Source organism: Gossypium arboreum, chromosome 5, assembly GCF_025698485.1.
Source record: "Gossypium arboreum isolate Shixiya-1 chromosome 5, ASM2569848v2, whole genome shotgun sequence".
Lineage (NCBI taxonomy): Eukaryota > Viridiplantae > Streptophyta > Magnoliopsida > Malvales > Malvaceae > Gossypium > Gossypium arboreum.
Window position 1 is genome coordinate 3963311 of NC_069074.1, and position 137772 is coordinate 4101082.

The following is a 137772-nucleotide window of genomic DNA, read 5'->3' on the forward strand; positions in this document are numbered from 1 at the left end:
TACTAAGTGCAAGTATAATGGTTCGTTTTTAGTTCATTTGACATAAACCTCACTTTTGTTGGGGTTATTGGTTTTGTGATTTTTTTTTCTGTTGAGTATTTACAGTTATTCTGTTTGTTGGCTTGGTTTCCGTTAAAGTGAAACCTTTGTGACTTAATTCATTGTAAAAATCTAAACAAAGATATCATTTTTCCGGTTCTCTTCGATTTTGTAGATAGCCATTAGACTATGGTTTTTTTTTTTTTTTTAATTTTTAAATGAGGTTCTATTCTTGATTTGGTGACTTCGTGTTATTTAATCTCCCATAACTCGTACATTTGGATACAATTTTGGATTCTGTTTCCACGAATCCTAATTCAATCTTTTTATTTTGCTATTTTTCATTTATTGATTCAGTTGACTGTATGTATGGGTTTTAAATCTTTGAAAGTGTTAGTGTGAAAATTCTGTAATTTGCAGTTACCACCACAAGTCAGGCTATTACAGCATTGAAGATGTTGAGAGAAAACAAGAACAAGTTTGATTTGGTTATCAGCGATGTCCATATGCCCGACATGGATGGTTTTAAGTTGCTTGAGCTTGTGGGACTTGAGATGGACCTGCCTGTCATAAGTAAGCTAGTAATTATACTCTTTGGGCTTCTTTTACATTCTTTATGCATTTTTTATCAAGTGTTTACTATTTGAAACTAAATGCTTATTCATAATTCCAAAATTTGAAGGTTTTGCATAACATATGATCAATTACCTTTTTTTTTTTTTTAACCTTAGCTAATTAAAAGTCCATTATAGTGCTGAACAATTCATGAAGTTGCTAATTAAAATTGGATCTAATGGTATGATAAAATGCCATCAGTGTTGTCTGCAAATGGTGATACCAAGCTTGTGATGAAAGGGATTACTCATGGGGCTTGTGATTATTTGTTGAAACCTGTTCGAATTGAGGAGCTACAAAATATATGGCAACATGTAATCAGGAGAAAGAAATTTGATAGGAAAGACCGGAATGGTTCTGGCAGCCAAGACAAGCCTTATATTGACAGCAGTGAGGCTGCAGGGTTAGGAAATGTTGATCAGAATGGGAAGTTCAACAAGAAGAGGAAGGATCAGAATGAAGATGAAGATGAGGAGCGTGATGAGAATGGACATGATAATGAGGATTTGTCAACCCAAAAGAAACCTCGTGTTGTGTGGTCAGTGGAGTTGCATCGCAAATTTGTTGCAGCAGTTAATCAACTGGGCATTGAGAGTATGTTCTTAACTATTACTATTGTTGTTTGTTGACTCCCATGTTGATCCATCATTTTAAATTTCTAGCAACCATTATTATTATTATGATGATTTGAGATGATATTCTTCATCTGCTTGAATCCCTGAATTCTCACATTCTACTCCTAACATTTATTATTCATGTTTCACTAATCAATGCCAATGCTTGGGTTAAAGATTCCTTTTGGGGAAGATTCAGTTCTAGGTCCTCTGGTTTATTGTTTCATCTCACGGGAATTTACTTATGCATGGAGCTTTTAGTTAACTTCTTATGTGATTGTAATGCAGAGGCTGTACCTAAAAAGATCCTAGAATTGATGGATGTTGAAAATCTTACCAGAGAAAATGTTGCCAGTCATCTCCAGGCACTATTTCTTAACTTAACTGACTTAGTTACTGTGATCCAAAACATATACCAGGAACCTAACTAGTTCCTTTTTTGTGGTTGCAGAAATTTAGGCTTTACCTGAAAAGAATCAGCTGTGTGGCAAACCAGCAAGCCAATATGGCGGCAGCCTTAGGCAGTGTAGATTCTACCCATTTGCGGATGGGAACTATGAATGGACTTGGGAATTTCCATACATTGGCTGGACCTGATCAGATTCACAATGCAGCCTTTAGATCTTTCCAACATAGTGGTGTGCTCAGAAGATTGAACACACCTGCTGGGGTAGGTATCAGTGGACTTCCTTCTTCAGGATTGGTTCAATTAAGTCCGGTTCAAAACTTGGGAAATACCAGTACCAATCAGAGCAAGTTGCAATCTTTTGTAATTCCTGGTAACCATAATGCTAACATTCTACAAGGGATGCCAATGTCATTAGAATTTGATCAACTGCAAAATAACAGGGCAGCTAGCCATGTTGGACAGTTTCCATCTGTTGATAATACAACTGTTTTGCCCGTTTCCTCCATTTCTGGCAGTTTAATAGATGCAGGCTGCTCCAGTAGTCCTCTTCTTGGTGTTACTAGCAACTCCTTGTTGTTAGAGGGAAGCTCGCAGCTGCCTACTTTGCATGCTCGTAATTTGAGAGACAGTGTTTCTGGCTTCCCCAACAGGAGCACCTTGTCCGACTTTACTTCCATAGCTCCTGCTTCCAATCAATTACATGGTTCAAAAGCAGATATACAAGACCAAGTATCCCCAATCAGCTGTAATGCGGGGAAAATAATCAGTAGTGCTCCTCAAGACTGGAATGCCCCAAAGAAAGATGCCCCTTACCAATCAAATGTTCCAAGTTGTTCAATAAACTCTTTACGGGCTGTTAATGGTGATATGGCTTGGTTGGGCCAATGCTTGGATCAGAATAACCCAATTTTCAACAGAAACGTGGGTTTTGATTTTGTTGATCCCTTATCCATCAAGTGTAGTGAAGGTGAAAACTTAGCTATGGAACCATCAGTTATTGAAAAGGAAGGGTATCTTATGGTCCAACCTAGTCGACAGGGAAGTTACATTCCTGATAATGAAGATGAAAACTTTGCAATGGAACCATCGGTCATTGAAAAGGAAGGGTATCTTATAGTCCAACCTAGGCGACAGGGAAGTTATATTCCTGGTAATCTTGGCTCATTGGAAGATCTGGCTAGTGCAATTACGAGACAGGTAAGCATAATCACATCTATTTCCTGTGGTACTTTCTTCTTTAGCTGAAGCTTGAATTATATTTTCATAGTTTTGGCCATCAAATTAGCCTGTATAAAGATACTCAAGGCTATGAACCTCTCCAATTTTACTGAGATGGTATTAGGACTTACTAGCATTCTTGTATCAATGGACATTCATTTTACACTAACATTATACATTGGTGAATAAGTAGAAAAGATCTCTTCTAATGAAATGTTTCTTAAATCGAGAGTTGATCTTTTCCTTAAACTCATCATCAATCCTTCCTGTAATATCTGGATGTTTATTAACGTCTATACTATTAGCTTTATAGTTACTCCAAATGTCTGTCATGGTTTTAACAGTTTCATTTATTCCACCTATCATTTTATTACATGGTTTCCTGATAAATTCTCTCATTTTTTAAATTTAGAAAGAAAGTTCTTGGTCTTCATCTGTTAGCAGTTTTAAGTAAATCTCTTGTTATTTTCTGTTGAATATTGGTCATCAATAACAATATCTGCGTCAAAGATGCATATACGATTTTGACCATTTAAGTATAAAATTGGGGTATTATCTTTGTCTCTGATGCAGGACCATGATAAAGGGAAACCAACAGATGGTGATTTTGGATACAATGATTATTCTCTCAGAACGTGCATTTGAGATTAGAATGTAGACGCACTAACAGCGAAAGAAGTATCTGCATTGCATGCCTTTCTCTTTGATAGTTTTGCTTCATGTAACTGATGACTAATCTATCTGTTATCTTATTTCCTCCTTTTATCAGCCTTGTCGTTTTTCTTTTCTTCATTATTCCTTGCAACTTTTTGCAGTTTTTTTTTTGTGTAGTGTTAGCCCAGTTTTCCTAGCTCAGACAAGTTCCAACTTCTGCAGCAAAGGCCTGTCCAATGTTGTTCAATGAATAAATATTAATTGCTTATTCCCCAAATATGCATATTATGGAAGATTTATAAGGTTTGCTTGTACTTGCAATGCTCATAATTAAAGATTAAAATCGGATTCTTCAATTAGGACCAAATTTGCTAGTTGAAGAAATGAGTGAACTTTATTTCTTAGAAACAACAATAGCATTCGAAATATCATTCTCAGGACATAGTGAAGTAAGTAAGTTATCACCCGTTATGCACTTCCCCTTTTAAACAAAGAAAGATGGTATAAAATTATTGTGGGATAAAAGTAGGAAATTATTGCATATTGGTGAGGAAGTAATGAGAGAAAGCATTGAGGGATTGAGGAAGTAACCCAATCCTCATATCGACGCCTCTGGAATCGATGGGATTCTGCATAAAATAAGCAACTTGTGGAATTGGAGAAAGCAATGGAGATACATAGGCTGCTTCTCCGTGAAAAAAATCAATCTTGTGGAATGGCATCCTAGTCCAATCAGAGACAAGGGTGAGCTGATTCAGTGGAGGGAGAGTGCCCTGAGGCCCATCTAACGCCTGGTTATATGCAATCACATAGTCGTTGCTAATCGAACGCTTGGCTTCTTTTATCTTGTCTACGATATCTTCATGGCTTCCTGCCTCCAGTTCTTCAGCTGTTAAGGCAGCAGAGGCTAATACATAAGCGTTGCCACTGAAGCCTTCTGGCAGTGGGGGCACCGTCTTCTTCCTTATGTCCACAGCAAATTGCAAGCATACCATTGATCCTTTCATCACTCCTAATGCCTTGGTTCTTGCCTGGAGTCCCAAAAACCAAAAAACACTAGTTCATTATTGTATAAGTGCACATTACCTGTGTAAATAGCATATGATCATCTGCATAAAATTGAACCATCAAATTATTGTGCCTACATGATTTAGTTTTTGTTATCAAAACATAAAATTCTTCCTGTGGGTGCGCCCATTCTAGTTTTGTCTCTATAGCCTCATGGAGGATTGAAAATTTTACACTTAATATTATGATGATTTATATAGCATAAAAAACTAGGAAAGACCTATCCTCTGAAAACTGAAATAGGTAGTTAAGAAATTAATTTACCTTCCATACGTGAGCAGCAAGCAGCTCAAAGGATGAACATGAAAAGCTGCCACTCCTGTCACCAAAGACCTTGCTTTTTAAGCTTTCTATCATTGCACCACTGAGGTGGAATGTCTTGAGAACAAGATTAGAGTTCCCCACATCAGGGAGTTTTCCGGATCCAAACATCGTATCTGGACCACAAGTTTGACCACTCATAGCCTGTTTTATCAACTGGTATAGGTGATCTATGGCTACAGCCCTTGTGGCCGAGCTCCCACTTTCAGGCAACTTTGTAATCCCCGGATTTTCCAGTAACAATGCCCCCCTCTCATGCACGGGTTTGTAAAGCTTGGTGCCTTTCTTTTGTTTCAAAATAGCAGAATTAGAAGCCCATGCATGGAGAAAATCATAGGTGGCTGGTCCATCAAACAAAGAGTGGCTCGAACCAATACCGATTGAATAGCCTCCACACCCGAACCTGGTAACCTACATCATTTAACAAGTTGTCCAGTCTGCTAAGTCCTTCAATATAATGCTATAGCTTGATGAATGGAACCTAACTTATCAATGGGGGGAGGAAATAATTAAAATCCGTCGAGGCAGGACATCAGGGAATTTCATCTCAAGATTTTTGTTATCAGTTAAAAAATGGGTCGAAACATGTATATGTATATATAAACTCACCTGAGCAACAACTAATGGCATCTCCGAGAAGTTGCCATGAAAATCAGGCTTGTAAGCCAGATGCTCGAAGAATTCATTGTATTGAGAAAGATCTCCAAGTTCATTGATCTTAGCACTGGTAACTGCCTCCACTAGAACTGCACCATCATTGCTGCACCAAAGGTTAAGTTTACCATCACTCGGGTTCAAGCTCAACCTACCTGCAGCTGGATACCAAATCGAAAGAGTCTCTTCCAACCCAGATTTTAAGCAACTAAAAATTGAATCCAGAGACAGATTCTGGTATGCAGCAGAAGATTTGTAAAAGAAAACCACGTACATTAGCAGTGGACACTGCCTGTCCAAATTAGACAGATGGATCGTTTGTGTTGGATTCAAGGATTTTGGGAGTACGGAAACTGTCTTAGTAACCCGAACAGTTGGATAATTCTCATCATGTTGGGTGGCCATGGATGTTTCTTTTGTTGTTGTGAGAAACAGAAGAGAATGACAATGTACATTTATAAAGAGAAGAGCTTAGATTCCTAGGAGCCAACCTATATCTCTTTATGGATTTATTTTATGTTGTTTTTATGAGATGGGGAATGGTTTGTAGTGCTTGCCTTATATTAAACTAATGCTTTGCATGGTACTGTGTTTGTTCTTTTGTACATATAAACGCCGACTGTATTATCTGGCTCGCACTCCCAAGGGATTGATGCTGACCTATTATACCTATTATATATATATACACTCCGAACTCTTGTAAAAACATCAAATGATGGGCCCTGAATGTCTATAAGATGAACCCTTTGATACTAGCTAGAATGTAATGAGTAAATTAGGGTTTCTTGGGTTATCATTTTCATTAAACACAAGTATTTAAAAAGACGAAGAAAAGAACAGGTAAGTTAATACATATATGTATGTTGTGTTTTGGAATTGTTAACTGTTATCACCATTAATGTGTAATCATAAGTGAATGATTGAGATCAAATAACCGATTAACCATTTTACGCATGAAGAAGAGCGTGGAAAGCAAAAGGCAGCACGAAATCCCTACATTTCAATGAGCTTTTGTTCGGTAGCATAGTTAAATAATAACGAGATTCTATACACACTTGGACAATAATATATATACCAGTAAAATCAAAGTTAAAAAGAAAAGTAGAGCAGTTGATTGGAGAGAAAGAAAGGTAGTAGATGGAAAAACAGGTTGGCATGTCATGAGAGGTGTGGGGGTGTTGCTGTTGTAAGAAATAAGAATAGCAAATATATATCAAATGAAGCATGCGTATATATGAACCCCTGACTTGTGTCTGTTTGTCTCCACTTTCCCAGCACTTTGCCTCATTTCCAGCTTTCTTTATTTTCTCCCCCCATCCACCCTTTTCATGATTTCTTTCCGCTATAATCTCTGTCACTGTGGATTCAGTCTTAAAATGGAATTAAATATTTCTTGCTTCCAGCTTAAATAGATATGTTGTCTACAAATGACCAGTGCTTTACTGAAACTAGAATACGAGTGAAACATCGTGCTTTCTACTGTATTGGTTATGATGGACTTTCAATTTAAGTTAATAATTAAGACTTCTTTGAACTAAAACAGATACATGTACACTCTTCTACTCTTATATATATATTAATTAATGTATCATTTGTACTAAACTTTAGGCCGCATACTATATATTTTATGTTCATTGGTTTGCTTCAAAGTTTAATTGATGAACTAAAGATTTGTTGAAAGTTCAAACATGTAAAAGGGCAAATAGTATTAACTTATTAGCACTGCTTTAAGCAACAGAAACCTCACTTTTGTTTCCTTGGCACCTAATTTTTATTAGGTTAAACTTGTCACTAAATTTCATTTTTAGGATTTTACAAATTCCGCATTACCCTTCGGATTTCTTTGCAATATATATATATATATATATATATATATATAATATCTTTAAAAAATAAATGATGACCAAAATAAAAAATTTATTAAATTTGGGCGACTAAAATGAAAGTACAATAACATTGAACTAACAGGGTGACCAAAATGAAAACTTAATAAAGTTAAGTAGCTAAAATGAAAACAGCTGTTAACTGTAATACCTAATTTACAAAATTTTTATGTTCGTACTGAAAATGAAAACTTATCAAAGTTGAATGATCAAATATGTAGTTTACCCTTTTTAGTAAAGTTAATTTGCTTTCTTCTTCGAAGATATGCAGAAGTGGCCAACATGCGATCTTCTCAATTATAGGATTTAGATTGATTGAAGTTAGATTTTTCAATCTTTAGAGGCAAAAATTAAAAAAGTACATACCAGAAAACCTGGGATTGTGTTTGATTGTGTTTTATTATATGAATCTTGTATTGTAATCCTAACAGATTAATTAAGTGACAGATGACCAAACGAGGATGCTTCAGTTGTGTGTTGTTCGTATTTCAATTGTCTGATTCGTTTTAAATTTTTATTTTTATCCCCCCCCCCAAAAAAAAATGAACATTTAGATTTGATTTAGAACTGATTAATGCCTGCAAAAAAATCCTTTGAATATTACGCCATCAACAGTTACTTCCGATTTCACTGTGCTTTGCCGCAATCTGTGGATTACATGGCGATTTACTTCTCTGTTCTTTTTGTATCCAGGCCCGAATCTTAATCCACGATTTAGATGCCATCTTAAAGGAGGATCCGACCCTGTTAAATCCATGTCAATTTCTTATACAGTAGCAGCTTTTTGCGGCTCAGATTGGTGAGTCCTCCATCTTAATTTCGTCTGTGATTCCGTCTGTGGAGAGTAGAGGCTGCTCTGAAATACGAGGACAGGGCTCTGCGGGTGGATGAATCCAAGATGTGTCCCCACAAACTTACTTCCGTAAGTACATGGGAAAACCAAGAATTCTGTTAATTAAATACCCGACTCCTGATCTCTCTTGCTATAATTCTCCATTTCCACTTGATCTTATATGTCCAAGACCCTTCAAAGAGAATGATGTTACCTTATTGTAATGCTGAGACAATTATAATCGATCTGCATCATCGCTGCAAAATTTTCTTCTGATGCTGCATAATGATAATTTTAGTCATCCCTCATCAGCAAAAGCAAAATAGGGAAAGAGAAGTGACCACACAACCATTCACCACTACTCTTTAACCAACACAAATAAAGCACGTAAATTCGATTATGAACTATATCCAGTCTATAGATCATTATCCAGTTGTCTTTTCAAGGAAACAACCTATGGTTAAAAGGAGGAAAATTTGCTTTCTCCCTGTGATGGATTTAATTCGTCTTGTATATGAGAATGACGTGTGATAAATAATGAACAAGAAATAATCACCCTAAAAGTTTATGCTGGAAGGAACTGCAGCTTACCGATTATATCTAGTAGAAGGGATCCCTATAGACATTTCATTTGACATATCTGCAACCTTGTCTCCCTTCTCTTGTTCTCATCCTAAGACCAAAATCAAGGATGAGAGCAAATAGTTAAGTAGGGAACCATTTGCAAGCAGCATCTAATTTGAATGTTCATACAACAGCTAACAACCAGACAAAGCATTGGACAATATGCTTGTTTTTCATAGATTTAACATAGAAACAGGGAGTTAATGCCACAACAATACGATAGCATAGGAGTATGCAACTTTTACGTATTCTAGTTCTTAAAAATCAAGAGTTGAAATCCTTTTCAAGATTGCTCAAAGAACCCCGTCACTCATAGCTATAGAGAGATGACAAACAGGTTTGTTATGCCCACACTAAAACAGATAATATAGTTTTTCGAAAGGATCCCCAAAACAGAATTTCTCTTTTCCAAAGACTAAGCACAAATTAACACAAACGAGGAAATAGATGAAGAGGATATCTGAAGTGAGATGCCAATGGTTCAAATTATTATTGAAACACTAACTGCATAATTTATACATGACTTTCAACTAGAACTAGAATAGAAAACCAGTTAAGGTTTCAGTTACAATGCAAGCAAAGGAGATAAGCTCACAACTAAATTAACAATCATTTTTGCCAATGTATACAATGAAAATTATAAAGTCTCACACTCAAGTAGTCTACATTCATCAACCTTTTCCCAATTATTATTTTTTCTTTCTAATTAGTAGTCTGTCCACTTTCGACCCCTAGGCCATACAGTACACCTGCATACTTCTCAGTGGAGCCATTGAAAAAGTTATCTCTCAACTTCCTAAACGTGCACGATGTGAGCAAACTATCCGAGCCAGCTTGATGACACACACCAACTCTTTCCACTTCCAACAACTCAGCAAGCTTGTTCAAACCACCATGCAGGCTATTGCAAAACTTCATCATATGCTTGATATCGTACAACATGGGAAAATACATATTGATCAAATCAAAGAATCGCGCTTGATTATCGGGCAAACTCCTGCAAGTCAATAGCTTTAGCAAATACCCAAAGTCATATCCACTATGAAAAGTTACCCAATGCACACCATCATTCAGCACAATCCCGGAAGACATCAGAAGCTCGCCGAACCGCTTCACGTCAATACCCTTCTCATTGTTCTTCTTAAAATCAATCCCGCACTGGCGCAACAACTCAATAGAATCACTAGCAAAGATATCTTCGCTTATGTTGAACTCGCAGAAATTGAATTGCCAAATGCAAGAGCTGTCAGTTCCACAAGAGGGAAGGTTGCCATTCTCATCCGAGAAAGTGAGCCCTAATTGGATCAACTTCAACATATCCACGTTATCTTTCAAAGTTTGGTAGTTATAATCACTGATATTCTTGAAAGAACCAACAGGACGTAGAACTACACCCGGGAACTCAGTATCCATAGCTACGTAATTATAGGTATCAACAATTTCACGGATCAAAGCAAACTCTTCTTCTAGATTATCGTTCCAAACTTCTCGAATATGAACTGAATCACCTTTGGGCAAAATCGACATTTCCAGTAGACCAAATAAAAGACAAGCACATCCAAATTCGAAACCCTTAAAAATTGAATCTCCGAGTTGAGTTCCGGAAACGGTCGCGTTTAGATGCTGGAAGCAGATCTGAAAACAAGGAAAAAAGAAACAGATTTTGAACTTTAACCCATGGGTGTCGGTAACAAACCCTAGAACCCAAAAAGAAAGCGAGGAAGGAAATGAGATCTAACCTTGAAATTATGAAATCGGGCCTTGGAAGTAACAGATCTAGAGGTTGTGAACACGGTGAGTCGAGAAATTTCGGTCAACGAGTAAAGGGAAATGAGGAAAACGCGGACGAGGCTTAGAGCCCTTTTACGACTTGGGTGTCATCTTAAAGGCAAGGAAGGAAGGACAGAGATGTACAAAGGGAAAGGGATGAACAAGGTCGAAAACGACGACGTTGTAACTTGAAACTCATTAATACGACGTCGTTCTGAGGTTGGCTTTTTCAGTCTTAAAAAACCTGCTAAAATAGGAAATATTTTATTCCCGCATGATTGATGATGAGAGAGAACATTGTATTTGTAGTGATATTTATATATTGGAGTTAGGACTGTACTAGAAAATAGCATAGCATATATCCTACCACGTCAGTGTCCAAACAAACATTTTTATTTTGTAACAGATTTCTTTTATAATGAATTGACTCCCTAAATATTCCTTTTTTTTTACATTTCGTCTTTGTCAGTGCTGTTAAAAAGAATATTTTTGTAAACAAATAAGTTTGCATTTTTTTTTTAATCTTAAAGCCAATCAATATTACATGTGCAGGATTTACCGTTATTGGTATCGTGAATAACGTGTGGTTTTAGAGATTGACAAGTCAAAAATGTGTTCCAATTCCCTTTACAAGAGCCCCCATTGTTAGTAAGCTGAGTGGACTGGACCAGATGTTTAGGTGATTGGTTAATGGTGGAATTAAGGTGACGTGTATGGGGCTCAATTATTTTATCAAATACTGCTTTCATTTCTATTTCCGCCTCAATTCGGCTGAAATTCATTGCATGTTCGGACCATCCTATTCACTTGCGTCTCTTTCTATTAAACAGTTTAAAGGAGTTATGCATTATTGATGTGCATTATTAAAGCCATAAAATACATGGAATTATTTATTCCATTTCTATTTCTATTTTTATATTTCCTGGCCAATTAGCAAATCTGTTCTAATTCTTATTTATACGTAAATTAGTTGGACAAAAAAAAACTATAGAAATCAAAAATTGGTATTAGTGTGAATATTTGAGTCAAATCTGAGTAAAAAATTTTGAATTAATCAAGCTGGTAAATTCTATTTTTTTAACTATACTCAATTTAATCAATTTATATAAAATTCAAATTGAGTCAAATCCAATATATTTATTTGAGTTAAATTTTAAAAAAATACATTCATCAAGAACTTAAGACTGCATGCATTGTTGTTCAAAACAAAGGGGTCCAATAATCCGTATTTCAGACACGGTTTCAAAAGTTATACATTGCATAAGTTTATTTGTAAAGGTAAGACAGATTGCTTTGCAACAGACAAAACAGAACCGTGTGAAACTTCGACTAATTCTCTTGTATGTTTCTATATATAGATTTAGGAACTAAAGACGCCATTTTAACTCAAGTTTAATTGCTGTCTTATTTGGTTGATAACAAATGCAAGGTTACTCAATCACATGCTTGTATCCATCAAATGGCTCAAGAAATAATGTAGCTTCCTGCTAGCAGAAACTGATACATTTTGTTCTTTTTTTTTCCTTTACAAGGTGAAGGTTTGCAATAATTCAGTTAGTTTTATTTTGAAGTTACTGTCTTTTCAGTAATTACCAACCCTTTCATATGCATAAATTAGAATTGAGTCTTGCAGATATCATGCATTACTTGAGGAACACAATGAAGCAAGGCAATTACAATTACTGGGCAAGGATTGCTAGAACACCAAAATAAAGGTTGTTCACTACTCTGAGACCCTAAAATATAGTTAACAACATATCCAAGCTCTAAAAGAGAGAGTTGGTGGATGTATAGAATCCTGATAAACTTACCTTTACAACTCTGAATAACAGTCCAATGCCGAAATATAGTCAATTTGTATTTCATGTTTCATATAGACTGCTACAAATCATAGAGGAACCTAAACAGAAATCTTGTGAACCTCGTGCAGAAAAATACTAGAAAGCACGGATCAGATTTTTATAAGCAAACCTGATTCCATTTCTCCACAATGGATTTGACATTTCCCAACCACTGGATCAATTCAATCCTATCCTTATTCATCATATAGTCGTGCAGGAAAACACAGAGTTCATTATTTACTCCCCTTTCTTCCAAGTAATCACCAAGTGTCCTCTGAAGCTTCCGATTCTTTTTCCTGAAACAACAACAAAACATCAAAACAAAATATCACTGTTGACTTTGCCAATTAACATTAGGAAGTAGAAACTGTACTATACAAGCTTGCAAGCTGTGCCTCATAACATACCTCCTCAAATCACGTCCCATGTAAGGGTTAATAATAGTCTTATCGCGATTTAGCAAGTAAACTTTCTGGATTTCTAAATGATCAGGCCAAGCTGAGCACAAAAATTCCATATCAGGATAACCTTGACCTTTGGAAATATCAACAAGTAAGCTAATGTGAAGAACCACATTCTCCCCAGTGCTATCTTCTCCAGGCTTAGGAACAAAAACACAACCGTCAAACATGGTTACTTCAATTTTGATTTCTTCATATTCTCCGTATTTTCCCCTCATTGTCATCCACTTCTCTCCCGGTCGGTCTCGGACCGTAAAGGAATTGAAGCTCGTAGCAGGCTACATAAATTGTGAAGAAAATAATTGAAATGAAATTTGGGTGCAAATCGTTTTGATAGAAATAAATAGTTACCTGATGGGGAGGAGCGTAGTCGTGCTGGTACTCGATCTCATTGCTTAGGATTCTGATGATGTTGGCTGTGAAAGGCGATTTGTGGGTTTGGGAGGTTGCGTAGGGATTAAATTGGAGTAGTGAAGATGCAGATGCGACTCGTGATTGGATGCTATTAGTTAGGGTTTTCGAAGCAGCAGAGACAAATGCTCTTTGAGCTGTTGGAATGAAGCGAGCCATTTTTATTTTGACTATTGGCGACTTCAGTTTCCCGAATCAATTAAATGGGGTTTTAACTATTAAGATTAGGGTTTAAAAGATTAAACGAATCAGGAAAAGCAAAGTTCAATTTTGGGGGGAAAATAGTTGTAATAAATGGAGAACAAAATTATAATATGTTGAATTTTTTTTTCGTTTTCTTTTTAATCTTTACCAAATTCCAAACCCTTATAATTTGAAGCTCCGAGTTGACTTCAGGAAACGGTCGCGTTTAGATGCTGGAAGTAGATCTGAAAACAAAGAAAAAAAAATCAGATTTTGAACTTTCAGCTATGGGTGTCGGTAACAAACCCTAGAACCCAAAAAGAAAGCGAGGAAGGAAACGAGAACTTTGAAATTATGAAATCGGGCCTTGTAAGTAGCATATCTAGAGGTTGGGAACACGGTGAGTCGACAAATTTCGATCAACGAGTTAAGGGAAAAGAGGTAGTGAAGGAAAACGTGGACGGGGTTTAACAGACCTAGCCTTGTAAGCATAAATTTGTAAGTTTCCTTTTGACTGGCATATACGGCTGCTTGCTTGCTTGCTTGCTTATATGGGTGGGCGTCATCGTTGTGGTAAAGAAAATTTGAAGTTATATTGACGATTGTCTCAAAAGATTGGAGGGGGAAATATTGCTCCATCCAGAAGCAATGGTAGAGAGTGGCGAGCTTGAGGATAGGCATCGAACTAGTGTATTGTAGAAGTAAACCATGTGTTTTGAGGTATGCGTGAGATACATGATGTGATGGTGTTGGGTTGTTGACGAAGCGGCAGCAAAGCTAGAGATTTGAATGATTGGGGAAGGAGAAGTAAGCAACTTAAGGGATACAATTTGGGCCTGGACGAACAACCTTTTATTTTCCATTGCAGATGCCCAAGAAAGGAATTTCTTCTTATAAACCTTGGGCCTTGAATATGGCAAGAAATAATTGGACTGTCGTACACACTAGTGGGCTTTTATTTCAAAAATAACGTATTATAATTATTGGAAAGTAGTAAAAGAGAATCACGGTCGGCTGGGGGTTGCCTATGCCGATGCCACATGGACTTTTTTGGGTCGATCCAATGTCAGAGAATAAATGCGGCTACTTTTCCAAAGTCCAATCCCCCGTTATGTATATTTAACCCAAAAAAATCCCCTGTTATATATATTTGTATACGCTTAAAGCAGGGGGTGGAGTGAGAACTGAGCCCACAGTAAGCCTGTTTTGATGATATCAAATGAACGGCACCAGATGAGATGACAGCAGCTATCCTATTGCATCCTCTTACACACTATCAATACCCCTTTTGCACGTTTCCCCATTTCTCTTGTTATTATAAATCCGTAACAATTTTTCACTAAACAAAACATAAAAAAACACATTAAATATAAACGCACGATGGCTTCCCTTATAAGCCTTTCCTCACCCAGTTTACTTTTATCGTTCTCCTAATTTATTTTTAGTTAAAATAAATTAAAATGTGTGGATTGAGTCTTACGCCTGTATTTTTCAAAAATGCCCTGATTTTTACGACCTTTTTAATATGCATTGACAAAATGTAGGTAATATACTACTATTTTCAATAGATTTTTTAACTTTATAAATGATGTTTTACGAGGTTTGATAATTTAATTTAATTTTTAAAATATATTTGAAAATTTTTAGATATTAATTACTTTTTAAGGTAAAAATTATATACGTAGTTTTTTATAAAAAGAATTACATGAGGAAATGTAGGGAAGTATTTTTTTAAATGCTATTTTTATTTTGAATATAATAAAATTAATATTTCCATTTTAATTTATTTAATTTTTATTATTTTTTAAGTGTTTTTATGATTAAGTTAATATCACTTTTATTTAAAATATCAAACTCATATAAAAATTATATGAGTATAAAGTTTAACTTATTTGATATTTTTACTTTTATTATTTTTATTAATTTGAAAATCTTGATTAAGTCGTTGTCATCCTCAATCAAATCATCAACTCGGTTAAAAAGTTAATGAGTGTTTTTCCGTAATTAAAATAAGTAAAATTATTTAAGAGTATTTTCTTACTTTCACTTAAAAGTCAATAAAAATATGTATATAATAGGATTTAAATCTACACCAATTACATTAGTAAAATATTTAATTTACCATTAAACTAAAACTTTATTTTGATATTTTTATACATTGTAATTTTATGATACACACTTTACTACCTCCATTAGTTGCATATTTATACTTATCATTATTTAAACTATTGACTGAGTTGATGTCACCAACTCGATTAAGAAGTTACGAGAAATTTTTTCGTAATTTTATTATTTTAGAGTATTTTAATTTTTTCACTTTATAAAAATCAATAAAAATATACACATAATGAGATTTAAATCCACATAAATTTATTAACTTTATTAGTTGTGTACATGAATAGTTAAATTGATGACAAAAATTATCTCGATATGGACTAAGATTGATGACATCATAATATCTGATTTTTTATTTTAATATTATTTATATAATCTGTTATTATTAATTAATTTTTATAGATATTTATATTTCAAATTTATGATTTTGTTATGAAAAAATTCCAAATTTTAATAATATTATTAGTATTTTAAGTCATGGCAGCGAGAGAATAGATGTACTTAAAAAGTAAAACCGATCTAACATAAAAAGTAGGCACTCAGACAGCCGTTAACGCTATCCAAAACACCCCGTTTTTTTTTACGGTGTTTTAATTATATTTTCACCGTAATAATTTTCTTTCTGACATATGCAGATGTAGTTATAAATAAACAAACCGAAAAAAGTAAATATATAAATTCTCTATTTTTGAGCTCTGAAAAAAAGTGAATAAATTATTAATAAAAACTAAAATAAATAAAACAGAGTGGAATGATTACGAAGAATTAGCCTTCTTCTTCCTCTTGTTGAATTCCACTTCTCTCAAAGCCAAAGCTCTGTTCTCTTTTTCTTTTCCAAATGTGAAGCTTGATTTTTCTTTTGCAATAAAGAAAAAGAAAAATGGCCAAATGTCACAGAAACGACATCGGATCCATAGCCCTCGATAGCCCTTCCACCGCCACCAGTAGTACCGGAAACAACTTCAGATTATGGACGGCTTTCACCGGCGCCGCGTTCCGAAGAAAAATCTTCGACGCAGTAAGCTGTGGAGCAAGCTCCCGCCATCGCCACCAGCTCATGCAAGAAATGCTCAACGACACTGGCTCTCAGTCTCAACCTCCGCCACCCACCACCACAATGAAGTCGGTGTTGAAAGAGTTCAATGATCCGAAAAAGGCAGACAAAGTAGTAAAGAAACCCAACAGCAATGGCAAGTCGGAGAAGCTAGCCGATCTCTTGAACTTGGTTGAAACTGAAACTGCTGCTGAGACTAAGAGGAAAGTGGAAGCTTTGGAGGAATTGAAGCGCGTGGTTAAGGAGTTGCAAGTGGAAGACAAAGGGAGAAACGTACAAGCAGCGAGTAGAGTCAGGTCTCTTACTAAAGAAGACTCAGAAGCCAGAGTGACTTTGCCCATGCTCGGAAGCATTCCGCCTTTGGTTGCAATGCTTGATTTTCAAGATTCTGATTCACAGATCGCTGCTCTCTATGCTTTGCTTAATCTAGGAATCGGAAATGACGCGTAAGTTTCCTAAATTTGCCATTTCTCTTTTTAAAAAAAGTTCTTTTCTGAGTTTAATAACAAGCCCTTTTCTAATGTTTTTAATCTTAATCTAGAATTTTTGTTGGTGTTTTGATGGGTTTCTTGCCACTGTTGGGTTTTTTTTTTTAAATAAAGAGAGAAAATAAAAATGCCTGAAATGATTGAAGGGAATTTGGTCGGACAAGTCATTTTCCATGTTTTTGCTTGCATGCCCTGTTATTTTCTTGAAACAGATCCTGATTTGTAGAATAATGCATTTAAATTGTCTTTAATCTGATTAATTTCCTTTTTCTGGGTACAGCTTTGCTTGTTTGATTTTGTTACTTAAAATATAATTCTTTTATAAAAACCCTCTTGCAGGAACAAAGCAGCCATTGTCAAAGCAGGGGCTGTGCATAAGATGCTAAAGCTAATGGAATCCCCAAACGAGCCAAACCAAGCAGTTTCAGATGCGGTAGTCGCAAATTTCCTTGGCTTGAGCGCCTTGGATTCAAATAAGCCTATCATTGGATCTTCAGGGGCAATCCCTTTCCTGGTAAAATCCCTCAAGATTTTGGACACAAACAGCAGGTCTCAAGCCAGACATGATGCTCTTCGAGCTCTTTATAACCTATCCATCTCCCCATCAAACATATCCTTCATCTCGGAAGCGGATTTGATACCTTTTCTGCTGAATGCCTTGGGGGACATGGAAGTCAGTGAAAGGATTCTTTCCATTTTGAGCAATGTAGTATCCACTCCAGAAGGTAGAAAAGGCATTAGTATTGCACCAGAAGCATTCCCGATTTTGGTGGACGTGTTGAATTGGACCGATTCGCCAGGGTGTCAAGAGAAGGCATCGTATATTCTTATGGTAATGGCACATAAAGCATATGGAGATAGACAGGCCATGATCGAAGCTGGCATTGTTTCATCATTGCTTGAGCTAACACTTTTGGGTAGTACATTGGCTCAGAAGAGAGCTTCTAGGATCTTGGAGGTCCTGAGAGTCGACAAAGGGAAGCGAGTTTCAGAAAACTTCGGTGGGAACATGAATGCAGCTGTCTCGGCTCCAATTTGCGGCTCTTCATCATCGTCTTCAACAAATCTGAACGGAAAGGAGTGCTTGGTGGAAGAAGCAGGCATGATGAGCGAGGAGAAGAAAGCTGTTAAACAGTTGGTCCAACAGAGTTTGCAAAACAATATGAGGAGAATTGTGCATAGGGCCAATTTGCCACAAGATTTTGTTCCATCAGAGCATTTCAAGTCACTCACAGCAAGCACGACTTCAAAGAGCTTACCCTTTTGACCCCAAAAAAATGAATTACCTACCACCTTCAGCAATTTGCAGTGAATGGAGAGTGAAGAATTAGAAGCCTGTAGCTGTAGTCTTGTTTCTACACACCCATTGTTCCTTTTTTTTTTTTCCTTTTAATTTTAGTTTTTTTGTAGCTTTTGTCAATGTATGATATCGCCGTTGTCAATACTCCATCATAACCTTTGTAGAAACCGTTTCTTTCTTTTCGGTTGAGTTCAAAAAAATAACTCGCAAATCCATGGTGTGTGGGAAATGTGATCGATCTGATGTGATGAGCTCTGCTGGCATTAAATTTAATAAAAACAAGCCTTTGGGGATCCGAATAGTGAAAGAAGCATGAAGTCATGAATGGTCTGAATGACGAAATATGATCCAAGTGATCTTTGGTTGTCTGTGGTATGGCATGCAAAAACAAGAAAATCTAAAGGTTGATTTAGTCAAGTAGGATAAATGGTGTAGCCAGCTCAGTCCCTACCTCCCTATAATCAAGGTCAAGTCGTCACTTTCAACCCCTTCAAAGTTACAGCTTTGTCCAAAGCCTTGGCCCTACGCCTTTAATCTCCCCATTTATTTATTTTTTTCATCACACGCACCACCTGTGCTGTTAAGCAGAGAGGTGTCGGTCATTTTCTCCTGTACGTAAATCAAAGGACCATTCTTTGCAATTTCCATCTGGGAATCTCTTCCCCTTTGTCAACATTTCTTTTTTTTTTTTTAAAGAAATTCTAACTCTGACCATATTTCATCGGGAATCTCTAGATTTACAGAGTCGAATTCAAGCTATTTTTGCATCTGTGAGGGGAAACATTTCTATAATTTATCTTCTGCATTGACATTGTTTACAGAGCCATATTATATTTTTTGACTTCTAATCTATTCTCAAGTTAAGATCAGGAGAAGGGTTAATAAATAAATGGGAACACAAGGAAGAAGAATCTAATTTGTTAGGCTGAAATAATAAATAAATTATTGGCATTTTCTAATTTCTACCCTCCAGATGTATTTTATTCCTTGGAAGCTCATTATTGTTTACTAGTTACACCAGTCATCTTTATTTACCTATGGCGACTTAAGCCACTCTTGTTGTCTCATCTGTGGTGCTTGAAATTGAGTTTTGTTGTTTGGTTTGTATATTCTATATGGGAAATTATGATTTTTCACGAGGCTAATGAAAATTTCAGACTTGTCGTTTGTCCTTTCTCTTTCATTTCTTTATCAGCTCATTTTCCTTTTCTCTAAACATGGCCAAAATTCTTCAACATCATAATAACCATGTCCATTACCAATACCATAGATTATTGGCTAAGACAAGAAACTTCGTTAAAAAGGTAAGTCATGTTTGGGGACTGAAAAAATAACTTAAAAAGGTACAAACTTTCACAATGCTTTTGGGTTTAGTCTGCACTTAGCTGCATCTAAACATGTATAGTCTACAAAAGACAAACTTAGTCCAATTGATTCATACAATCACACTTAAGAAGTAACACCTCATAAATCTGACTCGGAGATGTGAATCTTAGCATCTTGGCTTTGGACCATTACCCTCTTCTTTAAAAAAATTATGACATTCTACATCATGATTCATAGCTTTATAAATCACAGGCTTTTTAGTTCAATCACAATGGTAAAGTACCAGACTTTGGTGTAACTGTATTCTTATAGTTTGTCAAAGACAACTATAGAAGACAGAGTTGCAGCTGTAAAGAAAGACAAAGTTAGAGAAATACTAAATACTTCATTAAGAATCTACCGTGTTCTGTTCACCAATTGCTTAGCAAAGACAGGAGATTGAATTGAAAACCAGCTTCAGAAGCTTAACGTTCCAATTTTAACGTTAAAGACAAAGTATACGAACGAAACGTGAAATGCCTTCCGGGTTGATAGTAGTAGTAGTACTAATTTTAGGTCCATATCAGCCAGTAAATGACCTACTGTGGGTGCAGTAAAAGCATATGTATATAGTCGATAGATCCAAACACATAAATGATTATCTATGATCTTTTGTTTCCTGCTGCAATAACTGACGCCTTTCTTTCCTTTCCCATAAACATACGACTGTAAGAAAAATAATAGTGACTGAGCTCTTTGAGAGAGTGTAAAAAGGACATGAGCCGTGGGGCTGCCTTTTGTCAACCACTGTTGAATATATACTTTGCCGTGAATAAATCTTCGATAATCAACTCTTAAGATGAACCCCACCTACACTGGCTATACCATTATTATTACAGCCTTTACCTATCCATGCCACTAGATGTTCAATTATTCATTGACCTCCTTTCCCCCCTCATTTAATAATTCTTTTAAAGGATTGTTGATTATATAAAAACAGAATCGCCTCTGGTTTCCTTCCTTGATCACTAGCGATTACAGCATTATTGATAATATTAAAATTCGCAGTTTAACTAAAAAGATATATGCTTGGATTATGGTGATTAGTTTATTCATATTTATTTCCCACCACTCGATGGGAGAAAATCTACTGTGCTAGACTTTAGACAGGCAAGTATGGGGTGTTAATAAAGTTATGGAGCTTTTCATTTAAATCATAGACACATGCATTGATCACCCCGATGAGATGTCGGTGCTAAATTTTGAGATGCAAATATGGGCATTGGTCAAAAATTTTATTTTTATGTATAAATTTGGTTGATGGAAACAGATTTGGTTCTGCTTCAGTTATGAGAATATTTAACAAAGTGGGTGGAAATGGTTTTTCATGTGTTAATGGCAGGTCTTGAATGAGGATCGAGCGAGGTACATTGTTTGGTCATACATGAATATTGAATATAAGGGGGTGGAAATTGGCATTAAATAGGGGACAGTGGACACCATTTTTTTGTGCCTCACCTAAGTTTAGTTATTGGTTCATGTAATGTTGGGGCCATCTAAGATTTTAATGATTCATATGTAAAGGACCCATCCGATGGTAACCAAGTTTTCAGCCTAGATTTATGGGACTTTTTTTAAAAAATTCACAATACAAATCAGATTATTGACTGTAAATATTGAGATAAATAATTGAGTTAAACTCAATTATTGATTGTGGACCTCTTTTTCCCCCGAATGTCTTGGATTTTAGTCATTAGAAATGAAATATGATTTTACTTATAAGACCCGAGGGATAAAAAGGGTTAGATAGGCAATGATTAGTTGGAATCCATGGTATATGTTGCTGCCATGATATTAAATGCTGAGGATAGAGAAATGGGATGGGTGTACTTTTCATTCAAAATAATAAAATTCGAGTTTTAGTTTAGTTGACATTAATATTATTATCAGCATAAGAAAATGTGAATTTAAATATACTAAAACACGTTATTATCTTATTTAAAGGTCAAATCTTGATAAAATACTCATATTAAAGGAAATAAGTCAAAAAAAATTTATAAATCAACCATATAATGAACGTAGAAATTTCAATAGAAATCCGTCCCTCCTTTGTGGGGCATATTATAAGCCCAATTATACATTTCAACCGGGTTGACTTTCCACTTTTACCCCTCAACTTCTTTTCTTTGGTTTCATTTTTCCTTTATTTTAACACTCATACTTCATGTTTTTGATAAACTGCATCGATCAATAACTTCAATTAGTTTTTGTGATTATTTAAAAGTGATAAAAATATTCAAAAAAGATAAAATTTATTATTTCAAATTAATCCACTATATTTGTTTCTTTTTATCTTTAAACTTCATGCTCTTTGTAAAAAAAAAAATGATAAAAGAAAAGTTTTTTTTGAACAATATACTATGATTCTCTTTCGCATTATGTAAAAGAGGCTGAAGATAAAGAAGTAAAGATCGACGGCACCCCCAATTACAGACTTTTCATATTACCAAGTGGACCACTCTCAACTCCATTGTCAATTGCATACATACATACATACATACATACATACATACATACATACATACAATCAAAGCAACATATAGCTTATATGTTGCCTGGAAATTGTTGTTTCTGATTTATGAAACCAAAGATAAGAAAAAAAAAAAGGAAAAAATGGGAAATAGAAAGAGAGTGAGCAATAAAGGCTAATGATTAACAAAGCAACCATCTTTATACAAGGATTCATGTTAGTCCACAAAAGCTTTAATACGAAAATGGAGACTTTTTATACACATGGGAATGGGGACTACTTTTATAATCTTAGGACCATTTTTATTTCCTCCCGATAAAGTTAAAGATTTGGTCGCAATGTTAGGATGCAAATACAAGCGCGTGGGATTGACAAGAAACAACGAAATAATGTGGTGTTCTTCTCTCGGGAAAATGAAAAGCAGGGCAGTTCGGTTTAGGAAAGCTAGAGAGAGCTTTTGAAAGGTTAATCTCATACCCCTCTTATGCCACTATTTCTGTAATGTAAATTACCCATTACATACTTTTATTGTCCTTGCTACGTTTATTTCTTCTTTTTTGGTTGATTACAGAAATCTTTCTTTCTCGAAAACATAAAATCTTTCAATTTTATTTTTATATTTTTAGCTAACAACACCCTAGATTGGTTGATAAAAGACAAAAATTTTAGATTTTGAGGACACATTTTCGATACCTATTATGCATAATTAAAATGTGTGGACCTTCGAGTCTCATCTTGAGTTGTTAATGTGTAGATTTTAATTCAACTAGTTAACCTTAAGTCTGGATCGATCTATTTCTTAATTTGATTTTTTATTTTAATTTTTAATTCGTTTGTACAATAACAGTTTGATTATGTATCAAGTGATTATTTGGACATGTATTTATACTTTATTTTAATTATCTTGTAATTGTAAACATAAAAAAGAACTTTTAAAATATTTACATTATTAATTTGTTTTATATAAATACTGATATATTTATGTACACCTATCGTGTTGATGCTATTTTTATAACATGTGTACTATTCTAAATAATTTATCATGATAATTGAATTTAAATAATAATTTATATGTTCGTGTTGTAATTCTGTTGTGCCTATATTCATCTTACATTTTATATTTTATAGTTTATATACATACATATCGGATATATTAGGCAAAGAAACTAAATTGACTTAATCTAACGAGTAGCAACAATGTCGATTGAGTGTTAATTTGATTGGTATGAGTATTATTGTCAATATAAAAGGACGTGAGTTTGAGTGCGTTGAATATGAGTAGTTTTATTTTAAAAAGAGCAGATATGATTAAAAACTATTATGATATTATTCAAAAAAAAAATCATAAAATGAGTTTGTTTCTTTGTTTTCTTCATTTTCAAGATATTAAATAAAAAAATTTAAGATTGCTTATTTCCTTCTCATTCAAAAAATATATGTTTTCATGTTAATTGTTTTACTTGAATTTTGAGGCGTTTGTATATTTGTGTCATATTTAAAAAGAAAATTGTAATATCATGTTTAATATAGTTATTTTTATGTTGTCTTTGTGTTTTACAGTTATGTTTAATATTATGTTGAAGTCGTTTAATCATGTAATGTATAAAATTGTTGTCGGACAATAATTCTCAAATTTGCGTCATGCATATCGTGCTTCAATGAAGATGCAAAATTGGATGCGTGTTGATAGAAATGGGAAAGCCATTGCTCATGAACTAGCCAATATTGAGCGGAAGGAAATGTCCATTCAAATATGGATAAAATTGAAGTATTTTTCATGTTCATTTTAGGATTTATAAATATTAATATTATTAAAATTTATAGATGGCCCTCTTAATAATGTTGTCTTTGGAAATAAAGTTGCTCTACTGAAAAATTTATATATAATTAATCATAAAAAGGGGTATATCTGATTAGTATCATCTCAAGGTACAAAACCATGCATGATAGGGTATTTGGCAGAGAGTTGTTCTGCAAAACATACTACTGATTTAGTAGAATGACTATAAGCTACTAAAGCAATCAGGCACCAGTCACCTACAAATCCAAAATCCATGCACCTGCTTTCACATTGTAGTAATCTCCTAAACATGTATACTACTTGCTTTCAGTAATGGGGAGGTACACACCCTCTGCAGCCAACCATACATTATCAGCACGCTTTTCTCTAACGCCACAAACCTACACCATAACGTGAAATGGTTTAACATACTAACAAATAACAATGACCAGCTCCTGTACCATTAGCAGAGACTCATGTCTAGCAAGCAATAAAAGTAGGCTTTTACACTCAATGATGAGTTAACTAGCAAGCATCAAATATTAGTATTGTAAAATATGATAAAAGATTAATATGTTCCTTAGAATGGAATTTAAAATCAAGAAAAACACTTATTGATATATTTCCATTCTCACCTCTTGCTGTCCACCAGCTATTCTGGCGTATTTCTTGTCGTGACTATGCAGGTAACCGCCAGTGTCAATATGTTGAAGCCGAATCCTTTGATCTTGCTTCCAACTCTTTCCACTTCCCTCAATCAAGAGCCTGATAGGATCCTCCCAACAATGTAGCATTAGCAGGAAAAAAACAAAAACAGGGAAGTTAAATTAAGAAAAGAAATATATGACTCACCTCCAATAATCGCCGGTATCCGATTCTGATTCTCCTCCAAAGCAACTGACCTACAATCAACACCAAAAAAGAGTAAAACACTATCTGTAAGTCTGAATGATGATAAGAGACCTAGAAGTTATGATTGGCTGTTGAAACATGTGAAAAATACCTCGAGGTTTCCGGATATTGGGGATGCATGCAAGTGGCTATGCAGCCATTTTCGGGTCCTCATGTGTTGCAACCTAATAATTGCCCCATCGGGGATGGTGTCTCCTTGTTTAGCAGATGTATCGGGTGGAGGCCTAACTATCTGCCAAGCATAGTCCCAAATGTAATCGGATGATGAAGCACTCATCGCATCATTAAACCAGAAATTGACAGAAAAATAAAAGCAATTAAAAATTACCAAACCTGAATTCAACTTTCAAAACGATTTCAAACTTCAACAAGAAAGAATTGTAGAAATGAAACAAAGGCACTAGCCAATTGTAATACAGTTTAGAAAACTTTTCATGTTCTTCAACCATACACGATAATATAATTGCATGGTTAACTAGGGATTGAAACAATTTACAAACAAGCATGTTTACTATAAGCTTGGAAAAGTTCATTGATCCACTATATTAACCATCAATAGAGAATCTGATAGCAGCATGTAGCTAAACAACAACACAAACATTAGCAGAACAAAAACTCAACTTTCAGAAACTACTGCGGAAGATCAATAGGCAAGATAAAGAGGGAGTACCCAGTAGCTGTTGGAGTCATCTACATTAGGAAAGCCGGTGACAGATTGCTGTCCACTTCCAGAACCATAGGGCACCTCGTGTGAATGAAGCCTAAATTTTGTTTTCTCGTGCATCAGCTTTAAAACCGTCCCATAAGTAACCTGTTTCATTCATTCAATTTAATTAATTTATGAAACAAGGAACAAGGAAAATTTTTGAAATAAGTCAAAAAGGATTTTTGAAACCTGGACGTTTTGGGAGGAGGAGGAGGAGGCGGCGGAGGCGGAGGAAGGAGAACCTTGATCGAAATCGAAAGCGAGGAAGAGGAAGAGAGCAAGACCAAAGAACCCCATCGCCATCAAGAACAGCAATCCGATGAACCAATTCTGTTGCCAAAATGGATAATCGACCTTCAGATCCTTCCTCAAATGTTCTCTTTGCTCAGCTTTGCTCGGACCACTATTTGTTGCAGACGACGAAGACTGTTTCCTACGAGAGACGGCTTGCGACCCCGACGACGCCACGGTGGAGGAAATTTGTTTCAGGTTCAACGGAAAATTAACTTCTTTGTCTTGTGAAATGGCATTTTAACGGATCTGGCTGGGAAATATGGGATCATATGCTATTGGAGGAAGGGGGAAGAATACTAAGAAGTTGGAAATTTTCTTCAACAGGTGACACGTTTGAGTGACATGATTTTCTCCAATAGGAACGTGACATTTGGAACAGTGATGACGTGGAGGGTTATGGGTGGGTGGAATTGGTTGTTAAGTGAACTCCTTTTCGGGTCGAAATCGGGTCTTCTAGGAAACTTCCAAGCGAAAACGATTTCTTTTTATATTTATTTCTCTACTTCAGTGAACCATAGCTTTGGGCTCTATTTGGGTTTGGGCTTTGCTTTTCAACAATAAAATTGTGAAACTCCAAACCGACGAATCTTTGTCCACAGTCTCTATTTTACAAATATATAACGTTAAGAGCACGCCAAGTTAGAAGAATATAACGTTAGAATCCTGTCTACTAAAGGGTACATTCTGTTAAAATGGCAAGTTATTCAATTTTTCTGACGTATATTGTGTTGAAGTGTCGAGATACAACCAAATGGGACATATTTTAAGTCACCTACCCACCCTGCCTCACTTAAACTCCCACCTGTATGGCCCCAAATTGAAAGCGATCAAAATTTACACCTCAGACAAAGTCGTCTCCCTATAAAGCTTTTCTTGTTTTTCTGCGATTTTTACTGAAGAGGTTAATTGAGAGCAAGAACAATGGCGGGAACAGGGGTGTTTGCTGAGCTAGTTGATGGAGATGGTGTGTTCAAGTATTACTCATCTGGGGAGTGGAAAAAGTCATCTTCAGGGAAGTCGGTGCCAATCATCAATCCAACCACTAGACAGCCTCACTTCAAAGTCCAAGGTGATATAACGATCGTGTTTCACTTTTTCCTCACTTCTTTCTTCAATGATGACCACTTCAAAGTCAACGCTATGGCATGAACATGATCGTTACATATCTTCAATTTTTTTTTTCTTTCTACATGATTTGGAACAGCGTGTACTCAGGAAGAAGTAAACAAGTTGATGGAGGAAGCTAAAACAGCTCAAAAGTTATGGGCTAAAACTCCACTTTGGAAAAGAGCAGAGTTGCTTCACAAAGCAGCAGCTCTCTTGAAAGAGCACAAGGTTCCCATTGCAGAGTGCCTTGTCAAAGAGATTGCAAAACCATCGAAGGATGCTGCGACTGAAGTGAGTTCAAATATCCTTTGAATTGTTGGTTTCTTTAGCATGCTGTAACTATTTTGGTGGTATACCGTTCGATTTAAACAGGCGGTAAGGTCTGGAGATTTGGTGTCATACTGTGCTGAAGAAGGGGTCAGGATACTTGGTGAAGGGAAATTTCTGGTATCTGATAGTTTTCCGGGAAATGAGAGGACCAAATATTGCCTCACTGCAAAGGTAATTTGTTTCAGATCATGTATACGCCCACTGTTTTCAGGTTCCACATTTTGACCAAGTGTTGCTTTCATGATAATGAAACTGTCATGATTTCTGTTTTCTTGCTGGCCTATTTTGGTTGAGAACTGAATGCTTCAATTCCATATTTCTTATTTGGGACATGCAGATACCTCTTGGGGTCATTTTAGCTATTCCACCCTTCAACTATCCCGTTAATCTTGCTGTTTCAAAAATTGCTCCTGCGCTCATTGCTGGAAATTCTATTGTGCTCAAGCCTCCAACCCAGGTTGGATATAACCCTTGCTGATTCATATAAATCTTCTTTTCATTGCAAAATTAATAGTCAAGTACGCATTTCGTATACCATAGACCATGCCTCTCAGTTATAACTGAATAATGGGACAAGTTTTTCTGGAAACTACTTCCAGGGTGCCGTAGCTGCACTTCACATGGTACACTGCTTTCATTTAGCTGGTTTCCCCAAAGGTCTGATTAGTTGTGTTACTGGAAGAGGTTCGGAGATTGGTGACTTCCTTACAATGCACCCCATGGTCAACTGTATTAGGTATTATCTTAATTACCTTGAGATGATGTCCTCCCTAGATATCATTCTGGAACAGCATATGCTCGTGATAGGAAACAAAGTAATGATCTTGTGGAACTGTATCTGCATTGTCCTGATGTTCTGATTTGTGGATTAAATATATTCTGTTGTTGGTAGTTAAGCACCCTTTCTAGTCGCAAACTAATATAGATACAGATCCAAGTTCCTTTTATTCGCATGTTAATTTTGTCTACCATCATGCATGCATGCCTACTCAGCTTCACTGGTGGAGACACTGGAATTGCAATTTCACAGAAAGCAGGCATGATACCTCTTCAGATGGAACTGAGTGGAAAGGATGCTTGTATCATACTCGATGATGCAGATTTAGATTTAGCAGCGGCTAACATTGTGAAAGGAGGATTTTCTTACAGGTGAGAGAAATCATTATATTAGTCCTTCCATTTTGATTTTAGGTCGAGTATGGTTGCAATTAGCATGATGTGTTGATATTGAACAATTTCCTTTGTCATTTATCAGTGGTCAAAGGTGCACAGCCGTGAAGGTCGTGTTGGTCATGGAATCTGTGGCTAATGCTCTTGTAGATAAAGTTAAAGCTAAAGTTGCAAAATTGACTGTGGGGCTACCAGAAGATGATTCTGACATCACTCCGGTTGTTACGGAATCCTCTGCTAACTTCATTGAAGGATTAGTCGTGGATGCCAAACAAAAAGGAGCTACATTTTGCCAAGAGTACAGGAGGGAGGGCAACCTTATATGGCCGCTATTATTAGATAATGTTCGTTCTGATATGAGAATAGCATGGGAGGAGCCATTTGGTCCCGTTTTGCCTGTTATAAGGATTACTTCAGTTGAAGAAGGAATTCATCATTGTAATGCTAGCAACTTTGGCCTGCAGGTATAATTATTAAACCGTATTTTAAATGCAGACACTTCCATTTAAAGTTGTTTAAGACTTACGAAGTCAAATACATACTTGGGGGTTGATTGGAATTGCAGGGTTGTGTCTTTACAAGAGATATAAGTAAAGCAATTCTGATCAGCGACGCAATGGAGACTGGTACAGTTCAGATCAATTCTGCTCCGGCACGTGGACCCGATCATTTTCCTTTCCAGGTGATTTTATTTTATGATCATTTGTTCCTTTCTGATGCAATTGCTTTCCCAACTCTAAAAGTTTATTTCTATGGCATCTTAACCACCTAGCGATTAACAACTTAATCGTTGAGTTTGTGGCAGGGTCTCAAGGATAGTGGCATTGGATCTCAAGGAATCACCAACAGTATCAATATGATGACGAAGATCAAGACCACCGTAATTAACTTACCAACACCTTCCTACACAATGGGTTGATATGAAAATTTTTCATAAATTCGACCGATGAAATAATGTACTAGCTTGTAAAGTCAACCAACATTATGAGCTCATATGCTTGTTGTCTGTAGGAAATGAAATGAGTAGTAAGACTATAACTTGCATAAGTTGAAATCTTCCAACTTCCAACTTTGTTAATCCACCTCCTTTTTCTCTATTATTTTCTTTCGATTTGCAATTCTGCATAATTTATTATTTTTCCTATTTGTTTCTGGTAATCAGAATTATACTTGCAAAATCTATAATTCAAACATAGAAAAACCAAACCTTTTTTCATTGCCTCTTCTTTGTATTGGTTTTTTTTTTACCATGGAACCTATCACAAGGAAGTTGAGCCTTTTGAGAAATATTTTGGAACGTGCTCTTCTCTTTGGTGTATTCGTCATTGTAATCCGATTCACTTACATTGTTACTATCAGGGGTGAATCCTGCAATCTCAGTGACTTCTGCTTTGTCTCGTTGCCACATAATCTCAACCCCATCATCCTTCACACCGAAGCTTCCGCTATCGTTGGAAATGACACTGCTCCCTGATTTAATCCGCATCGCCATCTATATACCACAGAAGATTGGATTAAGATTGTCCATTTCTATTCTTCAATCTTCAAAGAATTGATATTTGAAGGTTATCTCCTCGCCTCACTCTAAGTCTCTCTGCATAGAGACTACTCTTGGACAGGAAGTTTTCGCCTTGAAAAAGGTTGGAGTGGAGGACTTAATTGGAATTTTCAATAAAGCGACCAAACCTTTGGTTATTAAAGGAGAAGGTCATCAAATACCATTTGACTTCATATTCTCTGGCGGAGGCCGCCTCGACATATCAGCTCAACCATTTGATTTTGCATCAGAAATTGCTCGAACCTTGAAACCTGAAGGGTTTGCAGTGCTCCACACCAAGGTTAATGATACATATAGCTTTAATTCTTTTCTTGATTTATTCAATTCTTGTAAATTAGTTATAGTGTTTGAGATTGGTGGCTTCAATCCATCAATGCCTTATATTAGAGAAATTGTATTGAAAAAAGAGAATGAAATTCTTAACCATGGGTATAGGAAGACGCTCGACGGTGATTCTGATAAGAAGTGCTTTATTTAAGGTCATAACAGCAAAGTCGTTGATTGAGGAAGAACCCTTGAAGCCATGGATTTCCTTAAGAAGAAATATTAAGAACGTGAAGTATTTGCCATCAATAGTAGATGTAAGTTTCATATTTTGATGTTGGGACTAGGAGTTATAGTTCTAGTATTGGAAGTTGGTTTATGAAACAATATCCCAAACAAAATAAAACCTTTCAGGTCTATGCTATTGAGGCTGATAAAGTTTCTCATAAACAATATGAATGAATAAGATGGTTACATTGTTCGCCATTTCTAGTACATGTTAGGAGTAGACCTGATTATGGGACAGATAGGGTCAATGCAAAATTTTAGATTTGTTTTTAATGTTTCAGGCTCGGCTTAGCCCGAAAAATGGCCTAAAATTCTACCCCAAACCCAACCTAGATTAAAAATACTAAACTCGAGCTCAACCTGACTTGTCCATCTTAAATACTTTTAGATTATTTTTTTATATAAAAACAATTTAAAAAATATAATACATCAAATACGCCAAAAAAAATTAACATAAATGTTTCGCAACAAATTGAAAATACATTAAACAAAGTTACTTAAATAACATTAAAATGTTGCAACTTAGCGATCAAATGCCTTTAAATTAAACAAGACTTGTACAATATCCAAACAATACCATTAAAATTATAGCAATATAATAGCGAAATGACAACAAAACAGAAACATTTAAAAACTGAGTCTTATTTTTGTTCAAGCTCTTTTTCGGACTTATATTTTCGTCCAAACCCTTTCACATTTTGAGTGAGCCTTCAAGTTTGGGTGAGTAACTCAACCCATGATCAAGACTAGTTAGGAATGAGACATTGTCGATTGAGATTAATTGCAATCCTAAACAAGAAAAGGTGAATGAATTAAAACGCGACCGCTTAACTTGGAGAAATCATCGTGATGTCGTGACTTTCCATGCATGCTCATCATGTTGTCGTCGTCACATTTATTTGAGGTTTCGTTGCTTGTCTGCGCGACGTCGCCTCTATTTTACCTCTTATTCAGTAAATCGTCCAACATATTCCTAAATATCTACAAAACATCTAATAAATGCAAAACACACCCCACATATAAATTTATTTTTGAGTGTGTTTGAGTGGATTAATAAAATATCATGTATTTTTATTGATATTTAAATTTTTAAAATTATATGAATAAAAATGATCTTTTAATAATAAATAATGTTTTTAACTATTTTATTGTAAATTTTTCTACCATAAGTTTATTAAATAATGTTTTTTTAAGAAATAAGTTTTTAATTAATAATAATATATGCATACTATGTATATGTATAAAATTATAAGGCATCAAGGTTGATTGATTATCATTTGATCGCCTTTTAAAGGTGAGAGTAATATTAATTTTAAAAATGTCTTAAAAGTGTTATTTAGAGTTTTGGTTTAATATTTTAAGTGTTTCATATTTTTATAAAAAAGTAATTTTAGTTGAAAAATAAAATATCGATTTTAAATATATATACTCTTAATGAAATTAAAAAATAATTATATGATAAGATTCAAATTTACGTTAATTAAAGTAATAAAATATTAAATTTACCACTTAACTAAAATTATATCTTAATATTTTTCTATAACCAATTAGGAGTAAACAATTATTAAATACCCCGTCAATCATCTTCTTCATGTCAATTATGTGAAATGTCTAAATAAAAAAGAGAGTTAATATTCGCTCCCTAGATAGCTTCTATAACGAAAGGAGAGTTCATTCAATCACGTTAAAATTGATCGCTCTCTTCCGGAGGAACATACCCATAAGGCACAAGTCATAATTGATCTCAGTCGCTTGGACATCATTGGGACCCAACGTCGTGCCAAAAGCCGTTGGAAATCTAGCTCCGTGATAGCAGGCCAAAACAAACACAACCGAGAAAAATAAAACCTAGATGAACCAAAGAATTGACTGCGCAATAGCGAGCATGCACCATCGGTATAAAAAACTTGTACTTACAAATGGCGTAGATAGTCGGCAAAGGCAAGACCTATAGGTATATTATTATTAGTTCTTTAATTACTGCAAATTCAGTTCTTCTCAAGTTTGATTTTGGACAAATTAATCTCTTTAAAAAATACAGTAGTTTAATTCCTATCAATTTTAAAAGTAAACAATTAAGGACAATTAATCACAATATTAATATTTCCATATGTTGTACTTAATTTTATTTGATATAATAACAAATTAAGCTCTCAATGTTTAAATATTTTATCAATTTAGTCCTAATTCTAAAATGGTTATTTGAAAAAAATATATATCTTAAAAATTTAGAAAAATTCAAAAGGAATATACAAAAACTTTAGCCTAAAAAACAATTATAAAAATAAATAAAATGTGTAAATTTTGAGGACTAAATTTATTATTATACAAAAAGGACAAAAATTGAATACTGTGATTAATTATCTTTAGATACTCACCATCAAATTGTTCGGGATTATATTACTTTGAATTTTTTAAAAAGAACAATTTGTTTAATATTGAAATCAAAATTTTTAAATCTGGACTGTTGATCAAATCTATTAGACTATTGATTCGTTAGTCCAACCAGTTCAATTAAATAAATTATTAAAAATTTATTAAAAAATAAAAAAATATTAAACATCTAAGGGTGAGTTTGGATGGGCGGTGCATTTAGCTGCGGTTAGTGTAAAAACAGTGGTAACAGTGAAATTAGATACTGTAACGATATTGTAGCTTGAGATAAAAAGTAAGTTAAACGCACTGCAACGCAGTCAATCACCCATCCAAACAAAGCCTAATTCAACTAATTTTTTATCCGATTCAATCAATCCGTATCGATTTTTGAATCAACCGAATCAACACCCCTCTCTAAATGATCAATTTTTGATCACCATAGATCCAATCTATTTTAACCTAGCTTAATTGAGATAGAGGGGAATTCATTTAACATATAAATATATTCTAATATAATTTTTTTTGACGATAATTTAATATATAGATACATATATATAATAACTTAGTTGTATATTTGTATCGTCGTAAGTTGCATTTCTGGCAAAAAAAAATGTGATCAACAAAAGCCGGAAAGCAAACAAGGTAACAATAAAATCAAGCGGTCTAAAGAACTCCACGAGTTCCCCGCGTCCACAGAATCAAAAGGTGGATTTAAAGCGTGTAATTTAACTCCAATTCATAAGCGCGGCGGAATCCGAGCACAGCCTCGCTGGATTCTCCTTAAAGCGCACAAAAATACACACAACAAAATCGATCAAAGAGAGTAAGGAGGAAAATGAAAAAGCTAAAATATTTAAAATTATAAAATTTATCTTTTATTATGTTAAAAAAATTATCTTTTACAGTATTCCCTCTGCAATTTTTTAATTAACCAAAAAAAAAAAAAAAACCTCACCCCATCAACTTCAGCTTTCTCGTTCCGGGAAAAAAAACCGGAAAACCCTAACTCTCTCTCGAGTAAAATCTCCTTCTCCCTCTCTCGTTGAATCCACCTTTGGTTTTACGTTTTATGGCTTTTCGCGTGAATTTGTAGGTTTACAATGGTGTGAAATCGAGGCCTTAGATTAAGATTTGAAGGATCTGTTTCTGTATATTTAGGTGCAAAGATTTTTTTTTTTTGTAGAGAAAAAAGCTATGACGGCATCTGAGAAAGAGCTGGAGCTACAGTTAATGGAGGCTGGAAACAGGCTCCTCGAACCCCCTTCGTCAGTCGCTGAGCTCATCCCTCTCCTTGACGTAATCCCTAATCCATCCTTTTACTATTATTCTTAACTTCGTTTTGCTCTTCGTTTTTTTTTCTTATTATTTGATTTGTCTGATTTTATTATGTATGCGTTTTCGAAATTTTTCGTGTGGTTCTTTCTATGCTATTAATTTAGTTGGATTTCCCCCATACTGATCTAATTTTACCCTTTTTTTCTAAGATTTTCTTCTTTTGCATTGTTTTCACGTACTTATTTCTGCTCATTTCTCACTGATGTAGGATTGAATCAGTTTAAAAGTGTTTTCTGCTAATGGATATTGTTTAGCATTCTTCAGTCTAAACTATTGTAATTTATATTTATTGTGGATATATTGTCATGTCTATGTTTTTCGAATTTGATGAATTACTGATATGAACGACGTGTTTGCTTTATTAGACTTTAACCGCTAGAATATCTTTGTTTTTGGATGCAAATGCTATGCAGTAGCTAATATTTGGATGAAATGATACGCAGTTTCGAGATTTCTTTTGAATTCAAAATTGCGCAAGCAGCATTTAAGTGATTGTGTATGTAAAATTGTGCATTTTTTGTGTCCTTATTTCGCATGTCAGGCTTTAAGTTTATGAAACCTGAGGATTAGTATATAATAGATATATCATTATTTTTTGTTTAGATAATTAAGCACCAGCTAAGTTTAGCAATTAATTTCTGACAGGCTAGTTAAATTTTTAATAACCAACTTGTGATGACATTGAAAGCGTTGAAAATTAACATGGAAAGGATGTGTAGATATTGTGTGAAACGATTCCTTGTAAGCAAGGATTTTGTTGGACATATGAGATTACGATTTTATTGCATAAAACATTTATGTTAATTATATATATTTGTAAATATCTAATCTATTTGCTTAGAGGGGTGATGCATGGAAATCTGTTATTTTTAATGAATTTCACCTCATCTTCTCTATACCGCTGGGAAGATCCGTCCTGCCAAAATTTTGTGTCCCAACTAAAGAGCTATTAAAATCCACTATGGATGCTTGTAGGATAGAAGTTTAACTCCATACTTGATGAAGTCCTTTATTTTTATGGTCTTTGCAACCTTTTGGTTTTCTTCTGCCCCAGAACTCCATTTACAAATGATAACAATGTCAAAGAAGATTCTGGAATTGTGATATTCCACACAACTCTGTTGCTATTCCATGTTTAGACAAAATTATGTGTACTCATGATGTCAAGCAAGAAAACTTTAAAGAGGATGGGCAAAAACAGTGATACTAGTGCAACTATTCGTTTTCCTTTGGTAGATTGTTTTGTCTGGAATCAATGTCTCCTTTAAATCATCGCTTTAGGTTTAGTGTTTTACTACTTGTTCTTGAGTAGGTGGCTGCTGTAAAACCGTGCATGAACTCTGTTTTAGAATGCCCTAGGAATTTAGTAATGACTGCAGTGTGATTCCAGTGATGAGTGCGTGCTGAAGTGTTTGGTTTTTAGTCAAAATTTTAAGTATTTTGGTTTTGCTCTCCTTATTTCACTAGGGGATAATTCGTGTTGGTTTTTTTTACTGCCAGCTTTACCCTTCCAGTAGGCTTTATTTCTGTTCTTGTGGAGCATTATAGGTGTATAGGTATTTTTTGCACTTCCTAATGATATGTGGGATGATTAATTGTTTGAATTTTTAGGTGCTTTAGCATTCCAGTGCTTTTTATAAATACTTTTCACATTGATGATTATTGTTTATTCTTTTCTATCCCTCGTGAATATAGCAAGTTGAGAGTTGTCTTTCAAGGGTGGAACAATCACCAAGCCAATCAATGCAAAATGCACTGTCTCCATCACTCAAAGCATTGGTAGCAGAGCACCTTTTCGGACATCCTGATGATGATGTAAAAGTTGCAGTTGCTGCTTGCATCAGTGAGATAACAAGGATAACTGCTCCTGATGCTCCTTTTGATGATGACCAAATGAGGGTACGTTGACTTCATTGTTTCAGGATGCTTTGCAGATCATGGCCATTTTAAAATCATTCTGTATTTATTGCTATTAATATGTACGCAGGAGGTTTTTCAACTGATTGTGTCATCCTTAAAGAATTTATCTGACAAGTCCAGCCGTTCATTCATTAAGAGGACCTCAATTCTTGAAACTGTTGCCAAAGTCAGATCGTGTGTGGTGATGTTGGATCTTGAATGTGATGCGCTTATTATTGAGATGTTCCAGAATTTCCTCAAGGCAATAAGGTAAAAGTGAACTTCTTGAATGGAGAGTTCATTCTCTTGTTGTGTTTCATCATTGTTACCCTTTGGCTATTGTCTCCTAGTTACTGTCTGATTTGATAGTTTTATTTTTTTAAGTTTATTGCTTTTGAAAATTTGCTTTGTCAGTTTTTTCTCTTTGTCTCTAGTGGATGAACCTGTGCTTTTGCAGAAGCTGCTCTTCTAATGTCAAGTGATGATCATGGCCACTATGAATTTTTAACTATGGGTTTAAAATGATAGACTGCTATATAGGTTTCTGGAGAATGGAGATTATGCTCCCTCTAGAGTGTCTGGATTTAAACCTGTCATTAAGTAGTTGCCTATGTTAGGTAATCCGAACAAAGTTTAAGTGTTTTTTTAAGAATTCTAAGTTTTTTCAGGGAGCTTTGTCTTGGTCTAGTTTTTAATAGAGTTTGTTTTCATATCAAAATTTTGTCATCATCCAAATGTACCGCTACTTAACTAGAGTATATTACTAGTATGAAAAAGAATAAAAATGGTTTAGTATTCTATGTAGAACGTGTATTCTGATCCTTTATTTTCCTTATGATTCTCTTTGTTTATTTTTTCAGGGATTATCATGCAGAGGCTGTCTTTACATCGATGGTGACTATTATGACCCTTGTACTGGAAGAAAGTGAAGATATCCCTACAGAGCTGCTCTCCCCAATCTTATCTAGTGTAAAGAAGGATAATGAGGTCTGTTGTCATACGAGTAAGTTACTGCCTTTCACTTCTGCTATCTTTACTTAATTCACCTAGGGTTTCTATTTCCTCTCAGGAAGTTCTTCCTGTTGCTCGGAAGTTGGCAGAGAAAGTGCTTGAAAACTGTGCATCAAAGCTTCAACCATACCTAACCCAAGCCGTAGAGAACTTGGGAATTTCTTTTGATGATTATAGTAGTATAGTTGCTTCTATATGTGGGGCGACAGCTGTTACTGTGGAGCGGGATGATGCTGCTGTTGGAAAACTTTTGGTAATTACCTCATTTGTATCTTAATGTAACTGCTTAATTTCAAGGTATTCTGTTTGAGGCAATTATTTACTTATTTTGTGCTGTGATTTTGTATGAATTTCAACTCAGCATTATTTGCTACTTAATTATACAAAATTTAAAGCTTTTTATTTCTATATTTTGTGTGTCAACGCTTTGTTCATGGGCTTTCTGTGACCTATCTTTTAATTTTTTCTTTTGTTCAAACTATTCTTCAAATCAATAAGTTTTTCGCTTATGCTTACACCTTACTGATGTCTTCTATTTTTTTATTAACATAACTTAGTCTCCTACTCTCCTTATGTTTCTCTTTTTGGTTTGATTTGCTGTAGGATGATAAGAGCATACCAGCAGACGCACCTTTGGAGAAGGCAGCCCAGGTTTGCGTGTGGATTCCAGTCCTTTCTCTTTTCTTTTAATGTATTTTATTTTTTTTGAGAATTTAATTCCTGAATTTTTCATTTATAAATCTTCAAATTTCCTATCAGGGGGACAAAAAGATTCCTAAAGAAGCAGTTCCAATTGAACAAGTAGCCCTTGTAAATGAAAAGTCTCCTGTGCCAGTTGCTTGCAATGGCATTATGCAAACTGCTGATTCAATCTCTGTGAAGAAGCAAGAGGATGATCACATTGCTTATAAGTCCGAGAATGAAACATCAACTGCTGCTGAACCTGATTTATTGGAAGCTGAGAAAGTGGTTGATCCAGATGTTAAGTTAGTGCAAAGTACCCGGGAAAAGGAGAGGAAACCTGATTCAAAATTAATTGAACCTTCCGACAGCTCTCATGTTGATGAGAAGGAAGTTGAGACTATACCAGATCGTAAACATGACAGCAAGGATGACGCTGGTTCTCCATGTCGAGATGTGTCTGTTGATGGGGATGTATCCTCTGAAAATAGAAGAGAGACAGATTTTCAGCATTCCTCTCCAAAAGCAATTGAGGATAAATCGACTGATGTTGCTTCCCAAACACCAAGTGGTGCTGTAGTTGATGATGGTCATTCCAAAAGGGTATCTAGGCCAAAAAAGAAAGACAGCGTAAGCAAGGAGACAACGTCTTCTGTTGATGATGTCTCTAAGAAGGCTTATGAAGGGGCAAGTGATTCAGAAGCAAAATCAAATAGACGACCAGGAAAAAAGGGTGCTACTGTTTTTTCCAACAAGGATAATGCTCCAGTTAGTGTAGATAAAACTAAGAAAGAAAGTGACACTGCAAGTGATTCGGAGGCAAAATCTCTAAAGAAGTCATCAAAGAAGGTAAGTTGTAGTGGTAACAACTTAGATAAATCATCTGTAAAGCAACTGGGGGATAAGAAAAGGCGAACTCAGGGGAAAGTTGCTCCTGAGAAGGATGGAACAAAAAACTCAACCAAGAATGATGATGAGGTAATTTCTTTTTGGCTTATAACTTGTTATTTAGCTATTGTAGTAATGTTGATTATTTAAAGCTTTGTGATTTATTTGTTTAGCTGTACTAGATCCTTCAATCAAGGGAATCATTCTTGCTTACTATTGATTTAGGAAGTGATTGGATCTCCAAAGTCAGTGAAGCCAAACAAACAAGATTCTCACGTGGAGGGAACCCCTAAAACTACTTCCAAGAGAAAGCATATGCCAAGTAAAGAAAAAGTAATGTCTTTTTGCATCTTTAAGGTTGAAATTTTAGTAGTGGTGTATTGTAGTTTAGGTAGGTTGCATTTAAATAAAGGTGGCATCGATGTTGCTACTATTGTTCATGTTTATTGATGTAGTGTGTTTGTTACTTATGTCTGACGCATATCTAGACATAGATATGGGCCTAAGTACTTGCAAGGGGCCTCTAAATACATGGAAAATTTGAAAAAAGTAAGCATACCTGTGTCGAGCACTAGCATCTGATTCTGAGAAACACAGGCCAGCATTGTAGGTGGCCTTTGATGATGTTTATGGGTTTGAACTCTTAATGATTTCTCCATTCTTGCATCCTTGATGATCATTTTGCCATTCACAGGCCATTTATCTTTTCTTGCTTTCTTCTTAGTTCTCATATTGGCTTTTTTCTGATTATTCCTGTGATTGTCTAGATTTTTACCTTTAGATTTTCTTGAAGCGTTTAATTTTAGCGTTTAAAAAAGTTGTCTTTAATGTTGGTTCCTCATTTTTTTTTTCCTTTGTTTCTTAAAGATTTTTCTTCTTTCAAAATTATGCCTGTCTAGCGACATGCTGCATTTAACCATCTTTGAGGTAATTTTTCTTTCAAGAGCCATTTGACAATAGTTTGATATTTTCACAAGGTTCCAGTTTGTGTGTTTCTTTGGAAACAGTATGCCTGCAAGCTGTCCTTATTCCTTCCTAGAAAACCCACCAATCGAATGCTCTGCTGCACAACTATTGCATTTGTGTGAGTGCTAACTTTTGTATTTTCGTTTGTTGTTTCTTGACATCATAGCTAATTGTGTTTTGTCTGCAATATTGAAATTTGGAGTAATCCTTTTATTCAACTCTCTTCATGCATGCTGCAGTGTGAACATGGTTGAAGCACTGATATTACATATCATTCTTCTGGAGACAAATGATTTTTTTTTTATTAATTATTTTCCAGGCTTCTGATTCTATGGAGTATGGTGAGAATCTTGTCGGCTTGAAGGTGAAGGTCTGGTGGCCCAAAGACCGTGAGTAAGTATATATATTTTTCAATTGTTGCAGAAGTGATCCTCCGAATTTGAAACCATGAATTTTATTTGTTTATATATTCTTTTTTATGTGGATGCACATGCGGGCATTTTTCTCAAATGTGATTGTGCTTTTATATGTGGGAGCCCCTATCCCTCAAATTATAATGTAAATGAATTAAAGTTGGTCTGCCTTGAAGCTTATTATCATTATAGAAGCTCTTTTTCCTTTATTTTCTCACACTTGAATCTTTTATTTGCTGCAAGAAAAAAAATTGATAAATGTAAAGTGTTCTCTTTCAAACGTGGCATGTCTGCTATTTTCTTTCTCCCCTTATGGATATTGTTTTGCAGGTTCTATGAAGGTTTTATTCATTCATTTGATTCCGCTAAAAAGAAGCACAAGGTGACACGTCTACTGAGTAGAAATTCATTTTAATGTTTTCTTTTCCTTAGTATGTTACTGGAAGTTTTTCCTCTGACCATTCATGCTAGAATGTTTTAGATTATTTTCTTCAATTTTCATTTGTTTATAGGTGCACTATAATGACGGTGATGAAGAAATTTTAAATCTTAAGAGAGAAAAGTGGGCTGTGATTGAAGACGAATCAGGGTCAGATGAGGTGGGCAGTTCATAAGCAATTGATTATTTATTTGTTTATGTACTATGTTGCTAATGTTTCATTGAAACAGGAAGGTGCAGCAAATCCTCCAAGTCCTGATGGTTCATCTGACATGTAGGTGATTCCTATTTGTATTCTTGAATGTTAAATTTGATTGCACGACCATTTTGGTCCCAGATGGTTGTGTGTATTTTGGTCTTGCGTGATGAACCTTTGCGTAGTTGGCTTCTATGGTTTAAGTTGATTCTTTTCCATTCTTTAGCATTGTTAATTTTCTCTGAAAGGTGGAGTTTATTTCACGTGTTATATCTGGTTTAAGTTTTCTGTTTCACATTCCTTGTTTGGGCTTATCTTCTTTTCCTTGTGATCATTTTTTAGTGGCAGGCCTCAAAAGAAGAAGGCAAAAACAGCTGATCCCTCGAGCAAGAAAGCTAAGATGGATGCTTCACCAAAAAGGTTATTAGATTCTTTCAAATGAAACCCTTGATATGTTCTTTATTTGATTTCTGAAAATCCCAATATTGGATGGTCAGGGGTGGAGGAACTTCGTCGGGGAAATCCAAGGGTAGTGCCACAAAGTCTGGTTGCAAAACAAAGGAAGATGCTAAAGTGGATGGGAAATCCAAAGATGGTTCCAAGAGTGTCAGTAAATCTGGCAATGACAGTGTTGCTAAGTCCAAGGATCATATCACCCCCAAAACTGTTAGTAAACCAGTTGACAGTGCTTCAAAAGTAGACAAGAAGTCCAAGAATGAGGAGAGTGGTGAAACACCTAAGTCTACGAAATCCAAGGATGATGGAAGTGCCACACCAAAAGCTTCCTCAAAGTTAAAACAAGACATTCCAAAGACGGCCAATTCCAAGCAGGAAACCCCCAAAATTTCGTCCCAATCTAAGGGTAAGCCTCTTAAGAGTGGGGCCAAATCCAATTCTAATGGCACTGGTAAGTCAAAATCTGGTTCGTCAAAGGTGAAAGAAAGTGAAAGCGTGAAAGAGAGCTCAACTGATTCAGCAAAAGTTGTGGGAAGTGTGAAGCGGAGAGCACCAAGTTTGTTGAAGGTGCAGGGAAGTGATTCGAAGTCTGGAAAAAAGCGGCAAAGATGAGTTGAAAGTTGCACCTACTGCATTGTCATTGCCAAGGGTTGGTTCTTCTGCAATGTGGAACTTGGGTGAATTGTAGTATTTATTGTAGCATTTGGGTATTTGACGTAGTTCATAGGTTTGTGGCTAGCAAAAATTCGTAGTTAATGCAGTTTATAGTGGTTGTACTTTGTAGGGTTAAGATACCTTTTTTATATAGATATAGTTTTTTTCCTTTTCCTTTATTATTGATGTAGGCAATAGGATCACATTGGGTTTAGAGTTTTTGCCTTTGTACTAAAGAGTTGCTTCTATAGATTAACGTAATAGATTCGATTCAAGAAACTGTGGAAGCAGTGGTGGCGTATCTTTTTCTATCGAATGCCTTCCCTCCACCGCCCCCCTTTTTAACGATTTGCTTTTTTTTTTTTTCGTTTGGTCCGATTACATTTTTTTCTAAAAGTAAATATAAAACTTAACTGATAGCACACGAGATAAGGTATTATCTATTTTTATATTTATAAAGTTTTTCCTATTCTTTTAAATTACAATTACAAATTGAAGTGGTGTCAACATTGTTGTTTAGTTACTGTACTCTACGTAGAAGTAAACGAAATCGAACAGGTTTTGGATTTTCATCTTCGTTTGATATGAAGAAGTGCTCGTCTTGGTGAAGATTGTGTAGATGGATGGGTGGAGTTAATTCTTACACATCGATTGGTGATAAAGCAAATGAGAAAGGGACTCGACAAATTCTGGGGAAGGCCAACGTGGGAAGGTTGAGGTTCAATGGCTTCACAAATGGATGATCACCGGCATTTGATTGTTTCATTTGTTTGAACTTTCTGGTGGATTTATTTCTTAATTTTGATTCGGTCAATTTCAGGTTTTTATATTTTTATATTTGGTCAATTTATTTATGAAGTAGTTCTATTTTTTTGGTTTTTGTTATATGATTCGACTAATAAATGTTTTTATCAGTGGATTGTAAACCATATGTTAAGAAAATCACTGACACGAATTATACACCAAGAGATTAAGACTTACCTTAAGAATATTTCTTAAAAGTGTTAAAATTTTTTAATTTTTGAAAAAAGTGTTTTTCGGCTAATTTTTACTTAAGGGAAGTATTTTTCTTTCAAACAATGATTTATTTAGAATATTCTTGTTCTAAAAATACTTTTTGTCACAAAATATTTTTTAAAAGTAATACTAAATTGATTCTAAAAAGTGGTAGATGTATAATTCTTAGCAAAGTAAGAATCGTCAAATGTAATAAGGTTCATAGAATTAAAAGGGTCGCTGCTCTGGTCTAATGGATTGTTATGAAAAATAAATTGAGGTTACAACCAAAGTTTAATGTATTCGATTTAGACTTGTTCATAGGTCGGGTCACTTGAAAAATGAGAGGATTTGAGTAAAAATATAAGTCAGAAAATGAGTTTGGACAAAAAAAATAAGACCCATTTAAAAAACGAGTCAGGCCTTGGGTAAGGCTTTTTAGCCCAGGCCCATTCCAGCCCAAATATGAAAAAAAATTACTGCTTTTCCTTGCTGGTTTTTACTCTCTTTTTTGTTGTTGTTATTTTTTCATTATTTTGCCGTCATTTCACTATTGTGTTAGCACTATTTTGTATAACTTTTATTTTATTGTTAATTTTGTTACAATTTTAAAATAATTTGCTTATTAAATTGCACCTATATTTGTGTTATTTAAGTATACATATATATTTATTTTCAATTTGTTGGGAAACATTTATTTTATTATTTTAGTATTTTGATGTATTATATGTATTTTAAAATTTATATAATAAATAACATAAAAAATTAATATAGGCGGGCCAGACCTAAGTTTTAGCATTCTTATCCGAGCCGGGCTTAGGCAAAATATTATGCTCATTTTTGGGCCAGGTCAATTCTGGGCCCAACAAATGGGCCTACAATTTTTGTTGGGCCCAACCTAGCCCATTGACACCTCTAATTCGATTATGACAAATAAAACTATCATATATCAATTCTCAAATTAGATAACGGTTAATGAACATCTATCAATAGTTGTTTTAAATTATCTAGGGTTTAGGGTTTGGTTATGGAACTTTATGCAAAATTAGATATAATATACAACCATTGAGAAAAGACATTACATTGCGTGAAGGCAGATCAGTCTTAAGTCAATATGTTATTGGATCGATTGTTGAATAAATTATTTATTAAGTAAAATTTCGTAAAGTAAAATTATTTTTCAAATCTATGTTGACAAAGTTTATATGTCTACAATTGATAACTTTATCTTGTTGAAACGAATGTAAAAACATTTATTGAGACAATTTATTCAAACATAAACTAATTTACATAGAAAATTTTGATAGAATTTAGTACATTTGATGTTTAAAATTCAAGTAAAAAAAATGCATTACCTTATAAAGTCAACCAGAAATATCAACGCTATTCTACTATTGTTTGGATATTTGTAAGAAATAAAACAATGAAGTCTTGAAAATCATTGCGTAATTCGTAAAACAATGTTTGACCTGATTTAGTATATTTATTAGCCATTTTTATAATCACATTAAACAAAACCAATATACATGAAAAAGTAAATCAACAAAGAAATTGCAGTAAAAGAAAACTTATTAATAAAATCATTAATTTTCTTTTCTCTTTTCCATTTAAAGATAATTTTAAAATAAAATAATCTCATACGTTGAAGTGAAATCACATCCACTCAACCAAGAAATAGAAATACAAGTGTTAGAAAGGGACTACTCTCTCAAATTAATTATATCTCATCCATTTTAATTTAATATAATAACAGATAACAATAATTAATCACTATAGTTAATATTTATTTATTTATTACTTTAAATATAATAATAAATTAAGTTTTTAATGTTTATATATTTTATTAATTTAGTCTTAAAAATACATATAAAAACAAATAAAAGTATACATTTTGAGGGCTAAATTTATTATTATATAAAAATAAATAAATATTAATATTGTGATTAATTATCATTAAATGCTCACTGTTAAATTTGACAAGGATTATACTATTTTGATTTTTTTATAAAGAACAATTTATTTAATATTGAAATAAAAATTTTAAAATTGGACCACTTATCGAATCTATCATACTACTGATTCATCAATCAAGTTAATTCGATTAAATAGATTATTTAAAATTATAAAAACAAAAAATTAAACGTGTAGTTCAATTGATTTTTGTCCAATTTTATTAATCTATAACAAATTTCAAATAATTTATTCTGGTTTAAGTTGTTCCACCAATCAAATGGAGTACCATTCAAACAACCTTAATTGAGATAGAGGGGAATTCATTTTACCTATAAATATAATTTAATATAATAGTTTTGGACGATAATTTAATATAATTTAAAATAACTTAGCTGTATATTTGTATTGCCGTAAGTTGCTTTTTTGGAAGAAAATGTCATTTCAGGCATAATAAAAGCCGGAAAGCAAACAAGGCAACAATAAAATCAAGCGGTCTAAAGAACTCCACGAGGTCCCCGCGTCCACAGAGTCAAAAGGTGGATTTAAAGCGTGTAATTTAACTCCAATTCATAAGCACGGCGGAATCCGAGCACAGCCTCGCTGGATTCTCCTTAAAGCGCACAAAAATACACACAACAAAATCGATCAAAGAGAGTAAGGAAGAAAATGAAAAAGCTCAAATATTTAAAATTATAAAATTTATCTTTTACTATGTTCAAAAATAAATTATCTTTTACAGTATTCCCTCTGCAATTTTTTAATTAACCAAAAAAAAAAAAAAAACCCCTCACCCCATCAACTTCCGCTTTCTCGTTCGGGAAAAAACCCCGAAAACCCTAACTTTCTCTCGAGTAAAATCTCCTTCTCCCTCTCTCGCTGAATCCACCTTTCGTTTTACGTTTTATGGCCTTTCGCGTGAGTCTGTAGGTTTTCAATGGTGTGAAATCGAGGCCTTAGATTAAGATTTGAAGGATCGGTTTCTGTATATTTAGGTACATACTACATAGAATATATATTTTTTCATAGAGAAAAAAGCTATGACGACATCTGAGAAAGAGCTGGAGCTACAGTTAATGGAGGCTGGAAACAGGCTCGTCGAACCCCCGTCGTCAGTCGCTGAGCTCATCCCTCTCCTTGACGTAATCCCTAATCCATCCTTTTACTATTTTTCCTTAACTTCTTTTTGCTCTTCGTTAATTTTTTTCCTTATTATTTGATTTGTCTGATTTTATTATGTATGCGTTTTCGAAATTTTTCGTGTGGTTCTTTCTATGCAATTAAGTTTGTTAGATTTCCCCCATACTGATCTACTTTTACCCTTTTTTTTTCTAGGATTTTCTTCTTTTGCATTGTTTTCACGTGCTTATTTCTGCTCTTGTTCTGACTGATGTAAGATTGAATCAGTTTAAAAGTGTTTTCTGCTAATGGGTATTGTTTAGCACTCTTCAGTCTAAACTATTGTAATTTATATTTATTGTGGATATATTGCCATGTCTATGTTTTTGAATTTGATGCATTACTGATACGCACGACGTGTTTGCTTTACTAGACTTTAAATGCCGGAATTTCTTTTTTTTTTTTTGGATACTAATGCTATGCAGTAGCTAATATTTGGATGAAATGATACACAGTTTTGAGATTTCTTTTGAATTCAAAATTGCCCAAGCTGCATTTAAGTGATTGCATATGTGAAAGTGTGCGTTTTTCTTCTCCATATGTAACATGTAGGCTTTAAGTTTATGAAACCTGAGGATTAGTATATAATAGATATATCATTATTTTTTGTTTAAATAATTAAGCACCACCTATGTTTAGCAATTAATTTCTGACAGGCTAGTTAAATTTTTAATAAACAACTTGTGATGACATTGAAAGCATTGAAAATTAAGTTGGGAAGGATGTGTAGATATTGTGTGAAAGGATTCCTTGTAAGCAAGGATTTTATTGGGCATGTGAGATTACGATGTTATTGCATAAAACATTTATGTTAATTATAGATATATTTGCAAATATTTAATCTATTTCCTTAGAGGGATGATGCATCGGAATCTGTTACTTCTAATGAATTTAACCTCATCTTTTCTATACCTCTAGGAAGATCTGTCCTGCCAAAATTTTGTGTCCCAAATAAGGAGCTATTAAAATCCACTATGGATGATTGATAGGATAGAATTTTGACTCCATACTTGATGATGTCCTTATTTTTATGGTCTTTGCAACGTTTTGGTTTTCTTCTGCCCCAGAACTCCTTTTACAAATGATAGTAATGTCAAAGAAGATTCTGGAATTGTGATATACCGCACAACTCTGTTGCTATTCCCTGTTTAGAAAAAATTATGTGTACTCATGATGTCAAGCAAGAAAACTTTGAAGAGGATGTGCAAAAAAAGTGATACTAGTGCAACTATTTGTTTTCCTTTGGTAGATTGTTTTGATTGGAATCAATGTCTCCTTTAAATCATCACTCTAGGTTTAGCGTCTCTTAGGGTTTTACTACTTGTTCTTGAGTAGGTGGCTGCTATAAAACCGTGCATGAATTCTGTTTTAGAATGCCCTAGGAATTTAGTAATGACTGCAGTGTGATTCCAGTGATGAGTGTGTGCTGAAGTGTTTGGTTTGTAGTCAATTTGAAGTACAAAATTTTAAGTATTTTGGTTTTGCTCTCCTTATTTTACAAGGGGATAATTCGTGTTGCATTTTTTTTTACTGCCAGCTTTACCCTTCTATTTCTGTTCTTGTGGGGCATTATAGCTGTATAGTTAATTTTTGCACTTCCTAATGATGTGTGGGATGATTGATTGTTTGAATTTTTAGGTGCTTTAGCATTCCCGTGTTTTGCCTTATGCCAGTGCTTTTTATAAATACTTTTCACATTGATGATTATTGTTTATTCTTTTCTATCCTTCGTGAATACAGCAAGTTGAGAGTCGTCTTTCAATGGTGGAACAATCACCAAGCCAATCAATGCAAAATGCACTGTCTCCATCACTCAAAGCATTAGTAGCAGAGCAACTGTTCAGACATCCTGATGATGATGTAAAAGTTGCAGTTGCTGCTTGCATCAGCGAGATAACAAGGATAACTGCACCTGATGCTCCTTATGATGATGACCAAATGAGGGTACGTTGAATTCATTGCTTCAGGATGCTTTGCAGATCATGACCATTTTAAAATCATTTTCTGTATTTATTGCCTTTAATATGTATGCAGGAGGTTTTTCAACTGATTGTGTCATCCTTAAAGAATTTATCTGACAAGTCCAGCCGTTCATTCATTAAGAGGACCTCGATTCTTGAAACTGTTGCCAAAGTCAGATCGTGTGTGGTGATGTTGGATCTTGAATGTGATGCCCTTATTGTTGAGATGTTCCAGCATTTCCTCAAGGCAATAAGGTAAAAGCGAACTTCTTGAATGGAGAGTTCATTCTCTTGTTGTGTTTCATCATTGTTATTCTTCAGCTATTGTCTCCTAGTTACTGTCTGATTTGTAAGTTTTTATCTTTTTAAGTTTATTGCTTTTGAAAACTCTTGTGGATGAACCTGTGCTTTTGCAGAAGCTGTTCTCTTAATGTCAAGTGATGATCATGGCTGCTGTGAAATTTGAACTGTGTGTTTAAAATGATAGATTGCTATATAGGTTTCTGAATAATGGAGATTATGCTCCCTCTAGAGTGTCTGGATTTAAACCTTTCATTATGTAGTTGCCTATGCTAGGTAACAGATCCTCAGTTCCTTCTAATCTGAACAAAGTTTAAGTGCTTTTTTAAGAATTCTAAGTTCCTTTAGGGAGCTTTGTCTTGGTCAAGTTTTTAATAGAGTTTGTTTTCATATTAAAATTTTGTCGTCATCCAAATGTACCACTACTTAACTAGAGTATATTACTAGTATGAAAAATAATAAAAATGGTTTAGTATTCTGTGTCGAACATGTATTCTGAACCTTTATTTTCCTTATGATTCTTTTTGTTTATTTTTTCAGGGATTATCATGCAGAGGCAGTCTTTACATCGATGGTGACTATTATGACACTTGTGCTGGAAGAAAGTGAAGATATCCCTACAGAGCTGCTCTCCCCAATCTTATCTAGTGTAAAGAAGGATAATGAGGTCTGTTGTCATACGAGTAAGTTACTGCCTTTCACTTCTGCTATCTTTGCTTAATTCACCTAGGGTTTCTATTTCCTCTCAGGAAGTTCTTCCTGTTGCTCGGAAGTTGGCAGAGAAAGTGCTTGAAAACTGTGCATCAAAGCTTCAACCATACCTAACCCAAGCTGTAGAGAACTTGGGAATTTCTTTTGATGATTATAGTAGTATAGTTGCTTCTATATGTGGAGCGACAGCTGGTGCTGTAGAGCGGGATGATGCTGCTGTTGGAAAACTTGTGGTAATTACCTCATTTGTATCTTAATGTAACTGCTTAATTTCAAAGCCTGTGGTTTGAGGGCAATTATTTACTTATTTTGTGCTGTGATTTTGTATGAATTTCGACTCAGCATTATTTGCTGATAGATTATTTGCTACTTAATTATACAAAATTTAATGCTTTTTATTTATATATTTTGTTTGTCAACGCTTTGTTCTTGGGCTTTTTGTGGCTTATCTTTTAATTTTTTCTTTTGTTCAAACTATTCTTCAAACCAACAAGTTTTTGGCTCGTGCTTACACCTTACTGATGTCTTCTATTTTTTTATTAACGTAACTTAGTCTCCTACTCTCCTTATGTTCTTCTTTTTGGGTTGATTTGCTGTAGGATAATGAGAGAATACCAGCAGAGGCACCTTTGGATAACGCAGCCCAGGTATGTTTTATTTCGTATATTTATTGTCAATTGTGTGATTCTTCTCTTTGCGTGCAGATTCAAGTCCTTTCTCTTTCCTTTTAATGTATTGATTTTTTTTTTTTGAGAATTTAATTCCTGAATTTGTCATTTATAAATCTTAAAAATTCCTATCAGGAGGTTAAAAAGATTCCTAAAGAAGCAGTTTCAGTTGAACAAGTGGCCCTTGTAAATGAAAAGACTCCTGTGCCAGTTGCTTGCAATGGCATTATGCAAACTGTTGATTCAAAATCTGTAAAGAAGCAAGAGGATGATAACATTGCTGATAAGTCTGAGAATGAAACATCAACTGTGGCTGAACCTGATTTATTTGAAGCTGAGAAAGTGGTCGATCCGGACCCTAAGTTAGAGCAAAGTCCCCAGGAAAAGGAGAGGAAATCTGATTCAAAATTAACTGAACCTTCTGGCAGTTCTCATGTTGATGAGAAGGAAGTTGAGACTATACCGGATCGTAAACATGACTGCAAGGATGATGCTGGTTCTCCATGTCGAGATGTGTCTGTTGATGGGGATATATCCTCTGAAAATAGAATAGAGACAGATTTACAGCATTCCTCTCCAAAAGCAATTGAGGATAAATCGACTGATGTTGCTTCCTCAACACCAAGTGGGACTGTAATTGATGACGGTTATTCCAAAAGGGTATCAAGGACAAAAAAGAAAGACAGCGTAAGCAAGGACACAGCATGTTCTGTTGATGATGTCTCTAAAAAGGCGCATTCAGGGACAAGTGATTCTGAAGCAAAATTAAATAGACGATCAGGAAAAAAGGGTTCTACTGTAGTTTCCAACGAGGACAATGCTCCAGTTAGTGTAGATGAAACTAAGAAAGAAAGTGACATTGCAAGTGATTCGGAGGCAAAATCACTGAAGAAGTCATCAAAGAAGGTAGATTCTAGTGGTAACAACTTAGATAAATCCTCTTCAAAGCAACTGGAGGATAAGAATAGGCGAGCTCGGGGGAAAGTTGCTCCTGAGAAGGATGGAACAAAAAACTCAACCAAGAATGATGATGAGGTAATTTCTTTTTGGCTTATAACTTGTAATTTAGCTATTGTGGTAATGTTGATTATTCAAAACTTTGTTATTTATTTGTTTAGCTGTACTTGATCCTTCTATCAAGCGAATCATTCTTGCTTACTATTGATTTAGGAAGTGATTGGATCTCCAAAGTCAGTGAAGCCAAACAAACAAGATTCTCACAAGGAGGGGACCCCTAAGACAAATTCCAAGAGAAAGCATATGTCAATTAAAGAAAAAGTAATGTCTTTTTGCATCTTTGAGGATGAAATTTTAGTAGTGGTGTATTGTAGTTTTGGTAGGTTGCATTTAAATAAAGGTGGCATCTACGCTGCTACGATTTTTCATGTTTATTGATGTACTGTGTTTGTTTCTAATGTTCGAAGCATATCTAGACATAGATATGGGCCTATGTACTTGCAAGGGGCCTCCAAATACATGGAAAATTTGAAAAAATTAAACGTACCTGTGTCCAGCACTAACATCTCAGTCTGAGAAACATAGGCCAGAATTGTAGGTGACCTTTGATGATGTTTGTGCGTTTGAACTCTTAATGATTTCTCCATTCTTGCATCCTTGATGTTCATTTTGCTATTCACAGGCCATTTATCTTTTCTTGCTTTCTTCTCAATTCTCATATTGGCTTTTTTCTGATTATTCTTGATTGTCTAGATTTTTACCTTTAGATTTTCTTGAAGCGTTTAATTTTAGCCTTTAAAAAAGTTGTCTTTCATGTTGTTTCCTCATTTTTTTTCCTTTGTTTCTTAAAGATTTTTCTTCTTTCAAAATTATGCCTGTCTAGCGTCATGCTGCATTTAACCATCTTTGAGGTAATTTTTCTTTCAAGAGCCATTTGACATTAGTTTAATATTTTCACAAGGTTCCAGTTTGTGTGTTTCTTTGGAAACAGTAAGCCTGCAATGTTGTCCTTATTCCTTTCTATAAAACCCACCAAACCAATGCTCTGCTGTACAACTATTGCATTCGTGTGAGTGCTAACTCATGTATTTTCGTTTGTTGTTTCTTGAGATCGTAGCTAATTGTGTTTTGTCTGCAATATTGAAATTTGGAGTAAATAGGCTCAAATAATTGTAAACCTTTTATTCGACTCTGTTCATGCATGCTGCGGTTGAAGATGGTTGAAGCAATGATATTACATATCATTCTTCTGGAGACGAATGATTTTTTTTTTATTAATTCTTTTCAGTCTTCTGATTCTATGGAGTATGGTGAGAATCTTGTCGGCTTGAAGGTGAAGGTCTGGTGGCCCAAAGACCGTGAGTAAGTATATCTATTTTTCAATTGTTGCAGAAGCGATCCTCTGAATTAGAAACCATGAATTTTATTTGTTTATATATTCTTTTTTATGTGGATGCACATGCGGGCAAATGTGATTGTGCTTATATATGTGGGAGCCCCCATCCCTCAAATTATAATGTCAATGAATTAAAGTTGGTCAGCCTTGAAGCTTATTATCATTTATAAGCTCCTTTTCCCTTGTTCTCTCACACTTGAATCTTTTATTGCTGCAAGAAAAAAAATGATAAATGTAAAGTGTTCTCTTTCAAACATGGCATGTCTGCTAATTTCTTTCTTTTCTTATGGATATTGTTTTGCAGGTTCTACGAAGGTTTTATTCATTCATTTGATTCCGCTAAAAAGAAGCACAAGGTGGCCCGTCTAATAAGTGGAAATTCATTTTAATGTTTATTTTCCTTAGTATGTTACTGGAAGTTTTTCCTCTGACCATTCATGCTAGAATGTATTAAATTATTTTCTTCACTTTTCATTTGTTTATAGGTGCACTATAATGACGGTGATGAAGAAATTTTAAATCTTAAAAGAGAAAAGTGGGCTGTGATTGAAGATGAGTCAGGGTCAGATGAGGTGGGCACCTCATAAGCAATTGTATTTTTATTTGTTCATGTACCATGTTGCTAATGTTTCATTGAAACAGGAAGGTGCAGCAAATCCACCAAGTCCTGATGGTTCATCTGACATGTAGGTGATTCCTATTTGTGCTTCTTGAATGTTAAATTTGATTGCTCGACCATTTTGGTTCCAGATGGTTCTGTTCATTTTGGTCTTGTATGATGAACTTTTGCGTAGTTGGCATCTATAGTTTAAGTTGATTCTTTTCCATTCTTTAGCATTGTTAATTTTATCTGAAATGTGGAGTTTATTTCAGGTTTAGGTGTTATATCTGGTGTAACTTTGCATTTCTGTTTCACATTCTTTGTTTGGGCTTATCTTCTTTTCCCTTGTGATCACTTTTTATTGGCAGGCATCAAAAGAAGGCAAAAACCACTGATCTCTCTAGCAAGAAAGCTAAGATGGATGCTTCACCAAAAAGGTTATTAGATTCTTTCAAATGGAACCCTTGATATGTTCTTTATTTGATTTCTGAAAATCCCAATATTGGATGGTCAGGGGTGGAGGAACTTCGTCGGGGAAATCCAAGGGTAGTGCCACAAAGTCTGGTCGCAAAACAAAGGAAGATGCTAAAGTGGATGGGAAATCCAAAGATGGTTCCAAGAGTGTTAGTAAATCTGGCAATGACAGTGTTGCTAAGTCCAAGGATCATAGCACCCCCAAAACTGGCAGTAAACCAGTTGACAATGCTTCAAAAGTAGACAAGAAGTCCAAGAATGAGGAGAGTGGTGAAACACCAAAGTCTACGAAATCCAAGGATGATGGAAGTGCCACACCAAAAGCTTCCTCAAAGTTAAAGCAAGACATCTCAAAGACTGCCAATTCCAAGCAGGAAACCCCCAAAATTTCGTCCCAATCTAAGGGTAAGTCTCTTAAGAGTGGGGGCAAATCCAATTCTAATGGCACTGGTAAGTCAAAATCTGGTTCGTCAAAGGTGAAAGGAAGTGAAAGCGTGAAGGAGAGCTCAACTGATTCAGCAAAAGTTGTGGGAAGTGTGAAGCGGAAAGCACCAAGTTTGTTGAAGGCGCAGGGAAGTGATTCGAAGTCTGGAAAAAAGCGGCAAAGATGAGTTGAAAGTCGCACCTGCTGCATTGTCATTGCCAAGGGTTGGTTCTTCTCCAATGTGGAACTTGGGTGAATTGTAGTATTTATTGTAGCATTTGGGTATTTGACGTAGTTCTTAGGTTTGTGGCTAGCAAATATTCGTAGTTAATGCAGTTTATAGTGGTTGTACTTTGTAGGGGTTAAGATACCTTTTTTATATAGATATAGTTTTTTTTCCATTTCCTTTATTATTGATGCAGGCAATAGGATCACATTGGGTTTAGAGTTTCTGCCTTTGTACTAAAGAGTTGCTTCTATAGATTAACGTAATAGATTCGATTCGAGAAACTGTGGAAGCAGTGGTGGCGTATCTTTTTCTATCGAATGCCTTCCCTCCACAGCCCCCCTTTTTAACGATTCTTTTGTTTTGTTTTGTCCGATTACATTTTTCTTTTAAAAGTAAATATAGAATTTTAACTGATAGTACACGAGATGAGGTATTATCTATTTCTATAAGTTCTTCCTATTCTTTTAAATTACAATTACAAATTGAAGTGATGTCAACATTGCTGTTTGGCAACTGTACTCTACGTAGAAGTAAACGAAATCGAACAGGTTTTGGATTTTCATCTTCGTTTGATATGAAGAAGTGCTCGTCTTGGTGAAGACTCTGTAGATGAATGGGTGGAATTAATTTTTAAACATCGATTAGCGATAAAGCAAATGGGAAAGGGACTCGACAAATCCTGGGGAAGGCCAACGTGGGAAGGTTGAGGTTCAATGGCTTCACAAGTGGGTGATCACCGGCACTCAATTGTTTCATTTGTTTGAATTATTGGTGGATTTATTTCATAAATTTGATTCGGTCAACTTCAGTTTTTATATTTTTTTGAATCGGTCAATTTCTTTCTTAACTGTAGCAATTAAATATATTTATTTAAATTTCACTATTAATTTTGTACTATGTGCAAAGTTATAAATTTAATTTAGGATCTTTGGATTATTTTGTCTTTCTATTTTTTGAATTACAAGATTTTAATTTTGATAAGAATCACAATCCATTAATTCATTTACCTATTTTTTTGTGATTAATATAAGGAAACAATGCACTAAGATGGTATTGTATGTGTATACTATGTTTGTCACATTGGATTTTAGGATTAATATCTAATAGATTTAACAACTATCATTTGTTTATGATAGAAATTTTTAATTTAACAGCTACGTTTATACTTTAAGAAAGTTATTTAAAAAAAAACTAAGAATTGAAAATGACCAAATAAAAGTATAGGTATAAGGATGAATATTCATAATATACATACAATATAGAGACTAATAGCATAATTTAATTTAATATTTATTCAAGTGTATATATTAAATGCTTGTGAAGTTGCAAGTATGGCGAAATTCACGTTGATCGGAGTGATTTTTTTTTTTTAAGAACATGTAAATTGAAATGACCAAAGGCCTAGACATTCAGTGTAGATATTATATTCGAATAAAAACAAAATGTAGAACATCATATTTCATCACATCAGCCCAAGTCCTGGGCACTCGGTGTAGTGTTGCACCTGAATTGTAGTACAACTCAGCTAATTATACCATTCCCTTTCCCTCTTTTTTTTTGGCATGTATTATAGTTGTCGAAGCTATGAAATAATTAAGATGCAGTAACAGGAAAAATTTTGTTATTTCCCTTTGAGGGCCAAAGTAATTGCTTGAATTTTTCAAGATAGGGTTGCAGCTCATTGTATATATGTTATGGTGGTAGTGATTTGTGGCTACTTTTTTCCACTTGGAATTCTGGCATAGCAACTACATCATCGCCATGATTACATTCAATGAACATGTAGACTCACACCTTCATCATCATCATAATATGCTTATCCAATTTGGCAGCTTTCCAAGAACAAAAGCAGTTTCCCCAGCCTGTTGACTTACAAGGTGACCAAATATTCTTTGCAGCCCACTGTACGTAGTGGTCGTGCAGCCCCCCATCTTACTAGTTACGCATTATATGGCAGGTTAAATAGTAGTCAATTTTTATTACTATTAACTTCTTTCTCTCTTTTGTTCTAGTGAATTATATGATTAACTCTTAAAACTTTTGTGGCTATGGCTGCAATCCCCATTTGTTTGCCCCCCCACTTGGGCTCACCGTTGTCATTCAAGTTGTAGATTTTGAAGCTCAAAATTCAAAAACAACATAATATTTTATGTGGATGGGACGGTGCAATTGGGTATCGAGCTCCTTTTTCATTGGGTTTTTTGTCGTTATTGTAGTTGCTCGTCTGTTTTTGGTCGTTTGGTTTGGTTTACTTTATTTGGTCAATTCTTTCTGCTCTGCGAAGTGTCATATAAACTCATAACATATCTTTAAAGAGGATGACAGAAAGAAAGACATGAAGATACGTTTCATGAAGCGACGGTGACCACTAACTTGATCTAAAGCTATTGGTGCTGCTGATGCAAATGCAAATGCAAATGCAAATGGGTGCTGCTGACCCAACAAAGAAGAGAATATGTGTTAAACTGTAGTGGATGGGGTAATATAAAATAGAAACCCTCACATATTATGATTGATGAGGAAAAATAAAAGTTGGTTTTTAATTTCGACGGATGAGAAGCAAAAATGAGGAGAGATGATTCATTGTTCACAGACAAAGATTAACTAACACATATGTTTGACTTATATATAATCGTGGGATATTAGCAGCAGCCATTATGGCCTGTTTAGGAAAAGGTGATGATTAGATAATATATTTATGGGTGGAGTTAGATTTAAATAATTTTGTTCAACTTTGAGTCAAACTCAATTTCATACTAGTATTTTCAAACTTGGATGGACCCTAATGTTTCTGGGGGAGTGCATGATGGGGACATATGCCTTTGTAAATGATATTAAAATGCAAATCCGTTTATTTTGAGGCACTAGAGCTCCTAGGAAAATGCAATTTGTAGCGCATGATCATCAAAGTACTGATATGATGCCGAGATAGTGGTGCTTATTTTACGGCTATTATTATACACACCAGATGACAGAATTATTCCAAAGACCATAAATTAAAATTTTAAGCCTTAAGGAATTCTATGTTATAATATATTTTAAATTTTTTAAAAAAATAGATTAAATTGTTTGATTAATATACTTTTAAAAGTAAAATATTTAAAGGATATTAAAATAAATAAATAAAATTTACTCTTTTATTATGGAAGATAAAAATGTTCTACAATATTATTTTTTCAATTGATTTATGCAATTATATCATATAGGCCTGAATTTTCAACATTTGAAATCTATTCTTCTATTTTTAGATGATTATTATTATTATTATTATTATATTTTGTAAATAAAATGAGATCTCATTGGAAAAATGGCAATAGTTTGAAGAATTTTCAGCCTGCAATTTGACTTATACAAGTATTTTTTTTTAAACTACTATTTGTTATAAAAAAAAACCATTTTAAGAAAAGGAAAATGAAAACAAAAAGTAAAAAAAAAAATCACGAATTTTAAAAGATTTAATTTTGAAAGAATAAAAAAACACACACACACATATTTTTGAGACAAGCCATATAATTGGGTTGAGGTGGGGTTTGAAATCCAATTCCAAAGATTCTTACCCAAACTCTTGCATGTATAACAAGATATGGCTATTTTATTTCAATGTAACCTTGTAGAATTAGAATAACATAGTGATTAGTGACATACTTTGCTCCCATCTTCAAAACTGAGATGGGACCATTTCTTTTCTTACTAAAAACAAACTCTATTGCTTGGATCAACTTGTAATTTGGAAGGTGATCTTAAATTTAAATTATAATATTTGTTTAATATATTCAATAAATATGATTTTTGCCAATAACGTTTTGATTTCATTAGTAAATGTAGAGGTTATTAGTTAAATGTGGGTTTTCGTGCAATTCAATTTGTTGGCTTGAGTGCTTGTTGACACTAAAAAAAATTTTTTAATGTAATTTTAAAATTTTATACCTACAAATATTTAAAGATAAAGTTAAGAAGTTAATTTTTTTTTTGAAAGTTTTTTATATTAAGTGATAAGTATAACTCCTTATATGTTTATCATTTTCACATTATACTCTTTAAAATGAATTATGAAACGATTTAAAATTTTGAATTACTAAAAATATCAATTTTAAGTTAATTTTTTTTTTTAACTTAGGCCTTGTTTGATAAAGTGTTGAAAATATTCAATCAACCGAACATTAATAATTTCAATAATTTAATTTTCTAAACATATTTGATAATATAAAATGAAATTTACTACATAAAACTTTTTCAAAAAATATTACTTTATAGAGAAAACATTTAATTATTAATTTTATTTTATTCTAATAGTTTAATTATAATTCGTATTTAATTTTATCTAATACACAAACCAATTTTATAACTTAAATTTAATATTTGAAATTTTAACATCTATTTTTTCTCTTCAATATCTAGAAAATGGAAACAAGTTGGAGGGCGGAGAAGATAATTAATTAGGAGTATTGGTGGCAATCAAGGGTTGGGCAGTGGAATAATGGGTGGTCCATCATCTATTCCTAAAGTTGTAACGCTTTGAAGTAATTTAAATGAGATATATAACTGTGTGGGACTTTAAGGGCGTGGTCTTCGCTTCCCATAAAATAACATTCGTTCGAGATGAGTTTAGATGAATAATTAGGTACGATTTATTTTTTATTTTACATTATAATATTTTTATAATGTTTAATTTTATTATCATAATTATTTTTACATTAATAATAAATAATCGTATCATCCTTCTAAGTTTACCCTCACTTTCTGCTAATACAGTGGTAGCTTTGAATTGATTATTACCATCCAAAATTATGACGTGACGTCACCATTTGTACGATAAAGACAGTTATAACCTCGTCAGGCACACAATCTGATTGGTCCCTAGTGGCGGTTGTACAGTACTAATCTCAGCTCCCACAGTGGTGATGAAGATGAACCACTACATACAGTAGAGGCATACACTATTTACGTGTATGCTATGTATTGATGATAAATAATTATAGTAATATATGTTTATATACTTGTAGAGATAATGTATTAAACATCGTGTTTCCATCAAGGGACGGTAAGGAAATCAGCCCGTGTTTAAATATAAACATAAATTTACTAAACTTTATTTTCATTATATATTAATTAGGAGTTTAGATCGTTTTTAATTTTATTTAGGAAAATAAGATTTTTTTTGAAAAGGCAGTATGAAAGTGCATTTAGTTAAGTGCGTTTTATGCAAAGATGGTAGGAAAGTGCACTCAACTGGACGTGATTTTTTTTTAAGTTACGATTTTTTACATGTTTAATATAATTAATTTCTTTGGTCGAATATTTAAATGATGATAGTTTTATCCTTAAATCCCATATTTGATTCTTCTTCTTCTCTTACTCACATTTATATGTTAAAAATAATCATTAAAAAATTTAAAACAATATGAAATAAAATTATAAATATGAGTGAGAGAGAAATCAAACCTAAGACTTAATGACAAAACCACCAACATTTAACCATTCAACAAAAAAGTTAATTATATTAAATAAGTCAAAATTACAACTTAAAAAAAAAATATATCCAACTGGACGAACTTTCTTACCACCTATATTTTGTTGCTCTCAAAAAACAGTCTATTTCCTTAAATAAAATAAAATAAAATAAAATAAAAATGACTTAAAATACCTAATTATTTTTTTTAACTTATTTAGCCATTAATCTCAGCCACTACAGTTAGTTCCAACACACAACTCAACTCTATCTCTCTCTATTCACTTTCTCTATAAACTGAAAGCTTCTAGTACCTGTACTCTATGATTTGTCTTCCATCTATTCATAAATAAAATAATAATGAAGTTAATTATTTATGAAGTTTATAGAAGTTTGGTTAAAAATGATAAATGTTTTATTTAATTTTATCATATTTTATGGGATACATATTAAATTTGTCACATATATAAAAATATAATTATATGTTATTATTCACTACCATAAAAATATTAGTCTAAATTAAAAGTGATCTAATTTGGATAACGTTTATTGAATTGTAGTTGTTAAATAAAGTATAAGTCAAATATGTGTAGGTACTCTAGTAACTAATTTCTAATTGAGGATGAACTAATTAGAAATTAGGGTTAATGTGCAAATACTATAAATATTAGGATTATAGTCCATAAATTATATATATATATATAACTTATCTAATATCTCATATTTAGAAAAGAAAAGAGAGAGTCACCTTCTCTAAATATGTTAATTTAGAAGATTAAAATCACAAGATTAAAAATTTCAAAAATTAATTAATTTAAATATATTTCCACAAGATAAATCCGGATTTATTAAGAAATTTTAGGGCTGTATAAAGAGAGTTTATAAATTAGTTGATTTAATTGGAAGTGTAAAAGGACAGGTGTGACCGCCACCAGTACGTTCTGCCTTTGTTTTCTCCTATCTTTATAATGAAAAGTTTTGTTAATTATGATAAACCCAGGTAAAGAAATTTACAGAAAGAATAAGTGAGGCATTTGTTTTGAGGAATGAAAAGTTTTGTTAATTATTACAAGGTTATGATAACCCAGGTACATCAACAATAACTCAGGCTTTCGTTTTCAGGTTTAGTTGAAATTATATATTTACTATTTTATCTTTTCAAATAATATATTTTATTATTTTATAAAATAATTGAGTATTTTAAGTTGGAATTTAGCTGATGGGTAAATATCGATTCAAACAGTCATTTAATATAGAGTATAAATTAAAAAAAATATATGGCAAAACCTAAATCTGTTTGTGAGGTTAAAATTTCCCAACACACCTAATAATTACTCATAAATAATTTTATCTTAACGGTTAATATTTGGTATATTGATAATGTATTTTTTTTAATATTTTTATATACCTAGAAGACACTTATTAACTGTTGATTTTACCTGTAAAATCTAAAATCTCACTAAAATAATTTTATCTATTACATATGTTTAGATTCCTTCACAAATCTAGTATTTTTATAGTGTTTGACAACATTGTTTTTTTTTCTTTATAGTTGAAAATATTACATTTAAAGATATATTTATACATAAAAATTTAAATAACATCTTTAATACACCTTCTTTAGAAAAAAATTTAGTGATTATTTACAATCATACTCTAACTATTAACCATTAAATATTAATTTAATTGATATTGTTATTATTATATGAATTTAAAAGCATAAGTTCAAGCTTACAATTAAATCTATATTTTTCTAGAATTTAATGGTTTATGAATTTTTAAAATATTATATGCTTAAATATATTCGAATATATAAAATTAAGACAATAAAAAAGTTATGTAGTTGAGAAATTAAATTTTAAAAATTTTTAAATAAATTTACACGACTTTAAAAGAAATAAATTTAACTCGAATCTATCACATGAATCATAAAAATATTAAAGTTCAAATATCACAATTTAAGATTTTATAATCTACTAACAGTATAATTTCTTTTATAAATATAATTTTAATATTAATTTTATGAAGACATTTTAATTATATAATAATTAATAAGTTGATTATTTAATGACTATGGTATAATTTCAAGGAGAAACCACGTATATCCATTCTATATAATAGCCCTCTCACAATGAAATCATAAAAGGACAAGATAAAAGGGTTTCTTCTTTTCATTCTTCTGTCCTTCCTTCCGTTCCTTTGGGGGGGGGGGGGGGGTTTCTTTAATTTTGGTTTTTACTTTGTCATGAACAACAAGAAAAACCCTAAAATTGTGTGAAGTTCTCCTGGCCACTCATTACCGAAAACGTCATGGATCTTGGATTTTTAAGGTCTTGGTCCTGCTTTTGGCACCTTTTCCTTAAACGGGTTTAGTTTGTTTTCAGATCTGTCTCATTCCTTTTTAATATTTTTCTATGTATTGTGGAACAGTTTGTTTCTTCGTTTTGGTAAATTGTGTGTTGCCTGCTTTGTTTCCTTATATGGGAAATGCTTTACCCTTTCTTCCTTTCATCTAATACCTTCTTCTTTGGGACATAGAAATTGACAGAAGAGAGTGAGCACACAGAGGCACTTGTATAAGGCTATACTTCTGCTTTTGCGTGCTCACTTCTCTTTCTGTCAGTTTCCAGTGCCGGAATTTGATCTTAATTTCCTTTTGGTCACTTCTCGGCCTGTTTTGTTCCACGCTTTCTACTCTTATCTCTTGTCTTGTCTCGCTTATTATCAAATAACTTTCCCCCATTTCCCTCTCTCTCTCTCTATAATTATTGATTAATCACATGTGATCTTCCCTCTCCTCTGGGACTGGGACTAGTTAATTTAGACGCCAGCAAAAATACTCTACTCTGGGAATATGGTCTATGTCTGACTGTGTCTCTCTCTCTTTTCTTTTTTCTTTTTTTTTTTTCTATTTAAAATGTTTAATTTATGTTTTAAATTCAATAAATAGCATCAAAGCGTGACTTTTGATGTTATTGACTATGCCTGATCACTGTGCGGATTTAACGGCAAGACTATGAATAGTATAGGACCATTCATGTTATTAATTGCCTATTAGTAGCTATAGCTAGTATGGTCCTCCAACTAACCCTCTTTCTTTTCTTTTTCGGGTTTGTTTCTTGTTATTGTTTCTGCTATCCTCTTCGGTTTTTCTTTCCTTTTTTAATTCCTGCGCATGCGATCATAGTCAGTACCCAGAAATCGTCCTGCTTGGAGCTTGCTTTCACCTGAATCTAGCAGAATCTGGTTGCTTTCACTGATCTCAGTTGCAAATGGAGGTTTCTATTCGTAAGTTCAACTATAAACCCACACTTGAACAAGTGACGTGTTGCTTGTTTAGTGTCTGTGATTAATGGGTGTTGATCTGCAGCTAGTTCTTGCCTCAATTTAGGGAAATCAAGGTTTTACCCATTTTGCGGTGTATTTACCTGCTCTTTTTTGCTCCCATGGTGTGATTTGATGATGTACCGTGAGTGACGAAGAGAAGAAGGGCCCTTGGGGGGGCGGGGGGGGGGGGGGGCTAGGGGAACTAGGTTTTAGGTTTCGTAATGAGTTTCCATCAACAGTTTGTCTGGTTTTTCATGTTCCTCTTGCAGAACAGGTTTAATTTTTTAAATCATCTTAAAAACCCATTTAATCTTCGTTCATTTGAAGTACATGCATCCGTCTGTTTTATGAATTGTTTCTTGCGTTAATATTTTTCAAGCTTATCACACTACAACTTCAAACTGTGTCCAGGTCTTTATTATTTCCTGTATATCCTAAAACATCAGTTGGATTGTATCAAGGTAAAGAGTTGCATGCAATCAACAATTCTCAAGCACTCTTTTATTTTTATTTTTTATTTTTGTATAACTACAAGTGTTCTCATGGTTTTACAGGAATCTAATCTTGTTCTGGCCGGGTTGGTATGCAGGTAAAGCTTCCCAAAGTTTAAGATGACTTTTTTTTTTTTTTACATTTGTGATTACCTGCAAATAAAGATAAGAGTTTCTATGCATGTGTTATTTGAATGGTTTGATGACAAGTAATTGGGCGTATCAATGTTTTATTGTATGCACCTAAACCGATCTTGATAATGTCAAAGCTGGAGGATAAACGCTCTACAAATATGTGATATTGAAGGCTTTTTAATTACATACTGTTTATCTTGCAGTGCATGTATTGAATCGAAGAAAGGAAAAATGTTTTGGTCCATGTATAGTGTCATCTAGGCATCTACTGTTGTTTAACTTAATCTGTGCAAGCAAAACGAGACTAGTCTTTAATAAGAAATTTTGAAAAGAAAAATTAAATAAATAAAAGAGCAAAGAGTAAAAGATTGAATTAAACGGATTGCAGTGTCTGCTTACTTGATTCTTGAACCAATTTAACAATATGTTATTCCTTTCAGCAGGGTTTATTTTCCATTGGCAAAGCCTTGCTCCATGTAATTTGCCTCCTTTAGCTTATTGTCTTTGCTTTGTCCCTTTCTTTTTATATCTATTCACTAGTAAATTATGAAGTAATTTAATCTTCCATACATTCAAGCTCTTGTGATTGATAGAAAACGGAAGCCTTAAATCATTTCCCAGCTATATATGTCTGCATTACTAAGTGCCCAGTGGTTAAAAGTTTTTTTTATCTTATTTCGATTTACTTAATTGCTTTTGCTGAAACCATCAATTAATATGCCGTGCAATGTTCTTCTCAGCGGACGACTGTGAATGGATGGAGTTCTCTCATTTGGTTTTATGGGGATATCACCATCATACACCAAACACTGAAATGCTCAAATCTGATTTCAAGGCTTCAAAGCAAGTAAGAAAACATTGAATAGCTAATATTTGTATAACAAGTAGTATTTGTCTTGTTGCGGAGATGCGGGCCTCCTCTCCAACTATGCTAGGTTCTTGCTGGATTTAAGGGGGTTAAACTTTCTTTTCTTTCTAAAATAATAAAATAATAAATAAAGATATCATAATCGACTCGTTTTCCCATTATATTAGTAAACAAGCTTAAGTGGGCTTGCTGCTTTATGCGAGTGGTTTTTGCCTTTACTGCTTTTATGCTTTGTGCAATGAAGATTTTTATTTTATGTTTTTCCCAATTAGAAAAACCACAAATGACTGGATAGAATTTGTATGGATGATCAAATTGTGGGATCATCAATGTCGGATTGTCTGCATATCCAGCTAGCTAGACTAGCTTTTATGGTTCTTAAAAATGAAGCAACTTTTTTGTCATCAACCTTTGCTGGGAATCTATCTTGGAGCAATATGGCAGAGAGTGACTGCTTCTCTTTTTGATGTAGTGAAACGATTTCTATTGGTCTACATTATTTTATTTATCGGGGAATATCAATGATAGTCGCTACTTGCTATACTTTTTTGTTTTGTTCGTGGAAAGCATTAATATAAACTGCTTCCTCTTTAGTGTTTTAGGAGCTCTTTCAAAAAAGCATCAACTTAAATGTTGTTGCATGATTGATATACACAGGAGTAAAATAGAAGTCCAAAAGTGAATAAAACTAGCCTGTTGTAAAACTTCAGACATTTGTATTTATCATATAGTTTCAGGTATGTGAGTGTGGTAGTTTCTATTAGGCTCAAAACACTGATCTTTGTGATGGATTCTCTTCAGCGACTTGCTTGAGATCTATCAATTTTTACAATGAAGAATGGCGACGTGGTGCTTTGAAGATGAAAGAAGGAGCTGTTCCTGTTGTTCTAGTTTCAGACCATCTTTTTGACTTAATAGGTCACTTAAATTTGCCCTTAATTATAATCGGTGCCTATCTGTAAATCCCCTATGATGAAGTCAGACACCCTTCACTGAGTATTACAGTAGTGTTTCAAAGAGATTGATCATATGCATGCTTTGGAAAGCCTTAACCTTTGTACTGCGTTTATAATCTATGAGAAAGGTATCAAAGCATGATGGTGCTTCCATCCATGTTTTAAGCCTTAAAAGATGGTTTGTTTCTTTCAAATGTTTTGATTCTTTAGAACCAATTATGTAAATATGGAAAGCACAGAACTACATTAGGTAAGATCAAGCTGTGGGTTTGAGCTTAGAGCTTTTTTACTATTAGCTTGTGGGGGGTTCTGAATTTAATCAAGAAAACAAAATGGTTTTGCCTGAATTCTGGCCAGTGAAATGCTTACTTTGCATAATTTTTTTTCTTAATTTTGGTGTAGTAAATTAGAGATGGGTATAATAGATAAATATAAGGAAGATGAAGTAGTTTCTAAATCTTTAAGATGGCCAAATGTTTAGCATATATCAGTCTAAATTTTGTGTAGAATTTAGGGTATTTATCATGTTGTAGGGAGTTGACCGTCATTGTGTTTAATTATTTAATTTAGGGTAACTTTAGCCTTAAACAAATATGTCCTTATGCTTGAATTTCAGGCAAGAGCTGGTTAGAAATCTTTGTTTTCATGAAACAAAATAATAGATTGCACCTATGACCTGCCCTACTGCGTGCCGTTTGTTTCAAAGCAATTGTCATGGCTGGAATTTAAAAGCATCAAATAAATATATGTAATTCTGGTATTTTGTAGCAACAGATGTTCTAGAAATACCTGGACAAATGCTTGTGCTTCATGTTAGCTGTATGTACTTGATTGAGTGTACTATTATGAAGAAGAAGAAGAAGAAACTGCAATTTTTCTGTCTGGCTGCGTTCATGGTAAGTGTGGGTGAAATTTAAGGCTTCCTTGAGTATTATGAAATTGTGTGCAACTGTTGTGTTTTTTGTTTTACATGCAGTGGATGATATTAGAGAAAATTGACTGTGATACAAGTCGTATTAGAGAGTACGAGTTAGATGAAATTTCTGTTTTTAAACTCTCTTTGAGACTTATATAATCTGGTACTTTCAAGATTTGCACTCATGGTAAAGGCTAATAGGCGATGATTTGAAACATTGAAGTTCATGCATGTATATATATATAAATATATATATATATCTTACCGTTAAATCTGGATGTTTTTTAACTATGTTGTAATGGTGACCTTATTACAGTACTGTAGCAGGAGTGTCCAAGAATGTTATTGAATGCCATGGAAGAGGATATATGCAAAGAATATGAGGATAGTGGGAGCCATAGCATATGATTTGTACGACCCGTGGGACTCTAGCACAAGAGACGTCAAGTCCATTATTGCTTTCTCCAATTCGATCTTATCTTCTTGGCCTTCTAGTATAGTAATTTTTATATTTACAGTCAAAGCAACCGTTATTATTCTACTCTTTTATTTTACAGTTAAGTTGTCCGCTTTTTCTGCTTTAACCCCTTTTTTGTATAAAAAAAAAAAATTGGTGTAATAGAGACGGCTTTTTTACGTAATAATCCAAAATAATAATTAAATATCAAAATGAGTCATCTTACAAATTAATATTATCCAAATGAGTTGTTTGTTAGGGTATTTTTAGATGTTGCTTAACTGGTTGATGACATCACATGGGTTTTAGAAAAAACAATTTTTTATTGGTATTGTTAGACACGTTGATGGCGCCAAATTAAAATATAATTAATGATTATATTTCGAAATAGCTATTTTAATTTAAGTGGTAGAGTGTAATTTTTAATTATGTAATTGTGAGTTTAATTTTCATTGACAGTATTTTATTTTTTCTCCAAAAGGTAAGTTTTACTTAATTATTATTTTAACAAAATAATGTTGTGTTAAAAATAATGTTGTCTGTGAGAGTCCATGAACTCATAGTTAAAAATCACACAATTTATCAGCTAAACTAAAATAACTATGATAAATATAATAATTAATTATATTATAATCCAATGTCACCAATGTATCAAGCTATATCGAAAATACTGTAGTAAGCGATCTATTTCAGTAGGATGGTATATTTTGAATTTTTTTTATTTTTGGATTATTGAGATAAGAAATTGATATACAAGTGAAATAATGGGCAATGTTTTAACTGTGAGCGTGCGTTTTGAAATATGATTAGATACGTTTCCTCCATCGAGAATCGATCTAGTGAACTAACTAAAAGTACAGCTAACTGTTTTGACTGACTGACAGACACACGGATTTCTTAACTACCCTTAGGTCGATTTCGACGAAGGCACTGTCTTCTATGCTGGTACAGGTAAAAAACTACTTTTTTTGAAAAAAATATTTTAACAAGGTAATAGAGGGCGTTTTGCTTTATATAATCGTCTAATGTTTTGAAAAATTAAACACCAAAATAAATAAAACAACAAAAATAATGGGCTAAGTAATTATACTTTAAAAAATTGTTTTGACAAAATCAATCAACACTTTTAGCTTGGCCTTTTTACGGCTCCAATAATGTTTTTATTACGCTTTTACGGGAAGTGTCGCCTAACCCCTTGAGAGTTGACAACAATAATCAGCTGTCAATTCCACTCGTCCTTTCAACTTTTATTTGCGGGGGATAGCGCCACGCCCACAATCCAACTTTATATCATCCAAACATTTCGAAACCAAATTGCAATTTTGTGACCGAACACAAGATTTCTGTTTGATAAATATTTTCCAAATTTCGTGTCTTTACAATAATTATAAAAGAACGAGAAATATATTTAAGACACAGAAGAGAAGGTTTATGTCAATACATCAAAAAAGCTAGTTAGCATCTTGTTTCTTCTGTGCAAGTATACGGTACCTAACAGCACCCAAACATCACAATGGTGGTCATGGGAGAGGTTTTACTGATTACGTGTTCTTAGAGAGCACCCCAGCTGCAAATAGCAGGTTCCTTCTAGAAAACTGATCCAAACATAAAGTTGAACAAATATATGTACATAAATGATCAGACAGACAATACAGACCAACCTCAGAAGTTGCATAAAAAGTGGAAATATATACGCATCTGATTCGGAAGAAAAGAATTACCTGTAAACTATACACAGAAGTAGACTTGGTTGCAAGGGTTTTCAATGATCTCAGCCTGTTTGGATTCGTCCCACTCCTATTGATTCACCCATTTTACCATATTAAAAAAAATTACCAGATGATACCATACCATATGAGACATTATCATACAACCAAATTGCTTCACTTGTGAAACCTACTTTTCTTCATTCCTTGGGACCTTTGTGCTTGTTGTTACATCCCACAATTTTATGGTGCAATCCGCAGATCCAGATGCCAGAAGTGAGCCTTCACAACTGGATGTCCAGCAACAGGAAAAAGATGTCAAGAAACTCGGGCGTACCATCATCTCAAACTTGCTTTATATATGAATTTTCAAGACGTAATTAGGATTATCTACACTAGGAGCTAGGTTTTCCACCTGAAACCAAGTGTCCATACACAAGAGGTGTGACCCATCAAAGGTGTAATGCACCGTCCACTTGAAAGGTCCCACGTCATTATCATCCCATCTTCATCACCAGATGCCATATATCGACCATCAGGGGACATTGCTAATGACAATATCATACTTCTATGACCAATGAAAATCCGAACACATTCTCCACTTTGTACATCCCACAATCTAACTGTTTTATCACTAGAGCCAGTGGCAATATAGTTGCAGTTGGCATGCCATTGCACACACTGAGAAAAGAAGATTGAACAATTTGTGATTGGCTGAAATATAATACAAGATCAAACAAGAGCAAGAACTTTGCTTTTACAAATAACAACTAGAAAACTCTGAAATCCACTTTTATTCAACATCAATTCGTGCAACTTTTTTTATGGGCTCAGATCTAACAGAAAAGATTGGTCACACAGGTGAGAATAGCATTTAGAACAGCACATCAGAGAATAAAAAGATAAGACTACTTACATCAACATCAGACAAGTGCCCTGCCATTATTCTCAGAGGTTGTATTCTGTCCATCGACCAAATCCTTGCTGTTCGATCATGAGAAGCGCTGGCAAAATAGTGACCTACAGGACTAAACTGCAGTAGGAGATAAGGACATCAAAATGTATTAGAGGCAGAAACAAAAAAATGAAAACAAGATTCTCGTTCTAAAGAAGGAATGGAGGTGAGGAACTTTAAAAGTGGTATATATTATCAAACATCCATGGAAGAAAAGTTATACCTGAACATCCCATACAGGATAATTATGACCCTTGTAGCAAACAAGATTTGCATTTAGTTTTGTGCTCCATAAGCGAACTGCAAGAAATTTGTATATAGGATGAAGAGTAAAGTATTAAAAGAGAAGGGAGGGAGGGAGGCGCGGAGAGGTGAAGAAACTGAGATGCGAGGGAAGAAAATCCAAATGAGCATGCTATACAGTTTAACGTACTTGTTGTATCTACTGAAGAAGAAAGAATAAAATCACCAAGAGGACTAAAGGTGGCTGAATAAACTGGTGCTGAGTGACCCTCAAACAATGTATAGGACCTTTTCCCACCATTTGGCCCCAGAACCTGTTCACTTGAAGAAGAATCATTTTCAACCTGCAGATTAGCTGACACGATACTTCACTGTCAAACAGAGATATAAACAGGCATTTTATAATTTCAGGCATATCAAAAGAGGTATCCAACTATTTTTGGATAAAATTTCTACAGATACTGTGCAGTGTCATGGGGGGATAAACAAAAACAGTCTTTTTTACTTACAACTTCCACCTTGTTGGCCCAGCTTTGCCATATCCCAAACCTGGGGTGCAGAAATCAAATTAGCAACCAATATGTTTCCTAGAAAAATGAAAAAGAAAGCAATAAAGCAGAATCTTTTATCAGCCAAGCTATGATTTAAGATACAACCTTCAGTGACGAGTCTGAGAACCCCCCAGCAACCAAAGATCCATCATGGGATATTGATGAACAATTCAAACTGATGCAGGTTAAATACAACACAATAAGTACCTCAAAGCATTAGAAAATCAAGATGACCATTAGATCACCCAATTCACGGACGTTACCCATTATGCGTGTTGAGGAAAGTATAAAAGCTGACTGATGGTAGTGCAACACTACTCAATTGTACACGGTTTCTTAAATCCTCAAGAATAGACTGCTCTACCTCAGTTGACCTGAAGCAATTGTTAGAAAAATAATTTAAGGAAACAGCATAAACCACTGCATAGCTTAGCATAGCATAGCATAGCAAGCATTATAGCTTTCGCCATAGATTTTACATGCAAAGAAGTCCCTTTCTTCACGATAGTCTAAAACCAAAAAGCTATGATGGTTTACATTCAGTGGAAATTTAGCGCACTACATTAAGAATCAATTTTACATCTGATAAAAATAAAGAGGGAGTTACTGAAAGTACATTAAGGGCAAAGGGAGCTTTGGTTTCACTCGTGGTGCTGCTGAGGTTGTGCTAGCCTCTAAACGAGCATTTTTTGTTGTTGCATTAAGAGCTTTCTCCTTTTTTGACTCTTTTGTTGAAGCACCTTGCTTTCCACCTTCAATTGATCTTTTCTGAACAAGAAACAGATAAGACAAATCAAAGAACAAAGATTGGATTTGTGCATTAATCAAAAAGTAACTTCATGATCCTATAGTAAACTTGAAAATCATGTATAAACTAACAAAAGCAAAATACATACGGTGAAATGCTGAAGGGAAAATAATGAATTGTAAGAGGCACTTTTACAGCAGAACTTACCTTAGTCTCATCTACATCCCCCTCTTTGTTCTCTTCTTCTGTCTTTTCAGAATCAGAAAGCAAACCTCCGGCCTTCTCCAAGCGTTCTTCTAAGGAGTCTTCGAGCAACTATGAGAAGTATATAAAATCAAAGTCAATTACAAAAATGTGAAGAAGTATACACATGTATATTCAGTGGACTAAAACAATAAAAGTAGGAATCAACAGATGTATATTCAGTGGACTAAAATAATAAAAGTAGGAATCAACAGAGCTGATGGCAGCAGGAACCTTTCTTCTTTTACTAATGGAAGGGGAATTATGTGTGCTAAATTCCATGGAAAATTCATTTAGAAAGATAATTATAAGACCGGTTCAGCGACTCACTCCCCAGTGTATTTCTTTCTGGTTTAACTGATTAGCTGCATCCTGGCAGCTCCCAATAAGTGTTACAACCTCTGCATCATCAGAAATGGAACTGGGCTGTCCAGAAAAAACTGCAGGGAAACAAAGAAAACCATAATCTGACGCAGCATAACCTCTTCTGTCATGTGCAATGCAGAATATGAATGAAAATGGCATCACCTTGAAAGTTGATGTGCTCGTTGATGACCCCAAGCATTGCAATCGACTGTGTTTTATGCAAATATTGCAACAGAAGGTCATAGGAATACTGCCAAAATGATTGACAACCATTTCAGCAGTTAATGAGGAAACGAATAGATCCCACTCTAATCTAATTAGCAGCCACCAAAGCAAGAATTTACATGTCTTACCTGACATATCTTGATGTTGACTTTACTCTGCCTAAGAGAACGAGAAAATTCCATTTCCTGATTAAGGAAACAACAGCTGATGGTGAGAACAAAAAATTGGCAGCAACTCTCATAAGTAGTATCTAAGCAAAAGTACAAAAATAATAGGATGTTCCACCTCTAAATGAGACTGAGAAAGAACCCCTTCCAACTTTTGAAGATCACGTGAGTGCATCAGTTCATGGTCTTCACGAAAGGCCTTAAAGAAAGTTCTAGCTGCAATTAAAAAATCAAAGTTATTTGAGACCAACTTATCAAAGTTGCTACAGGAGATCGTTAACAGAATGAGATACTAGAGAAAAATAAAGTCTAGTAAGTTCTGATATATATATATATATATATACCCTCTTGTAGATGTCCTTTTGCCACCATATCCATGAACGAATGTATAAAGACAGGATAAAGCACGCGAAGCAATTCATGCTGCATGCATGCAAAGACTAGGTTATGTCACTGATTTAAAAACTCGTACACTAAATATCAAAACTGATTACCTTATATAAATCAAGCGAACCATAAGCCCATGACCTCAGCTTGCTATACCCATCCTGGTACCGTGCCACATCATCCTCCGATCTGAAAACAAGCACAGTGATGAGGAAAAAGGAAAAGAAATTACAATAAACAGTGGAATGCAACCAAAAAAAGTAAGCATTCATCTTCTACACAGAAATAATCTTTCTATTTAGCATTCTTTACTGCACCATCGAAATAGTCATTCATGTTCATAAAACATTTGACTAGTTTTTATCCAACATGCAACTTACTTAGGTTATTATAGTGAAATTCCTTAGAAGAGTCAGAGTTTGCAATTTTGAAATATTAACTAACTCAACTTCTTCAAAATTTACGCCATTCCCCATATTTTAAACAAAATTTCAATTTGAACGGTTTCTATAGCGGAAATTAAAGTAAAACCGAACATGAACATCAAAAACTGATTCTAAACGTAGAAAAAGGTTATGCTGACCAAATAAGTTAACCAAAAACAATGCAAAATGGAACTTTGCTGGAGTCTGAGAGTTAGGATTTGTGTAGAACTTACTGGGAGAAGCGGTGAATGAACTTAGCTAGTTCAGGGTCGTTGTGGAAATCGACAGGAGCGGAGTCCTTGCTTTGAATATCCTCTAACAATTGCTCCGCTTCTTTAAATCCTTTCTTCTTCAAATAAGCTGCTACGAAGCTATTCACTGCTTGCATATTTTCCATTTTTGCTTTTCTCCTCTACGACCTCAAAACTAAAGAAATAAAAATTAAACCAAACCAAAAACAGGCATACACCTCTTCGCAAATTTTCTTTTCTTTCTTTTCTTCGCTGGTTTCTATGAGCCACGACGAATTAGGTTATTTATATATGGGTTTTTAGATTTCGCTAGGCCCATTACTCATTGGAACCATATTACCCGATAAGCCTTTTAATGGGCTTACTAATAATGTTTTTATGAGCTTAATATAATCGAATCGATTTTCTCCCTCAGCCTAAAAACATCTCATTTTTCTCACAAACATTTAATTCACACAAATAAAAATATAATAATAATTTGATATATTATTAATTGAGTTAAGAAATCATCATTTTTATTTAATTTATATTAAAAATAAATAAGACACATGAAAGTTTTTAACTTTATTTATACAATTTAAAAACCTCATCCTACCAAATAATAATCTAATAAAAATATATAAAATTTTATTTTGATTTATAAAATATTGTACAAATTTTATATCAGCCATGACCCTCAATTTTTCCCTCTAGTTTTTAAATATCTTAAAGCGGCTTATATTATTATCTAAATTATTTTTAAATTTAGTCATTATAAAATATCAAATTATAAATTTGTTAACCTTTTTTTTTGTCTATATCTCATTCATTAATATTAATTTATTTCTCTCTATTTTATTTTTAACCAATCAATTAATAGCCAAGTGAAAATTAAATAACTTTATTAATAATTTAATTATTTAAGTTAAATTAATTTAATTCTTATTAAACTTTTACGAATATATTTTTAATGATTTTCTATTCAATTAGTTAACAAATTTTAACCGCATCTTAATCGATCACGAAATTAATTTAATATATAAAATTCAAGTTAATTAATGTGAAATCTAAAAGTTTAGACTTTTATTTATTTCTCAGCCATTGCTTACTGTATTAGATCATTCACTGCTCTATGTTTTGAAGTTGAGCTACAATTAATATTGAGGTATTTGGGACATTGAGTAATATTTACAAATTTAAGCACCAATTGAAAACACACAGAGTGATAAACAAATAAGAGTTTTGTTTGTCGTGGATTGAGTTTTAATTGTTATCAATGTAAGAGGACGTGGCTTTGAATGTGCTAAAGCGTATTATCCTCTTATTTATAAGTTGGGATTGAGTTATAGGTAATTTTAAACATTGTGTCAAAAAAAAATAGATATCATTAAAACCTATAATAAAATTGTCAAAAAAATATATTTTAGTTGCCAAAGCCCCTTATACCTCAATAAATAAAGGAATGACGTGATATTTAGTGTGTCAAAACATCTCTCTTAGTTTTAAAATAACTATAATTAGAATTAATTTAGGACTAATCTAAAAAAATTCTACGTGAAGCGGAAATTAAATTGTAATATCTACGATAGTAAAAATATAATTTCACTTTTTAATAGCTTAGATATTTATAATTTTTAAATGATTAAATCAAATTTTATCATTTTTACTAGGTTAAAATATAATTTTATCTTTATTAATTTAAAATTTTAAAATTTTAAAGAATTTAAATAAAAGTTTATATTTTAAAGAGGCCGGTCCTTACCAACCCTTAGCTACACCTCTGAACTAATCCTATATATATATATATATATATATATATATATATATATTAAATTAAATGATTAATTTAATTCAAATTAATTCATTAAATTTTTTAATAAAACGTCCACTTAAATGTTTAAAAACTTAATTATTTCAATCGATGTCTCGTTAATATGTTAAAACATAATCTTAAAACCACTAAACTAAATCGATAGAGGAAGGCCCCACATAATGAAACATGGTTTCTGCAGCTGGTTACAACAGTAAAAATTTAATGGTTTTGAAAGGTGGGAATGGGGATGACGCAATATCTCACTGAATTATTGAGGTTTTGTTTGATTAATGCTGGATGTATTCATTTCGCCACCAAATTATTCCTTTTATTCATATTTTATTTTTCTACGAATAAGAAATTATAATTGTTCAAAGGTTGTAATGCTTGCATCATGTCTTTACCAAATTTTATTTCATAATGAGTGGCAATGTTACAGTGAAGAATCACTTTGCGCATGCGCTACCAAGGTCTCTTCGCTGATTCTTTTTTTCTTTTATGTTTTTATGTATTATCATTTTGGTGATGTCCCTAGGTTTGTTTATTAATTATCCTTTCTATTTTATTCAAATATACATATATATATATATATATATATATCTTTTATTGATTAAATTTCAATTTAATTAATATGAATATTATTATTAATACAAAAGATATAGATTTAAATACACTAAAATACATTATACTCCTATTTATTTATTCGAATGAGATTATAAATAATTTTAAATATTATATAAAAACATATATATGAGATTTTTTTTAAATTCAACAACAAATAATAAAATGAGAATACCTCCAAAGATGAATGACATGTACAAAGGTTCATTAGTGTCTTGAAAATTGATGATTGTACTTAGTTATATTGATGATAAGTAAGAGAGAGAAATAAAACATTTTTAAGAAGAAGATTTAGGGAAGAAAGAGGATGTGAGAAGGGATTGATGGAAGAAAAGAGAATTTATGAAGGAGAAGAGAGATCGTGGGTAGGGGGAAAATAAAATAATAATAATAATTTTATTAATTAAAATTTGATTTTAATATAGATTTATTTTCACGTATTCGATGATTGGTTTAAATAATAAATGAAATTAAACTTAAAGTATTAAAGTCATGTTCGGAAAAATTTAAATAATAAAGTGGGGAATTTAATGTGTTAAATATGGGATAAAACCTTCTTAATTATTATGTCATAGTACATAAATTACTTATATCTACTTGAAATTTAATTAATGTATATGACTATTTTAAAATAATAGCAAACAAATTATAAATAATAATTTCAACGCATATGCCTGATTTGCTTTTAAATTACAATCTCCCAAATTAGTTATTTATTCAGGCCATAGCATGATAATTGAGAATAAATATTAAGTGTAAACTACCGATTAAATGTTTTTAAACGACAATAATGGAACCCTAAAACAATTAAAAATGGAACCACATAAGTCATGCGAAGCAGTCAAGGAAAGAAAACAAATATTTGGTTAGCTAGAATAAAATAGATAAATAACAGGTAAATTGAATGGAATAAACAAATAATAATATAACATTATTTGATTGGATAAAATAATTTAAATTTTACTTTTAACCTAAAAATAATTTATTTATATAAATTATTTAATAAAATATAAAATTATCATCATCAAGGTTTTTTCTTCTTCTTCTTTGCAATGGATAGCTCAGAGGTTGTTTTAAATATATAGTTTTGATTATTGATATTCCCTATTAAAAGGTGGGGTGTTTTTTTTTTTTTTTCTAAGGACGTATAGAAAGGTGGTTTGGTCCTACCTTTTTTTCAAAGTTGATTAAATTAATTCCCAACTTAAGGGATCCAAAATTGAAAAGGTCCTATCCCAGGAGGGGGTGATTTAGGTGAATCTAAAAATTGATAGGTATATATGTCTGTCACATTTTGAACCTTTAGATCAAAATTTGTTGGCAATCAACTAATGAGTTGTTTGAAGGGATTGAATGGTGAATTTACAAATATATTTTAATTTTACTTTTTGAGTCATACTTATAACCAATGGGAGGGGAAAAACTTAAAATAATTTAATTATTAAGTTTTAAGTTTTATGTAAACAATTAAATATATTGATGTATAGATAATATTTTAAATTAATATGATAAAGATATTGAAGCAAAACGAACCTCTATATTTATAAAAAAAAGTAGAATTATATTGATAAATTTAATATTTTAAAATTAAAATATTAATTATAAAAAAGTTGAAAATCTAATTTATTCACAAACCAATTTCCTAACTTTACATTAATTTTAGGAAATGGAAGATTTTGTAAGCTATGACTAATTTGGTTATTTTTCAATTATTAATCTTTATTAACATTTCATAGCTGTGTTCTTCCTCGTACATTTCAAAGGGCAACGTGGAGTAGGAAGAATCTTTGGTCGCGAAAGAAAATAAATATTGCAGTCTATGTTAGCTGATATTTGTATGGTTTATTGAACTAATAATAACTATCGTATTTGACAGATTCAAATATGAACATGTGTATGGTTTCTTTAAAATACTCTCTGTCCAATAGCTTAGAAAAATATCTACTGAAAACAGTCCAAATAAAACTGAAAATAGGATTGGGAAGGTAAAAAAATATAAAATCAGAGAAGAATTTTTGACCCAATATGCACGCTTCTAGACAAATTTGTTACCGGGTACATTTGAATTTTGGGTGCATACGGATAGACAAGTCCATTATCGAAACAGAGAAGAAAGCCTTTTAAAAACAAAGAGTTTTACTTGTGACGGAAAAGGTGAAATTGATTTGTGTTATTAAGGGTTAGTTGTAACTCCCCCACCATTAACGCGTCTTCCTATATATAGTAGTTAACATTTTGGAAGCATTTTCGTGAAATTTCATTCTGTGTGCTGTTGGGGGCGGCAGCTCCATGTCTCTCAAAACGCAATACCATGTGCTCCATTGTCTTCTTAATCGACTCCCTTTAGCTCCATACAATGATGCCGTCAACTGGGTTGTTTTCATCTGATGGAATCATTTAAAAATCAACACACTTGGATTCTCTTTCATTTCACATCTTTGCTAAACCACCAACCACCCTCCAATCCTCCGGATCTTAACACACAGTTCCATAATTGTTGTGTGTGGGAAAACAAAATAGGGGATTCATGGAAGAGAAGCATATTCTGTTTGGGAAATATGAGATGGGGAGATTGCTTGGGAAAGGCACTTTCGCCAAAGTCTACTACGCGAAGGAATTAAAATCGGGTGAAAGCGTCGCGATAAAGGTCATCAACAAAGCTGAGGTAAAGAAAGAAGGCATGATGGAGCAGATCAAGAGGGAAATCTCTGTGACGCGTCTTGTTCGGCATCCAAACGTAGTGGAACTCAAAGAAGTCATGGCGACCAAAACCAAGATCTTCTTTGTTATGGAGTACGTCCGTGGCGGTGAACTATTCGCCAAAGTTTTCAAAGGCAAACTCAGAGAAGAGGCTGCTCGTAAGTACTTCCAACAACTGATAAGCGCAGTCGATTTCTGCCATAGCAGAGGTGTTTCGCACCGGGATTTGAAGCCCGAGAACCTTCTATTGGACGAGAATGAAGATCTGAAGATCTCTGATTTCGGGTTGTCGGCCTTGCCAGAGCAGCTTCGCAATGATGGGCTCCTCCATACTCAGTGTGGGACTCCGGCATATGTTGCCCCTGAGGTTTTGAGGAAAAAAGGCTACGATGGATCCAAAGCTGATATCTGGTCTTGTGGGGTTATCTTGTATGTGCTTCTCGCAGGTTTCTTACCGTTTCAAGATGAGAATATTATGAAGATGTACAGGAAAGTTTTCAAAGCTGAATTTGAGTTCCCACTCTGGTTTTCAACGGAATCAAAGCGTTTGATCTCTAAACTACTCATGGCTGACCCTGAAAGGAGGATCGCAATTCCAGCAATAATGCGTGTTCCTTGGTTTCGAAAAGGACTTAGACGTCCCCTTGCGTTTTCAATTGAGGAACCCATATCAGATAATACAGAAGATGATGATTCTGCCTCCAAGACTACCAAACCATCGTCTCCGAAATTCTTCAACGCTTTTGAGTTCATTTCCTCTATGTCGTCAGGGTTTGATTTGTCGAGTTTGTTCGAAAACAAGAGGAAACCGATGACGATGTTCACGTCGAGATGTTCACCTACAACAATCATGGCTAAAATTGAAGCTGTAGCGAAGGGGTTGAACTTCAGAGTAGGAAAAGTCAAGGACTTCAAGATGAAACTACAAGGGTTATCAGAAGGACGGAAGGGGAAGCTCTTGGTGACGGCGGAGGTGTCTGAAGTGGCACCGGAGGTTGCAATTGTGGAATTCTCCAAGTCTTCCGGTGACACCTTGGAATATGCTCAGTTCTGCGAGGAAAGTGTGAGGCCTGCATTAAAAGACATTGTTTGGACATGGCAAGGTGACAATTTCAACTACTCTAGTAACGTTAAAATCGAGAGAGAAGAATGTGAAAAGTGTCAGCCACATACAGCCTAACCCCCTACGTACAAATTAGAGAAACTTGGTTTTGTTTTTCCTTCTATTTTGGAAAGATAGGTTTCAGAATTTGTAAATCCTACTATTACTCTGTAATTACTACAGTAATGTTTGCTTGCAAGTTTGAAGTTTGGTTACAGATAATAGATACAGCCCATGGATTGTCGGATAAGAAATTCTTTTAACTTCAAAAAGTTATTTTGGCTTTTCCCGGAAGCGCAAACAAAGATGTTTTTGTCAGTCTTTTGCAGCTATCAAGTATGACGACTTAAGATTCAACCTACTTCTAACCATCTATTGGTATGAGTTTTTGGTGCTTTCTTGATGAGAATACAGATGAGAAAGACAAAATTGTTAAGACTTTGATGATGGAGGCCGCTGCTTGGATTTGCGCATTGTTTAATTGTTTCAATACCATTTCAATTTTGAGGTTTTTTGGGGGGCCCGGAGAAGACGCTCCCGAAGGCAATCAGAATTGACCCCTCTTTCGTAGGTCAGAAAAAGCTTTCGGACTCCATACAAATTATATATTATTTTTAAGATCTATATTTGAATTAAGCAGCTATCGTGCACTCAAATTACTGGTAGAACCCAAGAGATGATTGTTTTTGGTACGACTCAAAGATTCAGGTAGATCATCCTGGCATGTATGTAGTGATAACAGCGGAGGACAAAGCACAGTTAGTGAAGTGATGTTAACCATGGATAAATCAGCTTCTAGACACATTTTAAAAATCGGTGAAAGGCCCACAGGTGTAGCTTTCAGATGAGATGAGGGACAATATGCGTGGAATGTTTGTAATTATGACTGGATTGTCATTTACCTCTTTCTCTGGTGGCGGAAATCAGGACAGGTGTTGACCTTAACTTCCGCATTTCTGTGAATATCAGAACACGGATTGTTGCAGGCTTTGAGATAAATGAGAAGGTCACCATCAAGTAGTTAAAAATGTATGGTCATGGAAAATCAAGAACGTTACATGCACGGATAAGGATCTACTGAAAGCGGCAGTTGTGTCAAGCAAATCTGCAATGGCAAAGAGACTTCTTTATCTATGATCTTGAAAATCCCGAGAACAATTGATAAATCTTAAAAGTCTAAGCTCTCATCATTAAAAGAAAAGTAACAAAAATTAGACCTAAAAGCACAGGTAATTGGATGACATGGAGTTGGAAATTGAGAAACCTTCTGGTTTCATCTGTGCTATAGTTTTTGACTTTGAGCTAACCTCGTCCGCGAGGGTTTCAGCACTACCATGTGACCCTTATTGAACAAACAAAAAATAGAAAGACCATGTACCTTTTTTCATCAGAGACTAAGGGAAGGCGCAATGAAATGGGATCTAGTTTTCGCCTTTGAAGCTTTATGTTTAAGATAAAGCCTGCCTACTGGGACTGGGAAGGTTAACAAATTAAACCCAATTAAGACCCAAAAATCATAGAGGCCCAAATGTGAAAACGGAACATACCAATGGACCCTTATCTTTTACAAGCTGGGTTGGGTAGGCTTTACAATTTTTGTCCAAAGAGCAGTCAAGAAATTGGTAAATAGCCACCCAAATCCCCCCCCATCTACTTCAGGCCTTGTGAAGCTGACAAAATGCTGCTATTCCAGCAGTGGAGCATTGAAAACTATTGGACTTCGGCCTGCACCAAAGATGCACCGAAATTCACTTGGAAAATAAGTGATTGGTTCAAACTTTAATAAATAGTAGGGATTTTGCTTATAATCATGCGTTTTAAGACTTCTATTAGTTCTTTTTTAAAAGAAACTATTTCATTTTTTGTGCTTTTATTTGGGTCCTAATACTATTTTCATCCTTTTTATTTGATGATATTGATAAGAACAAAAACTAGTATTTAATTCAAACAAACTAGTATTTAATTCAAACAACTGATTGTTCATCCCCTCAAATTCCAACCTCTATATATGACCAACTCTCTCTTGCCTTTTTGAAGGATTCCCACCAATCTCAAAGACAAAGTAGTAACTTTCAAGTTTGATGCTTTATGATCAGATTCTCCAAACAAGAACAAAACAACAATCAAAGGTAAAGATAATAACCAATTTGCTTTTGCCTTTATCACGGCCAGCACTTAAAATCATTTTCCTGTTTACAAGTTTGGTGCACCCCACCACTCAGCTTACCAACAAAAAGAAACATAAAAAAATGTGGTATTGGGAAGTTGTAAATCACATCATGATCAAATGAGACAATAATATCTCATAAAAACAAAGGGAACCCAAATTAAAAGACGATTCCCACTATCATGTTGTAAATTAATTTGATTTGGTTTTGTGTTTTTTTTTAAGTAAGATTTTAGGCGTCAGACAAATCACGTCATGTTGCTGATTTCATGAAGGGTCTTAGGGAAAGTGAAACCAATAACAAAGTAATATATGCGATGACTTAGAAGACCTAAAACCTAAAGTTTGTGGATGCATTTGAGAAAACAAATTTTATTGCTTGACTTGTTAGTAAAGTTTATATTTAAGTAGGCATCACGTGTAAACCAAGTACAGAAGGGGATTTTTTATAACAACTTAAAGCTACGAATTATTCTTTATAAATAATTCTATGGAACTTACGACGAAAAAAATGAAACAATTAAGTATATTATCGGTAAAAAAAATCTTAGAGGAAGAATGTTTCATATAATCTGATTTAAATAATCGTAATATCAATTCTGGATATTGGATTTATGCTTATTTTTCCCCTACTATAATAAAGGAAAAAAATTAACATGCAAATGAGGTTTTTGATTCAGTTGACAAAGATTTTGAGTACTCAAATTCGAGACTCATCATATATAGTTATATATGTGGGTTCAATTAATTTAGTTTATTGATTTTAGTTTGAATTGTATTAATTATACAGTTTCTTGAATATGTATTTATATCTTAATTGTATTTGTAACATTTTCAAATAAAAAAATTATCACTAAAATATTTAAAAAAAAACTATCGTTAAAATTAAATATTTTATACGGTGAGCTTTTCAACTTTAAAGTAGTTGCCTCAAATGAAAATATTATCAAAAGACATTGAAGTTTCACAATCTTTTGTCCTAGATGTAACAAACAATCTAAAACTTTGGGGTACGACTATCTTTTTCCATCCCACATCCAAGCTACTTGACGAGATTATCCTTTTCACTATGATCCAAATCCAATAAGTTTCCTTTCCTTGGTTCAATGGTGGATTTCAATGCAACAGATGTTCGCCTCCTGGGTCTCATCTCTTTGAACTTTATCTCATAGCTTATATTTGTTGGGAGATTTAGAAGGCTTGCGGCACCACCATTTTTGAAGGAAATGCGAAGGATTTGGCATAGGATTGGAAAGAAGCTTTCGAAAGATATTCGAACTTCCTCGCAACAACCGTTCCTCTTCAAGTCAAGTCATCTATAATATGGACTATTCTCTCTAACACATCTTTAAAGATTAATTGCAATGTAACATTTTTTTTTCGACCTCAAGAGATATCGATACCTTTACCTGAGACAACTAAAGATATGTAGTAATTATTGAAATCAATGCGTTAATTCACTCCTTTAAATTAACAGTTGAAGCATTTGTTTTAAAACTTGGCTCGAAACTACTACTCTCTTACGAATGGCAATATACCATATTTGAATTTGACAACAAACTTTTTATTGACCCTTTAAGTTGGGATTCTAACCATCCCTAAAATTTTTTAGCAATTTTTATCGATATATATTCTTTTTAATTTTAATTTCACTTCTAACTTATAAATAGATTGCTAAAACTTTAAATGAATTTTTTGTTGAGTTCATTAAAGTCGATGCTTTCAATAATTTACACTCTTATAATGAATACTAGCATGTTTTTAAAAAATATTCGTACGTTAAGTTAAAGAGGTAGTAGTATTGACAGCAAAGATAAATGTCCCATGTGCGATTGAATAAAAAAGAGAGCTTGTTGTTTTGTTTTGTTCCTAATTTCCATTATTGACACGTCCAATTCAAAGCATGGCTTCGTGTTTAACATTAAACTCACGGTCACAGAAACAGACATAGTCAAAGAAAAGACACGTAGATGTGGATGGGAATTGGGTGCGTGGCCACAAAAAGAAAAGAACTTTTAATCACCACTCAGCTCAGCACTGGTTAATGTCCTCTATTGATTGCTAAGCAGTACTCTACGTAATTGATTTCTAGACTCCCATGAAGCATATAAACTAAAGCAGTTGCACAACTGATGAGCAGATACAGGGAAGAAAACAAGAAAACTTGACATGCTATTTAAATCTAAATAGAACCCAGATTTAGACATTTTATTTTCCTACCAATCTTTGCGAAACCAATAGAAAATATAATCCGTGACTGACAACAACGCGGAGCAATTATATTCCTACACGCAACTTTGTTTAATTGTATCGATGAGGATATTTGGGGATTTAGACTGATTCTAGCTTTCAATTTCCAGCCGCCTAATCAACCAACTTGTTCACATTGCTGTTTTTCCTCCTTTAAAATTTGTGTGAAATTGATGTTTGCATTGCCGACATCTCCATTCACGCATCTTTCTCATGCGTGGTTTTTGCCTGTTTTTGAATTTTAGGGTTACTTCCCATTCCATGTTCAAGAATTGGTTAACACTGTGGATTGACTATAAACCTTGGAATTTACTATTTTGAAAAATGAGTTTCTACAATTATTATTACAATTGTTTCGTATAATTATAACTAAAAAAAAATCAATGTAACACACATGATGAAACTTTAAAATAATAATCAAAGGATAAAACTATGTAGGATAAAACTCCAACTCAAATTTAATATCAAATGGATCACATTAGCAGCAATAAAAGAAACACTTCATAATGCAAAAACATCCAAATTTGGGGGTTTGAAATATGAAAGCCAATCACATCAGTTGTGAACATAAATATTGTCTTGTGAAGATACTATAAATAAAGCTGTTGAAATATAAACAACTCCCTGTCTGAACAATATGCAGTAAACCTTGAAATGGAATCAATTTTTGCCTGTTCCTGTCCTATTCACAATTACCTTTAAACATCAAGGGTCTTGTTATGGTTTGTTAGTAAAATGTCGACATTTTATATTCTTGACTGCAAACAATTTCTTGATAGCTTTGATTAGTTATTGAAAATATTCAAATAACTTATTTTTTTATATGTATTTAATAATTCATGATGTACCCAAAAATACATTTCATAATAAAAATTATTTGATAGAATAATTTCATGAAAAATGTGATGAAAATTATATTTTTTTCACATTTTATTGTATTTTAAATACATTAGCTTACTCAACATTTACTCCTTAAATTTCTTCTTTGTATTTTCAAAATGATATATGATAAAAAATTATTATTAAATTTAACAGAGCAAATAGCCAACTAATTATCATAGTTTAAATTAATCATTTTTTAAAGAGAATCAACTCATATTTTGTTTTATTCTTAATATATAATATTGTTATAGTGTTCTCCATTATCTGTTCTTGGACCGACCCATTACCCGGCCAAAATCGGCCCATCTCTTCTTACCTGAATAAGTATATAGTTTGCTATCGTATAGTTCGCCATTATGATTCACCTATGCACTTCGCCACCATGCAGGCAAACTTATATTAGGAGAACACATACTAATCTTAGGAGAGGGTACGTGTCAATATGTATAGAGCTTATCTGATCCTAGTACGTCATATCAAATGACTGTATCTTATAAATACGGAAATGAACTCTCAAGAAAAAAAGAGAAAGAACAAACACTCAACAAATATATTTTTTTAAATCTATAATATGTAAATTTGATAATATAATTTATTGTAAATATTTCATGAATGTTTAAAAATATATAAATATAAAATGTAAAAATTTATAAATCAAATTTTACATTGATAAAAGGTAATTATATATTTTTATTTTAGAGATGTGTTAATCTCTAAATTCGCTACTAAAAGTAAAACGATTTAAATTTATATCAGATATGTATTTAAGAAAATTTTATCTACCATTTTATATAGATTCAAAGTAATTATATTGAGTTAGAAATAAATCCAGTCAAACCCAACCGTCTAACCATTTAACCAGGAAAGGTTTTGGTGATGGACAAAATAGCAAAAGAAATTCTAGGATGTTGGAAATATCCATTTTTTTAAAAAAAAAATTAAGCGCGACGTTTTCAAACCGTGTGGGCGATTAGTTATGGCCTCAGCATTTTCCCTTTTTCAAAAGTCAATACGACTATGACCATGAAATTGAAAGCTTAATTGAACTCTACCTTTTATTTCTTCTCACGGATTATATTTATTTATATATGATTAAAAGTAATTTTAAAATAATAAAATTCACACATAATTTATTTGAATATGAGATAAAACTTTTCATCTTACTTTTGATACCATTATATGATTACATAGTCGTAAATGCCTTTTTACATGATTAAATTAATTATAATTATAATTAAAATTAAACTCTATAAAATACAATTGAAATAATATTTAAAATATATTTGAAATTGCAGTAAAATAATTTTAGAAACAATTCACACGTTATAAAAAAATTAAAATAAGCCTGTACATTATTCACTTAAAATGAGGTTTAAATATGAAATATCAAAATATTAAAATATTCACCTTTATGCATAGAACGAATTAAAGATGCTCATAGATTAAATTGAATCGAATATAAACATAGTATTAATATATTTTATATTTGTTCAAACTTAATTCAAGTCGAAAAAATATTATGTCCGAAGAAGTTTTGCTTGCTAATATATGGATACAAATGTGGCAAATGGGTTGTAGTAAAGTGTTAGAAAAGGGATAAAAAAATTAATTACATCTACTTGTAATGATTAATAATTTGATAGAGATTATTTTACACTTGTTTTAGTTAAGATAGGAAACGTGCTTATTTTTATATTAATATTTTCTTAGAGATTATTTCACACTTAATTTTGTTAAAGATAGGAAACGTGCAGATATAATTTGAGATGGAAAAAAGAGAATAGTGACCAACTAAGGCCGTTATCTTGCTTAATAGTTATCGTCTTTCTAATAAAGCAAGCGCCTTTTCTTTATGCGTTTAAAGAAAATAAAAGGCTTAGATCCGTAGGATGACATGGCGTCAATGGTCTAAAATATACATATGAGCCTAGCCTTCAAAATAGGTTTAGTGTCATTGCAAAATAAAATACCCTTATTAAAGTTTATAAAAGTGATGATCACCGCATTTGAGGAGTCGCAAAAATGCATATCATCCCGCCTGTCCCACGCCCATTCTAATCCTTGTCGGTAATAAGGAAAACATTAAGCACAAATCAAACTACAAAATATAAGAAATCAAGTCTCCCGATTCGAGTAAAAATAATAGGATAAATTATATTAAAGTTATTAAATTATTAATAAATTTTATTTTAATTATTTAATTTTAAAATATTATAAAATAATTATCAAATTATTTAAAAAATTTATTTAAATAACTGAATTATTCATATAAAAAATATTTAAATTTTGATTCACAAATTGTTCAAAGTTATTTTATAAAATAAAAATGTAAATTTTAGAAGAGAAATAAAAGAGCTTTCGATTTTCTATTAGTGCAGTATAATGAGAATAAAGAATGTCAAATAACAATAATTTTAATAGTTCAATGACTTAAAAAAAATTTTAAATAATTCAATAATTATTTTATAATTTTTAAAGTTGATTTATGTAAAATAATATAAAATTATTTTGATTTAAAATATATCATTAATAATATTTTTATAATTTAAAATATTAAAACTAAAAGAACACGTTGGGCACGTGGCAGAACGTGTCATATCAGTGTTATTATTATTTTGTTCCAGATCAGTATTATTATTAGCGGTAGTAAAAATGAAAGAGCCTGGAAAGAACGGGAGCGTGGTAGGTGAGCTGGCTGAAAGTAGGAAAGTCGACTAGATAATCTTAAGGTCAACAAGACGAACCTTCTCTTAGTCTTTGTGGGTTCAAGAAATATGTACGTATTAAACCATAAATCTACTGTCATTGGTGGTGGTGGGGGCTTCACTTTTGACTCTTGACCTTGAAATCCCCTTTAGAATTTCAATATCTATACACTAAAAAAAAAATCCCAATATGTCCAAAACCACAAATAATTAAAATTCCAGAAGGCAAATAAATGTTTAACAAATTGATATTTGTTTGTATGAATGTAGACAGGTTACCAAGGTGAAAGAGCGAGTTTTTATTCCAAGTGGGATGTCATATGTAGGTGAGAGAAAGGCTCTTTCAGCCTCATCTTCCTCTAACTTTCCTGGATAAACCAAATCCTTTTGAAACATCATCTGAATTTAGCCTCTATATATTTCCAGATTCCTCGCTCTGGGTATTATTACTCTCTTATTCCCTTCTCAAAAACCTTTCACTCTCTCTTCCTCATCGTTTCTTCACAGCTTCAGCTCCATCGCCTGCCTCTTTGCTTCTTCTTTTCTTGTTCTATAGTGTAATTTCGGTGATGGAATCGGCTTGGGTGGATACGACTCTCGACCTCAACATCAATCCTTCCCATAATACCATCAAAGTTCTGGTGCGTTTGAGTTATCAGTTCATGTTAGTGACATGATTTTCTTGTTTTTTAGATTGTTGGGCTTATGAAAACTTTTCAACTTTTTTTTTTCTGAAACAGAAGAGAGAATCCAGTGGAAAACTGGCTGATTCTGATGTGAAAGTACCAGTTAAACAAGAGGTCAATTTCTGGATAAGTTTATTAATCGTCTTTAAAAAACTTAAAATTGTATATCCTAGAAACTTGGATTGCTACTTCATAGCTGATTTATATTTCTAATTACAGACCGGAGCTTTGTTGGAGGAATTGAACCGGATTAGCGCTGAGAACAAGAAGCTAACTGAGATGCTAACAGTTTTATGTGAGCGCTACAGCTCTTTGCAGAACCAATACATGGAATTGGTGAGCAGGAACTCGGGAAGTGATGCAACAGCTGCAACATCAAAAAAGAGAAAAGCCGAGTGTGAGGATTATGCCACCATGATTGGATTCAGTGGAAAAGCTGAGAGCAGCTGCAGTGATGAAGACTCGTGCAAAAAGCCTAAGGACTGCATCAAAGCAAAAATTTCAAGGGCTTACGTGCGCACAAATCCTTCTGATAACAGCCTGGTAAGTCCCTCCCTAGAGTTTTAGTATATGCTATGTATTTAATAAACCTCCAAGTAGTTGGGGTTCTGAATTTTTCTTGTGTTCATCTGTGTTACAGATTGTGAGAGATGGATATCAATGGAGAAAATATGGTCAAAAGGTTACAAGAGATAATCCCTCTCCGAGGGCATACTTCAAGTGCTCCTTCGCCCCAAGTTGTCCCGTCAAGAAAAAGGTGAATCCATGCTTCTCTCCCACATTATTTATGATCATATACAACTTGAATTTTTAATTAGTCTCTGATTGTTTGTTTATTGTTCTTTTTGCTTGATCCTTCTTTTAGGTGCAAAGAAGTGCTGAAGATCCATCAATCTTGGTTGCTACTTATGAAGGAGAGCACAACCATGAACAACACTCTCCACCAGCATTATCATCATTAAGCCCCAACAATGGTACCAGTAACCCTCGTTCAGCTCCTGTTTCTTCTTCTTCTTCTGCCCCCGCCAAATCTTCACCTCCCACTGTAACTCTGGAGTTGATGAAACCAACTGGGTTGGGTAATGATACCCAAAACCCAACCCAACAAGTTGATGAACCAGCTATCCAACAGATTTTAGTTCAACAAATGGCAGCTTCTTTGACTAGAGACCCGAATTTTACAGCAGCTCTAGCTTCAGCCATTTCTGGAAAAGTTCTAGATCACAAGTGGTAAAATTCAACATACTTAGGGAGAAATCCATAGTTATGTAATTCTTTTTCCTTTTTGTTTAGATTGGTAGAGAGAGTTTCAGTATCAACTGATGTAAATAGAATCTTGAATCTAATGTCCAAAAAGAAAATGAAGGTAATTCTTTTTCTAAGTAATTCAGCTGCAATGATCGTTAATGCTATATTCCAATTCAGAAGGGAATTTAAATACTGGGATATTCCCATGTTACAACAAAAAAATTCATTTACAGTTAACTGTAGCAAAATGACTGACATCCAATTTTTATTTTTTTTGCTTCAAAGTACATACAAGGGTCAGAAAATTTACACAGTGAAATCCTTGTTTGAGTGTTGTTAATTGTAAGCTTATAGCGGCAACAAATTCATCTGCAGATGAATAATAAGGCATGTGTATCTCTGTTCATTGTTTTTTATCGTAAAGAAACCAACAGGCATTTTTCAAATAAATTTCCGTAGATATTTACTATCATTTTTCTCTCAAAATTAGAATATTGATCGTCATTGATAACAATGACTAATTAAGAGATATTTGGTATTAAATTATTGCCAAAATAACAGATGTCGTGTATGAATTGGATGTTGTGGTATAACTAAATTTAAATGCTTGACTTGATGGAGCTACCATTGACTAATAATTTAGAGATTATATAATTTGAACATAGACTTTTCTGTAAATGTTCTTTTCATAATATGCAAAATAGTCAATTATGTTAAAAGAAAATCTTTATCCACAACGTCTTTCATTATTTGCACAATGTAAAGTTATACAAATCAAAGATTCCCAATATAAGTGACCTAATACTCAATCATGTTACACGCTTTCTGCCTTTATACCGTTTTGGGTCAGTTTCAACGATAAATCCCCCTTCACCTGCCCATGGTTTCATATATAGGAATGTAAAATAAGAGGGCAGGTGTACGGAGACATCGCGGTCAAGAATTTTTATCTCAATTCTATTTTGGGATTTTCAAGACTAAAATTATTCTCGTCTCATCACCCATGTAGAAATGAGGCAAGTACAAGATTATACTCATGTTTGCTCCACTATCTATGGTGGGTTTAATTTTTGTCTCTATTTTTACCTCATCACTCGCAAAACGTGTATCTATTCGTATTTAATTTGGTGCAAAGTGGAGCAAGATCCCCGTAAAATCCACTCCACTGACATCCCTATTCATACACCTAAAATTTATCTTATTAATTTAAATCATAAACCTATTTGAATCTAATTGATTATAAATTAATAATTTAAAATTTAAATTAATTGAAATCAAAATCTTCTTAATATGAATGTAGATTAGGTACATGGTCTTATAACTAATATATTATTTTTATAAATTAATTACTAAATGTTTACACAAAAGAAATATATATAAAATAAATATGATGATTACATGGAAAACTAATTTAATTATATTCTATTAGAATTGAATCTTATGTATCACGTAAGCAATAAAATTCTAGATGTAATTTATATGATTGATCATAAATTTTTATTTTTCTTTCCCTTGTAAAATTTCCGGGAAAGATGGGATAGAAAGAAATAGAGAAATCAAACAAGGGGAAAGACTAAAGAAATGAAGTCCACGCATTTTGTCTGCACCCGCAAACACGTCGGACCCATTTCTCACAAACAAAAGTAATTGGAAAAAAGAGAAGTGATTACTTCATTTTGAATGATGTCACACCTATTACGATTTCCATAGTCGTGAATCTCGATCCTAAATTCCACTCAAATATTAAATACCTAGTTGATGATTCTACGGAATTCGTGGAGTTTCCTGACTGAGAAAAACCAAACCCAAATATAAACTCTTCCGGTTTGATAATTTCTAGTTTTTTTGGAGAAAGAGATTAGCCATGTCTCCAGATTACGACAAAGAAAAGGTTAATATACATATATATATATATATATATATATATATAGCTTCTTGATTATATGATTTTAAGAAGAAAATTTTCAGGTGGAAGTTCTGGAAGCGGAGCTGGAGTGTTTGCAGAAAGAGAATGAAGCTCTCGGATTAATGTTTGAAACGATGAGCAGAAAGTACATCATGCTTCATCAAGCTTATCTCCGCCAGAAATCAAACAAGAGGCAAAGACTTGAAGTTCCGGCTGCTGCTGGATCCAAGGCGTCACAGGTTTTCGTGAAAACGGACCCCAGAGACCAAAGCCTTGTAAGTGAGATCAACATATATCAGAACTTTACCCTAGCTAGCTAGGTTTCTTAATTTGCATGTTTAATTTTTACTATTAATTCCTTTCTTTTTTTCAACATGTTCGTGATGATATATATGTTACCTAATGTTACCAAGATTTGTTTACGTAGATAGTGAAAGATGGATTTCAATGGAGAAAATATGGCCAGAAAGTTACAAAAGATAATCCCTCGCCTCGAGCTTATTTTAAGTGCTTTATGGCTCCGGGATGCCCTGTCAAAAAGAAGGTATATTATATACAAATATATTTTTTATGCTCCAACTAAGGATCTTTGATTTTTGTTTTAATGAAAGAGATTTTTTATCAACTTATGACTCTTAACTTTGAGATTCAAGATAAGCTATAAATGACTAATTTGGAGTAATAAAAAAAAGTAATTTCTTTTAGAGAAGAACACTAATAGTGTATAATTCTATTATTTTTAATGATCTGTGTATCAAAATTAATTCCTTCATTTATAATTTTGCACTGAAAGTTATGGGGTAAAAAATGTGTAGGTTCAGCGATGCGTGGAGGACAAATCTATTGTTGTGGCAACATACGAAGGACAACACAACCATGATGTTGATTCCACAGCTGCCGGAAAATCAATGTTAGCATCATGCAGCTCGGCGATATTTTCCGGGACGAGAAGCGTTCCTTTTCCACCTCTGGATAACCCTTTTCCACCACCCATCACCCTTGATCTCACTCTTTCAGGCTCCGACTTACAAAACCACAGAAACCTTCCAAGCTTTATGCATGATTATAGCACCAGTAACGACGACGGAAATAATAAGAAGAAGAAGATCGAAGACTATGTTGCATCCTTAACAAAAGATCCTAACTTCACTCTAGCTTTAGCCGCAGCGGTTGCTCGCTCCATCAAAACTGAACACCCTAAACCATCACCCCCGTGAACTTCAAAAACAAACTAAAACACTATGGTAATTTTTTTTTTTTTTGGTGAAAAAGAGAGAAGATAGATAATGGAGTGAATATCAAACACTTTTGTACTTTGTATATGCTTTGGTGCAAATATGAACGGCGGCACGCTGCTTAGCTACTATATGTTCCATAAACTATTTATCTATAGATATCTAAAATAAGTGTCGTTAAATTAGGTTAAGTTCTTGAGAACATTCAAGTTGCTTTTCCTTACATAGCAGGATTTTAAAGGGATTCTTTTTTTTTTCTTTTTATAATAAGAATCCGAGCCAACAACCAAGGAAGATCGTTGTTTGATCTTATTCAGAGACCAACATGTGTGTGTGTGTACACGTCCAATGGACCCAAAGAGATCATGAGAATAATAGAAACAAGTGCAGTACAATTCAGGATGAGAAATTTTGATCACTGGCTAATCATCTCGTGATATTAAACTCAAATCACATTGACATTTAGATTCCTATAACTAAAATTTTTACACAAAATATTGAAAAGAGCACAAGCTATCATGTATTGTATGTATTCCTATATTTTACAACAAAAAAATTTACGCATCCTACGAGAGGCTCTGGAGGACCTAATGAATTCCATCCATCAGCTCTACTTGTGGACGGAAAGTGCAGCTGAATGCATCTACAATAGCTTACTATTTGAATTTAGTATGTGGACCCGCCTGCGTTTTAATCAATACAACCCCTTATTCTTGCTGTCTTATACACATGATACATTCTTCTCCACGACGTGGTGACAGTGATGAAAGGCTCTAATTCGTGCTATGAGCTTCCAAGAGTTTACTCTCCATGGAGCAAAATTGTCTTATTTCATATGGGAGCAGTAGAATGTTATGTAAATTGACAGGAATATGGATATCCTATAAGCACCGATCATCAAATATTGGCACTTTCATTGGACATCATTTCAAGTGTTCAGACTTCTTTGTCGGAGTACTAACTTTCAGCTTCTCATTTTCTGCCTCTTTCTGTGCTTTCGTCTTTTCCAATTCAAGCTGCTTGCAGTTTTCCTCGTGTGCTCGGACAAACATCCTCACAAAATTGAGCAGAGTGGACACAACTATAGGAAAAGTTGGGGAAAAAAGAGAGTAAATTATCAACACTCAAAACGTAAAGCAGACCTGTGGCTGTGATTTACATGGGTGCATGTTGGCTAATAGTAGTGCAAAGCATTCAAAGTCGAGCTATACATGCACATAAACAGATGTGCAAATGTCATCAAATCACTTAGAACTAATATATTAGCATAAATGCTAGCTATAATATGAAATTCAGAGCAACTTTCAATGATGTGTTCACCGAAGTGAACTGAAAAACAATAGCATTCTCAATTCCACTCTGATGCAAAAGCTTCCACCATATACTAGATCAGGGTCATTTTCACCATATGGGACGGCACCCCTCATACTATTGCTATTGAGGGTCAACAGAAATATTTTTACAATAAAGAAAATGAACAAGGCACAGATGACTTCAGACTAATTAGACCATAAAATTTTCATTATCCCAGGCTTCAAGAACCCAACCCTTGGTCTTACCCCAACTTCACTAAATCAAAAAGAACTGCAACAAAATGTAAATGAATCAGTTCTTTTAAACTTTATGGTCCTAGATTGTTGCAGCGTAATCAGTAAGCATTAAACAAACATGTTAAGACCACAACTACCTTGCTCAAATGGGCACCGTGCCGGATCTTCTCCAAAATAAAGAGCCAAGGCATCTGCATTTCTACCCTGAAACATCCAATTTAGAAATGCTAATGAGATAGCTATGTAGCCTGTACGCTTAAGAAGTCAGAATAAAAAACTCAATATAATACATACCACACTAGAATAAAGCAAAGCCAAAGACCTGACTTCACTTTCAGCAAAACCAAGGAACTCCTTTAAAGTCTGAATGTATAAATAAATAAATAAAAGCATTATTGTTAGTCAAACAATATGGAATAAGAAAAACAAGTAGAAAGGATGGGGTTTAGAGTTTATAGCTTAGGGTTTATGGTGTCCCCTAGCGGAGATGCATCCATTACCAGCAGAAATCAAAGCAACACATAAATGTGCAGAAACCCCATTAATGTGCAAAATAACTAGATATATAAGAATTACCCAGCAAAATGTTTCACACACTGGCCCATCATTTTCTGAGGCAGTCAGTTCTTGTACAACTTTCTCCAATCCTTTACTAATGGCTTGCATCTCCTCTGCTAAACATTTCAATTGTATCTGCGTGGCAATCAATAATTTTACTTAGCAGCATATGACAAGCACTAAGCAAATTAAGTATGACCCCAAAAGGCCATAAAAAATTTTACCTTCGTTGAAGCTTCCAAAGTTACAAGGTCTTTCGTAAATTCTAGTAATTCTGGCGACTTTTCATTCAGGACCTAAACAGTAATGAAGTAATGGGAGGCTCATGAAATGGTAGAGGCCATTAGCAGCAAGTGTAAATAATATTTTCATACAGAATATGTTATTGGTTGAAATGGTAATAAATGCAATATAAGCAGTTAAATTAAACAGGTCCTTAACCCAAATTCTTTGTTTTTAGGAAAAATAAATGAACATAATAAAATCTCTAGTAAATTCGAAACATGCATGCAAAACTAATGACAATGAACTATGATGAACTGATGTCTGCATATTCCTTACAAAGTGTATAATGGTCTTAAAACAAACATAGAAGTGTTCCCCCTAGAAACATAAGTGTAGAAATGCAAGAATATGTTATTCAGGCAAGTTTAACAACAAACATCAGTATCAGGGAAAGTAAGAAGGGCAAATGATCTTTTACCTTGCAAAGATAATGCATGAGAGTCATCTTGTTGTTCCGAGCTCGTGTCTCAGTGAGTTTCAGGAGACTATCCAATCGAAAACCAACAGCAGAACCTGAGGGCAGAAAGAAACCATTAAGTACTGAAATCCTCAGAATAAATTGATGCTTAAGATTGTAAAGAACTGCCATCTTAGGAGAAGAAGTTACAGTACTGATAATAGCGCTCGAAGACACGGTTAACAGAACAAAGTTATCAAATTAGAGTTACCAGAAACTGATTTAGATCTAGGGCATTTGGTATGATAGAAAGCGAGAATTTTCCATGAAAGTAAAAATAAATTATTAGACAAAATTATCATTCTTTTATTTTGATTGAGGGTATTATTTTGTTCATGGTATTACCTTTTTTTCCTTTTTTTCTATTCTCAAGTAATTTTGTTTTTATCTAATTATTATATTGTGATTTTTTAATAATTATTAACTAATGCATTTTTTTCTTAAACATATTTTACATATGTTTCCTCTCGTGTATACACAATTTTATTTTCAATTAAAATTACAATTTTAAAATTACCAATTAACATTAAAAATCCATAAAATACTACTAATGCAGGAGGATGTGAGTTCAAATGCATTATCCTCTATTAATGGGTTGGGGAGGGGCAAGAATATTTTTATAAATCTAACCTTCCCCACGATTACATTCCATTGGAATCATAAGTTGAAAAATCACAGGATTATTGGATAGACATGATACATAGCAGTAATCAACTACAGGATTGTATTAAACATTTAGGGTCAATTAACAATAATGAAATGGCGACAGAGACAATTAATTCAAGTAGAACAACAGAAGGCAAGGAGATTGACCTTTGTTTCCCATTGACAAACATATCTCACCATAATGAAACAGAAAAAGAAGACTGCAATAAGATAGTAATAAAAACTACCACATCAACAAAATCACTCACCCCTTGCAGTGCCCTTGTTCAATGCATTTCCCAGATAAAGAATAGTTTGCATGATCCTTTTCAATTTGACCGAATTCCTCACCTGATGAAAGTGTTGGTGAAATGGTACCAATGACAAATTGTTCAGTAAAAAAAATCATTTGAAAAGGCTAATTTATGTAAAAAGGAGAAATTAACTTGCCTCTTCAGCTGTAGAGTTTATGATATTCAAACCATTTCTAAGGTCAGAAACCTGGAAAGATGCAAAATTTACCAATTAGGTGACAACAACAGAAAGCATCCGATATCAATTTGATTACACAGTTTCTCCTCATACCTGGGACGAAAATTGTATCTTGAATAAGAAAACTCTTAGCTTTGACTCTACTCGTGGCACTTTTATCAATTCTAGGAAAAACTGTCACCAAATACAAGGCAGGTAAACAAATATAATGCTTGTTTTCTTCTTAGAAGGATATAATGTTTGTTAAAAACACGTGTATAGCACAAAAGTTACTACACTGACTTGTTCACATTTTCCCAACTTCTCTTTATCTCCATTATAACCCTGAAAATAAGAACATGATCATCACTTAAAACATGATTTTTTGCGTAACATGCCAAATGATGTCATCAACTCAAATGGTTATGAACAGTAACAGCACAGAATAAGCATATTTTTTCAACACCTTGAGTAATTCAGTCTCTTCTTTAGTAGGACAAAACTTAATAAGGTTCTCAAGCTGATCGGAATCTAATGTTGTATCATCCAAGGTAAGTACCGAACTCTGCAAGATAGTGGCAGCAAAATAAAAATGTAAAAGATCAATTTAAGAATATTTCAGGGGCAACAATTTGTAAATTGACATATGGAATGTAACATTAGGTACAATTAGGGTAGTCATGTGGCAAGGAAATGAAGTAACTAAAAAAAAAATCTAAGCCCAACGTGTAACAGTGTATGAATACATGATATTTGTCGCTTGTAAATAGAACTATAACTGAGAATCTAAACTACTAAGAGAAATACCATATAGTTTATCTTACCGTCAAATCAGGCAAAGGAATTTTGACTTTTGTGAGCATGATTTCACAATTATATGCCCGCCTAAGCTCAATCTGCAAATCAATGAATTTCATGTGTGATAGCAAATACAGATTAGATGCTCCAAGTGTGGAACTGTAGACAGGTTTAAATACATGAAAAAACTCCAGGTTTGTACATAACCGATGAGGGGTTTCCACTTTCAACATGTTGAGAAAGAAAATTATCATGCTAATTACCAGCTGGACTTTCTCAGGTTTACGGCCTGAAGCACCTCGATTTGATTTCCCATCCCTGCTACCATTATCTGAATTAGGTGCGGCTGCAGAGAAAAGACTCTCAAGTTCTGACATGTCAATTTCCGGAGCCCTAGCACAGATTTTAAAAAAAATGAACCATAGTACATTTCCATAGAATTATATGAACTAAAATGGTTCAGTGACAAATATGTACTTGGAAGCTTCTTCAGGTTTTTGTGCCTCAGCCCATAAGCTTCCTTGCATCGCCCTCGTCAACTTCAACCAATGATATGGCTTCAAGTTGGCTTTTCTAGGTTGAGCCAGACTTTTAGGACCTATGCGTGATATGGCCCGTCCCTTCAAATTCAAAGGAGCAGCAGAAGGTGGTCCTGGAATTGAAGGTATATTGCCATTGCTTACTGAATGTAACTGTGGAGAGGTGTCACCTGCTTTAGATAATCCTTTGGCACAAGGAGCTGGAGGAGGTGGCACAGGTGGAACATGAGCAGAGTTATTTGATGAAGGACCCTTCGCAGCAAGACTAGGAGGAGGAGGTGGTGGTGGCCGTGGCACTGAGGATTTACTAGTAGTATCTGAGATAGATGCAGACTGTGGGGGAGGTGCAGGTGGTGGAGGAGGTCCAGATGTCCGAATCTGTGGTGAACATGAATTGGGGCAGGTGGTTGAGGAAGCCACGTTAGGGAGTGGTGGAGGAGGAGGGGAAGCTGAAGATGAATTATTTACGGTAGAAGATGGAGATATAGCTGAGAATGGAGGGAGTGGGGGAGGGGGAGGGGGAGCTGAAAACGAATTCTTTACAGAAGAAGATGGAGATGTAGCTGAGGATGGAGGGAGTGGTGGTGGGGGAGGGGGAGACTGGCACAAGTTCTCGACTTTGGGAGCTAAAGATGCACTCAAGGAGGGAGGAAGAGATTGAAGTGAATTCTTAACCAAGGGAGATGGAGATGCTCTAGAAAAGGAATGTAGAGGAGTGGGAGGATAGGGGGGAGACTGGAATGAACTCTTCACTGAAGGAGGAGATACCTCCAGAGAAGGAGAGGGTTGATAAGCAGGAGATGCTCCTGAAAAAGAGGGCAATGGAGGAGGAGGAGGAGGAACAAATGATGACTGACCAGGTGAAGCAATTGCACGAGTAAGTTGCAGATGCTTAGGTGTATTTGATAAAGGACTTGAAACTGATGAGAAAGATAAAGGTGATGCCACAGGATGACTATGATCTTCACTTTCAGATGCATCATGATCATGCAATAGAGCTGTAATGCCAAGTGCTGAAAGTGGACTACGGTATCTTGATATTGCAGCAGGTGAACCTGGCAAGGAATTGCAATATGAAACTGGAGAAGAGATTGAAGACTGAGGTCCTCGCTGGGATATAATCTTAGGTTGTGCAGGCCTTTGCACGGCAACCTGAAGTTCTTGGGGTTCAGTTTTCTTTCTGATTGAATTTACATCCAGGACAGGAGTGAAAGTCGATGTAGATTGTGCAGGTTGTTGTGAAGAAACTTGAATTTCTTGAATTTCAACATTCCTTCTACTTGAATTGGTAAGTTCTGCTTCTTGTGGAGCAACTTGAAGTTCTTGTGATTCGGTTTTCCCTTCAGTTGAGCTTGAATCTAAAGAAGGCACAGCAGAGGGTGTATGCTGTGTAGCCATTTGAGGAACAACCTGGATTTCTTCTGGTTCAAACTTCGTTCTAGTTGAATTTGCATCTGATAATTGAAAAGAGCATATAGATTGTTTCTCCAAAGCATCGGATGTTGGACTTGTAGTAACGTGTGCTGGTGCCTCCGAGTTAGATTTCTCCTCGACTTTATCGTCATGCAAGACACTGGCTATTTCCCTACTCTTGGGACAACCTGTCTCCAAATTTTCTTGTAGCATATTTGCTACATCTGTATAATCAACTCTGCTGAAAATTTCTTGAACTTTTGCAAAATCATCAATGGAAAGGCCATTTTTCTCCTCAAAACCCGGAAAATCAATTGAAATAGCAGAAGTTGCAACATCTATATCTGAGAAAATGACCTTCACTCGTGCATAAAAGAATAACTATTCAGAATCACAATAAAACAACACACAACAGATTTGGCCCTAAAGAAATAAAAAAACACAAGACAGAAAAGTAAGGAAAAAAGAAGATATATATATATAATTACGTACCTCTGCATTGAAGTCCTTTGGAAATTGGTCCTTAGTATTCCATAAGATGTCAATTTCATCACGGTTAAGCATCAAAATGTTTGATCTTATAAAGGCTGTATTGAACATGATCCTGAACACCATTAATTCCCGCTCCAGATTGCTATCCAAACTAATACATTCAAGCACAACATCACCCACAACATGGCAACGGATGTTGATTTTAACTAGTTCACAGTCCGCCTGCAAGAATAAGTGAAGAATATATATTAAATAATTATGACTTGGATAAGAGTGAACTCATTTTTGAAGTAAAAAGCAAAATAAGTCGCATTGTTAATGGTGATTTCAATGAAACAAAAGAAATCAAGAATAAGCTTCCTTTCAGGGAAAAAAAAAAAACTAAAACAGAGAATGAGATAAAGAAAGAAGTTACTACGAAATAAATGAACTGGACTCACTTGTTTGTAATACTGAACAAATTTACTATTCTTTGGCGTAGAGAACAGAACTTTGGGGGTCCTATCAGCAGCCATAAAAGGATCCTGTCCATATATCCTAAATATCGGACGGCAGCCCCCCTCACCATCCATATTAGGGATACATCTTAGAATAATACAGTCCAATGTAAGTGCCTTATCTGATGGAGGCCATTCTGAGTCCACATTTCTCCGAGAGACATACTGGAGGTACCTTAGTTGGGAGGGTAGTGGATTCAGGGAAGATGTCAAATGCAAAAGCTCACGAGGTGCTTGCTTATAGATCATTTCTAATGTTTTCTGCTCCCCGGAGTACTGCTTTCGATTTAGTAAAAGAGCAGTAAGCATAAACGCCAAAACTGGCAACCCACCTCGTTCACTATGCATTAAGATTATATTTTGTTGCCCTAGTGAGAACCAGTTTTCACTTGATTTCAGGAAATGATGGATCAGCTCCGTGGTGAGTAATGGGCAACCTTCATATTGACGAGGATAGTCCATTACGGTCATATCGTACTCGGACAATATGCTAGCAATTTGGCTTTGGTACTCTCCTTCTCGGAAATTGAACACCATGAATGAAGCATCAGTAAAATGATCACGGAGTTTACACACTATGTTTTCAATATAGACTCTATATTCCTTTTCTTCCCGTATGTCCGTGGAAAAGCAGCAATCAAAAACTACAAATGCATACAACAGCACATTGGTTATTAACAATACAATAATACTTTCCAGAGATAGACAGAGAGCGAGTGGTATAAACAATTCAAAACCTTTAAAGAGGGCAAAGAGTTAAAAATTATGACTAAATGCATACATCAAATCGAAACTAGGACCATAAATAACAGCAAATAAACGAGTAATAAGAAATGTCGAACCTAAGCCATTAGCTTATTTTTGCATATATGCTAGTGGCTCAAAGGATGAATTCTTACAACTAATGCTCGCAGCAGAAATTAGATCAAGGCTCCAACTGCTAAAACACTTTCCCTTTTTGTTTTGTTATTTCTTTTTAGCACACAAGGAATGGGAAGTATTGACGACCTGTTCTGTACATTAAAAATACACTAATATGGCGATTTAAGCCAGAAAATACTTGGAACTAAAAATGTCCAAATTAGTAAATAGGTATTTTTTCTATTCCCATTATTGTTTAACATTCACGGAAGCAAATAGATTTTTTTTAAAAAGCAAAAACAAAAAAAGCGTACCGTAAACCCTTTCAGAGATCTCCAAAAGTCCATCAGGCGGCTTTCTAAAAAAGAGCTTCCTAAACAACCCCATTGTGGTTTCAAGATCTGTCAACAATCAGCTTAGCCCGGAAGAACAGATACGCACATTTTGAGCTAGTATAGAGAGAAGAAGAAGGAGAAGCTGAAGGGTTCAAATGATTGTATTGGCACTGCGCATAGCAATGGGAAGATTGCCGGGTTTTGAAGCAACGAGTTTTTAGGGAAGTGTCCCAGAAACTTAGCTTTCAATCAAGATTCAAGAGATGTTATGAGATAATGACTTTAGGTTTAGGACAGAATATTCCGACAATGTTTTGTCAAGGCAGACAAAGATTTGGTCTTTGGAGAGTCTTTTTTTTTTTTTTTCTAGTACTATGAATTGAAGCAAAAAAATAAAAGAAAAAAAAAAGAACACCAAAAGAAAGAAACAAAGTAAGTGAGAATCTAAGAATACAACCAAAAGATCTCAGCTTTGTCTCTATTTTTCCATCATTTTTCTGTTTGTTTGTTTGGTAATTGTTAATGAATAGCAACCAAAAAAAAAAAAAAAACACCCATTAACGATCGGTCCCAGTTTCATTTATCTTCCCATTAGTTTCCATGATCACGGGTTCTTTTGTTTTTGTAATTTCCTTCTATGATATACCATTTAATAATACTCACCAGCACGTCCGTTTCACCCATCCTACGTTTTTCTGGTTTTTTCCAAATTATGAATTTTTTATTAAAAAACAAAATTCTAGTAATTTAAATCAATTAGTTTTAAAAACAAAAGTATTGTAATTAAAATCATAGGACTCATGGAACCTCACCTTCAGTTATCAGTTCCGTTTTTTTGTTTCTTTGTAATTTGATAATACCAAACCAAAAAAAAAAAAAAATCCTTTAAGAAAAACAACTACTATTTTAATTATTGGGGTAATCTCTAAAGGCGCACTTTATTCATGTACTTAATAACTCAAAAGATGTCTTTTAGTGGGCCTAAAATGGCTCTCAAAATCAAATCAGTATGAGTTTGGTTGTTAAATCGAAGGGCGGTTTTATGGTATCCATTACAAATTTTAATAAACGGAAAGGTCCTTTGATGGGAAATTTAAAGGAAAAAAGGATTCATGGCCCACTAAATCTTAGGTTAATATTTGGATTATGAATAAAGTTTTGTATTTATTTTATAAATATATTTTATTATATGTCCGTACGAGGCTTGTTAATTTTTAATTTTATTTAATGTATTATTTTTCCATAAATCTCACATATAACAATGGATGACAAATTAGTTTATCATAATAATACAATGGGTCAGTGTTACTTTCATGAGTTAGCTAGTAATAATAATTTGTTTTGTTAAAGATAATTGCATTATTATTAACAATCAAGTTTATATTAAATATTATAATTAATGGTTATTCTTTTGTGAATTCGATCGAAATTATTAATTTTTCCAATATAATAATTTAAGGAGTGATTTTAAGTCATTTATTAGGAAAATCCTTCTAATTTATTCTATCATTTTATCAATGATCACTAACCATTTTAGAAGAATAAGACATCATGCAAGAAATTGTATCACCTAATATTAAAGGACAAATTTTATGCTAAAAATATCCAAAAAAATTTTGAGAAAGGGGAAATGTTCATAATTCGAATTTTAGTAGATTTTATATAAAAAATATATTACAATTTAAGAATAAATTAAAAATTATAATGATTAAAATTCAAAATATAATTGATTAAAATTTAAAATATTTTTAAAAATTAAACCAACAAATGACAAAGAAAAAAGAACAAATATGGCTCCATTTGTCATTACCCATTGAGATATCCATCTGACATCACCTATAGCCATAGTAATGGAATGGGGTGAGAGCAGATAATGTTAAATTTCACCACTTACTCTGTTTCATTATTGATATATAATCCGAAAATTATTATCACATTCATAGATGTTAAAGTCATCCATCTCTAACCCACATTGCTCCAATTTAATTAATTTTAATTCTTTCAATATTTTTAAAATCAAGTATTTAAATATATTACTTTAAAAAATATATTTAAACATAAAATATATTATTTTTTTCTATATTATATTTTATACTTTTAATAGTTTATATATACAAGAATAAAATGATAATTTTATGTAGTGCAGCAGGTTGAGGCAGAGTAAGCAATTACTAAAACCGTTCCATATACACTATTCAAAAAAAAATCTACACTGCCTCGCCCTGCATCCACTTTTCAAACAAAAATATTCACTTTATCTGAAGTGAATCAGTTTAGAATCCATAAGACTATTCGAATTTATCATCCCTAATTGTACATCTTACTTATGTTTTATTTATTTTTTAACTTGTATATTGCTTGTCATAAAATAAAACTTCTTTTGTTTCTCACATTATATTTTTAGAGAAGTGCATAAAATTACAATTTAATATTTAATATTTAATGTAATGATAGTGTAGAATTTTATATTTTGTCTGTTACATAATTTAATTTAATTTTAATTTTTAAATGATGAAAAAACCTCTAAATGAATATTCAATTTAACTTCTAATTATTGTTTTCAATAGGATATTTTTTTATCCATTTATTGTATTATGATTTTTTATCATTAAGTTTTTTATAGTGTATAACATTATAGACAGTGTGATGCATAAAATATAAATTCAAATTATAAAATAGAATAATGATGAAAAATCTTACAATTTAAATTAATATTTTTCATGTCAATTTTAATGTTCATATTTAGAGTTTATAACTGTTCCTTCCAATAACATATTTTTAAGGTTGGAATCTTATTTTCATCTTTAAAGTGTAATATACTTTATCACTCCATCTAACACTTATTAGTAAATTTAAATATATTTTATATACCTTACTTCCAATTTATAATTTTATAACACAAATGGAACTATAAAGCCACTGGCAGTGGGCATTGCCCACCAAAAAGCAGCAAAATTAGGTTGGCATTGCATTGCAAGGAAACTCCACGTGGTTTCAAATTCAAGCTTGGATTCCAAGCATTCTCCTTTCACTGATGTGTGTTACAATTTTACAAACTACCTTTGAGCATTTCTCACGCGTCAGTCTCCAACCACAACCACCGCTAACTCAATTTAAACCATGCTATAGGGAAGCAGCAGGTTTAGCTGTTGTGGCCCCTGATAACGAGGGACGTCGGATGGTTGCGGGCTGCTCTAATAGTTCCTACCCCCGGTACTTTAGCGGCAGAGGCCCATGCCATCCGATTGGGAGGAGAGCTCGAATGGTTAACAATGAGTGATCCTTAATTTTGATTGCCTGAATTTGATCACAGCTTTGCAAGAATCAGTCGCAATATCTTGGGAGGATGAGGCCATTATCCACTCAAATTGGGAAGACCTCTCCTTTTGTATTATTATATCTTCTGTGCATTCCGGCGTCACTGTAAGCAGATTGGGTGGCAAAAGCCCTACTGCCCTTGTAATCGGGTGGAATGTGCTCCCCGAAGTCTTGTTAGCCGGCGAAAAAAAAAAAAAAAAAGATGAACTTTAGAACCTTTAAAAGATTCAACTTTAAAAGGCTTTCCTTCTTCGACACCTGTCTAAGGATTTTTTCATTATAAAATAAATGATTAAATTTCAATTATGGTCCCTTTATTTTATTTGATTACATAAGAATTATTAAATTTCAATTTTAATTCTTATACTACACTCAAATTTAAGATTTAATCTTCATACTTTATATATTTACATAATTGAGTACCTCAATTCTGTCATCAGACGTCCTCTTTCCTTTTCTTTTTTTCCTATAAGATACTAGTAAAATTTTAGTATTGATCACTCTACTTTTTAAAATTTTAGGATTTAGTCTATATTTTAGTTTGACATAATTTGGTCATCTACTTTATCAATGACATTAGTTGGTTTAAATAATTAGCATCCTTAACTATTACAATTAAAATGTTGTCCTGAATATTTCTTAAAAACACCTTTTCAACACATACAAAAAAAACATTTATTCCAATCAGTAAATAATATTCAATCATGTTTCAATTTACTGTTCAATATCAATAAATAATATTCAACAATTCACATTTCAATCGGTAATCCGTTTTATTCCAAGCTCAATATCAGTCAATAATTTTCAATATCAATCAATTTATCAATGTCATTCAGTAACAGTCAGTCATTCAGTACCCTTTATTTACCCCTATTAACATTACTCGGACATTAACGGATATACGGATCCAACCAACAAACCAGTACGACACTCAATGCCTCATTGGCTTTGCCGAAGTAAACAATAACAGTAAGGTACTCAGTACCTCATTGGATTAAACCGAAGTAACAGTAGCAATACGACACACATGGTGCCTCGTCGATTCGAAGTCGAAGTAATAGTACGACACTTATAGTGCCTCATCAACTCAAGGTCGAAGTATTCCTGAACACTTCCAATCCTATGACATGCCAACTATATCCAACTTAGTCCGACATTGTTAATAGGGTATTCAATTTACTTTCAATTTTTCAATCAATACAGATTTCAGTTAATCACATACATTCTCAATTCAATACAATTCACTTTACTTTTCAATAACAAATATTCAAAATTTCATAATAATCACATATTTATATTAATTTCATCACATTCTCAATCAATATACTTTTCAAATATAACATATATCCAATAATCAATTTTCACATCAATCACATATATCTATATTAATTCAATTCAATAACAATTACTAATACTTACCTTAATTACTTACAATAACACATAAACCGAATATAACAATTAATAATTAAAATTGAATTAAATATCAATTCAATTTAAATTCAATACCAATGCTCAAATATCACATAAATCATAATTTCACAAACACTCAATTCAATATAAATATACTACACTTACCTTAATTTTCTTACCATAAACATTTAAATTAAAATATAACAATTAATAATTAAATTCGAATTACAGAAATACAAACCGTAATTTCTGAGCTAACCCTCGTTGACTTTGCCTTTTCCTTTCTTAGCCGAGGTTTTCAGGGGCAACGTTAGCTACGGAAATTGAAATAATTAAAAATTATCAATACACTACCATTCAATTTCACATTGAATATTCCAAATTTTTATTCAACTTTTGTCTAAATTCTAATTTAGTCACTAAACCGAGACTAGCTTTTATTCTTCACATTTAGCTCAACATTTTCAATCAATTTCCACTTTAGACTAATTTAAACTCTCTAATTTGACCATAAAATCATAATTTTGAAATTCTTTCAATTTAGTCCCTACTATTAAAAACTTATGATTTATTTTACAACTCAATTCTTATTTCACTTCTAACTTGAAATTCTATCAATTTAACCCCTAATTCTTCAATTTATTCAACACGAACAATATTTAGAAATCTAATAACTTTCAAAATTTCCACTTAAAACAAGTAGTATTTGTAACGTCCCACTACCCGAGACCGTTGCCGGAGTCAAGCAGGAGACATTACAAAACTTATCTTAGCACTTAAACAGTTTTCGTAGTAAACTATCCATCTGCGTCACGGTCGCTAAAAAAATCATATCTCGAGTTACGAAACTCGAAATCCAATTCCGTAAATTTTTCCTGAAACTAGACTCATATATCTACTGACTAATTTTTTTCTAGAATTTTTGGTCAGGCCAATTAGTACAGTTTATTAGAAAAATTCTCCCCTATTTCGGGGTTCGGCTACTCTGACCCTTGTGCACAACGAATCAAATTTCTTCCTGTATAGAAATCCAATGACTATGCCATTTGTTTCAATTAAAAATAGACTCAATAAGGAATCCATACATATAAAGTTTGAGTCCTAATTCTTAATACACAATTTATGGTGAATTTCTAAAGTCAAAATAGGGAATCCAGAAATTGCTCTAACCTTGTTTCATCAAAACGTAAATATCTCATAAAATACAACTCTTTTACTTATTTTGTTTCTTCCATATAAAAATAGATTTATTAAGCTTCAATTACATATTTTATTCATCATTAATTCACTTTATACTATTTTTGGTATATTTTCAAAGTTAGACTACTGTTACTGTCCAAATCTGTTTTAGTATAAAATGTTGATAACTAAGTTTATAACATATTCATTTCTTCTCTCTACAATATTTACCAACACTTCCTCTTATTACTCTTCACTAACATATCAAAACATACCATACTTAAGGTTTTGGTAACATTTACAAAACATACCAAAATATCACTTAACAACTTAGATACTTTCAAAATGACCAAAAGACATCCTAGGTACAATGCCATTTTCCAAAAGATAGAAACTTCACCAAATTGAGTTCGGGATCGGCTTGTATCTTTGAGTCCTTATACTTTCATACCTAGCCTATGCACGGAAACAAACCGTGACGCTGAGAATACTCTCAGTGATATTTCTATAAACAATAGCTTAATCAACTTTAAAACATGGTAATTCAAACACATTATTGCTATTATTCAATATCAATCAAGACTTTAATAATCTTTACTTTATTTACCCTTATTAACATAACTCGGACACTAACGAATACACGGATCCAACCCACACTCCGGGATAAGCACATAGTGCTTCATCGAACAAATCCGAACTTTAACATTATAGTACACAAAGTACTTCATCGGAACAAATCCGAACTTTAACGATGAGTCGACACATAGTGTCTCATCGACTCAATGTCGGAATATCCCAATACTTTCAATTCCTATGACATGTCAACTATATCCGACTGGCCCAACACTGTTAATAGGGTATTCAAAATCACATTCATTTCAATATGGTAAAAATACTTACCTTATTCACATTTTCATACAATATAAATATCAAATATAGCAATAACGATTAAGCTCGGTTTATAGAAATACAAACCACTATTTATCGAATTTAATCGATATCTTCGTTTACTTTCTCTTTTCCCTTCTTTGATGACGTATCCGGTGCTACGTTTGCTACTAACAATCATACAATTAAAAATCATCAATATACTAATTCATAAAACACATTTTCACTTTCTATCAAACTTTTACAAAAATCCAGTTTAGTCCTTTTCCATTACTAATCTTTTTCTTTAACTTAAGCTTCATATTCTCTTTTAATCAACTCATTAAAATTTCTAACTCATAAAATTCATTATAAAACATAAATTTTGAGCTCTATTCAACTTAATCCCTATTTAAACCTAACTTAGAATTCTTTTAATAAATCACTCAATTTTCACTTCTAACTTCAATTTCTAGCAATTTAACCCATAAAACCTCAATTTATTAAACTAAATCAATATTTAAAAATTTTTATTTTTCTTCATTTTAACCTCATACACGTAGAACTTTGAATTAAGCATCCATAAACATAAAAATTATAAGAAAATAAGCTAAAACATCTTACCAATCAAGCTTTAGGGCCTTAATCCTCAAATTTCCCTTTTCTATTTCTTTCTTTCTTTCTTTCTTTCTCAAGTTTGCTCTCTGTAACTCTTTCTATCTTTCTTTCTTTTAACTTACTCATAAATCTATATTCAATATAATAATATTAATAATATAATATTATTCTAATAAAATAACTTAATCTATAAGAAAAACTACTTTAAACATTTAATATCTTTACCAACTATTACACATGTTATATCATACATTCACACACATGGCACTTAGGGTCTAATTGCTAGATTAGTCCCTTTACTAATCTTTAATCTATAATTAAACTTTTATACCGTATGCAATTTAGTCCTTTAAACTAAATTCAAGCTACTTCACTTAATTAAACACTAAATAACCATTCAACTATAATTCATAAATATTTCTAATAAATATTCATGAATTAATTTCACGGAAACAGTACTCAAGACTCAATTTTCGATACCATAACTTTCGGTTCATTATAGTATTTATCTCTAAGATTCCAAAAACATCAAAATTACAAGAAAATTGACCAAATTAACTTACCACTTAAACTTGGAACCTTGAAATCCCTAATTTCCCTTTCTTTTTCTTTCCCCAATTTTCCTTCTCTGTTTCGTTTCATATTCTGTTCTTTCTTATTATCTTGTTTCTTTTTATTTGTTTTATTATTAAAATATTATAATAATATATAATATTATTCTTAAATAATAAGTAAATATATATGTATTACAATTGTATGTATAATATTTGTACACATATAAATTATTATTACCATGCAATTGTCACAATTTAATTTATTTATTTACTCTATTTAATTAATATAAAATAATATTAATACAATAATATTTACTTAAATAATAAGTAAACAATAATAATTACTAATATATGTATATAACTATTCCACATGTATTTCACTATTATCACACATTTATCACTCATGGCTTAATTGCTCATTTAGTCCCTTAAATTTCCTTTATTCTATAATTAAATATTCACATTTTATTCAATTTAATCCTTATACCTAATTAACCTCACAATTAACTTCGTAAATATTTAAAAATATTTACTTAATTCATTTTTCGAAACGAAACCTGAAAATACATTTTTCGATAATTGTAAAATTTGAATTATTATATAGATTCTAAACTTTTAAAATTTTTAAAAAATAATTATAGGTCAACTATCAATAAATTTAAAATTACATAAATGGTACCACATTGAATAAATTTGCAAATATCTCAAACAAAAATACATGAAATTAAAATATTTTAAATCCAACTATTAAAAATATTCTTTATAAATTGATCCACATTTAATTAAATTTTTGAATAATTTATTTTAGGTATATTCTCAACATTAAAAAGAAACATAAATGTTTGTGTTTGAGTATGGCCCCAGTAGCTGCATGATTGGATGCTTGTTAGTATTTAAGATAGTAGTATAAGACAGAAATTTATGAATTAATGACAACCGAAATAAGGCCCAACTAAAGCCACAGCTTCCTCCATTTCTTAATTTTATATTCTTATCATTCATGATCGTGCAATCGCCACTACCCATTTATCCGCTCCTTTATTCTCGTCACCAATTGTTACTAATAAATTATTTCATCAATAATTTTTTGATTTTTATAAATACATATTTTTCAAAAGTCAATAATAAAAAAAGTGAAACATATTATGTTATTTTAATTTAAAGCTATTTTAAATTCATTATAATTTTTATAAGAAAAGCCCAAAATCAAAAACTTTCCATTCCCTCCAAATCAGTCACCCTTCACTCTCTTTTACTTTTGATTTTTATTTCCGCTGTCTCTTTTCATTTTCCTTCTTCAGCCCAGAAATTTGATCTCAAGCCAATGCGAATGGTGTTTAAGTTAAAGCCCCTGCTTTTGTCTCCTTTCTCTAAATCCAAACCTTCGCCTCCTTTACGCATCGCCGACGTGCTTTTACTTCAAGATCACGAAGAAGACAGCCTCCTTCTCATGGACGGTTCGCGCCGTATCGCTGCTCGCTTGCTCTCTGCTCTTAAGCGTGGGAAGGTGGCGAAGAGGGTTATTGGTGACGAAAGTAAGGAAGATGACGTTGCGCCGCCTGATCACGAAACCGACGCTCCTGATTTCTCATCCGGTAACAATATAAATTTCCCTATTTTTTATATTTTGGCTTTTGAAATTTCAAATTCTAATGTTTTTTATTTATTTAAAGAAGCAGAAATATGTGGGAAGGAATCTAACTTTAATGTGGGAGTAGGGTGTTGTTTGCTCCATCTTATTGCTGAGAGTAAAAATGAACTTCAAAAGATGAAGGAATTGAAGATCCAAATGGAGAATGTTCTTCAAAATGTTAAAGAGGGACTGCTAAATACAGACATACTAGTTTGTAAGAATCTTGAATCAAATGATGGGGATGGGGTCGATGAAAGTTTGGGTTTTAACAGCAACCTTACATCAAATAAAGTATTGTTTGATCAGTCGTTGAATTGTGATGATGCACCAAAAGACGATTGTTTAGAAGGAATGGATAGACTTGAAGCAGAACTTGAAGTTGAGTTAGAACGTTTACTTCTCCATTTGGATTCAGGAAAATCCTCCACAATCCCACCTGAGAAAAACATCAAGGTACGGAGAAAACTTGGAAATTCTTAATTTTGTTTCAGACTTGAACATTTTGTTGTTGCTATTCAAAGAATGATAAAGAAACACGTTTAGATAATAAGTCATGTTAGTAGTTTATATAGAACATTTAGGTTAGAATTTGAAATCGTTACAAATTCCCCAGATACGTTAAATGATGTTGTGTGCAACCATACACAGGAGAACACTGTTAACACCACTTCAGTGAGAAGCTATAATGCTGAAGTAATCGACCCTACAATTGAGGCAGAGGAAGAAGACCGTCCGGACTCACATGGCGGGGTTCCTCCATATGAACTGGAGAGGAAGTTGCATGAATTACTGGAAACAAGGCAGGAACAACAGATAAGAGAGCTAGAAACTGCTTTGGAAACCGCAAGGCAAGAGCTCCGTGAAAAGGAAGGAGAGATTTCTTGGTGGAAAGAAACCGCACATCTTATGTTAAAACATGTTAAACAACCTTCAGGACTTAAATTTCCAGTACGTTCGACATGCTCACCAACTGAAGTGAGAAAAAAAGGATTGTAATGCAGCTGATCCCCATCATGTATTAGGTGTAATTGGTGGGTTTTAAATATGAGTTGCTTCTCAATATTTAGATGATTGGTTTGAAAATGTAATAACAAGTGAGAAATGAATACACGGATTCAAGGGAAATATATATAGTTCGTCAATGGATCGCTTATCATATAAAACTGGTTGGTTCTATACATGTAATATTACAGAGTACTCCTTCCTTTGCTTTTAGATTACAGATTTTGTTATAGCTATCTAAGGGAGGAGATGTTTCGTTGCAACTTATCCAAGCCGAAACATCTTTATTGAGGGAATATAAAATTAGAAATCCCAATTGTTGATAAGATTTTATGTAGTGATGGCAACTACACAAGGTTACTAACCATATCGCTGTCCGTTGCCTTTTCTGGTTGGAAGAAGATATGACAGATATGAAAACAGTATCTTACAACCATGCTAAGCCCGAACCCATCAGCCTATAACTTGCACGTCTTTCTTAAAGGTGATTATATATGAATGTAGATGTGCGTCTCAAACTTTTGGGCTGTCGTTGACTTGTCGTGGCTTCAATTACTCCTGGTCATGGGAGAAATAGTTGGTTGGTATTGATGAGTGAGAGCTATTAATTTCAGAAAAATCTTCGGATAATTAAGAGGAAAAAAGGGAGAGAAAACAATTATTTGCCAACGCATTACCATCTATTAATATTTGGGTTCTTCCTCCTTTTGACCAAAGATGGATGTGTCAGTGGTAATTGTGTTAATTCTCTTGCGTTGGACATGTTCGATTAGTGAAGTCGAAATGGTAAAAGCAGAGTCCGATAGAGAGAGCCAGGTTTCCTTTAAATGCTCCAACCTACGACCCTTCCTACTTTTCAATGCCCGGCTCTTACGGTTCTTTGGTTGAGTTGGTTGTTAAACAAACAGAGGCCGTCCAAGCTAAGGTATATTCTTTTCATCTTTCAATTATCCCAATAATGTTTGCAGAGGCCAAGTGAAGGGGCAGGCCGGGCAGTCTTCTCGAAAGATTTTAAAGCTCTATATTTGTAAATAAACCATGTTTACAGTAGGCCTCCTAATTATTTTAGAATACCTTATTAAAATATCAATTTAATTATTTATTCTACTTTTTAATCAATCAAATAATCAAGTCATGGTCCAGCTCGTGTACGCACTGCTAATTTGGTAGAAACCATGGCAATGGAATTATGGATAATGGAACTTGTTTAGAGATTGAGTAGAAATCCAACCTATATATGAACGTGTTATAGGCCGGTAGATATGAAAATCCCGAGGAACATCCATTCTTCCCAGATGATTTACCACCGTCGCAGGTTCCACCTCACAAGTACTCTCGGGTAATAATTTATTCTTTCAAGCCTAGTACCGGCGCGTTCTTTTTCCGGATTTCTTTAATACCGGAAGCAAATTCAATTAAAATTAAACCTGATCCCAAGACCACAGGTTTTGAATCCTGCAGCAGTGTCCGTTAACGTAAATAAGAAGATATGGGATTTATATTTCAACAAGCTGCTTCCATTGTTTGTCTCTTCCGGTGATGACGGAAACTATGCCTCAACAGCTGCACGTGATCTTGAGTGCTTACAGGTAAGAATCTCCCGCAATGTTCTCTTTTTTATCTCTCTGATGATATGGAGGCAGTGACACTAAAATATGTTGTTATTCCCTTCAGGTCCTATCTAGAAGAATACATTACGGAAAACTTGTGGCTGAAGTCAAATTCAGAGATGAATGGAAGCATTATGAACCTGCAATTCGTGCTCGGGTACTTTCATTTCATAGCTATTATGCCACCAATGATGCATATATGAAATCAGTAGTATACTTTTTTTTGGTGAAAATGGAATTTTAGGATAAAAAAACTCTGATGGATTTATTGACGGCTCCGGCTGTGGAAAAAGCAGTAAAGAAGAGGGTGGCGAAGAAGGCAAGGATATTTGGGCAGGAAGTGAAGGTGGGTGATGATAGTGATGAGAATAAAGGGAAGTACAAGCTGGATCCAGCTGTTGTTTCCAGATTCTATGGAGACTGGGTCATTCCCCTAACAAAGGATGTTGAAGTCCAGTACCTCCTCCATCGCCTTGACTGAAACCTTGGTTATGTATCAGTTCCAGTCAAGGGTTCACAATTATAATTCAGAATTAAATGTATTCTGTCAAATTCTGCTTTGATTATTATGTCTAGTTCTACTCCAATGTAATATGTGCACGCATCTTTTCACAACACCCTCAAGCCGTTTTGAATCAGTTCTCCATAAAAACATACGGAACAAGATCTGGTCTTGAAAAATCACAAACAAAACAACTCTTTCTAATCTCTGCGTTCCTACTAAAGTTCTATGTATAACTGATAACACCATAAAAATATGGGATGTTATTTCCATAAATGAAAAGAACTGATCAACCAAAAATTGTCTGCTACCAAAATCTGATAGCTTCCCCTACAAAGAGATCTTCTTTAGATGTAAGGTTCTCTTAGTGAAGTTGGCAGCACCAGTTCAGGCTCTAATTCCCCAAGTGGCGTAAAGTAGTACTCAACCATGTCTTTACTAACCTCTTCCAGGCTTGCGGGGTACCACTGTGAATTTGTTAGATACAAAAATCATAGGAGTAAGATTATATGAATGGATGGTGGGATTAAAATCCCGTTTTACTTTAATGTAGGCCTTTCGATTATGTACTAGTATAAAAGTACATGAACACAGACAATGGGGTCAGAAAAGAGAGTACCTTGGGAGCAAAATCCTTGTCCACTAACCTAGCCCGAACACCCTGTAGAGACAGTCCGATTACATTGACAAGAAAAGTGATTCAGGAAGTGCTCTCTACGTGAACAAGAACAGCCCATACCTCAGTGAAATCATTAGAGACCGATTTGGAGATCCAGGCAAGGGAAATCCGATATTCACGTGCCAGACACTGATCAAGTGATTGAAATCTACCTTCTCGTATCTAGCAAAAAAGTAACTGACATAAGCCATTGATAGTGAATATGGTATTTAAAGCACTTGGACATTGTTAACCTACGGATCTTAGAGTAACTTTCAAGCTCAATGGTGAGGCTTCTTTCATTTTTCTCAGCACTGTCTTGCACCAATCATCATAAGCTCCAGCTGCTTCATTTTCCTGAGATATCAAAGTCTTTAACTGACTGCCCAGGAACACACCCCATTCACTTGGAAAATGTAGGCGAGGGCCTACATGCACATGCACACACATCTGCATATAATTATGCTTACCAGAGAATCAATAATTTCCTCAACAGTGTCATGGCTGAAACATTTATCAATTGTCTCAATCCTGAAACAAAAACACAAGATAAGAGAAGACAAAATCTATCAGGAAAAACAATGATTCTTACAAATAAAATTAAGCAGTCGAGATATAAAATCTGTTTCTAAGTTCTACAATAACCACAAAAAAAAGAGGTTACCTGCGAAGAATGCTGCTCCTATCAGGATAAACAAGGTCACCATATTGTGCAAGAGAAGAATCTATGACAGCTGGATCATCATTCATCAAGTTGCCAAGACGTTCTTCAATCCAAGCAAGCCTCTATAGGGGCAGTTTGTTCAAATAAGTTGAGAAAAGAGGAAAGGAGGAAAAGCACAAAATAAGAAGCACAAGAAAAAACAAACAGCATTTAAGCAATAGTGGGTAGCAAGGCCACAGGCAATCATTTCAACACCATTAAGCTTGTCTCCTGTTAGAGCTAAATATTCCCCTGCAGGAAAAAAAAAACATGTATTGTTAAAATAAACTGGAATATGTGGCCAAGATATGCAAGCAAGTAATCTGGAGAAATGAAAAAATTCTTATATTTTAATAACTAGAAAAGTATACAAATAAGTCACACATATTGATGAAGTCAGCTATGCATTGAAAAAATCGAAAAAATGGCAGGTCAATACCTAAGTAACCAGGTAGGCGAGAAAGATAAAATGAAGCCCCTGCATCAGGATGGAACCCCAGTTGAGTCTCTGGATGAGAAAAAACCTGAAAATGTTAACCAAAGGTAAGGAAAGGCAATCACGGAAAGGTTAAAAAGGAGGGCAAAGGGAGAGAACTGTTTGCCCCATTATCAATCCTCATTCTACAAGGAAAGGAAAAAAACATTCTTATTGCACGGGCATAGAAGTTCAATCCCCACATATCATGTGTATGCCACTCATAAGAAGCAAGACGGATACATTAACGATAATTTGGACAACGCACAAATTCTAACATAAAATTTCTTTATAATGTTGTGGGACCACATACAGTTTTATCAGTCACTAATCTAAACATCCCTGGCAAAGAAATTCCACCTCCACACCCCATTGTTATTCCATCCAAGATTGCCACCTGTATATATGGTCAGTGATTATAGTCAGAAACCTCATTTGCGGTTACCAAAGAAACTCAGAAGCAGTTCACAAAGACATCAATCACTTAAGGTCGAACTCTCACATGCGGCTTCAAATATGTTCCTTGTAGATATACAAACTTATATAGCGTCTCAAAAAACCTTTTACATTCATAAACTTTCCCTGCACAAAGTTTAATCAGGTGAAACATGAATCACAAACTCCAGTTATGCCAGCTATAAAGTAACTTAATAAAAAAGAAATTGCATTGCATGTGATAATAATGTGTCAAGTGTCAACAAAACATGGCTAGGAACATGCCATAATCATGTTTGTAAAATCCTTGGCCAAAGAAGTTCTGATTTCAAAATTCAAATTGGTCATGATGGATATCATAGTTAAGATGTCATTATTGAATTGCTTTCTCAAACTGGAAAGCTCTAAATTGACTAATCAAATAACTAAACGACATTGATAGCTGACTAACCTTCATTAAGTAAGCGATGGGGAGCAACAGTATCAACCCCAGAACAGAAAGCCCTGCCATTGCCCTTCAGTAAATTCAAGACAACAACTCAGACGCCAATGAAGATAAAAACTGAAATGTCAGGACATGAAGAAATTCCATTGACAGGAATATCTGAAAAAACAAACGACATGTTTGTTCGTGTAAATGAGTGTTGTAAACCTAACCATGCAATATGATACCTTCATTAAGACAAAACCAATATCAGGGTTTTCTTCCCATGATTCATACAATCTCTTCAGCCGAGCTGCCTATGAAATTTAAAAAAAAAAAAGGTCTTACATCTATTAGCTACTTCAACATATGGGTCAAGAGGAGAAGTTGAAGTTATCAACTTTAAAATTAGAACCAAAAGGAGAGAGGGCAAAATTAAACCATCGAGGCGGTAAGTGCATTGAGAGCAGAAGGTCTGTTGAGAATGGCTGCTCTTGATTTAGCTCTTCCTTCCACTAAAACCTGAAACATTTCACGCACAAATAAGCAATCTTTTTTTTTAATTAAAAGAAAAGCATTTTGGTTTTCCATTTTTTGCTGAAAAACAACAAATTTAAGCACAAAAACATACTTTACACACGAATCACGGGAAGATCACCCAAAAAAATTGACTAAAAAGTTATGACATACAGAAGAAAAATAAAAACCCAGAAAGCAGACAATTATCTTCAAAGACCTGCTCCTCGAAATCACCATATAGAGCATAGTTGGGCTGAGCAGAGAAACATCTTTGATGATAGAGGATCCCAAGTCTTTGAAATGAATGCCTAGCTTTTAATACAGCCTTCACTCTCTGCATCTTTGCTTTGCCCTCTCTATCTCGCTTGCTTTCACTTTTGACGTTTCTTTAGGAGAACGAAGCTTTTTCGCCTTTGCTAGCTGGCCTCGCCTCGCCTCGCCTCGCCTCCCACACAGTGTTTCCCTTAAATGATGTCCAGCGTCACTGTGGTTTTTGTATCAAGAATTCATCGTAGCCGTTCGGTTCGGCTATCGACTACTTTTAGTCAAACTGTCAGGGTTTTTCTGGCCCAAAGATGAGCTCCGTACATTTTAAAGCCCACAGAGTAACGGGCATGAATTCCGAATTATTTAATAGGATTGTATATAAGAAAGAAAAAAACCTAATCCAAAAGCTTACGAAAATAATTGTGCCATTTACCAATTGCTCGGGCCACGGCCTTTTCATCCCCATCCAATTATTGGGTCTCGAGTATTACACACAAACAAATAACCCAAGACCGCGGTGCCAAACAATGGGACAAAAGTATAAACAGAAATTGTCTCCCTGGACAATTAGGTAAAAGGCTATTAAGTTTCACTAAAAATGTAGTCCGCTTGATACCATAATGGATGATCATACAATTAGATAGAAGATTTTCGTAAGAGAAGGACCCAAAAAACTGATATTACATTATTATTTTTCCCCCAGCTGACCAACATTTTAGAATACTTCAAACATGACAACCACCCCCATCGGCCATCATAAACTACAACCTTTTTTTACACTAGTAATAGTTTCTGAATCGTCCTTGTCTACGAAATAGAATGCCTCCTGTGTTTGGCAGATGAAGCCGCGGACTTCGTATCCCCTGGAACCATCGAGGTCGGGCTTTGCGAACTTCCAGAGGTCTCGGAACTTTTGTTCTCCCCATGCCCTTTTCCCACAACCCACAACTTGTCAAATATTCTTCTTGATCGAGATGGCAGCAGCTGCATCCCACTTTTACTGTTTCTGCTATCCTTCTTCAAAAATTTACCATTTTTGGGGAATTCACTCTCTTTTATCTTGGTCTGATTCATCTGTTTCTTGATGGAGTTGCAATCTTCAGCTGCAGTTTTTTCCCATTCTTCCTCGGTGTTCGTAGTGGAACGGGAAGCATCGCGGGGATTGTTTTTAAGTGATTGAACTCCTGCTGAAGCTCTAACCTGTTCAAAGAAGAGAACTTGAACTACAACCCGAAGTGGGAGTCTATCGTTCTGTGCAGCATGCATTGACGCATCCATTGTCAACTTCTTCACATCCATCAGGCTACACAGTTCCTTTCTTTCAGCCTTCGTCAAGCTCAGATGCTCCTGCAGATGGTAATAACCAGGCATATTACAAATAACCAAATCACATACATTACAATGTACTAAGGACATTTATAAATAAACAAAATTTCAATGGGATAGTTCATCCTTCGCACACAAGTCATACCATGTACTGCCAGAGCAGCAACAGATTTGAGCTTATGAAATGGGATAATATATAATCCTAAAGTCTGGAAGATCAATGGAACTGGCATCCATAATTCAAAAGCCTACCTTGAGGTACATGTCAATGGCTTTATAGAGTCCATCATGAACCGGTCTAGCAAACTCAGGGATAGACCGAGCCAAGTCAATGAAACTGGCAAGGGAGAGATTCGGATCTCGTGCAATTTCTTCAAGATACCCATCAATCACTTTACCAACACTCAACAATGATCCATGCCCTAGAACAAAATCAGTACATCCCACATCATTCTTTCCAAGATCCAAATCTTGACTGCACTTCTTATTGATCATACACTGATTCACAATAGAATGCACCATCCCAACATCATAAATGGTTGTTTGAGGAGACCGTGCTGGGATTAATAAATCCTTGACAGAAGCTTCATGCAACTTTAAACTTATCCTATTCATTAAATCTTCCCTCGCTGAATCATCCACCCCAACCAAAATGGCAACTTTCAACAGCTTCAGCAAGAAACTACATGAACAACTCACACCCTTATCTGAAGGCAATAAGCATACAATTGTTTCCACCAGTAATTTGTTTCTCCAGGAATGTACATCAGAAATCAAGGCATCAACAGAATCTGGCAACCATCTGACAGCGTAAGTTTTGAGTGCCTCACCGATGATTGCACCATCCATTCTTCCCTTTGATTTCACAGCAGTCATGACTCGTTTGTACAGAAAAATCTCTAGCTCACATACGTCTTCAACCCACCAATCTTTTGGAACAGATTCAATCTTCTCTTGGTATTTCATACCACCCTTGACTATTATTTCAGGGGCCAATAACTTCCGGTTATACGTGTAGGACCAAGTGACGTTTGCAGGATCCACAGAGGTTTTAGATGCAATGGAATCAATGCACCTTCCAACAATCTTCAGGTTTTCAGACCATGGTAGAAGAGACTTGGTGGTTTGTAGAACAATGATGGAATCTTTCCAGCTACGTAATATGCTAGAGTTGATGAATACTTCAATTTTGAAAATCAGGTTACCTCGATCAACATCCTCGGTCATCTCTAAGTATTCAGCCGCACAACGAGCAGCCACAACATTGTAAGCATTTAAAGTAACGGTCATTCCATAGCAGAATTTCGCACAAATTTCAAAAGCTTTTGGTCCTCCAGGAAAATCAACCATATCAATTTCATCAGAGTTCTCTTCACTAGCCTTCAGAACTAGCTTTTGCAATCGATTGCTCTTAGACATTAGAGGAAACTGCAAAGAGACATTATGACCTCAACCATAATTAACAATTAAGAGAAAAATAGGTGCTCACCACAGGCAGAGCATACCTTTTTCTGGAAGAAATAAAAGCCAGTTGAATAGCTGATTGAAGAAATACATATAAAATTTCTTAACTTCTAATGGAATGAATATAAAAAAAACCAACATGGCCCAAAGCACCAAAGTTAGGATAGAAATTCATAATTTACACATACATGCACATAAAGAAGCATTAAAAATTTGAAGAGATTGAGCATACCTTGTGAAGGTGAAATTTCACTTCACCAACAATGATGGTGACATCTGTTGCCAAATCAGATATGACATACCTGCATCAACAAATATTCTCTGTTTAATCCCAAATATAAGAAAACTTCAAGCTAAATAACAAAAAGAACAACAAAAAACATACAAAAGAAACTACATCCAATGCAGGATTGAAAGTTTCAAAATTTAGACGCCATTTGACCTTATTATTAAGGATTAAATGAGGTTTTATGATTTCTGTAATTTACTATTTAACTATTGCACAAACTGATTACTTACGAGTTACGACCACTGTACTCCAGCCATACTAGAAGTCTGAAAATAATTTTTATTTGTTCCACAATCGCTAATCCATAGAAAGATCTTGGGGGTTAAACACTAACCATAATGGAAGAAACCATTTACTGGGATCTTATTAAATCCGCTATTCAAAGAATGTATCCAGAGCACTCAAGACTATATCACTCCTACTGGATATGCCCTTAGCAACACAATGATTCCGTGATTCGTTTATGACAAGTTGCTTTCAGGGGAAGAGACTTTTGGAAATGTTATGATGTAAAATACAAGCTCGTTCCTTGTTGGGAGATCTGGGAAATGCCCGAATGTTAGGTGAAATATGCTATTGTTTACAACAAGAGATTTCATACAACACGATGATTGAAGGCCTGCACCCCCCCCCCCCAATATGCCTTTCCCACATTTGGACCCCCAACTCATGGGGTTCAACAGTTGGACCACTCCCAGATACTCATCTCCTTTTTCACTCTTCAGTCCCCTTCCCCCCACTAAAACCAAACAATGAAAAGGAAAATAATTGTAATGAAAACCACCCATGTGGTTAATCTGTCACCAAGACAAAGCAAAATCAAGAGGAAAAGAAAAGAAAGTTTACATGTTAAAGTTATGACTTTTCCCCGATGGTATGATTAACCGCAAAAAGTTATCTTTTTTTAAAGCTATATTTTTTTTAAAAAGAACAATCATAACATAATTTACAGTAAGAGCACACAGAAGACTAATAAAACAAAATATAATAAGGTATACATATTCAGTAAAAAAAATCCATAAAAACTAGAGTTGATGAACTTGCAGCTCATAAACCGTACGGACTATTATGCAAGACATAAGCAACAGAGGGATAACACCAACTCCGATAGTTAAAACATGTCAGGAGCAGACAGCATAACGGAAAACAAAAATGAGAGGCGAAACAAAACCAAACCCTGATAGAAGAATGTTAAGAAAAGCTCAAAAACATCAAAAAGATTATATTGGAATTTTGCAAAGAAAAGAATGCTGGTAGTGAAACCTTTCTTACCGGATGCATTTGCCATCAGCTTGGAAGGTGTCAGGTTTCGAGCCAAGCTTCATAAACTTCATTTTGTTCTTTTTTTTCTCGAAAATAAACTTTAGAGAGGAGAAGAAACGACAGGTGAACACTCTTGAAACAAACTCAAGAAGCGACGCCTAAGTTCCTTGTGGTTGTAAGATGCCCATACATGAATGATACCATGTACCAACGGAAAAATTTCCTTCTTTCTTTCTCTCTCAGCTGAACAAGAGTAAAATCCAAACCAGACCAGAAACCGAGGTTCAAAAAGAAATTTTAGGCTTTCAAAGAATATGGAAAGAAAAAATATAAATATCTATCTTTTTCACTACACTAGAATTCTAAAAAAGAAAACATGCAAACGAGACAGCAAGAAGCCAAGGAGAGAGCATTAATAAACATTTGACTAAGACGAGGAATGCCAACAGCCCCTGCTTCGTTATCCCCTTCAACCTTTAATCGAACACGTACGCTGTTCTCAGCCCATTTTCCCAGTTTCCCCCACTTTATGATAACATTGATGACGCTTATACAAAATTCACTAACCAAACCAAATGGTCCAAAATCCGAAGCCGAAGACAAATAAAGGAAAAGAAGAAGCAAAACAAAAGTGTGGCGTAAGAGAGAGAGAGAGAAGAGACAATACTATGAAGCTTCTAAATAGAAGAAGAAAGCAAGAAACAAAGCTATCAAGTTAGAAGAAAGATGAGAGAGTAAAAGAGACGAGCTAAAAAGCTTTGGTGTAAGGGGTCATGTGTATGAATGATGGAGCTGTTTATATCAGCTACATCATATCAATAAATTCTCGCCGCCTTCGCCTTTAAAATCAGAATTCTTTTTTGGGGTCTAAATTGCTATTAAAATCAACATGATCCGCTGAATGAAATCAAAAGATCTTTTCTCTCTCCTTTTGCACTGGCGCAAATCTCGATGAATCTCTCTCTCTCTTTTATACCATGGTAAAGAGAAGACTAATATATTATTTGTAGCTGTGTGCGTGATCAATGGTGGTCAGCTTCCAGTCTGACGAGCTTGTCTCTCCAATCCAATCCTTTTAATCCTTCCTCTTCCTTCCAATATTTTCTTTGCTCTTTCTTCGCTTCATTTGCAAATAAGGGAAAATTTTATAGAAGAAATAGGGAGTAGGGAGACTGTCATACAGGGTGGCACTTTTTATCGAGCTTCCCTTTTTTTTTTAATGCCGTTAAAGCACGCCATCTTTGGTTTTACTGTTTTAGCCTCGGTTTCCTTGTTTTATTTACTTTCTCTTGCCACTGTGTTGTTGTTGCCTTGTCTTTTGACCTTTTTTTCAAGCCAGCGCTTTTTGTTTTCGTTTTTCATTTCGGATCGGATATGTTCCTATGGCATAAGTTTCAGATTGTCGTTTGGTGTAGCGGTGTAGCTCACTGGAAATTCAACACGTGTCGTAAAGAGGTTTCTATACTATTTGTGCTCATTTGTAATAGTTAATTACAAAGTTTTTTAAACGAATTTATAGTTGAATTGTTCGTAATTAATTCTTTCGATTTAAATTAAATAAATTAAAATTATATTCAATTGCCAGTTTAATTGACTTATATCAATTTGTAAATTAATCAATTTTATTGCATCAAATCAATCCAATTTAATTTTAAAACATTAATTTTTCTTTTTTCGGTAGTATTTGTGGCCATTTCTTGGAAATTACTTGCTATTTTGCTAGTTAATTAACCAAAGAATGGTCGTTAAGAATGGCAAGAAGCATAGACTTTTTTCTTCGTAACTCATTTTTTTATCAATAGAGATTTAACACTAATAATTAAAGTGTGAAATAAAAATAGGATAAATTTCAAAATTTTATATAAATTATGGTTTAATATGTAGTTCTATACATAAATTTTGATTTTATATAGTTTTATATATAAAATTTTAATTTGATCTAATTTTTATAAATTATTAACATAATTATTTATATAATATTATTTCATGTTTATATATTACATACATAAATAATTATATTTATCCAATATAAAAATAAATTAATGTATTTATTTTTTAAATGTGCATGATTAAATCAAAAGTAAAATTTTAAGTATATATTTGAACCACAATTAGAGTTGCATATATATAATTACACCAAATTAAAATTCATGTATACAATTACACATTAAATTAAATTAAAAGTATAATTTTGAGATTTATCCTAAAAATTTAATCAATTCCTTCGAAATTCAATTGAAACAAATGTATTATTTCAGCTGTAGATTTCACTCGTGAATATTACAAAATCAAAAGGCGAATAAAAGCAATAGTTTATTTAACGTTAACTATCATTTGTAAAATGATGCATAGTTCAAACTATGACATTAATGATGGTAATAGATGATTATGTTTGTTATACTTAAATTTTAATTTGTCATGATGTATAATTCTTAAACAATTTAAAATGGTTGTGTATATGCATTAAAAATGATGATATAATTTATGACAATTACATGTAAAATATGATTAATAATTTAACTTTAAAAAACCCTAAAAAACACAGGTTAGCATAAGTCATAGATTAATACGATAACAAATAGTTTAATAAAATATAAAACAAAGTTAGGCAGAAAATATAAAATGAAGATGAAGTGGAATTTTATCACCTATTTAATATCAAAATTCATTTTAAATTGTTATTTAAATTTTGATTTGATTGACATTAAAATAAATTACGATTATTTTTCTATTTATAAATTGGAAGGAATTATTGTACCAAAAAATAATTATAATCAAAATTTAATAATGTTTATGAATAGTATTATCCTCATCGCAATCAAACTATGCTAACAGTAAATTTCGATCAACTGACATGAAATGAGAATGGCTTTTAAAAACCCCTTCCGCATAGATGATACACGAAATGAATTCCCGACCTTTTTCGTCATCATTGCAAAAGTAAAAAATAAATGCACTAAAACTAAACGAACAGATAAAAGAAACTAAAACTAAACACACCATCACAACTTTCATAGAAAACATGATAGACTACTAAAATCATAGTAGATTTAAAATTTTCAAATTTTGCTTTTAGTTATGTATTTAATACTTGTATTTTAATTTCATCGATTTTAATCTGTGTTTTTTAATTTTTAAATTTTAGTCTTAATTAAATGGTAGTAGTTAAATATATTTGGTTAAATGCCATTAGTTTTATATTATGCTTAAAGTTATAGATTTAGTCCATGTTCTCTAATTAGATCATTCATAGTCACTCTATTTTTTGAGTTTCGAAATTTCAATCTTAATACAAATTAACGACAGTCATTAAATCTTTTAACTGGTTTTTTTATGAGTAATATGTGGAAATAATAAGCTAAGATAGCATTACACGTGCGATAATATGTTTGATGCATCAAATTGTGAAAATAACAAAAACTTAATGAATTTAATAGTTACCATTTAGATAGAACTAAAATTTTCCAATTCTAAAAGTTAAGAATTGGAAATGACCAAATTAAAGTGCAAATACTAAATCCACAACTTACACAAAGTGCAGGGTCTAATAGCATAATTTGACATTTAAAAAAACAAAGCAAGCTTTTATTTATGTATATGCATACTTTCACTCGACATTATCCTACAAATCTCTTTCGCTATAAAAATTATTGTAAAATAGAAATGAGCAACTGGACAAATCATTCTTGACAAGAAAGTTTGGAAAGTTGTGTGCCAATTCAAGATTCTTAACAAGTTAAAACTTATTCTTTGGAAGTGTTCCACTAGTACAAATCCTACTAGATATGGCTTTATGGAAAAGAAAATGTGCTCCTAATCCTCTATGTGAATTGTGTAATCAAGTTGAGGAAACTATAAAACATATTGTCCTTGGTTGTGACTTGTGACCGGATAAGAGTCATTTAGTGTGAAACTTGCTACGGTATGAGGCTACAATGGGAGAACATTAATATTTTTGACCAGTGATTGTTACAAATGGTGAAGAATTGAATATTAAGTTGATGTGTTTGGTCTGAAATTTAAGTTGATATGCTGGTTTGTCGAGGTGCAATCCAGAAAAGTTGATGAAAAAAAATCGAATTATTTTATTAATAAAATTTTATGAAATCTGTTATAAGAAAAGAAGAAGAAGAAGAAATCATTATTTCGTGTAAAGATTTATACATAGATAAAAATTCACGTGAATTCAAATTAAGATCAGACGTGATAAAATGTTAACAAATTACTTAAATAAAAATAATAAAATATAATTTATTATTATCATTTGGTACTATTATTATTGTTACTTGAAAATATTTAGAGAATTATAATTCTCACTGCGTTTAAATTCCAAAGAAACTGATGATAGCAACCTATGTTGGGTTGCATTATTAAAAAGTAGAAATGGCGAATCATGGCCTGTTGTACTAATAATAATCGAAATGTTTGTTCATGCAAACACTGCTGATACTGCAATTCTACATCGAAATGGAATTTTAATTAATGGTCACCGACCAGTTTCCACTCTAGCATTATCCTATGATTATTTTACTATTTTAATAGTTTTAGAATCTAGTTAAACTAGTAGTACTCTTAGCCTTTACCAACTCCATTCCTGCTAGTAAATGCCTTTAAAAATTAGAAAACATATATTTTTATACATTAAAATTATTTAAATTTTATCATAAATATTTTAAATGATTATCCTTCAAAGTGTCATTTTGAAACATTTTAAAATATTTATAATGTTTCAATAATTATAATTGAAAAATTATGAGTGACCCAAAAGTTTTATCTCTCAATTATTAATTAATATGTCTATTCATTGAATAATTATGTCTTAATAAAGAGATATAAGAACTCTTATAAAATGAATCAAATTTCATTTATTTGATATGCCAAAAACACATCAAAAGTTTTTTTTTCTTTATTCTTTTCTATCTTCTAAAATTCCTATATTATTCTTTATAGAAATTGATACTCTTGCTATGTTCCGTTCAATACTTAGCGGATTATTTTCATCAAGATAAAATATTGACAAATATTAAACTTTATTGTAAATAACTCTTTTACACACCAAAATATAAACTAAAATATAAATTAAAACAAATTACTTTATTACATACCTTAAAACCTTCACTCATTTTTCATAATTTTAATTTTAATTTTATTCATTCTCACCCAACAAAAATAAACACTTTATTTTTTCTTCTATGTATTGCTTAAAGAACGTTTTCCCTAATTTTCATTTTCTTTATATAAAATACAAATGAAAGCGAATAATGTCATCAATCATAATAAGTGCCGACCCACAATCATATAGCCAAAAGCAAACGGTCATGAAATTAAAAAAAAAAAAAAAGAAACTGAGATTCAAATAAAAATTTCTCATAATTTTAATTATACAATTAATGATTTATTTGAATGACTGCCGTAAAGTGTAAACCCTTCAACCGTATTATTTTATCACATATCATCATTGATTTTCTTTTTCAAATACTTATAAAATGCGATATTTATTGTCAACTAAATTGACTGCTGTATATTACTATTAACTGAAGATTGATTTATTGAAAATTGGTTTCAGTCAAAGGTCGTTTGCATTATAAACAAAACATTTTTCATTTATTTATTAGAGTTAGAGAGATAAGTTTGGTAAATCCAAAGCCGTAGCTTTAGAATGCTTGTAACATTCAGTTGACGCCTATCTTTCTTATCCTACTTGTGTCCACAAATTGTCATCACTCAATCTAACATTAGAAGATAGGTGATTATTTCTGTTTGCTAAACTATAAATAAATGGTTTGAGTTTAATTTTCAAAGCCTACACTCTTATAGATTTAAAAATATATATTTAAATATATTTTTAATTAAACTCGTTATTTTTTTTAATAAAAGTAATTTTGATTTTAAATTTTGTTATTAGAATAAATTACTCAAACCGACATGTCATTTATACCAAGTAGGGAAGGGGAGGGGACCTAGCTTTTCTTATTGTTTTACAGGTGCAATCACTCCTCTGCTGTTAATTGGGTGATTAATTACATTAGATGGACCAAAGGCCCTTTCAGTCTTTCTTCATCCTTTCTAGAGACAGCTGCCCCATCATTATTTCGTTGTACCGTTCAACTTCATCTGTACTGATTGAACCTTTACGTCACACATTTAATTAATTGGACTTCAACCAACTCATACCAGCCTCTTCTTTAGTTGCTTCCCCATTTGCATGCTTAATTAATTTCAGCTAATCAAAGTTTGTCCTCCATTTTATGTTGATTATTATTGAAAAATTGTAATCTCTTTTGTATTTTGTAACAGTAATAATTGTATGCAAAATTTAGTGGATATAGGATTTATTTGGGTAAGAAGTTATAATCAAACTGGTTTGAAATTAATTATTTTGAATTTTTCGGTTATAAGGTCCCATTGATCAACATCGGAGAGAGAATAAAAGAAACTTAACATAGACGCGGCTGTGTCGAGGAATGGCATGTCTACGTCGATAAGAGAAGTGATTAGAGATGGTGATGCTATTTGGGTATGTGGTTTTTCTATGACAGTGAGTAAAGAAATACCTTTTAAAATTGAAGCTAGATCTGTTTTAGAAGGTTTCCGCTTAGCATGGGAAAAAAGATTAAAATAGGTTGAGTTGGAATGCGACAATGCTCTTCTAGTGTAATCTTTGTTGTAGGTGTAGCTGTTAACAGTTCGATGGTTGAGCTATGTTTATTATATTGTCTCTTAGGCAATAATTGGAAGGTAAGTGTTTGTTATGTTTCAATGGTGCATAATGAAGTTACAAATCATATAGTTACATGTATAAATTCTGGCTTTATGAGTTAAAGTGTGTTTGATGAACCACCATTATCTATTCAGGAGTTGTTGTTAGCTGATTATAACAGTTCTTCATGAGTGTAAGTATTATTTTGATGTAATCACAATTTACTGTTATTATCTAGAAAAAAACAATTTCAGCCGAGTACTGCTTCATAATAATTTGTAATGAAAAATATCCACTGTTTGACGTCTTGTTGTTTTCTCTTTCTGGCCCAATTTAGGGTCATTTGATTTGTAGTTAGCACAATGCTTACAGGCAGTTTAGAAAAAGGGCCACAGGTTAGTCAAATGATCAAAGCATATCACCTAACTCCAGGCGGGGGAAAAAAACAGTATAAAAGATAAAATGGAAGGCGTGAGCATAAGCCATCATAAATAAATGATGACAGCGAAGCTGAGGGTCCATATAGCATTAACGGGTGTGGTTTGTGGACTGTGGATGGTCTTTTCCTTAGCAAATGACCGGGATGTGGTGGACCAAGGATCACCTTTCATGCCCAATCTCTATATTCAATAACTTTCAACATTATTTGTACATAATACAATATTAAGATATGATATGAAATAAATACAAATATGAGTGTATAAAAAAAGATAAAATATAAATACCAAATAAATACAAGACTTTATATATATATGCCAACCTGAGATTAGAATAAGTTCACCATTTAAGTGATTGGTAGTGCTTGTGTTAAACAACTTATTAGAATCTCCCTTCAGGTTTTATGCTCTTTAAAGCTCGACATAATTGTACTTGACTACTTAGAATACATTAAACTTTGCCTGCATCCTCAGATCTCTGTCTTTCTTTGCATACAAAGACTACAAAACGTGGAATACACTAAAATGGGAGATTATCAAGTGGGGAAGCACATGGATGGAAAATTTTGGAGTGAAATAGATTCGGTTCCACTGTATTCGGTAGGGTTTACATGTTAACTAACACTTTTTTTTTTTTTTTAATGATAATAGTTGGACCATGATAGTTTTTAGGATAACCCAAAATCATTATATGCATTGATGGATGGATTCAGGGGGGCGGTTTACCTTGTTGAATTTTTAGATTTTTGAATTTTATATTTAAATTATCATATATTTTAGATTAAGTGTTCAAATTGTATAATATTAGCCCTTATTAAATAATAATCAAATATTAATGTATAATGGGCTTTGAAAAATAAAATTTAGAAGCCCAATATGAACTTTAAAAATTAAATTCCAAAATTAATTGATTTGGCCTATACCATATATAACTACAAAGCTTTTTAAGTGAAAAATATTTACAAACTTATAAATGATTTTTATCCGGACGATTTTATAAAGCAATAAAAGCTACACATGAAAATTAAATTGGAGCATTTTCAACTTAATGCTCATCAAAGCATGAAGTTGTAGAAAGCTTCTACAGTTATCGAGTTGTGCAAGTGATAAGTAAGAGCAATAAGTCAAGTATTTATCATTTTCTTGATAGAATTATTCGTCTTGTATTAACTCTTTTCGTGCCTACTGTAACAACCGAAAGAGCATTTTGAACCATGAAAATTGTGAAGACAAGACTTTGGAACAGAATGGAAGATGACTTTCTTTCAACTTCTTGGAGACATATATTAAAAAAGAGATAACTCGAGAATTTTTAACAAATTCTATCATTGATGAATTTGATTTTATGAAAAAATGGATTGTGCAAATTAAGATGCTCAGTATTGAGAAATAGGGTTAAGACCAAGTTTTTTTAATTTAAAATTTGAAATTATAATGATGTTTATGAAATTTTTATTATAGTATTAGTTTTTTTTTTGCAAAATGGAAAGAAATATTTAATTTTTATAGTGTGATTTTTTTTAATTTTTTACAGTTAAAAAGTTCATGCTTTTTAAAAATATGAAATCAATTTATTCGATAAAAAAGTATTCAAAAAGAATTATCGCTTTTTTACGTTAAAAAAATAGTTCGGATTTAAAATTTTCACCCCTCTTAGAATAAAATATTGGATCAATCACTAATTATATGTGATTCAATAGATGAATATGGTTCTAAATGGTAACAATACCCAAATAATTGGACCGTGCATGTATCAAACGTGAAAATGAAATGTTAAATCGCTAAACGATTAGTTTCTGTTTATTTGATTTGACAGAGTGTTGGGGGAGGTATTAGGTATGCTTTATTAGGGTGTTGATGAAGAGGCACGGGATCTAAAATGTGGACAACTCGTGGGGTTAGTCTTCATTCCACTTATGGATTTTGAAAAGGAATCTAGAGGGTGTTAAGTCCCTCCAATGAAAAAGGCAAAGGGTTATATCTTGTGCCGGCATTGTATTGTCAATTATTGAAAGTATATGGTGCGGTCATTGTTCAATCATATTATGGAAAGTGAAAACCCTTACAGAAATATACGAACTGAGCTGCTGCTGAATGCCAAATGGTGATGACTCCATTTCTTTTTAGTTTTTGACGGTGTAATCTCTATCATGACAGCAACAAAACCTGCTTGACTTATCCAACTATCTTCTCAACTCATATCCATATATCCATATATTAAATCAGGTAATTCATGGTCTTAATTTCTCTTCTCTATTTTTTTCTTCTTTTTGTACTCCATTGTTTATTTAATACATGCAATTATCTGTATCTATAATATATATAAAAATACGAGTTTAATATTTTTAATCTATGAGAATATCTTTTTTTAATGATATTATTAAATTAACATCTAAATATAAATATAATTAAAATTAAAATAATTAGTTAATATTTAAATATTTGGCAGAAACTTTTTATTAATAGTAACCAAGCAATTTATAAATTTTTATTAACAATAATCATGTTAATGTAATTTAAATAATAATTTAGTAGAAACGAAATTTGAGTCTATTTCAAGTAATTCATATTTTTATTGATAATATTATTTATTATATTTAAAAATTACAAAAATATTTTTTATTAGTTTATAATTAATAAAAGTAAATTTACCAAAACACATTGTTAATGGATTAACTTGAGAATAGATAAAAGTTAAAATTTTATGAAATTTTTCATCTTAAAGTTTTAAATAATTTTCATTAATCTTAAGAAAGTAATAAATAAGAAATTTAGATTTATCAAAACACTTTATTAAATAATTAAATTGATAATCGATGACAATCAAAATTTTATGAAATTCATTTATTTAAAAATACAATAATATATTTTTCATCTTATACAAATCTAAGAATTTATGTAATATAAATAAAATAAAATTTAAAATTTTCATAATATATATTATATTGATTTTTAAACCCTTTGGAGGATTTTAAGTTAAATACAAACACCTTATATATTTATCGTTTGAAATTACATTAGTATAAATTAGGACTAAAATTAATCTAAATTAAGCCATCGATTGAAAGATTCGAATTGATTGGAAGTGGAAAGGAATTAATCAAAAGAAAACAGGGATTGTGTGGTGGGATTAGATCTGATCATGAGTCAGGTGACTCGGCCCAGTTCAAATGCTTGCCTAAAATGTGGGACGATTTGGGCAAAAATATATGCTTAAAAAATGGGCTTGGATAAAAAATAAAGACCCGTTTAAAAAATAGGTTGGGCCTTGAGTAAGGCATTTTGGCCCGGCTTCAGCCCGAATTTATTAAATGACAAAAAAATTCTGTTCTTTTTTTTAATGTTATTTTCTTTTTATTTTCTCCCTATTTTGCTACCATTTTACTATTATATTACTATTATTTTATTGTTATTATTTGGATATTATATAAAACTTATTTTATTATTAATTTTATTATTATTTTAAAGGTATTTGTTAATTTTGTTATTATTTTAGAGGCATTTGCTTATTAATTTGTATTTATCATAGTGTTATTTAAGTCTACATATTTTTAAAAATTTATTTTCAATTTGTTAGGAAATATTTATTTTGATATTTTTAGTATTTTTGATGTATTATATGTATTTAAAAATAATATAAAAATTAATACTGGCAGTAGAAGTCGGGACCGGGTTTTAACATTTTTATCTGGGTCGAACTTGGGCAAAATTTTAGACCCATTTTTAAGCTAGGCCAGACCCGTACCTAGTAAATGAGCCTAAATTTTTAGTTGCGCTCAGCCGAAACCCAACCCATGAGCACCTTACGTGAGATATAACATAGCACAATATTGTATATGTTGGAGATTAGTTTTAGGTCCGAATGTTTTATTTATCCTCCACTTTGGTGTCTTCAAGGTAGATATTATAAGGATTAAATTCATCATGGGCCTAGCTGTCTACCTTTTCATGTTTTACTTTGAATGAGGTTGTTTATTTTCAATTTAGTAGTTGTATGGGCTTAACTATAGTTATTTGCAATTGTAACAAAAAAACAGATTGATGAGAAAGCAAAACAAGCATGTAAAATTAAATATATAAAGATCCAACGGAAAGCTTAATATTGTTCGAATTAGAAAGAGATTCATTGTGACTAATGAGTAGTAGACATAATTTTATAAATTGTTACATTTTAATATCTCAATTTTCATATTTGTTTAAATAGTTAATACTTAATAATTGATATAAGTCATTTATGTTTGTTATTACTTTACACTTTTTTATTGTAAAAAAATTGTTTTAAAATTAATTAAATAATATATAAAATAACATGTAATGCATGTAAATTTAAAAACTGTTTTAAAGAAACGAACAAATTAAAATATTTTTAATGAATTTAGTTAGGAATTTGCAACCAGCATACATTTGACAGCATAAATAAATTGAACTTCAATACCTTGAAAAACGATGAATATTGATACATAAATTTGATTCATGAACATAGGAAGATGTTCGTGAGTTCGCGTAACCGCTTAAAAATGGTGTAAATTATGTTTTAGTTAGAGAAATATACTCAAAGTGAAGGAATGTTGCTATTGATGAAATGTTATGATTGGATCAGTTATGAAAAATTATCCTTATGAACTTTCGCTATCAACAAAACTATGCATGTTTTAATTAAATCCAAAGTAGTTTAGTTAATTGTTTGATTATTGAAATTAATTCAACTACAATAGATTAAAAGTTTAATTATCGGTTAAAATAATTAATTAATTAAATTAATAATTAGAAATATATGTTACATGTTTATAAGCCTAATGTAGATTATATATTTCTAAGCCCAGGATAGAGCTATAACTATTGATGTAATGGGCCTGTTATGAAAAGTAAAATTAAAATAAAGCAATTAAGAATAAACAAAATACAAAAAATCAAAACCCTAAACATTATTTTTCATTTTTCTTTTGATCTTTTTAGAGTCACGCTGTTGCTGTTCCCTTTTTTTAAGCCTTCAACATTTTTTTCCCCCTTTTCGTTTCATTTCAAAATATCATTATAAATCAGTTTCCTTATTCTTTTTTTGCTGACAACACTGTGATTGATGTTGCGAATTGTTAACTTTGTTGATATTGTATTTGTACTATCATGAATTCTACCTATATTTTTAATTTTAGTGTTGTTATTGTTGTACTTGTTGTTTTATTTTAAACTTGTTTCAATTGAAAATAGAAAAATATGTCATAAAAATTTGATTAATTATGTTATTTGATGGAATTAATTGAAATTAATTTAATTTAGTTAATGATTTTCATGGAAAAATGATTTAATTTAATAACTTTAAGATTTCTATTAATCCAAATAATGGTAATTGTTGTGAAATAATAAAGAGAGAATAAACTAAAATGTGATAGAAGAAAGAGTGTAGAGATAATATGGAAGAGAGAGTGTATCTTCTTTTTATATATATTTTTTTTCATGAGTACATGAGCCCCATATATATAGGGGTTAAAAACAACTCTCTAATTATTATAGGGCATGTAAAGGGTCATGACATTTTATCTCCCATATTAATGGGGTATAGGAAAAGTTTCATAACTTATGGGGTATAGGAAGAGTTTTATAACTTATGGGGTTGATAATGACATCCACATAAATATTTCATAACACTCCCCCTTGGATGTTCATTATCTAATTATGCCTCTTTAAAACCTTATTAAGAAAAACCCAGTAGGACAAAAACTTAGTGAAGGAAAAAGAGTACATAATTATACGCTTGATATACTGCCTCATTAAAAACCTTACCTGGAAAACCCAGTGGGATAAAACCAAGGTTAAGGGAAAAAGAGTACAGTGCGTATTAACTCCCCCTAATAGCTATATTACTTTATATCTCGAAGGTGACGCATTCCAATGTAGTAAACAAGCTTATGAAACACTGATGTAGGAAGAGTCTTAGTGAATAAATCTGCTAAATTCTGACTTGAACTGATCTGCTTAACTTTTATCTCCTTAATCTTCTGGAGGTCATGAGTGAGGAAGAATTTTGGTGCAATGTGTTTTGTTCTGTCACATTTGATGTATCCACTATCGAGCTGATCAATGCATGCTGTGTTGTCTTCAAACAAGACAGTTGTAGCTTCCTTTCCAGATGATAAACCACAATTATTCCTTATATGTTGGATCATAGATCTTAGCCATACACATTCACGACTTGCTTCATGGATTGCTAAGATTTCTGCATGATTAGACGAGGTTGCTGTAATTGTTTGCTTCATTGAGCGCCAAGAGATTGCAGTACCTCTATATGTAAAAACATATCCAGTTTATGATTTTCTATTATGAGGATCTGACATAAATCCTGCATCTGCAAAACCAATCAACTCTGTCTTTAATTTATTAGGGAAAAATAGACCCATATTCTTTGTGCCTTGGAGATAACGAAATATCTGTTTTACTCCAGTCCAATGTCTCCGAGTTGGGCAATAGCTAAATCTTACTAGCAAATTTACAGAAAAAGATATATCAAGTCGGGTATGGCTAGCAAGATACATTAATGCCCCAATTGCACGAGGTATGACACTTCAGTACCAAGAAAATCTTTACTATCTTCCTGAGGACGGAAATGGCCTTTACTTGGATCAAGTGATCTTACAACCATCGAGGTAGTTATTGGATGTGCCTTATCCATATAAAATCTCTTTAGCACATTTTCAATATTCGTTGATTGATGCACAAGGATTTCTTCTTTTAGGTGCTCAATTTGTAACCCCAAACAAAATTTCGTTCTTCCAAGGTCTTTCATTTCAAATTCTTTCTTCAAGCACTCAACAATCTTTTGGATCTCTTCAGGAGTTCCAATGATATTCAAATCATCAACATATATTGCAATAATTACATATCCAGATCCAAACTTCTTAATGAAAATGCATGGGCAAATTGGATCATTCTTGTATCCTTCTTTCAACAAATACTCGCTTAGGCGATTATACCACATGCATCCGGATTGTTTCAATCCATAAAGGGATTTGTGCAATTTGATCGAATAATGTTCCCTAAAACCTGAACTCACTGCTTCAAGCAGTTTAAATCCTTCAGGGAGTTTCATATAAATGTTAGTATCCAGTGGGCCATACAAATAAGCTGTTACTACATCCATTAGGCGTAAATCAAGCCCTTCTCTTATAGCCAAACTTATAAAAAATCTAAATGTAGTTGCATCCACCACAGGAGAATATGTCTTCTCACAATCAATTCAGGTCTTTGTGAGAATCCTTGTGCAACTAAACGAGCTTTATACCTTACAATTTCACTCTTTTCATTTCTTTTACGCACAAAAACCCATTTGTATCCCACTGGTTTCACAGCTGTAGGTATATGGACTACAGGTCCAAACACTTCTCTTTTCGCTAGCGATTTCAATTTATTTTCAATTGCTTCTTTCCATTTTAGCCAATCATCTCTTTGTTTACATTCCTCAATCGATTTTGGTTCATAATCCTCTTTATTATATATAACATCTAGTGCTACATTGCATGCAAAAATATCATCAACGTCGATTTGATTTCGGTTCCATTTTAAACGGGACATGACATAATCAATAGAGATCTATTCTGTAATGACCCAAAATTTACGGGCATCAGAAAAGTACATTAACGGGCCTCCGTCTTAGTAAATCGAGTTTGAAATAATTACTAGAAATATTTATGAGTTTAGCGATATGTTTAATTAGGTTTAAATTAGGTGAATTTAGCTTAATTTAGAGTAATTAGTAAAAATGACTAAATTGAATAAGGAGTAAAAGTTTAATTATAAATTAGTAGGAAATAATAATGACCAAATAGGGAATTAAACCTATTTGGGAAGATGAGGCGGCAAAAGGAGTAAGATTTTTACTTGGTTATATAGTATAATTTTGACAAGTGGACGGTAAAAAAAAATTATTACTATATATTATTAGTAACTAAAGTGAATAAAAGAAACAGAGTAAAGAAAAGAAACAAAAAGAACAGAGAAAAAAAGAATGAAAAGCATTGAAAGGGAAGGAAAGAAGAAAATAAAAAAGAAAAGGGAAAATAGGGTTTTTGAAGCTTGGAGTTTAATTGTTAACAAAGAACCCAAGACATCGGTAAGACAAAGGAAAGGAGAAAGCTATCGAGGATTAAAACGAGAAATTCACGGTTTATATTACTATAATTCAAATTACTTTTCATTAAATGTTTTATATCAATTCTATATTTAATAAGTGAATTATAAGGTAAGTATTGATATTTGAGTTGAATGAGAATTGAATTGAATGGTGAATGTGTATGTATAATTGAATTGTAAATTGATTTGAATGTGAAAATTTTAATTGAAAAGTAATCTTGGAATGGAAATGAAAATGAATTGAGAATTGAAATACCCTATTAACTAGTCGGGCTAAGTCGGATATAATTGGCATGCCATAGGATCTGGAAGTATACGGAATTTGCCGCTTCTTGATCGAGCACTTTATTTGTCGTATTTCGAGCACCTCTTGTGTCGTATCGTGCACCTCGTGTGTCGTTTTAGGCACTTTATGTGTCGTATACTGATCAGGTACTATGTACCGTTTTAGGCATAATGTGCCGTACTGGTGTGTTGGGTTGGAATTCGTGTATCCGTCAAAGTCCGGATTGTTAATAGGGTGAATATCTAAAATGAAAAATTTAAAATAAATTGATTGATTATATTATTGAAATATTGAAAGAAATGAAAAAGTTGAATAGTGGATTGAAATTGAGATTGAAAATGAAAGGCATGAACTTAATGTTCATGTAGTGATTGAAATTGTTACATGTAATATGTGATGGAAACTGAAGAATAGATAAAAATTGTATCGTTATTATTAATTAATGAAAGTTCAAGAATGAATTGATATTTGTGAAATTAGATAGTTACATGTTTGGTAATTAAAATTCTTTATTGCTATTATAATTTGAATTATGGTAATAACACTGAGTACGGAATACTCATCGTGCGGTTGTTTCGTCTTGTGAGTTAATAGAGTCTAGTACCCGATCCAAAGATCTGAACGATCTCGACTCCAGCAAAGTTTGGGTGACGTTTTCTTTCTTAATTGAAAGTGGCATGTACTAGGTGT

The 137772-nt window shown here is 33.2% G+C and overlaps 18 protein-coding genes, 1 long non-coding RNA gene and 1 pseudogene across 36 annotated transcripts in view; 12 read left to right on the top strand and 8 right to left on the bottom strand.

Annotated features, from left to right (window-relative positions):
- LOC108470558 (two-component response regulator ARR12-like) overlaps positions 1-3826 on the top strand; it is a 4251-nt gene extending 425 nt beyond the window's left edge. Inside the window, exons 1-6 of the mRNA XM_017771910.2 lie at positions 1-20; positions 460-612; positions 856-1248; positions 1557-1633; positions 1720-2874; positions 3469-3826. The exon at positions 1-20 is cut by the window's left edge and continues 425 nt beyond it. Coding sequence (XP_017627399.1) covers positions 1-20; positions 460-612; positions 856-1248; positions 1557-1633; positions 1720-2874; positions 3469-3540 — 1870 coding nt within the window. The 3' untranslated portion in view covers positions 3541-3826. The remainder of the gene's footprint in view (positions 21-459; positions 613-855; positions 1249-1556; positions 1634-1719; positions 2875-3468) is intronic.
- Positions 3827-3871: 45 nt separating this feature from the next.
- Positions 3872-6135, bottom strand: LOC108470559 (brassinosteroid-related acyltransferase 1-like). Its single transcript, XM_017771911.2, has 3 exons — positions 5548-6135; positions 4882-5349; positions 3872-4580 (listed from the first exon to the last, which is right to left on the bottom strand). The coding sequence occupies exons 1-3, from the start codon at positions 5995-5997 to the stop codon at positions 4083-4085; spliced, it is 1416 nt and encodes a 471-aa protein (XP_017627400.1). The 5' UTR covers positions 5998-6135; the 3' UTR covers positions 3872-4082.
- Positions 6136-9417: 3282 nt separating this feature from the next.
- LOC108470571 (probable CCR4-associated factor 1 homolog 7) lies at positions 9418-11009 on the bottom strand. Its single transcript, XM_017771921.2, has 2 exons — positions 10671-11009; positions 9418-10566 (listed from the first exon to the last, which is right to left on the bottom strand). Exon 2 carries the CDS (start codon positions 10456-10458, stop codon positions 9634-9636), a length of 825 nt encoding a protein of 274 aa, XP_017627410.1. The 5' UTR covers positions 10459-10566; positions 10671-11009; the 3' UTR covers positions 9418-9633.
- A 1271-nt stretch (positions 11010-12280) lies between these two features.
- Positions 12281-14407, bottom strand: LOC108470918 (uncharacterized protein At2g39795, mitochondrial-like). 2 transcript variants are annotated; one of them, XM_017772445.2, is made up of 4 exons: positions 14074-14407; positions 13355-13842; positions 12950-13281; positions 12281-12838 (listed from the first exon to the last, which is right to left on the bottom strand). In XM_017772445.2, exons 2-4 carry the CDS (start codon positions 13571-13573, stop codon positions 12661-12663), a joined length of 729 nt encoding a protein of 242 aa, XP_017627934.1. In that variant the 5' UTR covers positions 13574-13842; positions 14074-14407; the 3' UTR covers positions 12281-12660. The 2 variants fall into 2 exon arrangements, with proteins under 2 accessions (XP_017627934.1, XP_017627933.1); XM_017772444.2 differs by having other exon boundaries at positions 13355-14407.
- Positions 14408-16352: 1945 nt separating this feature from the next.
- On the top strand, positions 16353-18847 carry LOC108470468 (U-box domain-containing protein 45). Its single transcript, XM_017771785.2, has 2 exons — positions 16353-17212; positions 17594-18847. Exons 1-2 carry the CDS (start codon positions 16593-16595, stop codon positions 18519-18521), a joined length of 1548 nt encoding a protein of 515 aa, XP_017627274.1. The 5' UTR covers positions 16353-16592; the 3' UTR covers positions 18522-18847.
- A 5402-nt stretch (positions 18848-24249) lies between these two features.
- Positions 24250-26420, bottom strand: LOC108470767 (stromal cell-derived factor 2-like protein). Its single transcript, XM_017772213.2, has 6 exons — positions 25977-26420; positions 25752-25892; positions 25173-25313; positions 25022-25071; positions 24805-24934; positions 24250-24570 (listed from the first exon to the last, which is right to left on the bottom strand). The coding sequence occupies exons 1-6, from the start codon at positions 26088-26090 to the stop codon at positions 24487-24489; spliced, it is 660 nt and encodes a 219-aa protein (XP_017627702.1). The 5' UTR covers positions 26091-26420; the 3' UTR covers positions 24250-24486.
- Positions 26421-26811: 391 nt separating this feature from the next.
- Positions 26812-29788, top strand: LOC108471193 (NADP-dependent glyceraldehyde-3-phosphate dehydrogenase-like). Its single transcript, XM_017772801.2, has 9 exons — positions 26812-27150; positions 27286-27479; positions 27561-27689; positions 27856-27975; positions 28118-28254; positions 28512-28667; positions 28774-29152; positions 29254-29370; positions 29494-29788. The coding sequence occupies exons 1-9, from the start codon at positions 27003-27005 to the stop codon at positions 29605-29607; spliced, it is 1494 nt and encodes a 497-aa protein (XP_017628290.1). The 5' UTR covers positions 26812-27002; the 3' UTR covers positions 29608-29788.
- Positions 29789-29904: 116 nt separating this feature from the next.
- LOC108473251 (uncharacterized) lies at positions 29905-31005 on the top strand (annotated as a pseudogene).
- Positions 31006-33758: 2753 nt separating this feature from the next.
- Positions 33759-42391, top strand: LOC108473452 (sister chromatid cohesion protein PDS5 homolog C-like). 5 transcript variants are annotated; one of them, XM_053027770.1, is made up of 15 exons: positions 33759-33816; positions 34358-34470; positions 36205-36408; positions 36497-36678; positions 37269-37395; positions 37478-37672; positions 38023-38070; positions 38179-39078; positions 39214-39321; positions 40274-40347; positions 40698-40749; positions 40880-40966; positions 41037-41080; positions 41345-41422; positions 41500-42391. In XM_053027770.1, exons 2-15 carry the CDS (start codon positions 34369-34371, stop codon positions 42068-42070), a joined length of 2772 nt encoding a protein of 923 aa, XP_052883730.1. In that variant the 5' UTR covers positions 33759-33816; positions 34358-34368; the 3' UTR covers positions 42071-42391. The 5 variants fall into 5 exon arrangements, with proteins under 5 accessions (XP_052883730.1, XP_052883726.1, XP_052883728.1 ...); XM_053027766.1 differs by lacking the exon at positions 33759-33816 and adding an exon at positions 33825-34277; XM_053027768.1 differs by lacking the exon at positions 33759-33816 and adding an exon at positions 33825-34263.
- A 3051-nt stretch (positions 42392-45442) lies between these two features.
- On the top strand, positions 45443-54239 carry LOC108473628 (sister chromatid cohesion protein PDS5 homolog C-like). Its single transcript, XM_017775302.2, has 14 exons — positions 45443-46200; positions 47978-48181; positions 48272-48453; positions 49039-49165; positions 49248-49442; positions 49809-49856; positions 50013-50912; positions 51048-51155; positions 52123-52196; positions 52535-52586; positions 52716-52802; positions 52873-52916; positions 53200-53268; positions 53346-54239. The coding sequence occupies exons 1-14, from the start codon at positions 46099-46101 to the stop codon at positions 53914-53916; spliced, it is 2763 nt and encodes a 920-aa protein (XP_017630791.1). The 5' UTR covers positions 45443-46098; the 3' UTR covers positions 53917-54239.
- Positions 54240-61522: 7283 nt separating this feature from the next.
- LOC108470406 (uncharacterized) lies at positions 61523-66770 on the top strand. Of its 7 annotated transcripts, none has more exons than XR_008282845.1 (5): positions 61523-61737; positions 63146-63195; positions 63289-63323; positions 64101-64207; positions 66417-66770. It is a non-coding gene; the product is annotated as an uncharacterized LOC108470406 (long non-coding RNA). The 7 variants fall into 7 exon arrangements; XR_008282846.1 differs by lacking the exon at positions 61523-61737 and adding an exon at positions 61771-62695; XR_008282847.1 differs by lacking the exon at positions 61523-61737 and adding an exon at positions 62972-63008.
- Positions 66771-67877: 1107 nt separating this feature from the next.
- Positions 67878-73091, bottom strand: LOC108470843 (transcription initiation factor TFIID subunit 5-like). Of its 2 annotated transcripts, XM_017772334.2 has the most exons (19): positions 72807-73091; positions 72256-72337; positions 72106-72184; positions 71880-71977; positions 71723-71779; positions 71532-71619; positions 71334-71443; positions 70968-71075; positions 70629-70780; positions 70276-70386; positions 70118-70187; positions 69971-70010; positions 69652-69816; positions 69442-69518; positions 69180-69296; positions 68679-68944; positions 68458-68553; positions 68279-68354; positions 67878-68152 (listed from the first exon to the last, which is right to left on the bottom strand). In XM_017772334.2, the coding sequence occupies exons 1-19, from the start codon at positions 72968-72970 to the stop codon at positions 68099-68101; spliced, it is 2010 nt and encodes a 669-aa protein (XP_017627823.1). In that variant the 5' UTR covers positions 72971-73091; the 3' UTR covers positions 67878-68098. The 2 variants fall into 2 exon arrangements, with proteins under 2 accessions (XP_017627823.1, XP_017627824.1); XM_017772335.2 differs by lacking the exon at positions 72106-72184 and having other exon boundaries at positions 72807-72859.
- Positions 73092-77410: 4319 nt separating this feature from the next.
- On the top strand, positions 77411-79293 carry LOC108470609 (CBL-interacting serine/threonine-protein kinase 25-like). The gene has a single exon (XM_017771967.2). The coding sequence runs from the start codon at positions 77765-77767 to the stop codon at positions 79115-79117; it is 1353 nt and encodes a 450-aa protein (XP_017627456.1). The 5' UTR covers positions 77411-77764; the 3' UTR covers positions 79118-79293.
- An 8008-nt stretch (positions 79294-87301) lies between these two features.
- On the top strand, positions 87302-89115 carry LOC108471247 (probable WRKY transcription factor 40). The gene is made up of 5 exons (XM_017772877.2): positions 87302-87684; positions 87784-87843; positions 87949-88272; positions 88370-88486; positions 88595-89115. The coding sequence occupies exons 1-5, from the start codon at positions 87613-87615 to the stop codon at positions 88961-88963; spliced, it is 942 nt and encodes a 313-aa protein (XP_017628366.1). The 5' UTR covers positions 87302-87612; the 3' UTR covers positions 88964-89115.
- Positions 89116-90704: 1589 nt separating this feature from the next.
- LOC108473196 (WRKY transcription factor WRKY76-like) lies at positions 90705-92430 on the top strand. Its single transcript, XM_017774732.2, has 4 exons — positions 90705-90868; positions 90946-91158; positions 91311-91427; positions 91699-92430. The coding sequence occupies exons 1-4, from the start codon at positions 90842-90844 to the stop codon at positions 92098-92100; spliced, it is 759 nt and encodes a 252-aa protein (XP_017630221.1). The 5' UTR covers positions 90705-90841; the 3' UTR covers positions 92101-92430.
- LOC108470396 (formin-like protein 6) lies at positions 91918-101942 on the bottom strand. Of its 3 annotated transcripts, none has more exons than XM_017771685.2 (17): positions 100999-101942; positions 99767-100467; positions 99327-99548; positions 97360-99191; positions 97146-97275; positions 96909-96980; positions 96551-96649; positions 96388-96429; positions 96199-96279; positions 96064-96114; positions 95883-95964; positions 94930-95024; positions 94451-94522; positions 94245-94361; positions 93963-94031; positions 93806-93872; positions 91918-93199 (listed from the first exon to the last, which is right to left on the bottom strand). In XM_017771685.2, exons 1-17 carry the CDS (start codon positions 101069-101071, stop codon positions 93042-93044), a joined length of 3963 nt encoding a protein of 1320 aa, XP_017627174.1. In that variant the 5' UTR covers positions 101072-101942; the 3' UTR covers positions 91918-93041. The 3 variants fall into 3 exon arrangements, with proteins under 3 accessions (XP_017627174.1, XP_017627173.1, XP_017627175.1); XM_017771684.2 differs by having other exon boundaries at positions 93803-93872; XM_017771686.2 differs by lacking the exon at positions 91918-93199 and adding an exon at positions 93403-93702.
- Positions 101943-110008: 8066 nt separating this feature from the next.
- Positions 110009-111761, top strand: LOC108472931 (protein POLAR LOCALIZATION DURING ASYMMETRIC DIVISION AND REDISTRIBUTION). 3 transcript variants are annotated; one of them, XM_017774498.2, is made up of 3 exons: positions 110011-110560; positions 110684-111051; positions 111247-111761. In XM_017774498.2, the coding sequence occupies exons 1-3, from the start codon at positions 110290-110292 to the stop codon at positions 111592-111594; spliced, it is 987 nt and encodes a 328-aa protein (XP_017629987.1). In that variant the 5' UTR covers positions 110011-110289; the 3' UTR covers positions 111595-111761. The 3 variants fall into 3 exon arrangements, with proteins under 3 accessions (XP_052885114.1, XP_017629987.1, XP_017629986.1); XM_017774497.2 differs by having other exon boundaries at positions 110012-110560; positions 110645-111051; XM_053029154.1 differs by having other exon boundaries at positions 110009-111051.
- A 226-nt stretch (positions 111762-111987) lies between these two features.
- Positions 111988-114172, top strand: LOC108470420 (chorismate mutase 2-like). Its single transcript, XM_017771720.2, has 5 exons — positions 111988-112525; positions 112853-112939; positions 113046-113189; positions 113275-113367; positions 113455-114172. Exons 1-5 carry the CDS (start codon positions 112460-112462, stop codon positions 113689-113691), a joined length of 627 nt encoding a protein of 208 aa, XP_017627209.1. The 5' UTR covers positions 111988-112459; the 3' UTR covers positions 113692-114172.
- On the bottom strand, positions 113817-117465 carry LOC108470419 (3-hydroxyisobutyryl-CoA hydrolase-like protein 2, mitochondrial). 2 transcript variants are annotated; one of them, XM_017771718.2, is made up of 14 exons: positions 117144-117465; positions 116849-116929; positions 116656-116724; positions 116435-116498; positions 116051-116130; positions 115862-115945; positions 115513-115597; positions 115240-115325; positions 115035-115156; positions 114841-114901; positions 114629-114727; positions 114452-114553; positions 114332-114373; positions 113817-114179 (listed from the first exon to the last, which is right to left on the bottom strand). In XM_017771718.2, the coding sequence occupies exons 1-14, from the start codon at positions 117264-117266 to the stop codon at positions 114060-114062; spliced, it is 1218 nt and encodes a 405-aa protein (XP_017627207.1). In that variant the 5' UTR covers positions 117267-117465; the 3' UTR covers positions 113817-114059. The 2 variants fall into 2 exon arrangements, with proteins under 2 accessions (XP_017627207.1, XP_017627208.1); XM_017771719.2 differs by having other exon boundaries at positions 117098-117281.
- Positions 117466-117780: 315 nt separating this feature from the next.
- On the bottom strand, positions 117781-122865 carry LOC108470451 (BTB/POZ domain-containing protein NPY1). The gene is made up of 5 exons (XM_017771767.2): positions 121957-122865; positions 121545-121778; positions 120216-120285; positions 118772-119947; positions 117781-118540 (listed from the first exon to the last, which is right to left on the bottom strand). Exons 2-5 carry the CDS (start codon positions 121604-121606, stop codon positions 118001-118003), a joined length of 1848 nt encoding a protein of 615 aa, XP_017627256.1. The 5' UTR covers positions 121607-121778; positions 121957-122865; the 3' UTR covers positions 117781-118000.
- Between the last annotated feature and the right edge of the window lie 14907 nt (positions 122866-137772).

Coding starts and splice junctions, on each gene's coding strand:
- LOC108470609 (XM_017771967.2), top strand. CDS start 77,765: ATGGAAGAGAAGCATATTCTGTTTGGGAAATATGAGATGGGGAGATTG.
- LOC108470571 (XM_017771921.2), bottom strand. CDS start 10,458: ATGTCGATTTTGCCCAAAGGTGATTCAGTTCATATTCGAGAAGTTTGG.
- LOC108470559 (XM_017771911.2), bottom strand. CDS start 5,997: ATGGCCACCCAACATGATGAGAATTATCCAACTGTTCGGGTTACTAAG. Junction 5,350..5,547: donor TGCCATTAGTTGTTGCTCAG/GTGAGTTTATAT, acceptor TAAATGATGTAG/GTTACCAGGTTCGGGTGTGG. Junction 4,581..4,881: donor TTGCTGCTCACGTATGGAAG/GTAAATTAATTT, acceptor TTGGGACTCCAG/GCAAGAACCAAGGCATTAGG.
- LOC108471193 (XM_017772801.2), top strand. CDS start 27,003: ATGGCGGGAACAGGGGTGTTTGCTGAGCTAGTTGATGGAGATGGTGTG. Junction 28,668..28,773: donor AAAGGAGGATTTTCTTACAG/GTGAGAGAAATC, acceptor GTCATTTATCAG/TGGTCAAAGGTGCACAGCCG. Junction 29,371..29,493: donor CCGATCATTTTCCTTTCCAG/GTGATTTTATTT, acceptor AGTTTGTGGCAG/GGTCTCAAGGATAGTGGCAT.
- LOC108470396 (XM_017771684.2), bottom strand. CDS start 101,071: ATGGGGTTGTTTAGGAAGCTCTTTTTTAGAAAGCCGCCTGATGGACTT. Junction 95,965..96,063: donor TAAACTCTACAGCTGAAGAG/GCAAGTTAATTT, acceptor CACTTTCATCAG/GTGAGGAATTCGGTCAAATT. Junction 93,200..93,802: donor GTGCCCATTTGAGCAAGGTA/GTTGTGGTCTTA, acceptor CTTTTCCTATAG/TTGTGTCCACTCTGCTCAAT.
- LOC108470468 (XM_017771785.2), top strand. CDS start 16,593: ATGGCCAAATGTCACAGAAACGACATCGGATCCATAGCCCTCGATAGC. Junction 17,213..17,593: donor CTAGGAATCGGAAATGACGC/GTAAGTTTCCTA, acceptor ACCCTCTTGCAG/GAACAAAGCAGCCATTGTCA.
- LOC108470767 (XM_017772213.2), bottom strand. CDS start 26,090: ATGGCGATGGGGTTCTTTGGTCTTGCTCTCTTCCTCTTCCTCGCTTTC. Junction 24,935..25,021: donor GATACCGGCGATTATTGGAG/GTGAGTCATATA, acceptor GGATCCTATCAG/GCTCTTGATTGAGGGAAGTG. Junction 24,571..24,804: donor TAGCTGGTGGACAGCAAGAG/GTGAGAATGGAA, acceptor GTTATGGTGTAG/GTTTGTGGCGTTAGAGAAAA.
- LOC108470918 (XM_017772445.2), bottom strand. CDS start 13,573: ATGGCTCGCTTCATTCCAACAGCTCAAAGAGCATTTGTCTCTGCTGCT. Junction 13,282..13,354: donor ACTACGCTCCTCCCCATCAG/GTAACTATTTAT, acceptor CAATTTATGTAG/CCTGCTACGAGCTTCAATTC. Junction 12,839..12,949: donor ATGGGACGTGATTTGAGGAG/GTATGTTATGAG, acceptor TTGTTGTTTCAG/GAAAAAGAATCGGAAGCTTC.
- LOC108470420 (XM_017771720.2), top strand. CDS start 112,460: ATGCCCGGCTCTTACGGTTCTTTGGTTGAGTTGGTTGTTAAACAAACA. Junction 112,940..113,045: donor CACCTCACAAGTACTCTCGG/GTAATAATTTAT, acceptor CCAAGACCACAG/GTTTTGAATCCTGCAGCAGT. Junction 113,190..113,274: donor GTGATCTTGAGTGCTTACAG/GTAAGAATCTCC, acceptor TATTCCCTTCAG/GTCCTATCTAGAAGAATACA.
- LOC108473196 (XM_017774732.2), top strand. CDS start 90,842: ATGTCTCCAGATTACGACAAAGAAAAG. Junction 90,869..90,945: donor CAGATTACGACAAAGAAAAG/GTTAATATACAT, acceptor GAAAATTTTCAG/GTGGAAGTTCTGGAAGCGGA. Junction 91,428..91,698: donor GATGCCCTGTCAAAAAGAAG/GTATATTATATA, acceptor AAAAATGTGTAG/GTTCAGCGATGCGTGGAGGA.
- LOC108473452 (XM_053027770.1), top strand. CDS start 34,369: ATGACGGCATCTGAGAAAGAGCTGGAGCTACAGTTAATGGAGGCTGGA. Junction 36,679..37,268: donor AATTTCCTCAAGGCAATAAG/GTAAAAGTGAAC, acceptor TTATTTTTTCAG/GGATTATCATGCAGAGGCTG. Junction 41,423..41,499: donor ATGGATGCTTCACCAAAAAG/GTTATTAGATTC, acceptor TTGGATGGTCAG/GGGTGGAGGAACTTCGTCGG.
- LOC108470451 (XM_017771767.2), bottom strand. CDS start 121,606: ATGAAGTTTATGAAGCTTGGCTCGAAACCTGACACCTTCCAAGCTGAT. Junction 120,286..121,544: donor GCTGATGGCAAATGCATCCG/GTAAGAAAGGTT, acceptor TTGTTGATGCAG/GTATGTCATATCTGATTTGG. Junction 118,541..118,771: donor CCATTGACATGTACCTCAAG/GTAGGCTTTTGA, acceptor TACCATCTGCAG/GAGCATCTGAGCTTGACGAA.
- LOC108473628 (XM_017775302.2), top strand. CDS start 46,099: ATGACGACATCTGAGAAAGAGCTGGAGCTACAGTTAATGGAGGCTGGA. Junction 52,917..53,199: donor CCTGATGGTTCATCTGACAT/GTAGGTGATTCC, acceptor TTTTATTGGCAG/GCATCAAAAGAAGGCAAAAA. Junction 53,269..53,345: donor ATGGATGCTTCACCAAAAAG/GTTATTAGATTC, acceptor TTGGATGGTCAG/GGGTGGAGGAACTTCGTCGG.
- LOC108472931 (XM_053029154.1), top strand. CDS start 110,290: ATGCGAATGGTGTTTAAGTTAAAGCCCCTGCTTTTGTCTCCTTTCTCT. Junction 111,052..111,246: donor CACCTGAGAAAAACATCAAG/GTACGGAGAAAA, acceptor AACCATACACAG/GAGAACACTGTTAACACCAC.
- LOC108470419 (XM_017771718.2), bottom strand. CDS start 117,266: ATGCAGAGAGTGAAGGCTGTATTAAAAGCTAGGCATTCATTTCAAAGA. Junction 116,131..116,434: donor CCATCGCTTACTTAATGAAG/GTTAGTCAGCTA, acceptor AACTTTGTGCAG/GGAAAGTTTATGAATGTAAA. Junction 115,326..115,512: donor TCGCCTACCTGGTTACTTAG/GTATTGACCTGC, acceptor TTTTTCCTGCAG/GGGAATATTTAGCTCTAACA.
- LOC108470843 (XM_017772334.2), bottom strand. CDS start 72,970: ATGGAAAATATGCAAGCAGTGAATAGCTTCGTAGCAGCTTATTTGAAG. Junction 70,188..70,275: donor TTCCTCAACACGCATAATGG/GTAACGTCCGTG, acceptor AACCTGCATCAG/TTTGAATTGTTCATCAATAT. Junction 69,297..69,441: donor ATCCTGTATGGGATGTTCAG/GTATAACTTTTC, acceptor CTCCTACTGCAG/TTTAGTCCTGTAGGTCACTA.
- LOC108471247 (XM_017772877.2), top strand. CDS start 87,613: ATGGAATCGGCTTGGGTGGATACGACTCTCGACCTCAACATCAATCCT. Junction 87,685..87,783: donor ATAATACCATCAAAGTTCTG/GTGCGTTTGAGT, acceptor TTTCTGAAACAG/AAGAGAGAATCCAGTGGAAA. Junction 88,273..88,369: donor ATCCTTCTGATAACAGCCTG/GTAAGTCCCTCC, acceptor TCTGTGTTACAG/ATTGTGAGAGATGGATATCA.